General features: G+C 43.4%; 2 protein-coding genes across 2 annotated transcripts; both read left to right on the top strand.

Annotated features, from left to right (window-relative positions):
* Positions 1-61,810: 61,810 nt before the first annotated feature.
* On the top strand, positions 61,811-117,433 carry MRPS6 (mitochondrial ribosomal protein S6; the record flags this gene model as incomplete). Its single annotated transcript, XM_080696778.1, has 3 exons — positions 61,811-61,855; positions 105,777-105,916; positions 117,241-117,433. The coding sequence occupies 3 exons, from the start codon at positions 61,811-61,813 to the stop codon at positions 117,431-117,433; spliced, it is 378 nt and encodes a 125-aa protein (XP_080552904.1).
* On the top strand, positions 84,104-86,260 carry SLC5A3 (solute carrier family 5 member 3; the record flags this gene model as incomplete). The annotated part of the gene is made up of 1 exon (XM_080696346.1): positions 84,104-86,260. The coding sequence occupies one exon, from the start codon at positions 84,104-84,106 to the stop codon at positions 86,258-86,260; it is 2,157 nt and encodes a 718-aa protein (XP_080552472.1).
* Positions 117,434-144,179: the final 26,746 nt, after the last annotated feature.

Below are 144,179 nucleotides of genomic sequence, written 5' to 3'. Positions count from 1 at the left end.
ACCTCTCTGTGGGTTCTGGTGAGGCCCCAGGAAGATCATTTATCTGAAAGCCTCTTATGAGGAGACCTTCAGATTACTGTTGCATCTGCTGAGAACTTGGTTTGGGAGTTTACCACGGTCTCCATCGTTTGTGACTGCTCACTGTCACCTTGTGACACTACCTGTTGTCAATGGGAATGGGAAAATCTGCAACTAGCCATGGACATGCACTGCCCATTACGGTAGCATGAGATCCGTGTGCTGCCAGTCTAAATTAAGTACATGTAAGAGGCTAGTCTGACTTGAGAGGTGCCCTGTTTGTGAAAAAAGAAAAAAACATAAAAGGTTTCACTAACAATTTACTTTATTCATTACATTGTTGAACAGGGATATTTTAGATCTATTAGGTGAGTAAAATAAATTATTAAATATCTTGTTGACTTTTAATGTTACTATGAGAGAATTGTTAAAAATTCTTTATACGGATCACATTATGTTTCTGTGTTGAGCAGTGTATCCATGGAGGCTCTCTTTGGAAAGTTTGCTGTATCCTCAGTCCACAGAAACATTCCTACACTTTCGGGGCGATCACAGACCCCTCAAAGTCTCATCTTTGAAACTTGAAAATGATTATGGTAATGTCTGCTTTCTGCTTACATTCAAAATGCACGCACGCATACAGTGCTTCTGTGAGATGATAGGGCTTTGGTGGGAACCATTAGTGTGCATGTCGAGGCAGGAAATGTTTTCAGCATCGTCACTGAAGAGGCCGGGTGGAGGCCCTGCCCTGGACCGTGGGCAGCACTCCCAGAGCATAGACGCATCCCTGTGGCCGTGGGCTAGAACGAAGACACCTGGCAATTTCCCAAATGAAGAGATTGTCCAAGCACCAAAGAAACAGCTACCCTTCCCTCCCATCCCCGAATCTTTCCCTTTCACAAGACAAAAGAGGAAGCAACATCCCGGGTCCCTTTGATGTTTCCTAGCCCATTGAACTCACCACCAAATCCTTTTGGTTCACAGCGTCCGAGGTTTCAGTCCATGGTTGCTTGGCCCTGTTGCTTTGGGTCATGGACATCATGGCAAGGAGTGTATGACAGAAGAAACAACCTAGTTCATGGTAGCTGGAAAGCAAAGAGAGAGAAAAAGAGACTGGGGTCCCAATATCTCCCTTCAAGGCCATGCCTCCAATGATCTCACTTCCTCCCTTTAGGGCCCACCTCTCTCTCTCTCTCTCTCTCGGTGGTACTGGGGTTCCTGGAAGCCCTTCTACCTCCGGGCTACACTCCGAGACCTATTTTTATATTTTTTATTTGGAAACAGGGGCTCTTAAGCCAACAAGGCTGGCTTTGAACCTGCGCAATCCTCCTGTCTCCGCCTCCCAAGCGCGGGGATTATAAGCGTGCGCCACCACGCCTGGCTCAAGGCCCCACTTCTTAAAGGTTCCACCACCTCTTACCAGAGTCACAGTCCAAGGACCAAGCCTTCAACCCATGGACCTTTAGGGGTTATAGTCAGGATCCAAATTCAGGCTAGATGGTTCCTGCTTCCACCCACCAAAAGCAGGCTTGGAATGTGCTGCAGCTTCCCTCCTGGTGCTGTGGAGGGCTGCTGTGCTGACCAGTGAAACACTGGGGCTCACTAACCCAGGGAGGGGTTTGCCGGCAAGCCTGTCCCCACGCTGAAGCAGCAGGTCACTGCCCAAATTCTACAAGTGGGACGACCAGGGGCAATAGAAAGGGCAGGCAAACAAACAAGTCTTTCTTTCTGGGAATGTTCCCACTTGCAGTTAGGTTAGAAAATGATCCAGGGAAGATATAAACTAGCCTTTTCATTTAGCAAAATAAAATGCCTATCCGCTTGGTAATCCGTGCAGTGGACATCCGAGCCAGAATCTTGTTTTTAAAGGTTTTGTTTAATTTGCTGCCCCCACCTGCCCCTCCCACTGCCTAGCATTGAGCCGGACAAGGAAAAAGAGGAGCATGGCTGCCACGTGATAGGTCCCCGTGGAGAAGCTTCCATGACATTTATATTAAATATCCACAGGACAAAGTGCGATGACAGGAGACATCAGCGCTTCCTGGGGGTTCGGTCCAGGTTTCATGAATATGGATAATGCATGGACCGGCTTGCTTTTCAGAGCTGTGTTTTTTCATTAAACACCACTGCTCTGCATGGGGAAGGAACTAGGCATTCCTGACACAGGATTTGGCAGGTCTCAATCACAACGTGCTCCAACCTTGGCTTTCAGCAGCCCATTCCAGGTCTGGCCCTGACCTTCAAACCTTGTCCAGGGCACCGAGGAGGAAGGTGCCCCTGGCCGGGCACCAGGCAGGGTGCCACTCTATGAAAAACACTTGCAAGCTCTCCACAGGAATCCCGGTTGGGGAAGGAAAGTTATCTGCTCTTCAAATGACCTTTCCTTCCTTTGAAGGTGTGTGTGGAATGAAAGTACAAGGGGGTGCCTCAGGTGTCCCTCCTAAGAGTATCACACAAGCAAAAGCATCCAGAGGCCTCTGTGTGTGTGTGTGTGTGCACGCACACACACACACACACACACACACACACACACACACACACACAGAATTGTTTTGTTCTTGTTTGATGTCACCTGTTTTCAAGCAGTAATCTAACTATGTAAGTAATGGCACTTGTCAAATTAAAAGTGAAAAAAAATTTTTTTTTATACTGGGGATTGAACCCAGGGGCATTCTACCTCTGAGCTACACCCCAGTCCTTTTTATTGTCTATTTTTTTTGTGTGTGTGCTACTGGGGGTGGAACCCAGGGGCTTTTCTACCTCTGTGCTATATTCCCAGACCTCTTTTTATATTTTATTTGGAAACAGGGTCTCACTAAGTTGCTGAGAGCCTCACAAAGTAGCTGAGGCTGGCTTCGAACCTGTGTGATACTCCTGTCTCAGCCTCCCAAGCGCTGGGATTACAAGCATGCGCCATCACGCCTGTCCTTTTATTTTCTATTTTTAAACAAGGTGTATTCGATATGTTGATGAGGCTGGCTTTAAACCTGAGATCCTCCTGTCTCAGCCTCAGTACTGGGATTACAGGCTGTACCACCACACCCAGCTAAAAGTGAAATTTGATTTAAGGTAAAAATAGATGATATCCAAGGGTTGAAGTTATGTTTTTTTCCTGAGTAGTGTCTTATCTAGCATCTCACAAAGGCATGACTTGGAGACACTCCCCATCAGAACCAGGGAGACCTATTCCAATTGCAGCTTTCTGGGCTCCTAGACTCACACTAAGTATATGGGAGTGAGAGTCAAGAATGTTCACTGTACCAAGCTTTTGAGAAATCCTGCTAATTCCCCAAGTTTGTGAGGCACTGGATGTAATGAAAACCTACATCTATTTTCTTTTAGCTGTTGTGATGGGGAAGAGGGTTCGTTTCTTATGCAGGCGTCCAAGCAAAATTGTCTAATTGTATATCTATAATGGGGGGAAGTTTGAATGGCGAAAGTCAGAGACTGCAGGCAACCTTTGCTTTTGATGATTGGCGGGTGTCTTGTCCCTTTGGAATTATGAGTCATCTTCTGCTCCGAAACAGTATTTCTAAGAAGTCACTTCTGTGTATCTTCTGAGGAAGCATTTGTCCTTCACGGAGAGTGATTGCAACACTGTTGATAAAAGCAAAAAAAAAAAAAAAAAGAAGCAAAAAAAAAAACAATAGAGCCATTTAGTGGCACTTCTTATTTCTCTGAAATCAGACAGTTTTCGAGTGATAAAAAAGCAATTTCATGAAGGTTACTGCTCACCATCTTCCACTGTAGAACAGATCCGCTGTTCATATTCTCTCTGCCGTGTACACGTTACCACCTGAGTTTCCTGATCCTCAAAGAATGTGCCCTCTGGAATGTACACTGTACACAAATCAAGCAGGATGTTTTTTGTTGCTGAGGGACACTGACGTTAGAGCTGCCTGGCGGAGTTGAATAGAGCATTGATTATTCCTGGTGAGCTTGGGTGGATCAGATTGCTTATTTTAGGACAAACTGAACTTTTTTAGTTTTAAACTTTATGATTATCTGTTTAACTTATGAAAACAAGTGATTCCTATGGTTCAATAAATGAGCCTTTAACCAAATAGTCCCCAATGATTACAAAACACCACTCTCAAATCCCCCAAACTACTCTATCTAGGGAACACATTAAGAAAACGCGCCAGGCACAGTGGTGCACACCTCTAATCCCAGCTATTCAGCAGGCTACGGCAAGAGGATCAGAAGTTCAAGGCCAGCCCGGGCAACTTAGCAAGATCCTATCTCAAAATAATAGAGAGGGCTGGGAATGCAGTTCATTAGTAGAGCACTTGCCTAGCATGTGTGAGACCCTGGCTTCAACGCTCAGGACTAAAACAACAGTAAAACCCACTGAGATTGAATAAAGATGCCAATATTAAACCAAGCTACCACCATCTTTCTCTTGTGAACAGTGAAATTTTTTAGCCAACAAGATCACCCTTTCTGGTTGCCTCATAAATCTAGAAGTGCGGGAGAAACCCGACTGAGAAGTCAGAGGGACCAAAAAAGAATGATGTGTCTTTCACCTTATGACCATGGAGTCTGGAAAATGTAGCCAAAAATTTTTATTAGTTTTAAAGGAGATCTATTGAACATTTTTGGCTGTGTCTGTCAAGAAAGGAGGTCATAAGAAAGTCTAATCGTACTTCTAGATCATCCTCTCAGGTGCTCTGACAAATTCCTAGCTTCATTGTACTGATGGAGATTCATCTTGTTCAGCTCCTATGTTCCTAAGAAATATTGTTACGATATGAAATTAATAACATGAATACAAAGTGCTTTTGAAGTTGTGTGTGTGTGTGTGTGTGTGTGTGTGTGTGTGTGTGTATCTGTGCATAAGCATGAGCACGCACCTGTGTTTCTTTTTTCTGGTCTGAATGGGAATGATAAAAAATCAGATGTAAGATACTGCAGAGTCTTTAAGCAGAAAATAAAAATCTACTTTAACCACTTTAAACAGAAAGCATTTACTAACCTGTTAAGGATTTGGATAAACAGGTGATCAAAGCACCCAGAAGACAAAGGACAGTGGAGGATCCCAGAGGTCAAGGGCAGAATTAAAGGTGCTATGGCATGGATATCATATGTCCCCCAATGCTCATGTGTTGTGAGTCTGACCCTCAGTGCAGCAAGGTTCAGAGGTGGGGCACAGGTGGATGGGATGAGTCACTGGGCATGGCCTTGGGAACTATATCTGTCCCTGACCCCTTCCTCTTATTCTCTCTCTCTCCCTCCCTCTCTCTCCCTTCTTCCTGGCTTCTGTGAGCTGAGCCTTAAAGCCAGCCAACAATGGACTGAACCTCTAAAACCATGACCCAAATAACTCTTTCCTACTCGAAATTGTTCACAAGAACAATTGGGTATTTTGATTACAGTGATGAAGAAGCTACTGCAAGAGGTCAAAGGGAGAAGACGTGTTACCAGACCAGGAGCTGGGTCCCTCAGCACTCACGGTGGAGCTGTGGAACATCTGATGGGAGCTGCAGCCATACAGGTGGTGCCACAGCTGCAGAGACACTTGGTGAGGCAGAGAGAGAGAAACACCCTGGATTTTCATTTCTTTTCAGGACCCCACTTAGCCAGACTCATCGGGAAGCCTGGAGAACCCAATCTATACGGCTCTTCTCCCCTGTGACCAGCATGGGGTGAGAAGGGATGATCTGAGTGCCGCAGTGCTCCGTGGAGAATGCAGCGGGGCTGAATTCCTGCTTTCAAACCTGGGACTCATTGGATTATGGGAACTCTGGTCCATCACCTGCCTTGACTAGCAACTTTAGGGCATCTCATCTTATCATCTGGACCATTTAATTGCTTGAGAATGATGATCTACAGCTATTGAAAGGCAGATACATCAAGGAAGACCTTTATCAGACACACTGTTCTTAGCTGTTCATCCTCTGTGATCTCCTGGAGCAGTGATGTGGTTTTGCTGGAGGAGAGAGATCCAACTAGAAGCCATTGAAAAGCTACTAAGAAGAGGACCACAGAAAAAAGCTCCCAGTGGCTGAGCTCAGCACACGCTGCAGGGATTCAGAGTGGAAATCAAAACCAAGAAGAAATACGCCAGTCTCATGGCCGAGGGCGTAGCAGCGGCGCCATATTGCCACCGGCGGCAGCAGCACCGAATTCACCGAATCCAGTACAGCTACATCTGCGTACTCAAGAACAGTGAGTCAAATTGCGGGCCACAGAGGAGAAATCCCAGTACTGTACTCCCTGGGACTTGACCCAGTGGAGGAGGGGCAGTGGCAGAGATATCACACCATAGGAGAACGTGCAACCTGGCACCCCCCACAGTCTAAAGCAGCCTCTATCAACTCTCTGGTTTGGAGACTCTGTGATACAACCCAGTAAAGGAGTAGTGGGGTCTGAGATACTACAGAATCGAGATCCAGAACACCTTAAGTGAAGTCATAGTGACCCAAGGGAAGAACCCAGAGAAGGCACAAACTTCCTAAATCATGGGAAAGAGGAATAATACTGGAGCAATGAATGCCCACAACCCCACAACATCAGAACCCGATAAAACAGAAAATCAGAGAATTCTATAAGATCAAATCAGGAAAATAACTGTAGAAATAATAGAGGTGCTTCGAAAAGAACTCAGAGAGAGCCAAAAAGAGATAAAGGATGCAATTAATGAAGTAAAGGCCTCAATTCAAAGCATAAAAAACAACCAATTAGATCACATGGAGAACAGAATCTCGCTCTTAGAAGATGATCATTCCAAAAATGAACGCATAGTTTCTAATCTAGAAAAAAATATCCGACAGCAGGAATCTGATATTGAAGAAATATGGGCCCATTTTAAGAGAGCTAACCTAAGAATAATTGGAATAGAGGAGGGAAAAGAAAGTGAAACCAAAGGGATCAACAATCTCTTCAAGGAAGTAATAGCAGAAAATTTTCCAAACATAGAGCAAGAGGTTGATACACAGGTCCAGGAAACTTATAGAACTCCCTTTAGACAGGATCGGAGAAGAGGATCCCCACGCCACATAATTGTCAAAATGACCGATGTGGAAGCCAAGCAGAGAATCTTAAAGGCAACAAAAACAAAGGGCCAAGTGACATTCAGAGGCAAACCAATTAGAATCACTCCAGACTTCCCAAACCAAGTCATGAGAGCCAGAAGGGCTTGGAGTAACATATTCCAAACTCTGAAAGAAAACAACTTCCAGCCAAAAATTTCCTACCCAGCAAAACTTTCTATCAAAATAGATGGAGAAATAAGAAGCTTCCATGACAAACAGAAACTGAAGGAATTTATGTCTTCAAAACCAGCACTAGAGAAAATACTCAAAGAGATTAACTACAAAGAAGAAATAGGTAACACACACCAGAACCAGAGAAACAAGAGTTTCCATCCAACAGACAACTAAGATTAGTTATCTGTGGAGATTCCTTATTTATGTTAGTCTTTTACCTATCTCTAAATGGTATTGTTTGCCTTTATTGTTGTTAATTTTTAGGATTTCTAGTTGGAATATTAATATACCTTCAGATATAGCATTTGGAAATATTTTATCCCATGCTATTAGTAACTGTTAACTCTGTTTACATTGTCTTTGGATATACAAATTTTTTTTTATTTTTTAGGGAGTTTGTATACTCTTCTGTTGCCTGTGCCATTGAAATCATATCCAAGAAATCACTGCCAATTTCAATGTTGTGAGGTTTTATGACCCCGATTTTCTCCTAAAAGTTTATAGTCTTAAGATTTATATTTAGGTCTTTTATCTATTTTGAGTTAATATTTGTATATGGGATTAGGTAAGGGTCCAACTTTATTCTTTTCCATGTAATTATTATGTTTCAACAATATTTAGTTAAAAGATTATTATTTCCACCACCAAATGTTCGTGGAAACCTTGTCAAAAATAACTTGACAATATAGGGAAGAATTTAGCTCTAGGCTTTTATTTAACTCCAATGGTTTATATATCTGCCTTTAGAATACTACTACACTGTTTCAATTATTGTAGCTTTATATGGTTTGAAATCAGAAAATATATATCTTCTAGCTTTGTTCTTTTTCAAGATCGTTTTGGGTATCTAGAGTCCATTTTCCATATTAGGATAGATTTTTTTTTCTGAAAAATAAATATATAAATATATGATAGTTTCACCTAAAAAAATAGAAAAAAAATTCTCTGGTAAGAAAGAAAGTAAAAAGAAATATTGAAATGTTATCTTTAAGTCATCAAAAGCTTGGTATCAGACAAATGAAACTGTTATGTGAGATTATCATTTTTAATTTTGGATAAATTGCTGTAATTCTAGATGTCAACCACTAAGCCAAGCATGGGAGGGAGGGATGGGGTGGGGATCGGGTGGGGGCTGACTGGGCAATGTGTGCATGTATGTCTACAAAAGTTTGTATCCCACTATGATGTATGAATACAGTGCACCAATTAAAAAAAAAAGAAAAAAAAAAAGAAGAGGACCACTCATTGAAGAAATTCTCCACTAGATGGTCATGCAAAACTGGAATGAGACTTTTTATTAAACCATATTGGATTTTTTTTTTTTTTTTGGTGGTACTGGGGGTGGAAACCAGAGGCTTTCTACCTCCGAGCTATACTCCCAGATCTATTTTACATTTTATTTGGAAACAGGGTCTCACTAAGTTGCTGACAGTCTCACTAAGTAGCTGAGGCTGGCTTCGAACCTGGGTGATCCTCCTGTCTCAGCCTCCCAAGCGCAGGGATTACAAGCGTGCGCCGCCACGCCTGGCCCATATTGGATCTTTTAAACGAAAAGTCTATACCTCTGAGAATTTGTACTAACATACCTTTTTGTGGATATATTGAACTAATATGGCTAAGAAATTAAAGTAACCATTATTAGAGTAACAATCCATCTGTAAAATGCATCTTATAATGGACCACGACTCATGCTGAGCACTATTTTTCGTTTTCTAGGTTGCCTTCCCCTCTCCTCCTTCCTCTGCAGTCTGAGATCTCTCCTTCTTAATGGTATTCTCTGGCTTATTTCTTTTTCAAAAAAATTAAATCTTTACATTTTAAAATTGTTTTGAAAATTGTAAAGATAGGACGAAGTGCCGGGGCCCAGCCCTAGCAGAGTCGGGGTTCGTGTGAAGGTGAGGGGGAAAAACCGAGGCCGATGAGAGAAGACGACACACGATCCAGATTCGATCTTCTCCATTTTATTCAGGATTTGTTACAGTTTTTATACTTTATTTTTTGGCAGAAAAGCAAGAGCGTAGTCATGCAAGCAGGAGTGCCAAGGACAGTAAAAATTATTATTTTTTATAAAGTTTAGGGCAAGGGTGCTGGACATAGTATATTTTGTCTCACTTCACAAGGCTGTCTCAAACTTAATTGTATACAGTGGCTCTAACTAAGGTCAGTTTGAACTTAATATTTGGCCCAATATGTTTATCCTTGGGAAGATAACTTTGCCGCCTGAGTCTCTCACAAGCCGCTGCCCATCAGTTTTAGTTATAATGTTTATACATAAAATTCCAATTTTACATATTAATCCAAATAATCCTAAAATAATTTTATGAAAGAAAGGAATGCCAGACATACTTCATGGGGGATCCACGCCGTTGCGGATCCCCAGATCGAGCTTTCTCAAGATCTGCATGAAATTGCTGTGGCAACGAAGTGTTCCCTTATGCCTCACTCCCACTCTGTCCTCTTGTCAACATCTTACATTTGTACGGTTTGTTACAAATCATAAGAAAATACTGATGCATTGTTATTAACCTAAGTCCATAGTTTGTTCATATTTTACTCAGGTCTTCCTAATGTGCTTTAATGTAATTTTTTTCATTCCAGGATCCCACGTGACATTTAATCATCACGTCTCCTAAGGCTTCTCTTAGCTGTGACAGTTCCTCAGACTTTCTTGGGTTTTGAGACCTCAATAGGTCCGAGGTATATTCATCAGGTGCTTTGTAGAATATAGTATTGGTATTTGTCTGATATCTTTGACATGATCACACTAAGGTTATATATGAAGACTACAGGGGTAAAATGTCCTTTTCATCAGAACATGAGTTATCACTGTTGATGCTGGCCTTCTTACCAGGCAGAGGTAGTGTGTGGCGGATTTCTCTGTTACCTCACTTCCATACTCTTTGGAAACAAGCCATTGTGACTCATGCTCCTACACGGGTGCTCTGTGTGTTCTCCACTTACTTATTTATTTAGGATTTTATTTATTTATTATTCAATCATTTATATCTATGTGGACTTATAAAGATCCACTTCATCACTTTGTGTTTTGGATTATAATTCAATACTACCTCATCATCTGCTCAAATGGTTCCAGCTTTGGTCAGTAGGATATCACTCAGTTTAATTTTTTTCCCTTTGACATAACCTCATCATTGAGGTTTTCTATTCTTTGTGTTTTAGCACTTCACCACTTTCTGGTCCTACAAAATCCCCCAGGCTCCTCTTGTATATTTCCTGCCCCACTATTAGAATCAGTCATTTTCCCATGGAGACATAGGTAAACTATTCCTGAGAGCTAATTTGAGAAGCCAAGATCTCAGTGCTAGAGGTTCAACGTGGACACTTTTAGTCCGTCCGTCCATCCATCCATCCATCCATTTCTTAGACATGTTTGCTTCCCCAATACCAACTTTGGACAAAGCTCTGGGGCAGTGAGACTGATGGGTACAAGAAACTTTATTACTCTGTGGTCAAAGAAGAGCTGAAGGGTTAGGTATGCCGAGAGCTCCATGGGATATTTTTCTTTTTTTTTTTTTTTTGGTGGTACTGGGGTTCCTGGAAACCCTTCTACCTCTGGGCTACACTCCCAGACCTATGTTATATTTTTATTTGGAAACAGGGTCTCTTAAGCCAGCGTGGCTGGCTTCGAACCTGCGTGATCCTCCTGTCTCCGCCTCCCAAGCACGGGGATTACAAGCGTGCGCCACCGCGCCCGGCGAGCTCCATGGGATTTTGAAGATGGAGATTTCCTGCTTAGGATGTGTATCTTAGACATCTTCACTCTCAGTTCTAGATTTTCTTTTATCTTCAACATTTTCATTGCCATAACCCCAAATGACTGACCACACAACTTAGGGGAAAGAAGATTTACTTGCTTACAGTTTTTGGAGATTTAGAGGGTTCAGTCCATGTGAGGCCTGGTCTGCAGAGCTCAGAACATGATGGTAGAATCAGAGAGAGGGTTGAGTACAGGGCTCTTCTCCTCACATCATGGCAACGAGAAATGGGAGGGAGGGAAAGAGGGGGCAGTGAGCAGGGGGCAGGAGGGAACATATATAATTCCAAGGCCACATCCCCGGAAACCCCTCCTTAGCAACCAAGCCCTTCTTCCAAAATTGCTACCTTGCTTCCATGAGGGCTATGGGTACATTCTAAATTCAGATCATTACACAGGTTGACCTGAGTTTGATTTCTGGTTCTGTACTTTGGCCACGTGACCTGGAACAAGAATCTCAACTACACCGAGCTTCAGTTTTCTCATCTGTAAATTGGGGGTGGTGATGCACATCTGATCCACCTCTAGAGGCCTTTGGGAAGACCAATGAAAAGATATGTGGGGTGTCCAACATAGTGTCTGGCACAAGTACAACAAAAGATGCTGAGTATCAGCTGATGGCTGGGGAATCCTGCAGAAGATGCTGTAATTAATAAGACTGTAAAGGCAGAGCCAAGGAGTTGGCTGTGGGATGGGCGGACTGCTGGGGCCACAGCCAGGTCTGTCCTGGAGATGATGTAACTCTTGGGAAATACGTGATGTGGGCCTTGGGGTCACCTGGCATTTGGTGGCTCAGGGCAAACTCTCACTGGGAAAGGCATCTATATAAGCACACAAGCCATGATGCCAACACCTGCTCAGGATTCCAGAAGGGACATGCTGGAGTCCCCCCCTCACCTGCCCCCATGGAGCTATTTCCCAGAGGGGAACAGCATGCTTAACAAATGATTTTCTGTTCTGAAAGGAAAATGGTATTTAAAGCAAGCTGCTTCAGGGAGTCTGAGACCTTATTTTATGAGCAAGCAGTGTAAATTTATGGATCATTCTAACATGCTGGGCTGGGCACATTCCAGCAATCCTGGGGCAGCTCAATATGGAGAAGGTAGCCAGCCCATTTGGTGTTTTTCTTATATAGGAGAAACACCTAGACCAGTGATTCTCCAGGAGATGTCCCAGGACCAGCATTGGCAGTATCACTGTGAACTTGTTAGAATCACACATTTTTAGATCCTATCCCAGCTTGGGAATCAGAAATGTGAGCTGAAGAACATCTTCTGCCCTCCTGACCCCAAAATTTGTTATTATTTTTTTATGGAAATGGGGATTGAGCCCAGAGACATACCACCTCTGAGCTAGACACCTCCAACCCTCTTTTAGTTTTTATTTTGAAACAGAGTCCTGCTAGGTTGCTGAGGTTGGCTTTGAATCTGAGATCCTCCTTTCTCAGCCTCCCAAGAACTGGGATTATAGATATGCACCACCATGCCCAGCTACAATCTGCTTTAATAAACATGTCAGCTGATTTGCATGTCAACTAAAGTTCAAAGCATTGATCTACAGGATGCAGGACTTTTCACAGGTTTCTGTTAAAAATTTAAGGACAGTCGGGCATGGTGGCACATGCTTGTAATCCCAGCATTAGGGAGTCTGAGAAAGGAGGATCATAGTTTACGGACATCCTCAGCTACTTAGTGAGGTCATTTACAATTAAGTGATCTTGTTTCAAAATAAAGAATAAAAAATAAGGGCTGGGGCTGTGGCTCAGAGGTGGAATGCCCCTGGGTTCCATCCCTAAAACTTAAAAAAAAAAAAAGAAAGAAAAGAAGAAAATAACTTAAGGACATTCAGAACTCTAAGCACCGTGAAGTTAGGGACGGACTCTGTTTTGTATATGACATTTAAGCAGTTGTGCAGCAAACATTTGTGGAGTGATTGAATTAAAACACACTGAAGTGACTGGAATCCCAAACTCCGGCTATCACAGCGGATGCTCTCCACGGGTGGAGAGCATTTATGGAACATTTAAGCGTGAGCGGTGGAGATGCAGGATCGGAGAGCCGCTTTGGAAGACAGTATGACAGTTTCTTCCAAAAGCAAACAAATACTTGTCATAGAATCCAACAGTTATGCTCCTTGACGTTTAGCCGAATGAACCGAAAACGTGTGGCCATGCAACAACCTCTGCATGGATGTGTACAGCAGCTTCATTCACCATGGACCAAACTCGGAGGCGACTAAGATGTCACTCTGTAGAGGAAGGGGCAAACCAATCCGGGGACGATAGAACAGCAAAGTATTCAGTGTTATAAAAAGAGCTGTCAAGTCATGAAACAACATGGAGGAACCATGAACGGATGTTGCTGAGTGAATGAAGCCGTCTGGAAAGGCTGAGTCCTGTGTGACTACATGACATTCTGGAAAAGGGGGAAAAATGGAGGCAACAAAAATCTCGGTGGTTGCCAGTGGCTTGAGGAGGGATGGATAGGTGGGGCACTGAAGGTTTGGGTGGAGGGGACGGAGAAACTATTTTGTGTGATACCATGAGGGTGGATACATGCATATTCATAAAAAAAACCCCACAAAGGTACAACACAGAGAGCTAACCCACGGCCTTCAGTCCAGAATAATGTATCCGTGTTGACTTATCACTGATAACAAGTGCACTCCAGCAAAGCAAAATGTTAATAATCGAGGGAACTCATGGGGGAGGGCCTGTGGAGGATATGAGAGAACTCTCTGTACTTCTATTAACCTGAAACTGCTTAAAAATAAGTTTCTTTAAAAAAAAATGGGAATAGCTAATGGCAGCATGTCCCTTGATAATCACGGCGGGATTTGAGTTAGTATCCTAATGAAAAGCAGCCTAGAACCCCATTCCCAGGTCTGTGATCAGATCTGGTGGCCTGCGATGCTCCCAGTGGCCTTTTCTTGATGTTGGCCCTTACCACCAACACTTTGGCGTGGCTCCCTGGACTGGTGTGTGTGATGATTTAACAGCATCTTGTGTGTTCTTTCATCCTTTCTCCATAGTAAACAGGAGTCTTTAGCTCCCGAGGGGGGTGGAGGTGCTGTGCATTCTGGATGAAACTGCAACCCATCCTTTTAGAACACCTCAGGACAAGACACGAGGGTGAACTTCAGTAGTCCAGGCTTCCCGGGATTCCGCCTTGTGGAGCAAAGGGGTTGTCCTGAAGGCGTTTGGCATTTCCAGTCAGATGATGAGTAGAGCTGGGCGTGGCGGCACACGCTTGTAATCCCAGCATTGGGGGGCTGAGACCAGAGAATGGCGGTTCGTGACCAGCCTCAGCTACTCAGCGAGGCCCTTCACAACTCAGTGAGACCGTGTTTCAAAAACAAAAAGACAAAACAATAGGGCTGGGGGTGTAACTCAGAGATAGAATGACCCTGGGTTCCATCCCCAGTACTGAAAAAATAAAAAATAAAAAAAGAGGATAGGAAAAATAGGTTGGGGAGAGTTGTAAATGAGCACATACCTTTTACTGTCTGTCCTTCCTTTTCTTCTGCTTGCAATGTTAATGTGATGTTGGAGGTATAGTCATCATTTTGTAGTCAAGAGGTGGCCATGAGCTCAAAGGCAACAAAGGATCTAGGTAGCTAAAAGAGATAACCAGGTGTGTGTGTGTGTGTGTGTGTGTGTGTGTGTGTGTGTGTGTTACTAGGGATTGAACCCAGAGGTATTCTGTCTTTAAGCTACACCCCCAGCCCAATTTTATTTCTTAATTGGAAACAGGGTCTTGCTAGGTTGATGAGAGTCTCTTACTACTTGCTGAGGCTGTCTTCGAACCTGCGATTGTCAGCCTCCCAAGTACTGGGATTACAAGTGTGCGCCACCACACCCAGCTAAGATAGTTCTCGATGGTGTTGTGTGGCTTCTGTGCCAGCCCCGAACAGCTCACCCTTGAATGTCTTTTTATGAGCAAAACAAAGCCCCAAACTTGTTTAAGACGATATTCTGAGAGTTTCTGTTATTTGCAGCTAAACCCAATGTCTAACTGAATCAGAACTATGTTCCGTCTACTCTTGTAGTTGAGACTGTGGACTCTGAGCTCTAAGACACCAAGTCAGATTTCTGCCGTGCTGGGACTGCACTTCTCTCTCCTGTGTTATGGTGTCCCCTCGTCCCTCCTTCTGGATAATTCTCTATGAAAACATGCTCGAATCTCTCCATCTTAAGCCTCTAGCCTCCTCCTCCCTGCCCTCTGTCCCTTACAGCCACCGTCCTGCTGTGTCTCTCAGCTTTACTTCCAAGTTGTTCTTGTCAAGGTCACCAATAACTTGTTTGTTGCCAAATCCAATGGCGAATTCCCAGTCCTCGGCTTACTCAAACTTTTAATAGCGTTTCACCCAAATGTACCTCCTCCTCCTCCTTTTCCTCTTCCTCCTCCTTCTTCTTTGAGATATTGGGGATTGAACTCAGGGGCATTCTACCTCTGGACTACACCTCCAGCCCTCTTTTATTTATTTATTTTTATTTGGAAACAGGATCTTGCTAATTTGCCAAGGGACCCAAACCTACAATCCCCCTGTCTCAGCCTCCCAAGTGCCGAGGTTGCTGGCACGCGCCACCGTGCCCAGCTGATCACTCTCTTCTTTTACAAATGTCTTCACTTGTCTTCCTCAGTGTGGGAAGCAGACAATAACAAATATGTCTCTCACACAAGGTGAGCTCCATTCCAGCGAGGACTTTATTTCATTTATAGCTGAGTCCCCAGGCATCTGGAAGTGTGCCTCTCGTGGACGAAACACGCAGCATTTATTTGTTGAATGGATGAATCTAGATCAGGGGTCAGCAAAGGACTGTCCATAAGCCAAACCTGGCCCACTGCCTGTTTTATAAATAAACTTTTACTGGAACCCAGCCACCGTCATTAGTTTACAGATTGTCTCAGGCGACTTTCACAGCACAGTTGAGAAGCTGTGACAGAGACTGTATGGTCACAGAGCCAAAAAAATATTTACTATCTGGCCTTTTACAGAAAAAAAAAAAGTTGGCTAACCCCTGATTGAGAAAATTACTTTGACTTCCGCTTCATGCTGTGTATGTAAGACTCTCCCTGACCCCGGGTGATGGGTTCAGTTCTAGCATCCTTCCTCGGAGTCCTTGAGAACGGGTCTGTCATGCCGTGACCGCCTCAGGCTGGCTGCAGATATCGTGCAATCTGGTTTGAATCCATATGGTCAGCACACGTGGGGATATCTTGAAGCTTTAGCGTCCAGTCTTTGTGCCTATGAGGAAAAAAATCACGCATGCCACGTAGCAGCTAATCGTGTTTTGTAACTATTCCATATGGTGATAATAATGTTGATTATCTTCCAATGATTGCTAAAAACATACCAGGCGCCACACTAAGCCTTTTGCTTTATCTTTTAATCCTCTCAACAACCTTGTGATGGATGAAGCAGAACTATTAGAGTGGTCCCTTGGTATCTGCAGGTGATGGCTTCCAGAGCCTCCATCCCCAAACAAATCTCAGGATGCTCAAGACCCTTATAAATCAGTGTGGTATATTTACACATATATACATTACTCATACACTTTACATCATCTCTGGTTTACTTTTTTGTTGTTGTTTTTTGTGGTACTGGGGTTCCTGGGAGCCCTTCTACCTCCGGGCTACACTCCCAGACCTATTTTTTATATTTTTATTTGGAAACAGGGTCTCTTAAGCCAGCGCGGCTGGCTTCGAACCTGCACGATCCTCCTGTCTCCGCCTCCCAAGCGCGGGGATTACAAGCGTGCGCCACCACGCCCAGCATTCTGGTTTACTTTTAATACCTAATACAGGATAAGGACTACTTTGTAGTCAGGAGGTGACCAGTTGTGATGCTGTATTGTTTAGGGAATAGTGACAAGAAGAAGTCTGTCCATGTTCAGTACAGATGCTAATTTTTTTCAAGTCTTTTTATCTGTGCTTGGTTGAATCCCATGGATCTAGAGGCCCTACTACATTCTCATTTTATGTGTGAGGAAACAAAGGTCAGATAAATGGAGTAACTTTGCTGTGGTTTGGATATGGGATGCCCCCCAGAAAAGCTCATGCATTAGCAATGCAGAGAAATGTTCAGAGGTGAAATAATTGGGTTGGGGCACTAACCTCATTCATGGATAAGTCTGCTGATAGATCAATAAATAAGTGGTAACAGTAGGCAGGTAGAGTGTGGCTGGGAGAGTAGGTCACTGGGGGTGTTGGCTTTGGGGATGTACCTGTCCCTGATCCCTTCCTCCCCTTGTCTCTGCTTCCAGCTACACTGAATAGCTCTCCTCCACCATGCTCTGCTGCCATGATGTTTCTGCATTGAAGTCAGCCAACCATGGACTGATCCTCTGAAACATGAGCCCAAATAAACCTTCCTTTCTCTAAGTTGTTCTTGTCAGGTGTTTTGATCCCAGTTGACAAAAAAGCTGACCAAAGCAAGCATGTTTCAAAGGAAATAACTTGGTTCACTTTTTTTTTTTTTTTTTTTTTTTGGTGGAAGCCCTTCTAACCTCCGGGCTATACTCCCAGACCTATTTTTTATATTTTTTTATTTGGAAAGAGGGTCTCTTAAGCTGGCTTCGAACCTGCGCAATCCTCCTGTCTCCACCTCCCAAGCACGGGGATTATAAGCGTGCGCCACCACGCCCGGCCTTGGTTCATATTTGAACCTGGGTCCGTCTCAGTCCAAAGCATTGTCCTGACAACACTCTATCTGAGATTAAAACTTATATTACCGTAAATACTGTAAAATCTTTTCATCTAATGGTTCAACAAACATATAATGAGCATCTGCCAGGAGAGGGCTGTATATAATAAATACCAGGCTCAGTCCCTTTCCCCATGAAGTTTACCGTTGATACCGGCAGGTAAGCGGGGAAACATCGTGAAGCACGTTAGGTGCATAAGTGCTGCACGGGAGTGCGTGAGTATATGGCACTTAACCTGGATTTGGAAAGTTCCCGGATGGCTGCTCTAGGGTGTGTGGCGTCTTCCCAGGACTCTCAGGGCCACCTCAATGACAAACTAAGCCCCTCTCCTCCCACACACCCTATTGCCATTTGCTTTTATAATATTACCACCATCTGCCAGCCTCTTCTTATTGACTGGCTCATAGATCATGTCTGTCTCCCACCCAAAATATATATGCTCATAAAGGTAGATATTTTGCTGTTTCCTTTTGTGTCTTTTGTCCCTAGTTCACAACACACAGGAGGCACTCAACAGATATTTGTTGAATAAATGAAGTGTAAGTTTGATTTGGGCAGCTGAGAAAAGGAAAGAATGTTCCAGGAGGGGAAAACCATAAGCAACAAGACCAGGTGTCGAAGTGCAGGTGTCTGGGGTTGGCCGGGGTGTTAACAGGAGGGTGACAGACAGAGAGATGAGACCGGGTAAAGACAGAGCCAGGCATCAGAGTCCCAGCTGTCAGCCCAGGAACACCTGCTCTGGTCTGCAACCGCTAGAAACTGGGACCAGGCAGGAAGGACCTTCCCTCTGGAGGCTAACCATCCTGCCCATACCTGCATTTCAGACTCTGGCTTGGGAAACTGCAAGAAGAAGTTTTGCTATTTTGAGCCACACAAGATTGTGGTCATTTGTTATTGTGGCTAGGAAAATATGACTGGAAGGGAAAGCGTCCACAGATTTAGCCACAAGGAAGTCATATGAAGTTGTGCAAGCGGCTTCAGGTCAGCAGAGAGGGAGTCCTAGACCAAAGAGGGCAGCAGGGTAAGGGCTGGAGAACTGGACACCGAACCTAGGCACCTCATTCAAAAACCTTGCCACAGCCGCGCATGGTGGTACGTGCCCGTAAGCCCAGTACTTGGTAGGCTGAGACAGGAGGGCGATAGGTTCGAGGCGAGCCTCAACAACTTAATGAGACTCTCAGCGACCTAGCAAGACATTGTTTCAAAGTCTAAAAAAAAAAAAAAATAAAAGAACGCTGAGAATGTAGCTCAGAGGTAGGACACCCTTGGGTTCAATCTCCAGTACCACAAAACAAATGAACGAATGGATGGATGGATAAATAAATAAAACATTACCACAGGAGAAGAGAAAGGGCTGCAGGAGCTGGGAAGAGCAGGAGAGATTCTGTTTATTTATTTATCTTAAAAAACCAACCCATCTATCATCTCGCTCATCTTTATGATTTGTTGTGTTCCTTGTAAGAACACTTGAGATCGACTCTCTTAGCAAATTTAGAGTATATCATACAGTTTTATTAACTGTAGTCACCCCTCTGTGAAGCTTGTCTTGTGTAACTGAAACTTGGTACCCTTTGAGCAATGTCTCTCCATCCGCCTTCCCCCCACCAGAGTCTGGCGACGACCATCCTACTCTCTGCTTTTATGAATTCCAGCTTTTTTTAGGGTCCACACATAAGTGAGATCATGTAGCATTTGTCTTTCTGTGTCTGGCTTATTTCACTTAGCATAAGTGAACCTCCAGGTTCATCCATGGTGTTAAAATTGTCAGGATCAACCAGGCATGGTTGCATATGCCCGGAACCCCAGTACTTGGGAGACTGAGATAGGAGGATCACAGCCTTGGCAACTTAGGGAGACCCTGTTTCAAAAATTTTAAAAATAGAATAAAAAGGGCTTGGATGTATCTCAGCAGTAGATTACCCCTGGGTACAATCCCTAGAACCATATACCTACACACAAAGTTCAAGATTCCCTTCTTTTTACAGGCAAAATAATATTCTACACACACACACACACACACACACACACACACACACACACACGAACACACGAACACACGAACACACGCATGCACACACACGCTTTCTCCATCTGTTTCTCTGCAGATGGGCTCTTAGGTGACTTAGGTTGATTCTGTATCTTGGCTCTTCTGAACAGTCCTGCAGGAACATAAGAGTTCAGCTCTCTCTTTTGACATTCTGATTTTATTTCTTTTGGCTATATACCCAGAGGTGGGATTTCTCTCAGATCCCATCATACAATAAGAATGGTAGTTCCATTCTTAATTTTTTTTTTTTTTTGTGGTACTGGGGTTCCTGGAAACCCTTCTACCTCCGGGCTACACTCCCAGACCTATTTTTAATTCTTTTTTTTTTCATTTTTGTTGGTATTGGGGATCCTGGAAACCCTTCTACCTCCGGGCTACACTCCCAGACCTATTTTTATACTTTTTTATTTGGAAACAGGGTCTCCTAGGCCAGCGCGGCTGGCTTCGAACCTGCGCTATCCTCCTGTCTCCGCCTCCCAAGTGCGGGGATTATAAGCGTGCGCCACCACGCCCGGCTTCCATTCTTAATCTTTGATGACTCTCCATACTGTTCTTCATAATGAGTGCACCAATTTAAATTTCCACGATCAAATATGCCCCAGTCCCCCTTCCCCACCTCCACGAGCATACCTGTTTTCTGTTCTGATGGTAGTCACCCTGACAGATGTGGGACAGCATCTCATTTTGCTTTTGATTTGCATTCCACTGATAAAATTTTATGTTTTGTATGAGGATTTGCTCACCCTTACATGTTAACGGGAAGGAGTCATAAGAGAGGACAACACTGTTGCCACATAGAGAAAAGGGAAGAATTTGACAGGAGGCAAGATCTCTAAAAGGAGGCAGTATGGGATTCAGCACAGAGAGCTGGGGCCTGGAGGAAGCCTTTTTGGCTGTAGGAAGCCAAGTGAGCTCCTGCCAGGCCCCTCTCTGGGAGCCAGAGCGTAAGGCTCGCCTGAGGGTGGGCAGAGCACACCCACCTGGAGGTTTGAGGAGGAAGAACACGCTAGTGAAAGCCACTGGGTAAAACCAGAGGCCCGACAAAGGAAGCAATGATTTCAAGGCACCAGAGAGAAAATTGGTGGAAATGTGTGTAGCAGACATTGTGACTGCCTGTTCCTCTCACCCCCTCTCCTTGCTGCCTGAGCCCCAGTGTTAGGAGCCTGCCATTCACTGAAGATGGCGCCTTTCCTTCTCCTGGAGATGGCCAAGTCTGCATGGTGGTTAGGGTAACTAATGCCAGCTGCTGTGACAAATAGCCCCAAGGTTTCAGTTGCCTAAACTCATGTAGATTTATTTCTTATTTAGTTGGTCCAGTTTTCTTTTATCTTGTGATGCTGCCAGGTCTATTACTTGCAGGAGGGGCACCGAGAGAATGATGGCACTTGGGGCCAGATTCATCTTTGTGGTCCACATTTCATTGGCCAGAACCCAGTCATATGCCCACAACTAATAGCATTGGGAGCTGGGAAATTTAGTCTTCCCATGTGCCCAAGTAGAAGAATGGAATTGGTTAGTATGTCTTGCAGAGGGTGAAACAGGAAAGATGCAAATATCTGAGTCCTTAATGATGTTATTAAAAAGATAATTTAATCAATCATGTTTATTTTTAAATTTCTCTAGTTTTTTTTTTTTTTTTAAATTAGAGCTAATGCCAGGTGTGGTGACACACACCTTTAATTCCAGTACTTGGGAGGATAAAACAAGAGGATTGCAGGTTTAAGGCCAGATTTTGCAACTTAGTGAGATCTGTTTCAAAATAAAAAATAAAACGTAACTCAGAGGGAGAATGACCTGGGTTCAATCTCTAGCACAAAAGTAAAAGAATAAGAAGAAAATGAAGTTTTCCAATTGCCAAACTTTTTTGAGTTGGCAAACTAGGATTTTTTTTTTGTTATAACTAGTCATAACCTCATTCAGAAAACACAGATTTGATTGTATTATTATTTATTATTAATTTATTTATTTTTGTGAAACTGGGGATGAAACCCAGAGGCTTCTATCTCTAAGCTTCACCTCCAGCCCTATTTTTTTTTATTATTTTGAAACAGGGTCTAAGTTGTGGAGGGCCTCAGTAAGTAGCTGAGGCTGGCTGTGAACCTGTGATCCTCCTGTCTCAGCTTCCCACATACTGGGATTAGGGGCAAGCGCCAACATACATGGCTGATTGTATTATTTAAACCATTTATATGCATTTAGATTATTATAAATCATATTAAGTGAAGTGAAAAACTAGTTTGTTGCCTGGGTTTCTGAAAATTCACCCTGTTTGATCGTTTTTGCAACCCCATTGGGACATGAGAGTCATAACACATTTTGTTGAAGAGTTAGGGCAGGACTGAATATTTGCATAAAATTTATATTCCATAAGAAACAATCAAGGGTATGACTGTGCCACCTGGCGTGTTAAATAGTCTTCCTTTGGCCACACATACTCAGCCTGCTTTACAAGCTTCTCCCAGATGCATCCTTCTTTTATTTATCAAATATTTATGTAGAACCTACCATGTATGTTTGCTTCTGTCTTCACCTGCTAGGTAAAACACTGCCCAGGGGAGATGTTTCATTTACGTGTTTGTATTGTGTCCTAAGCAAGAGAGATATTTCTTATTTATTTTTATACCCTTATTATCTAGCAAACAGGATTTGATACACAGACGGTACATAAGTAAATATTTGTTGAATAAAGTTTGATCTGCCCTGCCTGGTGGAATTGAAAATGAGTGGGGTTTAGGTGGTGCTGAAGTGGAATTCTGACTATTGCCATGCTAACTGGGTGATGTGGGGAAAGTTAATGTACCTGCACCCCGGAGTTCTACTTACTCAGGAGATAAGCCACAAGAACGTATGTAAAGCGTCGAGTTGATTTCCTGTGATTGCAAAGGTTCTTCATTGCGAAGGATGGTTTCCCTCTCCCTTCCTCTGCCTTCCGGCATGTTAGAGAGATCCAGCCACTCTCTATGTTCTAATCAATGAATATTCTAGAAGCCCAGGTTTTATGAAACACAATTATGAAGGTGAGTCTGCTGCCAGAAAATTATGGAAAGCACACTGCACGTTATTTTTGGATAGTTTCTATTTCAGATGATCTCTGAGAGGGCTTCCTACTATGAGTGCAGATAGCTGAGAGCCAACTATCTTTTCTTTTAGCTTGAAGGTACCCAAAGCGTCTCCTCGAGACAAATGCAATGAAAGGCGTTTTCTCCGCATTTTTCAGACGCAGCATTTCTCTTTCCAGCTTAACTCAAGGAGAAGCTTAGAATCTAATCTCATGCTGTTACGATTTGGATTTAGAAGTCCCCAGACCTCCAGCAGTGGACAGGGCAGCCATGTTGAAGGCGGGGCTTGGTTGCTGAGGGGTGTGGGGGCGTGGCCAGGGGCGGGGTTTCCCAGGCAGGATGCCCCCGGCTTGCGGTTCTCTCTCCCCTGCCATCAGGAGCTGAAAGCAAGCTCTCTCCTTTCTATTTCCACCATCATTAGCTGAGGGCTTGTAGTAAGCTCAGCTCTTGCTTTGCAGTGGTTTAAGTGGACTATATTAATGGACTAAAATCTCCAGACCCGTAAGCAAACACATCTTCTTTGTCTAAATTTTTTTTGTGTCAGCTGTTGTATCACTGTGGTGGGAGTGCTGACGGGAAACGCTAGCACTCTAGTCTCTGACCAACTGTCCTTTTTAGTTGAAGTTTCTTTTTCTCACAATGAACCTGGTAGACATCATTTCATGACAAGGTTAGACAGGAAAACGCATCGGTATTGACATCTGTGGTGTGGGCAAGAGGTGGCTTCCTGCTGTGTCCGCCTCCCAAGTACTGGTATTATAGGCGAGTACCACCATACCCAGCTTCCTGCTTCTTCTGTTTGAATTAAATAATGTTCTTTCCAGTGAGAAGCCCTGAGTTTGACTCTCGAGTCTGCAGTGACCTTGGGCATGTCACTTCAGATGTGCCCTGGCTTCAGTTTTCTCCTCCATAAAATCACAAAATTTTCTATTCTTTGGTCCAGAGATTTTAGAGTCGCCTTAAACTCTAAATCCAATGGTTTCTTGGTGGCTTTCTTTCTTAGTCTTGTATCAATACTCGCTTCTTAAATAATTCAAGAGAAGAACAAAGGCATGTGCACGCAGATAGTTAGTGCTCCATTATTTTTCCATGGTGAGGGGTAGGAGAGAAAAAACAGCCTAAATGTTCATGAGGAGGGAAGAAGGTAAGTAAATTATGGTAAATCAACCAACTCAGTAAAATATTATCCAGGGATTGAAAGGGATGCTTATGAAGCCCCTCTAGCAAAATGGGAAAATGTTTTTGTATGCTGTTAAATGGAAAAGGCACAAGATAAATGGCCCTTCTACCATGAGAACAGCAACTGAGAAGATATACAGGAATGTGGACCAATTTAGAAGAGAGTGCTAAAAATGAAAATAGTTGATGTATTAGGATTCTCCAGAGGAACCAAATATATATATACACACACAAATAAGATGTTGAGGCTCAAGATGTACAGATCTTGAGATGGGACAATTAGCTCAGATTACCTAACCGCAATCAGAAGTTAGAGGGAAGCAGGGGGACATCTGATGACTTAAGAGAGGAAGCAACATGACCGCAGATGCAGAGTCCACCATGATACAGCAGCCTCAGTATACCAGTCACTAGGGGCTGGAAAGGCGAGAGCAAGGTTTCTCTAGAGTCTCCAGAAGGAACCAGAACTGCTGACACTTTGACTTCAGCCCAGTAAAACCGCATTCAGACATCTGACCTCCACAACCGCAAGAGAATAGATTTGTGTTGCGTTAGGCCGCTGAGTTTATGGCAACCAGTTACAGTAAAGACAGAAAGAGGATGTAACTCTATTGTATGTATATACCTATACAGTGTGTATATCCAGGCACCTCTTGATGCATTTGGACTGGCTACCGCTAGGCACTATTATGAGTAATAGTGCTAGGGGCATTCTTATGTAAACCCTTCTGTGGACATTTTTGTATCTCTCTTGGGGGCATATATCTAGACATTGAATTGCTGGGGTGTAGACCAATTTTTTCAGTTGGTTGCAATGTAGGGTAGAAGAAATAAGTAAGTTGAAAGGAGACAGACAGGAAGGAAAAGTAAAATATAACTTTAATATAAGAACCTGGAGCTGAAGTGCTTCAGCCTCTAGTCCACAAACCAGTTCTCTTTCCCAGGTCTGAGTCTACCAAATTCCTGGGAAACCTGTAGATCCTAGAGTTAACTAAAAGAAACTGTAATTTCCTTGTGCATTTTTTTTTTTTTTTTTTGGTGGTACTGGGGTTCCTGGAAGCCCTCCTTACTCCGGGCTACACTCCCAGACCTATTTTATATTTTTGAAACAGGGTCTTTTACGCCAGCACAGCTGGCTTCGAACCTGCGCGATCCTCCTGTCTCCGCCTCCCAAGCGCGGGGATTACAAGCGTGCGCCACCACGCCCGGCTCCTTGTGCATTTTTAACAAGACAGATAGGATATTTTGAGAAACCTACAATTTAGGACACTCCAGCTTATCTGTCGGTCAGCATGAGAACCCCAATCAGCTTGAGGACTCGAAAGTTGACCAGACCACCCAGCAGGAAACGCCTCGGGACTACTGGACTGAGATCATCCACCCTAAAAGCTGACCAGACTATCAGACCATCGTGAACTGCCTCAGGTACTGAAAGCACCCTCACACGCCTCCTCCTGACCACCTCTCATGGACGTTCCCTGTAAGAAGAGACCCCTAAGACTCCCCCATATGCCTCCCTCCTCTCGAGGTGGCCTGATTTCTCTCTTGAATGTGTATTTCTTCCCTTTCTCCCCAATAAATCTCTGTCTGTGTCTGACTGGCCCATGCTGGAATTCTTTTCCGTCATGTTAGCCAAGAACCTCACAGATTCTGAGTTCCTGAGCTGAGGACTCACCCCAACAGCTGCACCATTGTACACTTAAAATATGAGTCCTGAACTGCTTTTTTTTTTTTTAAAAAAATAACAAGCTGGGTATGGTGGTGGCGCACGCTTGTAATCCCAGCATTCGGGAGGCTGAGACAGGAGGACTGTGGTTCGCAGACAGCCTCAGCTACTTAGTGAGGCCCTTTGCAACTCAGTGAGATTTTGTTTCAAAATAAAGAATAAAAAATAGGGTTGGTGGTGTAGCTCGGAGGTAGAATGCCCCTGGGTTCCATCCCCAGTACCGCAAACAAACAAACAAACCAAACTGAGTCAGGCATGCCTGCCTGTAATCCTGGTACTTGGGAGGCAGAGACAGTATGATTATAGGTTTGGGGCCAGCCTGAGCAACTTAGTGAGACCCTGCTTCAGAATCGAAACTAAAATAAGGCTGGCCATGTTGTTTGAAGTTAGAATGCCCCAGTACAGAAAATAAAATAAAAATAACAGGAAGGCTGGGTTCATTCACCCCAAAGGGAAAGGGATTGGTAGGAGGCAATTCCTAGGTCCTTCCTGGATGATTTCAGAGCCTTCTGCATGAGGACTAGTATAGGCCTGGATTTTTATTTTCTTTGAAAAAAAGACGTTCACCTGACTGGCCACCCCCATCCTGTTTCTCTTCTCCAGCCCCTGTGCTCCCCATTAGCACACACTGTTCTTTCTCTGTGGGTGAGGGTCACAGCCCCCGAGACCTGGACAACCCAGGAAGCAGGAGCCAGAGAGTCTAGACCTCAGGGTCCTGAGAGAACGCAGACATCAAGAACGCAGCAGGCCAAATGCCTTTCCCCGTGGGGCAGTCAACCGTGTTATTCTTCAGTTAATGGAATTTTCTTGCTCCTCTAAGTAGAAAAACACTAGCAGCTCAGATACCGCCCACTCCAGCGGTTGATAAAATACTCAGAGAAACCAGCAGGAGAGGTGATTCCCAAGAATCTGGGGGCATTTTTGGGGGGGGGGAGAAGGAAGGGTGCAGGGGGTTGTTGTTTTTGCTTTTTTTTTTTTTTTTTTTTTTTTTGCCTAACAAAAATGAACCCAGGCCACTTCCAACACGGATCCTTCTAGATTCCAGAATATTCCAGAGCCTTCTGAGGTTAAACTCAAGAACAAAGAAGGGGTTGTTTTCCAAATCTATTCTTGGTGAGCCAAGTTTTGATTTGTGAAAAAGTATCTGGAATTTGGGGGTCAGCTGGTTTATCCCCCCTACATCACATTTCTCAAGCTTGTTCAGATGATGGAATTTTTTGGGGAGGGGAGGGTACTGGGGATTGAAGCTATGGGGTTCTACCTCTGAGCTACACATCCAGCCCAATTTTACTTATTTTAATTTTATTTATTTATTTGGTGGTACTGGGGTTCCTGGAAGCCCTTCTACCTCCGGGCTACACTCCCAGACCTATTTTTATACTTTTTTATTTGGAAACAGGGTCTCCTAAGCCAGCACGTGTGGCTGGCTTCAAACCTGCGCGATCCTCCTGCCTCCGCCTCCCAAGCGCGGGGATGACAAGCGTGCCCACCACGCCCGGCCTTATTTTATTTTTTATTTTGAAACAGGTTGCTGAGAGTGTCACTAAGTTGCTGAGGCTGGCCTTGAACCTGAGTCCTCTTGTCTCAGCCTCTCAATTATTAGCATTATAACTCTGTTTCCATGCCTAGCCAGATGGTGGGTTTTAAAAAACAAAACAGTTCCAGAGCTTGCTAAAATATCTTTTTGTAGCTCCTGTGTAATAATACCCTGCAGGGCACATAAACTTTGTACACTCCCTTGCACATAAGCCTCTTAGATTCTGGGACACCATTTGGAACTTCTGAGTTTACATCCAGAGAAACCTGATGCGCCCTAGCAGTGCATTGGACATACTGAGACCTTTGGGAGCTGAATACCCCAGCTACCGTATGTGACCCTTAGGGGACCAGGAAAGATGTCTCGTACAGTATCAGCAAGCTGAACCTTTGGTTTGTCCTGGAGTCTAGCTCAGTGATAGCCACCTTGGCGGTGCCCAGGCAGCTCACCCTGCCGGCCTGGCTGGGTGCTTAGCCTGTGAGCCCTCTTCCAACATGGCGTTTCAAGTCCCTCCCTTGCTGTGTAATTACAATAGCCCTGGAATGTGGCACAGCATGTGGTCTGGGCACATCCTGGTCCTCTGCAGGTTTAGAAGGAGTTTGCACAGACATGGAGACCTCATGGGAGGAAAGTGAACTGTCTTACAAAGGAACTTATTTGGGCAAGCCCCCAGGCTTGATGCTGAGCAAGAGGGGAACTGCTCAGTGCCTTGGCGTGAAAGTGGTGCACCTGGGGTAGACAAGTTGTTTCCCCCAGAGCATCCTTCTACACTGGACTCATATCAACACCAGACATTTGTTGTGCCAGGCAAGGCAATACATATCTGACCTCAATCATTTCCTATTTGTTTCCCATACCTAGGAGGCAGGTGGGGAGGCAGTGGGGTGACTACTTCCAGGTACCTGCATTTTCCCATCTCTTTCCAAGCTAGGCAGCGAGAGACCCCGCAACCTGTGGTGTAGGGTAGGCTGTGAACACACACCTGTTCTCTTCGGGCTGAGCCAGTTAGCACAAAAGCCAACACCTTGTGGGAGCCATGCTGTAGTGCAGCTTTGTGATGGAATTCTTTTTCCCTCGCTGGGGTCCCTCTTCCTCATCTGGAAGGTGGAGGACAATGTCACTCGTTGCCTCCCAGGGCACTGATGAGGGTCAAGGGAGATGTCGGGGATGAAGGCGTTTTGTCAAGGATCACACAGACCCAGGTGATTGTTGTTCTTGGTGTGGGTGCTCTTTAGGTACCATTTAGGAGAGAACGGCATTCAGTGAGGAGACTGCATCCATCAAGGTGGGTAGTCCCCAGGGAAGGGATAGCACGCAGTCGGGAGACTATATCTAGTGGGGAATTTGGACCCCATGGAGAGATTGTACCCAGGGAGGTTGGTTCTCAGAGGGGAGTTTATACCCAGGGAGGATGGTGGAACTCAGCGGGGAGATTAACACCCAGGCAAGGGGACGGTGCCCAGTGAGGAAGCGAGGGCTTGGAGACATATATCACCTGATTTAAGTTGTGAAGAAGCCCAATGGAAGAAGTCAAATGTAAAAGAGACAGCTTATGTATCTCTTCACATTTTTTTTTTGTTTTTGGTGGTACTGGGGTTTCTGGAAGCCCTTCTACCTCCGGTATACACTCCCACGGACTACACTCCCAGACCTATTTTTTTTTTTTTTTTTAACATTTTTATGTGGAAACAGAGTCTCTTAAGCCAGCACGGCTGGCTCCGAACCAGTGCGATCCTCCTGTCTCCGCCTCCCAAGCGCGGGGATTACAAGCGTGCGCTACCACGCCCGGCATCTCTTCACATTTTAAAAAATTAATTAATTAATTTATTTTTTGGTGGTACTGAGGTTCCTGGAAGCCCTTCTGCCTCCGGACTACACTACCAGACCTATTTTATATTTTTATTTGGAAACAGGGTCTCTTAAGCCAGTGAGGCTGGCTTCGAACCTGCGCGATCCTCCTGTCTCCGCCTCCCAAGCGCGTCGGGGTGGTGGTGGTGGTGTTACAAGCGTGGGCCACCACGCCCGGCGCTGCATCTCTTCACATTTAAATAAAAAAAGCAGCACCATTTCCCAGACCTTCTGTACCCTGCCCACGGTTAGGTGTTTTAGAGCATCCATTTGTCCACATTGGTTTTTGATTTCTGCAAGGAACACTAGTTAAAATTAAAGTCAACATTACCACGATCAAGCTGTTCTCATATTTATCCTGCTGGAAATGCCAACAATTCCTTCAAACAATGTCTCAATTTACCAAATAGCCAGTGGTATGTCAAAGTGTAATAAGAACCCCCCTGTCCTTCTGCCTCCCACTCCTGGTGTTTTGGAGAAGACCACAGAACACACATAGACTCTGAATCAAGGGGCGGGGGTGGCGCTTCCTTTATTTTGTGTCCCATCCCACATTTGCTGGAGTGCAGTGCCATGACAAAACTCCAGCTGCTGGTGACGCTGGTAGGGTCATGGGAAGGATGTGGATGAGTCACCGTTGAATGCATTGATGTGTGGTGTGCTCTCCTGTCTAGCTGATGTCCCACAGCTTAAATTAAGTGGACTGTCAGGCCAGTTTGAATGGGGAGCTATTCTTTTGCCCAAAAGCTTCACTGACTGGGCCCTGACCCTCATGATCTTGCACTTGCCCCAGGGGAAGGGGCCAGAATTTGGCAGGTCCGTTTCAACCTGTGAAAATATTGGACTACTTTCAACCCTGGTTGGTAAATGACCCCTGCCTGGACACCTCTTAGCCTCCCCAAGAGCCAATCTAATCAGTCCGTGCTTGCTATTACACCAATTGTTAAAGAGCTATCGCCCCAGATTACGGGACAATTTTTAACAGTCCCCATCCAGTAAGGTGGTGGTAGGTTTGTGTAGGAAAGTCCTCTCTCACATCATGCTGAGTGAGATCAGTCAGTCACAAAAAATAAGAAATCGGATGCTTTCCCTAATATGTGAGAGTTAGGGAGAAATGGGTCATAGGAGGAACTCTTGAAAAAGGAAATCCTATAGCCGGGCGTGGTGGCGCACGCTTGTCATCCCCACGCTTGGGAGGCAGAGACAGGAGGATCGCGCAGGTTCGAAGCCAGCCGCGCGCGCTGGCTTAGGAGACCCTGTTTCCAAATAAAAATGTAAAATTAGGTCTGGGAGTGTAGCCCGGAGGTAGAAGGGCTTCCAGGAACCCCAGTACCACCAAAAAAAAAAAAAAAAAAAAAGAAAGAAAAAAAAGAAAAAGGAAATCCTATAGAGGAGCAAACAAGACAACCTAAAGGAGGAGAAAGGAGGGGGAAGAGGAAAATCTCTAAAACACACAATGTACTTAAACATATCCAAGTCGACCACTAAGCCAAGCAAGGGAAGGACGGACGGGGAGGCAATGGGGTGGGAATAGGGTAGGGGTTAAATCAGTGAAGTGTACATGTATACACAAGTTTTTTTTACCCCAATATGATGTATGAATATAATTCACCAATAAAAAAAAAGTCCTCTCTCCAATTCTTTCAGGATGAAAGGGGCCCTGAAAGCTATCTTTGAGTGATTGAGGAAACTAAACTTAAAGAAGATATTCTGTTGGCATGATACAATGACTAGAATTAATATGTGCTTTTTTTTATAATTTGGCCATGTGAAATAAGCAGATATGACTTAATAAAGATAAAGTTTGTACAATGAGTCAGATGTCATCTGGCCCAGCAGGAGTTCAATAAAGGCGGCTTCATTCTTTTTGATGTCAGAGCTGTTTGGGAGTATTGCCTGTTTGTAGAACCTGGGGCATCTTGGAGGCCTGATTCAGAAAGCAATTCTAGTTTAGACATGGTCTGTTTTCTGTTGCTATAACAAAATACCAGAGGGTGGGTAATGCATAAAGAAAAGAAGTTTCCACCTCATAGCATGGCAGCTGAAAGCCCCTGATTGAGCAGTTCTGTATGGCCTCTGGTGAGAGCCTTGCAGAAGAGGGTCTCCTGGTGGGAGTGCATGTAAGAGGGAGCCTTCATGTGGTAAGACAGGAAGCCAGAGTGATTTAGGAGCCAGACTTGTTCTTTTTAAAAAACTCACTTGTGGGAACTCACCAGGGTCTCTCAAGAGCTTCATTATCCCTTCCAAGGGCATAGCCCAAAGTGCACTAGGTTCCACTTCTGAAACATTCCACCGTGACTCAAGAGTACCACACCAAGGACCAGGCCGCCAGCATATGAACCTTGGGGGGGGGGCAGACACAAATCCTAATCGTGGCAGAGACATTCAACCCTGAACCCACAGCTGTTCACCATAGGGTGTGCACATACTGGAAATCTCTCACTGGTTTTCACACTTCCCTTCCTTTGGTAATATATGGTCACTGCAAGAAATATTATTATGATACCTGATATTATATATCTCTCCCATCTCAGCCACTGCCAACGCTTCTCTGCTAATAGTTGGGTGGGCACCTTTTTTAAACATTCTGATGTCTACATATAAACATGTATCTCAGTACTTAGCATACATGGTGTCTATAATCTACTTCTTTTCACTTAACATATGGCAGACGACTTCTGTAGTGGACACTGTGGTGTGCTCCTCCCTGCCCCCTCCAGGTCCTGCTTCACAGAGGAGGTACACATTCCCAAGCTGTTAGGAAGTTGACCGGCAAGAGGCCCAGCTAAGTCCTTCCCCAGAAGTTGCCTTTGGCCAAGGTTACACCTTCCCCCAAGGGACGGCTCACATCCAAGGGCTGGTTGTTACAGAGTTCAGCCCTCACCCTGAAAATCCTCCCAGCTCAAGTGTCCTGTGGCATCAGCTGAGACGCCCGTTCCAATTACATCTCAGACTAACTTCTCCTTCCATCTTCTCTGTCATCCTCCCTGGTGTTCGTTGGCCTTGAGGACTCTTATCATTAAAATGCCAGCCTGCAAGCCTTTATCTCTGATTCTGTCCCCCAGGAACCAGTCCAAGGCAGTGCCCGTCTTTGCCATGCCTACAGAGTATTCCACTGTATAGAATCTCACAGGCGAGTATATTTAGTGTTATTCCTATAACCATGGTTTATAGTTTTCTTTTTCCCCTATGTTCTTCTATTTTTTAATGGATTTAATTTTGTAAATTTACCAAATAAATAGTTTCCTTTTGATCCTTTTCTTTCCAGATTAGCATTATCCACTAGAAAATATTGAAAGACACAGGTATCTTTCAATTTAAATTTATAATTTAAAATATAATCATATTAAAATAAAAAATTAAAATTAAATTAAAATAAACTAGGATTTAAAAATTCTAGTTGCAGCCAGGTGTGATGCCACATGCTTATAATCCAGGTACTTGGGAGGCTGAGACAGGAGGATCGCAGGTTTGCAGCTAGCCTCAGTAAGTTGTGAGGCCCTCTACAACTTAGTGAGATCCTGTTTCAAAATAAAGAATAAAATAGGGCTGGGGGTGTTGCTCAGAGGTAGAATGCCCCTGGGTTCAATTTGCAGTAACACACACACACACACACACACACATGTGGTAGCACATGTTTATAATCCCAGTACTTGGAAGGCTGAGTCAGGAGGATCATAGGTTGAAGCTAGCCTCAGCAACTTAGCAAGGCCCTCTGCAACTTAGTGAAACCCTTTTTCAAAATAAAAAATAAAGTAGGGCTGGGGGTATAACTCAGAAGTAGAATGCCCCTGGGTTTAATCCCTAGTACCACAAAAAAAATGAAAAACAAAAATGATTAAGGGGATTTTTTTTTTTTTGGTGCTAGAGATTGAATCCGAGCTACACCCCAAGCCTTTATTTATTTATTTATTTTTATTTTGAAACAGGGTCTCAGTTGCTGAAGCTGGCCCCCACCCTTTGTTCCTCCTGTCTCAGCCTCCCAAGTACTGGGATTACAGGCTCTTAAATTCCTTTTAAAATAAATCTCTGAAGTTCAGTGTGTATTCTAAGAGCACATTCAATTTATAGTAGCCACATTTCAAAGGTTGAGTAGCCACGTGGGACTGGTGGCTACCATACTACACAGCATACTTCTAAAAAATTTGACAGTCTCTATCAAAATGATATGCTAGGAAGTAAAGACCTCCAAGTACTCTCTCCTTCATAGAAGCAGCACGAACAGAACGAAAAGTCAAAATCAACTGTTTTCAGGACTCTGGAAATTAATCAAAGCTTCGCAGCAATCTGGGGAACATTATTAAAAAAAAAAAAACAAAAAAAAACCAGCTGTATCTTGACAAGTGACTTTGTGGCATTTTAACGTGCTGTATCCCACTCCGCCTTCTCCAGCAGTTTCCTTGAAATCCAAGGATCTGCAATGGCCGTAGAAGACTCTCACAGCCAAAAGCCGGCAGCTTCTGGGAGGGACAGCAGGGCCGTGGAGCTCTGTCAGAGCCTGGTTCTCAGGGAATTATCATTATCTGACCTGTCTAATGGTTTCTCCTTGCAAGATTGTTTTTCTTTGAGCTCACTTAGAGCGTGTCCAGTGCAAACAAGTCTTTTCTCCAGGGACCTTTGTGGGAGACAGTCAAGAGTCGATTGTTGAGCCGGGCATGGTGGCGCAGGCTTGTTGATTGTTAAGCCGGGCATGGTGGTGCAGGTTTGTAATCCTGGTAACTGGGAGGCTGAGCCAGCCTCAGCTACTTAAAGAGATCTTGCAACTTAATGAGATCCTGTTTCAAAATACAGAATGAAAAATAAGGCTGGGGGTGTAGCTCAGAGTTAGAATGCCCGTGGGTTCAATCCCCAGTACCTAAAAAAAATAAAAAATAAAAATAAAGAGTTGATTATTGAACATCTCAGCTGCCTGAAGTGGTGGATATCTATTAAGACAGCCATTTAACCATAAAACTTAAAAGGTAGAAGCCCATCTCTCACTTTGGGTGGATCTTCAGGACCTCAAGCAAGACGCAACAGCTAAGACAGACATGAAAAGTGCTTAGCAGAACGTTGACAGCATCCTCAAACACACAGGGAACTGCTTGGCAGGGACTGGGAGGCTTACTGGTTCTATTCATCTAAAGGAATGTCTGCTGAATCATTAACTAGCCACTAAGCTAACTGAGCAGAGACTTGAGTAGCTACATATTTCAAGGAATATGTGTTTTATAAAATTAGTTCAGAAAAGTCATGAAACAGACAGCAATAGACAGTAATAACAAACGCAGAGTAGGATCTGATTTCCACAGTTTCTACGTTACATTATATTAAATGTTCAGTTTTAAAACAGAATGAGTTGCTAATAGAAACAAGATTGTCTCATATGTGGGGAGGAGGGAGCACTCTATAGGACACTGAACCCGCTATATAAAAATGCACCAACCTGAAGAAAACCATGGCTAAAGAACTAAAGAACAAAATCTTATGTATGGAAAAGCCTAAGAAATCCATGAAAAATACAAGATTAATTTACCAAAAATGTTGTCTTTCTATATGCTAGCAGTTGACAGTACTGAAACGAATGGGGCATGAGGGTGTGTGCTCGTAATCCCACTACTTACGAGGCTGAGACAGGAGGACCTCGGGTTTGAGACCAACCGCAGCAACTCAGTGTGACTCAGCAACATAGTGGCATCCTGTTTCCAAACAAAAAATAAAAGGTGCCAGGGGGTGTAGCTTGGAGATAGAATGCCTCTCGGTTCAATCATATATAAATTAAGAAAGCAATTCCATTGACAAAAACTTCCCTCAAATACTTAGGGAGAAGTGTAACAAAAGAAGCATATGACTTTTATACTGAACACTATATAAATGGGTGAAGGAAACTAAAGAAGACAAATATAAAAGAAAAACATTCTGTGTTTATGGATAGGAAGCTGCCTGCCCATTCTTCCCCAACTGATATTCAGGTTCAATAAAATCCCTCTCAAAATTCCAGGTGCTGTTCTTTACAGAAATTGACAAGGTGATTCTGAATTCATATTGGAGTGTAAGGGATCCATAATAGCCAAACAATTTCAAAAAACACGAAAAAAGTTGGAAGACTCACATTTTCCAATTTCAAAACTTAGGCTATAGCAATCAGGACTGTGTGGTACTTCCATAATGATAGACGTATAGAGAACGGAATAGAATTCAGTCCAGAAATCAACCCATACGTTCATGGTCAATTGATTTGTAACACGAGTGTCAAGACAATTCTATGGGGGAAAATAGTCTGAGCAAAGGAGGGGATAACTGGCTATCTATATGTGTGAAAGAATAAAATTAGACCCTCTACCTCATACTATTTAGGAAATATAACTCAAAGTGAATCAAAGATGTAGCCATAAGAGCTAAAACTATAAGAATCTTGTAAGAAAATGGAGGTATAAATCTTCATGACCTGGGACTAGGCAACATTTCCTCAGATATAACACCAATAGCATAAGCAATCAAAGAAAATATATATGAGTTGTATTTCATCGAAACTTTAAACATTTATGCCTCAAAGTATACCACCAAGAGAGTGAGAAGAAAGTCACAGAATAGGAGAAAATATTGTTGAGTCATATATCATAAAAGTATGGTCACTGGAATATATTAAGAATGATTACAAATAAATAATAAAAAAGAAACAGTCCAATTTGGAAACAGAAAAAGGATAGCTATTCTTACATGAAAACATACAGAAGGCTTATGAACAAATGAAAAGATTCTTTTTCTTTTTCTTTTTTTTGGTGGTACTGGGGTTCCTGGAAACCCTTCTACCTCCGGGCGACACTCCCAGACAACTATTTTTTATATTTTCATTTGGAAACAGGGTTTTTTAAGCCAGATAGGCTGGCTTCGAATCTGGGTAATCCTCCTGTCTCCGCCTCCCAAGTGCGGGGATTACAAGCGTGTGCCACCAGGCCTGGCTATGAAAAGATTCTTAATGTCATGTTACTAGGGAAATGCAAGTAAAAATCACAATGAGAGACCGCACGCACTAGGATGGCTTTAATCAAACACAGATAATAACAAGTGTTGGCAAAAAATACAGAGAAACAGAACCTTCCACACGTCATGGGCAAGAATACAAAATTGTGCAGCTGCCTTGGAAAAGAGTTTGATAATTTCTTATAAAGTAAAACAGAGAGTTTCCTTATGACCCAGAAATTCCACTTCTAGAAACATACTCAAGAGAAATGACAACACATATCCACAAAAACTTTGTACATGAATATTCATAATGGCATCATTCATAATAGCCAATAAATGAAAACAACCTAGATGCTTATCAGCTGGTAAAGTATTGATTTATGACACAATACAGATGAACCTAAAAACAATGTTAAAGGAAAGAAGGAAGACATCGAAGGCAACATGTTGTATGGTTCCATTTATATGGAGTATCCAGAATGGGCAATTCCTTAGAGATAGAAAGTAGATTTGAGGCTGTCGAGGTCCTTGGGAAGGGGGAGAGGAACATGAGATATGACGCCTGATGGGAATGAGGGTTCTTTCTATGGTGATTAAAATAAGATATGGTGATGGTTGTACAGTTTTGTGAACATGCTAAAATACAGCAAATTAGACACTTCAAAAGCTAAATATATCTCAATTTTAAAAGTAAAGTGGTCTGAGGATGCAACTCAGTAGTAGAGCACAGGCCTAGCATGCCCAAGGCCCCGAGTTCAGTCCCCAGTACCACAAAAATAATATATGAATGAATGACTAAAAATAAAAGGAAATGGAAGAAACATGTTATATTCTATACTGTGTGTGGGTCTGGGGATGGAATCCAGGGGTATTTGACATCCGAGCTACACCCCCAGCCTTATTTTTTATTCTTTATTTTGAAACAGGGTCTCACTAAATTGCGGAGGGCCTCACTAAGTAACTGAGGCTGTCTGTGAACCGCTATCCTCCTGTCTCGGCCTCCCGAATGCTGGGATTACAAGCGTGCGCCACCACGCCCGGCTCACTCTTAACTTTATAACAAACCTATTCAAATCCACATTTCTCTATCAACATCAAGAATTAAACAGCATATGTAAATAACTTCTATCATATCCACAACCTGAGACATGTAACATACTTTTCTTTCTTTATTCACCTCTTTATAACCTAGATTTTGTTGTTGATTGTGATAATGAAAATAATACATAATTATTGTTTGTTGAATGCTAAATATCATGTACTGTGTTTGTTTTGCATGAATTACCTTGTTTTTCCCAAGCTCTTAACTATGCCTCAAATTACTTCTCAGATTAAGAATTTCTTTTAAGTATTGTGTCTTCTATTTTAAGCCTCCTTTAAACAATTTTAAGTTAAATGATACAAACACACCATCGATGATTTTTTTGGATTCTTAAAGCCATTTTTCCCCCTGTGGCTTTTGTGATACCACATAATTTAACTGTTCTTTTGCATGTTGGGACTTCCCTCCAATTATTTCTTGTTGATTTTCCTCTTCGCCCTAAACCCTAAACCCTGCAAGGCCCCAAGACTGAGTCTTCGAGACCCCTTCCATCTTTGTGTGCCTGACACCTTAACTGATCTCATCTAACCATGGCCCTGAACACCACCTTTTGCAAGATAATGCTAAAGTTTATGTCTCTAATCCTGACATCTCTCTTGAACCCCATTTGGTTCTTTCCTTAGACCTGTTCTTGTTCTGATGTTCTCCGTGTCTGTGGATGACACCCTAGTCACCTACTTTGGCCCCAAAATTTAGAATCAAATTTGTACCCTTTTCCTCATGCTCCCCAGATTCAATCCATAGCAGATCCTGCTGGTCCTACCTTTGAACTTTCTCTCTAGTTTCTCTTCCACTTTCTGATCCAAAGCACCAGCACGTTTCTCCTGGAGGACCACAACAGACTCTTAACTGTCTTGGTTATTTTCCTTTGTACTCTGATGGTGAACAACCAAACCGTACCATCGGCTCTGCTCTAGGACCCAGGGATACAGAAGTGTTTTGGTCAGTTTTTCCGTGGCTTTGACCAAAATACTTGGCATGAACAACATAAAGTAGGAAAAAGTTTATTTGGCTCACGGTTTTTATTTGCATTACGGGGATAATAATAGCACCGACCCCAAGGCCTTACTGGTAAGATGAAATGAGCTACTGTATGTAAAGTTGTTTCTAAGAGTCCCTGAATCAGAATTGGCCCTCAATAAGTGTTAAGTGTTGCCATCACGATCATAATTTCATACTAGGTTTTCTTCTTAATTTTTTTAATTGATTCTTCTTTTTAAAATTTGACCCAGCATATCCTTAAGTAATATTATTAGGTGGTATAAAGCAATGATGAATGCTTTTTCTTGCATTTTAAAGTCTTTGCCTTTGATGATCACACGCTTGTACCATAATATGTACTCAATAAAGTCTGGCTATTATATTTAATATATACAAAATCTTCTCTTTTTTGTGGTACTGGGGATGGGAACCAAGGGGCATTCTACCTCCGAGCTACACCCCCAACCCTATTTTTTGTTCTTTATTTTGAAACAGGGTCTCATTGAGTTGCAAAGGGCCTCACTAAGTAGCTAAGGCTTTCAGCAAACCATGATCCTCCTGTTTCAGCCTCCCAAATGCTGGGATTACAAGCGTGCACCACCACGCCCAGCTCAAAATCTTCTCTTTCTTGTCAACCCTATTCTGTCCCATTTTTATTGGATTACTAAACAACTTCTTCAGGAAGAATCCAGAATTGTAGGTCATCTGAATCTTTCCATACTCACCTGTTTCCCTTTCATGATCACGCAAGCATCACAGTTTAGCTAGGAACACAGTTCTAGGAGAACTCTGTCAATATTGTTTCACTCTCTCATGTTTGATTAGCATTTCAGTGTCTTTCCTCAATACATAGTTCTTTGGTTTTTTGTTTAAAGCATAGTGGTTTTTTTTCTTTTTAGCTTTGAGATTCAGAAATTTCACCAGGATGTGCTTTGTTGACTCTTTAGTATTCCAGCCTAATGTTTGGTGGGTCTTTTTGAAATAAATATCCACATCTTTCTTTAGTGCAAGGTTATTTTATTAGTTATTGATTATGGCCTCTCCTCCAAGTGGATTATTGTCTGCCAGGACTCATTTTAGTGGCCGACTCTGAGATTTCTCCTCGTGCCTTGTAGATGAGTCGTAAACTGTCCCTTTCCTTGGTTTTCTTTTTTGCAGGTTTTTTTTTTTATTCATCAAGTTTCAGAAATGTTCATTTTGTTCTTGAGTGCTCCCAATAAAGTTGTTTTTATATATTAAAAAAACTACAAGCCGGGCATGGTGGCACACGCTCGTAACCCCAGCGCTTGGGAGGCGGAGACAGGAGGATAACGCTGGTTCGAAGCCAGCCGTGCTGGCTTAAGAGACCCTGTTTCCAAATAAAAAACTATAAAATAGGTCTGGGAGTGTAGCCCGGAGGTAGAAGGGCTTCCAGGAACCCCAGTACCACCAACCAACCAACCAACCAACCAACCAAACAACTCCAAGCTGGGCAAGATGGTGCACACCTGTGATCCCAGTGCTTGGGAGGCTGAGATGGGAGACCTGCAGGTTTGCGGATAGCCTCAGATACCTAGTGAGGTCTCACTTAGTGAGACCCTGTGTCAATAAATAATAAAAAATAGGTCTAGAGGTGTAGCTCAGAGGTAGACTTCCCCTGGGTTCCATCCCCAGTACCACAAACAAACAAACCACAAAACAAAACCTCTAAGACATCTTCTCCATGTTCCTAGCACCTTGTGTTTAGCATATAAAATCTCACTAAAATCAATGTGGATGAAAACTAGATTTTTTGGGGAAATTCTCGTGTTTTTTTTTTTAAAGTCGTCCCAATGCCTTTATCTTTTCCACTTGCGAAGGCTTTACCTGAGAATGGGTTTGCCCGTCCTGTTTCCCTAGACGTGTGCACTGTAGGTGGCGTAAGTCCTCCTGGAGTTGTCTTTCAATTTAATCCACAGTGCATCATATCTGAACAGTATTTGTCAGTTTGTAATAAAGGTTGGGATTTTTCTTAGTCCTAGTTAAAAGTATTTTCTTTTCTATTTTAATTTCACTTTGCTTATTTCCTTCTCTGTTTCTGTGTGTGTGTGTGTGTGTGTGAGAGAGAGAGAGAGAGAGAGAGAGAGAGAGAGAGAGAGAGAGAGAGAGAGAGAGAGAGGGAGAGAGAGAGAAAGGGAAGGGAAGGGAAGAGAGCCTGGGGGTTGAGCTACACCCTCAGCTCTTTTTATTTTTTATTTGGAAACAGGGTCTTGCTAAGTTGCTGAGGCTGGCCATGAACCTATGAGTCTTCTATCTCATCCTCCCAAGTTCTGAGATTACGGATGTGGTGCACCACCAATGCTCTGTTTCTTTTGCTTTTCATGATCTGTAAATCAGTGATGGGTGGTGCGAGATGATGATGTTCTTTTACTATTCAAGAGTTGACACGTGAAGAGTTTCAGGTGTGCCCTTTCTTGTCCTATCTTAGAATGCTCTTAGAAGACTGTTTTATCAACAAGTCTTTTCTCAAATTCTTTCCATAACATTTCTGTAATACTGAGTTCACATTTACGGATTAATGTATAGGATTAATCACAATTTTTGGGATTTTGGAGGATTCTTTTTTTGTCTTCTGTGACTGCTTATATATGATAGATATTATTTCTTCCCTGTATATATGTTTGTTAAAGTTCCTTGCTAAAATTTTCATGGTGTAATTTTCTTTGAGAGAAGGTTTTAAATAATGGATTTATTTTCATAGCAGTATTTGGGAGGCTGAGATTAATCTTTAAGATTAATCTCTATTAATCTTTAGGATTAATCTCTAAATCACAATTTTTGGCTGAGCCCTCCTGTATAATTATCACCATCAAGTTCTAAAAAACTTGAAAAGTTTGAGGATGTCTTTGAGCTTCTCTAAGAAGGCATAGTTTGATCAGTGAGAGGGGACAATAAAATTTAAAAAAAAGCACACAGTTAACAAATTTGGAAATAGAGATAAAATATATACATATCCAGAGAAGAAGGATATCAGTGAGAGACAGGATAGTTATCAAATTCTACGTAAAAGTTGGGTATAGTGGCCCATGCCTGCAATTCCAGTATTTGGAAGGCTGAGACAGGAGGAAGATCAACGGTTCAGGGCCAAACAAACAAACAAACAAACAACAATTCTACATGGAGACTACAAAACCTTTGACTGACAGTTGCAGAGGGCCTCCCTAAGTAGTAGAGGCTGGCCATGAACCTGCGATCCTCCTGTCTCAGCCTCCCCAGTGCTGGGATTACAAGCATGCACTACCATGCCTTGCTTAGAAATTTTAAAATGTGTATCACCGCAGATACTACAGATATCCAAGACAAAAGGAGAGGATGAAGTAGCTTTATAAAAAACGATAGGGAAGCCGGGTGTGGTGGCGCACACTTGTAATCCCAGCATTTGGGAGGCTGAGACAGGAGGATCTGGGTTTGAGGACAACCTCAGCTACTACTTAGTGAGGCCCTTTGTAACTCAGTGAGACCCTGTTTCCAAATAAAGAATAAAAATTAGGGCTGGGGGTGTAGCTTGGAGGTAGAATGCCCCTGGGTTCCATCCCCAGTACCACAAAGAGAGAGAGGAGGGGGGGAAGTTCCTAGAAAACTCCACTTTTTGAAGTAAATTCAAGAAAAATAGATTATCTGAATAAGTGGTAGAAAAATTGGATCCTTTATTTAATTTTAACAAATATATAACCAGGGAAGAAACTATCATATATAAACAGTTGCAGAAAAAAAAAAGAGAATCCTTCAGACCTTCCATACAAGGAGAATATAATCTAAATGCCAAGACTTGCTGAGAACATTAACAGGAAGGAACGTTCAATCATACCCTAAAATAGTCAATCATACTCTAGAACCCACAAGCAAAAATTCCAAACAGCAGCCATCAAATCCAGCTAGGTAAAAGATACTCTCAGGTCCAAATTAAATTTATTCCACAATTAACATTAGAAAATCAATCAATGCCATTCAGTATTTTGACGGATTATAAAGAAAACCATGACAATCCCAGGAATTTAGAAAAATCTCTCTCTCTCTCTCTCTCTCTCTCTCTCTCTCTCTCTCTCTCTCTCTCTCTCTTGGTATAGGGGATTAAACCCAGGGCCTCACACGTGTTGGACAAACACTGTACAACTGAGCTGCTTAAGACCCAACAATAAAACGTGTTTTACGAGTCAGTTTTCCCAAATAATCCTCAAGATCACCCCAGCATGGAGCTACTATCTTCCCAACTCGCTGATGAGGCAGGTGAGGGAGGGAGGCCTTCCTACCAGCCCAGCCCCTGCGGCGGGCCTCTCCTGCCTCCCCGCAGGCTCCCCCAATATGGCTGTTTCCTTCACAGAAGTCATTGCCCACCGAGATTTCTATTTGCTAATGTGCTTATGGTCTGCTTTTCCCACTAGGACACAAGCTCCAGAAAGCAAGGGACTTTTGTCTAATATTTTCACTGTCCTCTCCCTAGAGGCAAAATGATGCCTGGCACATACTGGGCACTTAACAAAAACTTTCCCAGTAGGCCCGAACTGAAGAACATGATGCTAATCTCAAGATTTTTTTTTTTTTTTTTTTTTTTTTTGCAGTGCTGGGGATGGAACCCAAGGGCATTCTACCTCTGAGTGACACCCAGATCCCAATTTTTTTGTTCTTTATTTTGAAACAGGGTCTCACTGAGTTGCAAAGGGCCTCACTAAGTAGCTGAGGCTGTCCTAGACCCGAGATCCTCCAATCTCAGCCTCCCAAATGCTGGGATTACATGCGTGCGCCACCATGCCTGGCTTCTCTCAAGATTTTTTTTTTAAATTGGAGCCTGTATCCAAGGTGACATAGAGGTTACCTTGCCTTTATAATGAGCTAGATGAATAAATATATTTGATACTGTATTTTATTGATGTTATAAAAAGAATGATTTCTGTTTTCTTCATAGAATTCATTTCCCAAATACAGACTGTGTACCAGGCGTTATGGAACACTGATGGTAAAAATATATAGGCCCTTATCTTTTTTTTTTTTTTTGGTGGTACTGGGGGTGGAACCCAGAGGCTTTCTACCTCCGGGCTATATTTCTAGACCCATTTTATATTTTATTTGGAAACAGGGTCTCACTAAGTTGCTAAGAGTCTAAGTAGTTGAGGCTGGCTTCGAACCTGTGTGATCTTCCTGTCTCAGCCTCCCAAGCGTGGGGATTACAAGCATGAGCCACCACGCCTGACCTAGGTAGGCCCTGATCTTAAAAGGTCATGTGTGTGTGTGTGTGTGTGTGTGTGTGTGTGTGTGCGCGCGTGTGTGTGAGTAGGTAGTGGGTGGGAAAGTGAATATATGTAAGTAAAGAATGTCACCCAAGTGTATAGTAAATACAATTACAGAAGTAAACGCAGGTGCTGGTGACATAGAAGAGCTGGTAAATGTGAGGGGTGGGGAGGGGTGTTAGGATACTTTCGGTGAGATAACACTAGAGCTGACTTGGGAAAAACAAATCCTAACCCACAGAAAGCACAGGCTGGGAAACAACTTATCAAAGGCAGGGAAGTCTGCTGCTTTGGGAAATGGCGAGGTGCTGATTATAAATGTATGTTATGAGGCAGCGATGCGGCATGTGTGTGCAGGAATAAGCCAGTTCCAGATGACCTTGAAGGTCGTTGCATGTCGTTTCTCTGTGTATACGCTGTTTCCCAATGTATTTCCGGTGCTGCAGAGTGCCTGCTGCATGAAGGCCCCCAGGCAACATTTGCTGAATGAGTGACTGAATTTGAGATGTTACCCCTAAGACACCCCTGTTCTGAAGGGAGCTACAAAACAGGAGAGGGGAGCCCAGCTGGTGAGACAGATAAGGTGGTAACGGTGGGGGTGCATGTGAGGACCCTGGAGTGAGGTGGCCAGGAGCGAGGAAAGGATTTGAGAGCCACTGATGACCTTGGGTGGAGGTGAGAAGGAAGGTCAAGTCTTGGAGGTTGGTAACTTCTAGCACAGAGCCTGGGGGTTAGGTGATACCAGTCACAGATGGAGAGAGACCCTGGGCTCATCTACTTCTGAGTCTGAGTTGCATTTGGGACATCCAGGTAGAAACATCCAATGGTCGATCAAAATATGGATCTGGAGTCCAGAAGGTCTGGGCTGGGAGAGGAAATGGACATGAGCAGGGTCTAGGTAGAGCTGCAAGCCAGTCCACAGGAGGAGAGCTCGGGGAGGTAAAGTTTGGGGGCTGATCCTACGATGGTCGTGGGGCACAGGGGAGAAGCCAGCAGCGCTGACCAAATCTGCCTGGCCAGTGGGCGTGGAACCAGAATTGTGGTTTGGGGGAACCAGTGTCTGATGCAAAAAGACTTTGCTATTTTCACCTTGAAGGGTGAAAGAGTGACCAACGAGGCTGATCACTGTTATCATAAAGCCCAGGATAGAAGGAGCTGGGAGTGGGCAGAGGCAGGCAGGCTTGAAGCCAGCAGGGAACAGGTGCTAAACTCTTTTTAGATGGCATTCCAGGTGTGGCTGGCTTCCAGGAGCCCCCTGGGGATGCAGCAGTCCCTGCCTTTGAGTAACTTTCCAGGGCCCTGCCAGCTTCGCTTTTAAATATTTTGCCCCTGGGGTCCCGGCCTTCACCTGCGCTCTCCACCCTGATGGTTCCGCTGTGCAGGCTTGGGCAATCAGCTGGGCGAGGTGAAGTGTGGGAGGCCCCTGGCGCACTCGGGGAGGTGCACAGCCAAACTCCTGACTCACTCCTCTGGCACCAATCCTCAGGGGAGGCAGGCATTTCCAGTCATTTCTCTTTCTTCTTCCTACAACTCTTGACCTCTTACCTAAGCCCCAGAAACATTTTATTGACTTTTTTTTTTTTTTTTTTTTTAGGTGCTATAAACGAGCCCTCTTTTTTATCTTGTATTTGGAACACAGGGTCTCGCTAAGTTGCTGAGGGCCTCACTAAGTTGCTGGGGCTGAGTTCGAACCTGTGATCCTCCTGTTTCTGCATTTAGGAATGCTTCGGTTAGCATCTGGTTCCTTTGGCATATTACCACACTGCTTTTGTTTTTGTTTTTGTTTTTGTTTTTGTTTTGTTTTTCCAAAATGGGCACCAGTGGTGCAGAGCAGGTTCAGAATCAGGGGAGACAGACTTGAACAGCAAGGACCCTATTTTTCCAGCACCTAGGGGCATTCAATCCCTAGTACCACAGAATAAAATAAAATAAAATAAAAGTGAAAAAGTGTGAACTGAAACATCCAAGATCCGTGGAAAGGTTAAGTAGCATCTCTCCCGCAAGAGTTTTAAATAATAGTCATGAAAGTTCAATAAGAATGTAGACCTCTTTTTGATCAAAGATGAAGGGACAAATGGAATACAAAATTATACTTACAGTGTAATTACAATGATATAAATAAAAACATATTTCCATAATGAGTCTAGAAATAAAACCTTTGAAGTGCGTATCGTGGTTGTGCTTGAATCTTAGGGTTCTGTGCATCTTTTTCTCCCATTTTTTTTCTGTAATGAGTTTATAGTGATCTTACAAATGCATATAACAAAAAGAGCCTTTAAAATATTGAAGCCTAGCCAGGCAGGTGGCGCACACTTGTAATCCTAGTACTTGGGAGGCTGAGAGAAGGATCGCAGGTCCGCAGCCAGCCTCAGCTACTTAGTGAGACCTGTTTCCAAATAAAGAATAAAAAATGGGGCTGGGGTTGTAGCTGGGAGGTAGAATGCCACTGGATTCCATCCCCAGAACACACACACACACACACACATCCTGAAGCCCGGTTTGATAGTTCCTTTCTCGGGTCTCCCATCACTAGAAAGTTCCAGTCCTGCCATCAATCAGCCCTTCTACTAGCTGTGCATCACCTACTGATGGGGAAGATTCTGAGAGGCCAGGGCCTTGGGGTGGGGCCTCCCCTAGGGACCACACCCTCTTCCTGGGTTGGGGCAGGTGTTGGCTTTTAAAATGTGAAGAAACAATTAAATAGGATATTTATTTATTTATTTAAGGTACTGGGGATGGAACCCAGGGGCATTCTACCTCTGGCTATACCCCAGCCCTATTTTTTATTCTTTATTTTGAAACAGGGTCTCACAAAGTTGCAGAGGGCCTCACTAAGTAGCAGAAGCTGGCCACAAACCGTGATCCTCCTGTGTCAGCCTCCCGAATGCTGGGATGACAAGCGTGCGCCACCACGCCCGGCTAAATAGGATCTCTAAATCGGTAGAGAGCCAGAAAGGGCGCGTGCCTATAATCCGAGAACTCGAGAGGCTGAGATAGAGGGATCGAAGGCTTGAGGCAACTTAGCGAGACCCTGTTTCAAAATAGCATTGGTTCCTTCTCTCCTTTGGCTCTGTGGCACAGGGTGTCATTTTGTCGGCATGGTCCCTGGTGGTTCATCATCATATTCAAGGGAAAATTGGACAGAAGACAGTCCATGGCCACTATCTCTTAAAAAAGTTTTGGTCCTAGGGATTGAACCCAAGGCCATTCTACTTCCAAGATACACTCCCAGGCCCCCCTCCCTTTTTTATTTTTTATTTTTTATACAGGTTCTTGCTAAATTGCTAAGGGTATCACTGAATTGCTAAGGCTGGCCTTGAAACTGTGATCCTCCTATCTCAGCCTTCCCGAAACTGGGAATACAGGTGTGTACCGGTGTGTACCACCATGCCTGGCTTCATGGCAAGTCTCTTTAAGGAGATAACCTAGTTGCAGCACTCTTTGTATCTGTTCATATTCCATTATCCCAATCTATTCACATGATCACAGCTAGCTGCAAAGGTATCTGGTAAACGTAGTCTGTGTTTGGATGGATATAAATCTAAGAAGTAAAATGAAAGAAAAAAGGTGTGTGTGTGTGTGTGTGTGTGTGTGTGTGTGTGTGTGTGTGTGTGGTGGGAGGAGAATTCACAGTAAAAAACACTTGGCAATCACCCACCAGGAACCTTAAGAAAACTTCATTCTTACTAAATTTCAGTAATTGCTTAAAGACTTAGATCTCAACTTGTCATGTCAGGTGTTTAAAGTGTTTTAGAGAATCAGATATATCTTAATTTTAAATGTACTCAAAATATTTTAGGAAATCGAATAATAATTCCATAAATATGTAAAATATTTAGGAGAATTTGTTATGTCAAACTTAATAATTTTAAAATTAAAGACAAATGGGTGATTAATTCTACTTTTACATGAAGATTACTAGATATCAAAAAGTATAATAGTTCCAAGTTAAACAAAGAGGCTTAGAAGAGACTAGGTTTTAAATATTATGACTTTTAGCTAGGTGCAGTGGCACGTGCTTGTAATCCCAGTACTTGGGAGGCTGAGACAGGAGGATTGCAGGTTTGAAGCCAACCTTGGCAATTTAGCAAGGCCTGTGCAACTCAGTGAGATTCTGTTTCCAAATAAGAAATAAAATCAGGTTGAGGAAATAACTTAGATATACAATGCCTCTGGGTTCAATCCCCAGTATGATAAATAAATAAATAAATAAATAAATAAATAAATATTATGACTTTTAGGTCTCGAGTATTAATCAAAACAGGTAATATGTAAGTGGCTCTCTGCACATTGAAGCCTTTCTCAGGTCTTAAAAAATCTCGAGGCCCTTCATCTATTGTGTGTCGCTATAAGAAAATGTAGAGCTACATTCATGTCAACCCTCAACACCTGAATAATGAATGGGATGCCTATTGGGTACCCCCTTCACTAAAAACGATTTCTCTGTACTCATAAATTCCCACATTCTCAGCACATAGAGGTAGCCAATGGCAGCGATGATTTCACCTATGCTTTCGACAGGTGGTACACACCTGTATTGGCTGGAGGGTGGACCACTAACTCATGCTCAGATAATCAAGAGTACCAATTGTAAGAGAACCTCAGACTATTTTTAGGTGGTGAGCGGGATTATATGTAGGCCCAGGAGCTGAGAAAGACTATTGTCTCTTGTGTAGATTGGAAAACAGAGAAAAAGGGTCCCTCCAGACAGAGAACAATTAAGCTGAGGAGCAAAGAACCAGAACAAAAGATGGAGAACATCCTTGTTTTAGTCAGTTCCAGAGACCTGGTCAGCTGCACAGCACCTTGAGTCCTAGGAGACATTGGTCTGCTTTTTCATCACTGTGACAAAATACCTGACAAGCACAACTTAGAGAAGGAAATGTTTATTTGGCTCATAGTTTTGGAGGTCCTGTTCAGAGTTGGCTGGCTCCGAGGCAGAAAGTTCAAAGGCCCAGTATGGTGGAGGGGTGCTGCTCCCACCTCATGATGGCTGGAAGCAGGAAAGCAAGGTGGGGGGGTGGGGGGTAGGGGCTTAAATAATTTCTAAGACTGTGCCATAGTGACCACCTCCTACTGCCACACCCCACCTCTGAACCTTCCTGCATTGCAGACCAGGCTTTCAACACATGAGTGTTTTTTTGGGGGGGCATTTAAACCCAAACCATAATATCTGGTGCATTTATAATTTGTTCTTCTGTTTGAAACTAGCTCAAGTCTATTTCTATTATTTGTAACCAAAAGAATTATACCTAACAGACATGCAAAAAATATTAAACTTATAGTGTGAAGCAACCTGTATGTTTTGTTTTCAAAATAAATAGTTGCTTATTTTAGTTAGTGGAAAATTCTGTTGTAGATCTGGCATTTGGGTCATGTGACCTGGGGTAAGCCCATCAAATTAATTTTATTCGAAACTCAACTGTTTCAGTAACTCTAGCCTGATAGTTACTTATAATATTAACATTAGCCGGGCATGGTGGCACATGCTTGTAATCCCCGCGCCTGGGATGTGGAGACAGGAGGATGGTGCTGGTTTGAAGCCAGTCTTGCTGGCTTAAGAGACCGTTTCAAAAAAAAAAAAAAAAAAAAAAAATATATATATATATATATATATATATATATATATATATATATATATATATGGTCTGGGAGTGTAACCCAGAGGTAGAAGGGTTTCCAGGACAGTACCACCAAATATATATATATATATATGTATATATATATAATATATATATATACATATATATATATAATATATATATATATCTTTGACTGACTATAAGAAAGTTATAGATGATTAACCACTTGTGACTTGTGTAGTCTATCACTATATTGAGAGTAATTTATAGGAAGATATCCCAATCATATTATATGGTTATGGCATATAATCTTTTCCTAAGTAGAGCTACACTTTTCAGCTCTTCTTGAAGGCAAGTCAAGGCCATAAGAAGGACTAAGTTTGGAGCCATGGAATATGAATGTGTGATAGGTTCGACTTCTGGGCCACTTCCTTAAAAGGAGTAACTCAAGAACTCCCTGGTCCTGTAATGTGAACCTGGTGCTGGGAACAGCCATGTTAGAGCTCAAGATAAAGGCTACGTGTTGTAAATAGAGAGCAGCCCGGTGGAAAGAGCCTGGGCTCCAGCCCTACCTACATGCAGCCCTCCCCTGAGAGGGAAATAAACTATCTTATTAAAGTCACTGTTATTTTGACTTTTGCTTCAGTGGCTGAGATGATGCCCTAACTATAAAAGTCATCTTTGCATGGAAAAGCAAAATAAATAAATAAATAAATAAAAAGAAAAAAGAAAAAAGAAATGAGTGTTCTCTGCAAAAGGTTTTGTAGTCAAAAGCAAGACTTTAAGTGGATGAACTTACTCACTTGACAGATGCTTATGGATCCACAAAGGTCTCACTGTGGACAGCTGAGCCCCCTTGGAAGAAGCATCCAAGCTGGAGCATGTGAAGTGAATCCTGTTGAGCCCCCTTGGAAGAAGCAATTCAGCCCATGTGAGATGGGAGAGACCAAAGGAACATGAGGACGTTTGGCCAAGGAAGGGCGAGCTCACCGTAGGCCAGAGGGCTGTGCTCAGACATGGAAAGAGCTCTTGTAGCAGAGGAGAACTTGCTCCATATGACCCCAAGGGACTAAACTCAAGCCAATAAGAGGTGCAGGGACTTGAAGCAATAAGATCTGGAAAATTCCATTAGTTGGGGTTCTTGGTTGCAAGCAACAGAGGTAGATTCTGCCTTAGGCAAAAATAAAATCTATTGGAATGATATTTGAGAGAAATCACAGAATTGATCATAAATCAGGAACCAAAGCCAGACATGGTGGTGCACACCTGTAATTCCAATACTTCGGAGGCTGAGACAGGGAGAATCTCAGGTTTGAAAATAGCCTCAGCATGTAGTGAGACTCTCAGTAACCTAATGAGAACCTGCTTCGCCGGGCGTGGTGGCGCACGCTTGTCATCCCCGCGCTTGGGAGGCAGAGACAGGAGGATCGCGCAGGTTCGAAGCCAGCCGCGTGCGCTGGTTTAGGAGACCCTGTTTCCAAATAAAAATGTAAAATTAGGTCTGGGAGTGTAGCCTGGAGGTAGAAGGGCTTCCAGGAACCCCAGTACCACCAAAAAATAAATAAATAAAAAATAAATAATGAGAACCTGCTTCAAAAATAAAAATAAAAAGTATGAGCCAGGCGTGGTGGCACACGCTTGTAATCCCAGCATTCGGGAGACTGAGACAGGAGGATCGTGGTTCGCGGACAGCTTCAGCTACTTAGTGAGGCCCTGTCTCAAAATAAAGAATAGAAAATAGGGCTGGGGGGTGTAGCTCAGAGGTAGAATGCCCCTGGGTTCCATCCCCTGCACCCCATTCACACACACACACACACACACACACACACACACACACACACACACACACAAAACATGAACCAAGATTGGTTGTTAGTAAGTATAGCCACACCCATGAAGCAGAAAGGGTGAAGGACCTCAAACTCTTCATGTCACTGCGTTGTGGACTCAGACTCAAAATCATGGGTCAGTGACTAACCAGCTGCACCGATGTCCTCTTCCCCTCTCTGGCTGAATGTGAGACAGGTTTGGGGAATTTCTGGCCCTATTGAATCTGCCATAAGAGTCAGGCATCACCTCCAGGAAAGAATTTTTGATAGATTGGTACTGAGGATTGAACCCAGGGGCATTCTATAAAACCCCCAGATCTTTTCTTTTCCTTTTTCTTTTCTTTTCTTTTCTTTTCTTTCTTTCTTTCTTTCTTCTTCTTTTCTTTTTTTTTTTCTGGTCTGGTGATGGAACCCAGGGGCTACACCTCTAGCTCTTTTTATATTTTGTTTGAAAAAGGGGTCTCTTTAAAGCCAGGAATGGCAGTGCATGCTTGTAATCCCAGCATCTGGGAGGCTGAGACAAGAGGATCACCATTCGCAGCCAACCTCAGCTACTTAGTGAGGCCCTTTGCAACTTAGTGAGACCCTGTTTCAAAATAAAGAATAAAAATATGGCTGGGGGTGTAGCTTGAAGGTAGAATGTCCCTGGGTTTCATCCCCAGTACCACAAAAGAAGGGTTCTTTCTAGGTCTCTCTTGGTTGCTGAAAAGAGTCTAGTTTCACTATGTTGTTGAGGCTGTCCTCGAACCTGTGATCCTCCTGTCTCAGCCTCCCAAGTACTGGGAGTGCAGGTGTGTGTCACCATGCCTGGCTTGTTGTATCATTTTTTGGGGGGACACTAAGAAAGTCATTAGAATAATTCAGGTAAGTGAAATAAATACATGGCTTTAAAAATTTGAAGTTTGAGCCTGGTGTGGCACACACCTGTAATCTCAGTACTTGGGAGGCTGAGACAGGAGGAGCACAGCATTGAGACTGGCCTCAGCAACTTAGTAAGACTTTCAGCTAAGCAGGTTTGGTGGCACACACTTGTAATCCCAATTTGAGAGACCAGAGGATCGCGGTTTGTGGACAGCCTCAGCTACTTAGCAAGGCCCTTCTCAACTCGGTGAGACCCTATTTCAAAAAATAAAAAAGACTAAAAAATAGGACTGGGGGTGTAGCTTAGAGGTAAGAATGCCCCTGGGTTCCATCTGTAGTACAGCAAAACAACAAAACAAAACAAAACAAAAAACAAAAACAAAAAACTCAACAAAACAAAACTCTCAGCAATGTAGTGAGACCCTGTTTCAAAAAAAAAAAAAGGCTAGGGTTGTAGCTAAGAAGTCGAATGCCCCTGGGTTGAATCCCCAGTACCACACGTAAATAAATAACTAAACAAACAGATGAGACTAAGGAAAAGAAGCAGAAGACAGTTCTACAGTCATGGAACGGATTCTGAGATTTTTGCTAATGAATTATTCTTTAAACTATGTGTGTCTCATGTAATTTATAGCTTAGGACTAAAAGAAAATGATAGGAATATTTCAGGCGAAGGAAAAGGTGGGTGCTCCAGGCAGGGGCGAAGGCCAGGTGGAGTTCTGCCGGATGTGCAGGGTGGATCAGCTTGATGAGGACCGGCCAAGGTAATGGAGGCAGGTAGGCAGGGACCTACGGGCCTGATAAACCCAGCGGAGCTTGGATTCACTCCGAGGGCAAGGAGCGGCATTGGGGAATTTCGGCTGGAATGAGACTGAGTTAGATTTGCATTTTCACCTGGTTACCTTTAGCATGTGTCTCATGGTAGCCAGGTGAGCCGCATTGGGGTGGAGAGTTCTCGGCACTTACTTGGCTCTGTCTGAATCCAAACAGAGCTGTGGACCAGCAGCTGAAGTCCAGTTCAGCAGTGCCGCTCTCAGAGCCTGCCCTGGGCTTCCTCCTCTTCAGATCAATGGCCCGCTATGCTGCATCTAGGGACTTGTCGATTCTCAGTCACTGAACCATTAATAACAGGAGTTTCTTCAATATGGCCGCTCTCTAATGTCAACCAAGGTAATGTTGATTGAGGAGAAAGTGTTATTCCTGGTCCCAGAAGCCATCTCATTTAGATTCTGAATGTCTGGAGTGAACGATGAAAGGGGAAAAATTGATTTGAAGATTTGCAAATAACTGATTGAAGAAAGTTAACCCTCTATAGGAATCATTTAATAATAGCACTCTATGTAATAATGCTTTATCTCTAAAATGACTCATTCCATTTGCAGTAATATTATAGAGGAACACCTGGTCAACATGGTTAAAGTTCCTAGTGATGTGGACTTCTTTATTCAACTGGGGAGCTGAATCCCCAAGCGATTTCCTGCATATTCTCCTAAGGTATCAGTAAACCTAACTTGAAAGTTCAAGATGAATTTCGGGGAGGTTTCATCTAATAGCTTCCAATTTTCTTATAATTTTAGTTGTACCCAAGAAATTTTTTTCATTCAACATATATAGCTGCTACTATTGTTGTCACTAGTTATTTTTTAAAAGTATCAGCAACTTGAAAAATTATAAGCTATACAATATTTAAACACATATATACTGGCCTGATACATTTTACATTATAAAAATCTTCCTCGGGCTCACTTTTGAAGAAATTGACTTACTATGAGATATCTTCTCCACTGCAAATGGTCTCTTTCTGAGTATGTTCTCTGATGGAATTCCCTCTACCTTCTACACATTCTTACCTATTTAACGTCTTGTTACTTAATGAAAGCAAAGTCCAAAGAAGTTCAGATCAAGGTCATGATGCTGTTTTGTTAAGGCAAGCTTGATCTTGACTGCATAACTATTGGCTATGAGATGGTAACTATAAGATTACGAAACATCAGTTCAGCGCTGATTATTATTACTGTTGTTGTTATTACTATTATTATTGTTATTTTTATTTATTTTTTAATTTTTAATTGGTGCACTGTATTCATACATCATAGTGGGATACAAACTTTTGTAGACATACATGCACACATCGCTCAGTCAGCCCCCACCCGATCCCCACCCCATTCTCTCCCTATCCCTCCCTCCCATGCTTGGCTTAGTGATGGACATCTAGTATTATAGCAATTTATCAAAAATTAAAAATGATAATCTCACATAACAGTTTCATTTGTCTGATACCAAGCTTTTGATGACTTAAAGATAACATTTCAATATTTCTTTTTGCTTTCTTTCTTACCAGAGAATCTATTTTTTGTATTTTTTAGGTGAAACTATCATATATTTATATATTTATTTTTCAGAAAAAAAATCTATCCTAATATGGAATATGGACTCTAGGTACCCACAACGATCTTGAAAAAGAACAAAGCTAGAAGATGTATATTTTCTGATTTCAAACCATTTTATTTGTGTGTGTGGTTCTAGGGATTGAACCCAGGGGCATTCTACTTTCAAACTACACTCTCAGTCCTATTATTTTATTATTTATCTTGAAGCAGGGCCTCATTAAGTAGGTAGGCTGGCTGTGAACCTGCAATCCTCCTGTCTCAGCCTCCCAAGTATTGGGATTACAAGCGTGTGCCACCATGCCCGGCCAGTCCTGATTATTTCAAGGCTCTTCTCTGTGTTGAATGCTAGGACATGTCCAGTCAGTCCCAGCAACAGGGAATGAAATGATTCTCAGAGAGGGCTGGATTTTGTGACCATTCTTGCTCGCTGACCTTCTTACCAGGAAGTGTTGACTAGTGGTCATGACACCCATCTATCAAGATTCCTTGGGAGATCACTTAAGTGGGGACCCAGTGTAGGCTATAGGGCTAGCCTCCTCTTGGTTTTGGTTAAAGCCTGAAAAAGAGACTATATACAGCGATAAAAGCATATCAGGGGCATCAGAAAATTACAATCTTCCTGTGAAGATTTATGAAGATAATATATCTGGAGAGTTAATAAATTGAATTGTAATATAAGTATTATGGAAATTGATGGCTCGAATGATAATATATGAGTTATGAATCAGGATCTGAGAAAATACCAAATGTGAGTATGGCGGAACCAAGAAGAATTGGTTCAGGCTGCCGAGGGGTTAGGCCGGTGCTGGGGCTAGCAAGGCCAGCATCGGAGCCTGCTGTGAGGCAAGGCCAGTGCTGGGGCCTCCGAGGCCAGGAGGGGTTAGGCCGGTGCCAGGGTCAATGGCCAGCATCGGAGCCTGCTGTGAGGCAAGGCCGCTACTGGGGCTCCAAGGCTGGGATTGGAGCCTGCCAAAGGGTTAGGTCGATGCCGGGGCCAGCGGCCAGCATCAGAGCCTGCCGTGAGGCAAGGCTGGTGCTGGGGCCTCCGAGGCTGGGATCGGAGCCTGCTGAGGGGTTAGGCCGGTGCCAGGACCAGCAGCCGGCATCGGAGCCTTCCGTGAGGCAAGGCCACTACTGAGGCCTCTGAGGCCAGATCGGAGCCTGCCGAGGGATTAGACCAGGGCTGGGGCCAGCGAGGCCGTCATCACAGCCTGCCGTGAGGCAAGGCCGGTGCTGGGGCCTCCGAGGCCAGGATCGGAGCCTGCCGAGGGGTTAGGCCGGTGCTGGGGCCAGCAAGGCCGGGATCAGAGCTCACCATGAGGCAAGGCCGGTGCTGGGGCCTCCGAGGCCGGGATCGGAGCCTGCCGAGGGGTTAGGCCGATGCCGGGGCCAACGGCCGGCATCAGAGCCTGGCAGGAGGCAAGGCCGGTACTGGGGCCTCCGAGGCCAGGATCGGAGCCTGCCAAGGGGTTAGGCTGGTGCCGGGGCCAGCAAGGCCGGGATCGGAGCTCACCATGAGGCAAGGCTGGTGCTGGGGCCTCTGAAGCCGGGATCGGAGCCAGCTGAGGGGTTAGGCCAGTGTTGGGGCCAGCAAGACCAGAATCGGGGCCTCCCATGAGGCAAGGCCGCTGCTTGAGCCAGCGAGGTCTGGATTAGTCCACCGGGTACCCAGGCCACTACTGGGGCCGTCAAGAGTGGGATCAGTACTTGCAATGCGGCATGCACAGAGAAATATCGCAGAAAATAAAAACCAGATGCTTCCCCTAATCAGCAATAACTAGGAGGAAAGGGGCAACAGGAAGAGGTCAAGCTATAGAAAGGGCCCTATAGTGAAGCAATTAAGGTGACCAATCAGAGGGTATGGAATAGGGGAGGATGGAATAGGAGGTACATAAACAAATGTATCAGAGTTAATCACCAAACAAGCATGGGATCGAGGGAGGGTGAAGGAATGGGATGGGGGCTGGATGAGGGCTAATTGGATGATGTGTGCTTGCATATCCTCTCAAGTCTTGTACTCCAATGTGATATATGATTACAATGCACCAATTAAAAAATTAAAATAATAAATAAATAAATATTCATGAAGATTAAAAAAAAAAAAAGAATTGGTTCAGCATGTTTCTTGGGAAGAAACCCAGTACCACAGTGTTGGGTAAGCTGCCCCTCAAAATATCCAAAATCAGTTTCCAAATCTACAAATTGTGTCTCCTAACACCCCATCCTTCAGCACCCCAGCGCCCACCCCACTTTGGCCTGCTTTAGCATCCTCTGAGGTTCTCTGAGCATTCTGCATGCAAATGTGCTTCCCCGAATCCCTTTTAGCCAGTATCCCTTTGATAGTCTCTGTTCTTTCACCTCCAGCCTTAAAACCCAGGTGTGCAGAGCAGGCCTGGCCAGGCCCACTTCCCTGCCTCACCCTAAGTGACTGCCCATAAAGTCTATTTGTTGAAGGCCTTTGTTTAGCCCCTGGCTCAGGAAGCCCCGCCCCATGGAGACCCCATGGACGCAGCTTTGTTTACTGGCAGACTTCTCCATATGGCCTTTTCCCCTTTCACTAAATGGGCAATGCATCCAGGTAAATTCTTCTGGGTTTTGGACTGGTGGAGAAAAAAACATAAAGCGGTTTCATACCTCCAACATTATTGACATTTAACATCAAGAACCCTTGTGGGTTTGCGACAGGCTGTTGGGGGCACTTCACAACACTGTTAGAAGAAAAACTAAGCCAGTAAGTGGAGATGCAGGAGTATTTCATCTTTTATTTATTATTATTTTCTTACTTTTTTATTTTTTTGCATTTTGTCTTTTAAAGTCATAGAGTTAAAAAATATATATACATTAAGCCGGCATGCCTGCAATCCCGGTACTTGGGAGGCTGAGACAGAAGGATCACAGATTCGAGGTCAATTTCTGCAATTTAGCAAGACCCTGTTTCAGAATAAAAAAATAAAATGGTGCTGGGGTTGTAGATCAAAGGTAGAATACACCTGAGTTCAATCCTTAGATTCCTAGTGCTCATTTGCACTCAGTGTGTGTGTGTGTGTGTGTGTGTGTGTGTGTGTGTGTGTGTGTGTAGTATTATATATATATATATTCTTTCCTAAAAAAAACATTATGGTAAAAAGAGAACCTCCCACAAAAATCCCACAACATTTTTATTTATTTTGCAGGGGACAGTAAGACAGGGGTGAAAATAGAGGAAAATTATATTTCACGCACTTTTGCTTTTCTTCTTTTCTTACAATTGCAGACTACATTTTAAGCCCCTAGCCTCAAGAAAGCAAACGTACTTGGTCAGAAATTTTAAGCTAGTTTGGAAATTGGTGAATTAACAGGAAGAATGTTAAAATGGAAAATGTAAAGAACACCCTAAATGGCTGCCCTAAGAACACATTTCCACAGGGTATTTCATTTTGCAAGAAACTCAACGTGCAAGTTGAGTCAGGCAGGTAAAAATTAGGCTAGGGAGTACTCAGAGACCGTCTGACAAGAAACGGAATCAAAGGCAGTGGGCTTGACCCAAAGCGCCTGGAAGGTGGGCAAGGGGGTATGTAGGATTCTAGAAATGACCAGTGGGCTCACTGTAAAACAGTTACAAACAAGGCAAGTTGGACATGCCGTGAATGACGTCTGGGGCATCGGCTGGTGTACACCGAGCACCCTGGAAGACACGGGGTTTTGCAGGTTTTAGAGCAGTCAGCTACGAACAGTCCCAGGTCTTCGTGAAGTGAGATGCAGGCGGTGATGGGCACTGTGCCATGGAGGAGGCCCCCTTTCATCATGGGCAGGATGATGGGCAGGGGAGAGTGATGACTGACAGCTAAATATGGCCTGGCTCTACTGAGGGATCATTTTCTCCATGATCTGAAGAGAGTCGCATGTCTTCCCCCTCTAAAGGGTGTGTTTAGAGTCAAGCGGGCACATGACCAGAATGATTCCTGCTTGTCTTCCATCTTCCCAGTGATACTCAAAACTCAGCTTTTGGAATACAGGAGGGTCACACTCTCTGTGGTTTAATCTATTAGCACCAATAAAACCGTCATCGTAGCACAGAGCACAGGGAGAGGAAGAAACATTTGGTAAACAAATGCATTTTTTCCCCCTGAGTTGTGCTAGCCCAGGGCTCTGTGTCTTGGGATAAATAATTTACCTAATTTCCTTACCAGGTTCCTTATCTACAGGGAGATCCTTCCTTTTACACACTTTCTACTGCGGACTTGTACTGTGATAGGACACTGGAATCCTGGCAGGAGAGAACAACTCGGAGTTCTTCAGCGCCAAATGCCAATGCACCTGAATGCTAGAATCTCTGTTATGTGCTGGTCCTGCCTTCAATCCTCTGTTGGGATGCTTCCGGGCTTTAAGCAACAGGTACATTCATGGGTAGAAAGGGAAACGAGGAACCAGGAGAGGACCAAAGGAGCGAAGGAAGACCCCAAGAATTGCAGGGTCAGGGACTGCAAAGAAGAGACCTTCAAGATTGCATAGGGCTTCCTGCCATGATGCTTGGAAAATAGCCACTCAGTAGTGCTGGTGTGGGTGCACACAGACTGCAAAGGCCTGGAGGAGAAGTAGTGGGATGGGGGTCTGTTGGAGAAATGTCACTGCAGGAGAAAGATATGTTGAGAGGACGGCTGGGTTAAGATAAGACTTCTCTAGTGGTAAGAGAACTATTTATGCCAAAGGAGAAGCCTATGTAAAGGGAGAATTTGGGGGCTCTAGGCAGGACTAGTTGTATGAGTGCTGGAATGGGAGACTGCAATCACAAGGGGATATAGTAGGACCCCATAAAATTTTGTTGATGGACTGATAGCTGCTCAGTTAGCACAGGCTAGTAAACTCTGAGATAGGTATTGGGGTTAAGTGTGCAGGTCTGGAGTTCTATATGACTTGGGGCAAGTTGTTAAAGATTGACTGAGTCTAGCCGGGCATGGTGGCACACGCTTGTAATCCCCGCGCTTGGGAGGCGGAGACAGGAGGATCGCGCTGGTTTGGAGCCAGACTCGCTGGCTTAAGAGACCCTGTTTCCACATAAAAAAGTTAAAAAATAGGTCTGGGAGTGTAGCCTGTGGGAGTGTATTCTGGAGGTAGAAGGGCTTCCAGGAACCCCAGTACCACCAAAAAAAAAAAAAAAAAAAAAGATTGAGTCTCACTTTCCTCCTATAAAAAAGGGGGTGGTAATAATACTAATCTTTGTGGTGAGAATTGAATATTAATACATGCAAAGCACTTAGCATGCTTCCTGGCTCAAAATGCTAGATATGGCACCACCACCACCATCTTTAAGAGTTAAAAATGGAAGGCTCAAGATCAAGTCTCATTACACTAGAAAATAAGAAGGTAAGCCTGATGTGGTGGTGCAAGCTTGTAATCCCAGTACTTGGAAGACTGAGACAGGAGGACCTGGGTTTGTGGCCTGCCTCGGCAACTTAGTGAGACCCCGTTTCAAAATAAAGAATAAAAAATCGAGCCGAGGGTGTCACTTGGAGGTAGAATGTCCCTGGGTTCAATCTCCAGCACCCCAAAGAAGAAAGAGAGAAAGGAAAGAAGAAAGAAAGAAAGAAGAAAATAAGAAGGTAAAAGTAATTAGACGAGATTATATTCTGAGGTTATTTTTTTAAAAAATAGGACTGGACTTCAACTTCTGTCCTTATTCTTCTTTTCGACTTACTAAAAATTAACCAAAATCGTGGTGAATCAAATCTTAGATACCTACCCTATCACATGTTTTGGAGACCATGGGAGGAAGCGTCATTTTATTAACACTTAAAAATGCTTCGGCAAGGCATTATAATTCACATGCTGACTCTATAAAGTTAAAAGTTGTTTTGGTGGTTTCAATTTATAGTTTTAGTTGGAAGACACTAAATTTGCAGGATCATTACCCATGATTTTCAGAAAAAAATTTAAACAAAGTCACCAGTATTCATTATTTAAAAAAAATCCACTATTATTTAAAAAAAAAAGTTGGGGTAGGAAAAAATATCAGGGTAGCTGCTCTCCTCCCTTTAAGAAGTAAGTGCACTGAGTCTGTGGGTGGTCATCAGCTTGGGAGAGTTTGGGGTGTTGAGTTCATGGTATTGCCTTGGGATATAAATGCTGGGTCCATCTTTTTCTCATTCCCAAACTAGGTGGCGTAATTGACACCTGGAAGGAGAGTTGAAGTGTGTGTGGGGGGGTCATCCTAGACAAATCTAAGACACGTCTGCAGGTCCCAAACTTCCTGGCTTCCTTACGTTGTTGACAGTATGCTACTTTTTTTTTTTTTTTAACCAAAATGAGAGTAGTTAACATAGGCAGTTTGGATTAATTACCTGTGTGGTCTCTCTTCAGAAGCGCCTGGGTGGTAGGTAAGTTTATGGACAGATGTTAAACCCAGCTATTGCAGAAAAGCTAGTGTTCAAACCACAGTCCTCATCTTCTGTGGAGTATGGAGGTAGGAGATGTGGAGAATTCTCTGGGTTCGGTGACGAGTGTACTCTGCAGTTGTGGAATTCCATTCGTGGTTGGAACCCAGCCGTGCAGCCTGGTGCCCATGGGTGTGGGTGCAGCCTTCAGATGGTCTGGATCCAAGTTCCTACTACCATGCGTTTATTTTGGACTAGTTACACAATCTTTGAGTGTCACTATTTCCTAATCCTGAAATGGGGTTAACAGTATTTGCTTCATGTGCTGGTGTGAGAATTTTACGAGACAATGTGAATAGCCCTAGCGTGTAGCCTGATACAGAGGAAGTTTCCAATAAATCTCTATCAATTACCATAAAAGCACTTTAAAGTAGACAAATATTTCACTTACAGACCCTTTAATAGGAAGAGCAAGGGGCAGAGGCAGCAGTTGCAGGAGGCCAGATCGCTCTCAAGTGGAGCCCTCAAAAACGGCATTTCAGGCCTGCTTCGCTGGAGGCCGAGGTGAGCCCCGGGTGCGCCCGCTCGTGGGGGGTCAAGAAAGTGCAGGACCTGACGCTGCACTCCCCCTCCCCAACCCTCCCCAGCGCGCGCTACGGATCCCACACCGTGGCTAAACCCAGCCCATCCTTTCAATGAACGCCCAGCAAACACCGAAGGGATTTGGGCCTGAGCGCAAGTACCGGGCTGGCTCGGACGGCGCACGTGCCGGGCCAGGCGCCCAGCAGCTGCCCGCGTCGCCCCGCTAGGTTTGCGCCACGGCGGTTCCCGTGCACCAATCCGCTCAAAGCCGCTCTGGGCCACCGGGGCCGAGCCAGGGGGCTGGACCGAGCGGCCGGGCAGGCGGGGAGCCGGGCCGGGGGAGAGCGGGAGCGCTGCGAGCCCCGAGCCGGGCGGGGGCGCGCCCCGACCAGCCCGCACCGCGGCGCACGCGCACAGCGAGCGCCCCCTCGCCCGCCGCCCGGGAGCGGACGGAAGGCATGGAAAGTTCCAGCGGGTTCGAGAGCCCTAGGTAGAAGGCGCGGCGGCCGGGGCGGCGGCGGGGCCGGGCGCGGGGCCTGCGGCTCGGGGGCCGCTCGGGCCGGGTCGGCGGCGCGCCGTCGGGGCCGACACCCGGCCGGGGGTCGGGCGGGCGCCGCGATCGCGGGGCTGTCGGGGGCGCGCGGCAGGGGGCGTGGCCAGCCGGGGGCGTGGCCGCGGCGCGCGGTAGGGGGCGTGGCGCGTCGAGGGGGCGTGGCCTCCCGTCTGCGCAGCTGCCAGCGCCTTTAAGCCCGCGCTCGCGCGGCCGCAGGGTGCTTTCGCCGCCCGGCAGCCACCGGCGCAGCCTCGGCCCGACCCCGCCGCCGCGCGCCCAGCCTTCCGCCATGCCCCGCTACGAGCTGGCTTTGATTCTGAAAGCCATGCAGCGGGTGAGTGACCTTCCCTCGGAGCCTGTCTTCCCGCTAGGTCGCCGCCCCCCGCGCGCCGGGCGGCGGGACCCGGGGCCTGGGGCGGCCGCGGAGGGTGGGGGGCGGGTGAGTCCGCGCGGCCGCGGCGGCGGGAGGGTGTGCCGGGCGGGGGGCGGCCGGGCGGGGGGCGGCGGCGCGGCCCGGCCCGCCGAGCCCGGCGGAAGGCGCGGGAGGACACGCGGGCGCCCGGCCGCCGCCCCCGCTCGTCGCGAAGCTGCTCGTCGCCGGCCCCGTCGCCCGCCCGCCCGCTCGACCCGCAGCCTCCGTGCTCAATGAACGTTCCTGCCCGGCGTGTCTGTGCAGTTGTCTACCCCAGGCGCCTGTAACCGCGGTCACGTTAAAAAAAAAAAAAAAATCTTTGACTTCTCTTTTTCTGACTTCAGCGACAATCCTGCTCCGGGTGCCCTTAGCCCAGTTTCATTCATCCACGTTGTGGCCTTGCTTGCGCCTTGCGAAGACACTTTTCTCTCCCCCCTGCTTTTGATTGATCTTGAGGTAGGGGCTTTCAGGTTTGGAGGGCTGATAAGCGAACCAGCAGCCTGTTCACTTCAGGTGAAGGCGTGGCCCAGGACAGGGGCCGGCGGCGAGGCAGCTCTGCGTCCTCTGTTCTGGGTCAGGCACTCTTCAAGTCGTCGCTGAAATGCCCATTCTCCCGGGAATTCGGTAACGTAGTGTGTGCTGTATGTTCTCTCCCCCACCCCATCAGGTATAATCATGATGATAGTAATAACAATAAAAGCCATTGTATTTCATCTGAAGTTTGGAAATACAGCTCTCGACAGCGGTAGCCATGTGGACCATTTTTATGTTTGAATCGGGCTCCGGGTCAATTTTGAAGAGTTAACTGTTACCAACTTTGAAGCGAAGCCTGGGATCGTGGGGTTAGGCTCTATTAAAAACCTAACGATCCCAGAGCACGAGGAGATGGTTTGGAAGTATGCTTTGCACATGTCATCTGTGAAAGGACATTCGGGCTGTTTGATCAGGTCCAGAGAGGATGGTCAGGCATGCCATTGTGTCCCAGAGCTTGCTCTCCCTGCATTTGGGAGAAGTTAAGACTGTATTATGTAGCCTCTTTGTATCCCTCTGACTTGGCCTTCCTCCCTTGTTACCAAGATGTATAGCTTAAAAAGGATGTGAACAATGAAAATAAAAGATTAGAAAATGAACTATTTTTTTAATGAAGTGGAAATTGAGCCTGCCCTTAAACTGCACCTGGGAAATGTTACTGAAAATCTTTCTTTACCTTCCTTCCCTGAGGAAAGTAGCAGTTGATCACTAAAAAGGCCACACATAGGCCAATATTTACTCAATGCATAAACCTTTTTTAATTGAAGACTGTGTTCTCTTCATATGCAAGCATATTGGTTAAAACATTATCATGCTTGTATTTTTCCTTTTTTTTTTTTTTTCATTCTTTTAACACCCAGAATCTCCAATCTTTGCAGGTGGAACACATCGTTTTTGCTGTAGTTTGGTTAAAACAGTGATTAAATACCTTCCTTGAAATCCTTGGCAGAGGCCAGGGAGCAAACAAAAACAAAAAGCCCTTAGAAAGTAAATAAGTGAGAACTCCCCAGAGAAGGAGGAAGCACCCTTGACAGTGGATAAAGTGTTAAAACAATGTTGAGGTCGAGTCCAGAGGTTCTTGACCTAAATAAACCAAGATTAAACAGTAACAAAAACTAAATTTGTAACACAAAGACTTAAAGGTTTCAGGAAAATTTGCTTGCTTTTCAGTTTAGGAAAATTGGATTCTAACCTTAGGATGAATATTTGGAAAAGTGAATGAAAACGTTAGCACTAGATTTGCTTAATGTAAAAGGCCACTGTGAATTTGCACACCTTTAGCAAACCCTGGGGAAACCAACCTGAGGCATTTGTGCTTTTGTTACAGGAAGGCTATTGTAAATCTTCATATTCTCATAGTGTATCTTTGATATTTTTTGATTCTGGTAGGTATACTTAACAGCGTGGTCCTTTAATGTGATATTTTCCTTTCCTTCCCCATAATCCATTTAATGGGATGTAACTCGGGTCGGAGGGAATAAATTATGTTAAGCAACTTTTATAGCAGATAAGAGCTTTTAGAGACTGTAGTTTTTCCAGCCTTCTCCTAGGTTCTCAGAACTGGTTTTCTGTTTCATTTCTGTGCCTGAAGAGCATTCTTAGTGTCTTTGGGGATATTCTTTCCCTCAACTCCCACTACATTATTTTATTTAACCTCTAGCAGACTCCTTAAAATTGAGCTTAGCATTCTTTGATTTGAAATAATAAAATAATCTGCAATATAGCAAAACCACCGCGGGAGTTCCCATCAAAAGATTTCAGAGCATACTACATAGAAGAAGTACTTTTAAAATTATCTGATTGTGTATTTGTCACTCGGAAGTTCCAGTGCCATCTTTTTCTCAGTTTGCAATTGAGAGTTGATTATAATGAGTGTCTGTTTTTGTTGCATCTCCAACTTTGCATTTTTTAATGTAGATACCAGTTTTCCTAAGAAGAAATCTATTTGCAGGTACCAATTAGCTTGAATTTCAATGTATGTTTATAAAAGTTGTAATGTCTATGTTTTTCCTGATGTATTCATAAAAAAGTAGGCAAAAATGTTGTTAAATTCTGAAATGTGACAAAGTAAAGAAATGAATGTTGTGAAACTAGGGCTTTGAAGGTGATGACAAGCTATTTGAAAAAGTAGTTGCTTAGACCATATTTATATATAGAAGTCTTCAGAATAAAGACTTTGGAAGTCCTGTTACCTCTATATCAAATAGCTTCAGAAGAGTTTATTCACTTCTGGAAAACACCATACTCAAAAGCTAAATGGAAGGACATAGCTGCAGAGGAAAGACCAAGGCTGCAGATTCCCAGGCAGTCTCATCTCAATATGAGGAAGACCTTTTCTAACAACTGAAAAAGAAAAGGATTATCTGTGAGATGGTGAGTGCTCGCTCCGCCTCAGTGGGAACTTCAGGTGGAAGAGAGAAGGGGGTCCTGCATTTGTGGGGAACTCTGACATTGATTTCTGAGGTACTTCTCTTGTGTCTGGGGAAATGGCTGATGTCCTTTGACTTGACTCTGTAATTAGATTCTAAAGATTGGTATTTAATTTCAGTTAGGTAAAAGTGAATTACCAGTAAATGAGTGATAAAACTACATACTGTGGAGGAGCTTAGAAAAGCTATAGGAAACTTTGTAGAAGAGGGATTTTGAGGAGAAAAAAATTTGTAGTATGTAAATATTACTTAGTTCAGGAACATTTTAAATACCATGTCTTATTCCATTTCTCAGAAGATAGTCTGGGTTGACATAGTCCTGGGAAAATACTGTTCCTAAAATCCTATCATCCTCAGTCTGTAACTTTTATGTGAGAGTAGTTTAAATAATATAGTTATTTATTATTGTTTATCTTAATAAAATTTATTAGCTAAACGTTAATTAGCTTAAAAATTCATGTACAATAAAATAGAATTTATATATACTCTTGCATATGTTTCTGTAATAGGAGTAAAGAAGTAGACAGCAACTTTGGAAATCTTAAAATGAATTTATTTTTATGATCAATTCTTCCCATTTATTTTCAGTTTCATTGAAAAGTAGATTATAGCTGGGCGTGGTGGCACACACTTGTAATCCCAGTACTTGGGGGGTTAAGATCCGGATTTTCGGCCAGCCTCAGCTACTTAGGCCCTCCGCAACTTGGTGAGACCTTGTTTCAAAATAAAGAATAAAAAATAGCCCGGCCTGGTGGTGCATGCTTGTAATCCCAGCATTCGGGAGGCTGAAACTGGAGGATTGTGGTTCAGTGACAGCCTCAGCTACTTAGTGAGGCCCACCGCAATTTAGTGAGACTCTGTTTCAAAATCATGAATAAAAAATAGGGCAGGGGATGTAGCTCGGAGGCTGAAAGCCCCTGGGTTTCATCACCAGACCTGCAAAAAAAAAAAAAAAAAGATTATAAGCTGGATGTGGTGGCAACATGTCTATTCCAGTACTTGAGAGGTTGAGACAGGAAGATCACAGATTCAAAGCCAGCCTCAGCAACTAAGTGAGGCTCACATCAACTTAGTGTGATCCTGTTTTCAGGTAAAAAAAAAAAAAACAAAATAGGGCTGCTAGTGTAGCTCTGAGGTAGAAAGCCTCTGGGTTCAATCCCTAGCACCACACACACACATACAAAGTAGATTATATTTTTGTTAAGTAGTTTTGCGCAGAGTCTTAAAAAATATTGAGTTTAACCTAAGATGGTTTTATTTAGATATAGAAAAGCACAAAAAGAAGCACAGTGATAATATTGTAGATTAATATAAAATTTAGAAAAGAAACTGGGCATGGTGGTACACACCTATAATCCCAGTACTTTTGGGAGGCTGAGACTGGAGGATCACAGGTTTGAGGACAGCCTAAGCAAGTAGTCAGACTCTCAACAACCTAGTGAGACTCTGTTTTAAAAAAATAAAGTTAAAATTGGCTGGGGGTATAGCTTCCAGGTAGAATGCCCGTGGGTTCAATCTCCAGTACCAAAAAAAGAAAAGAAAAAAAAGTAGAAAGCAGTAAGTTTTCTGGTTGTGCGGTGAAGAGTCTCTTTTCACTCAAGCCTTTTTGATTAGAAAACCTGGCCACGTTTTGTGTTTATTCTAGATTTATACCTACAAAATGTTACACTTTAGATAACTTTTGGAGGTATAGGATACTAAGGAACACTCATGGGACTGGCTGACCCCTGTGTCGTTGTACATTGGCTTGTTTGACAACGTCTGATAACTAGGCAATAGTGAAATTTTGATTCAAACGGAAGAATCTTTGAGCTGTCAGGTTACCAAGTCAGTCTTGCTTTTTTTCCTCAAGGGCCCTCCCTGAAGAGTGGCTTACCTTGTATCTTTAATCTTTGTGTGCTTTGTCTGCTTGAAACTAGACAACTTAAAATAGTCATCCAGTCATGAAAGGCGTGAGCTTTGTGGGCAATGTTATGCTTTACTTGGTATTAAAGTTTTCTTGGGTTACAGCTTATTGCCGCCGCAAGTGATTGAAGAAGGAGTCCCGTTCCTGCCCCCAGCTACAGCTAAGGGACAAGGAGTGGCTTGGGGGTATGGAGTCCTTCCTCACCAGATGTGGTTTGTATGTGTGAAGACTACTTGTCAGAAGTTGATATTCTCTAATTTTTAAGAAATTGTTATTCACGACTCACATATTCACTACAGGTAATTGTAGGTTTTAAAATCTAGGTTATGTTTAGTACTTACGTGAAGACTGCTGCTGAAATCTTCTTACCTTTCGGTTTATAAAATCACCTCAAAAATGTTCAAAAGCAGTGAGGGATACATTTTAAAGTAATGTCTTCCTTTTAGTGCCATTGGTGTGTCCACAGTACAGCTATAAATCTAAAAGAAACCAGATTATAGAACTTCGGTTTAGTAAGGTAGAAGGAAGGGTAGGGGGGGATGATAGACTGGAGTGTGATTATTCATGTGTATAAAAACTGTCACCATTTAATGATCAAACTTCATAGCTGCTGCTTTGGTTTGTGTTAGAAGTCATTTCTAATGTTCTCGTGAGTTCATCTGTTCAAGATAAGGAGTACCTCTTATAATAGTTATTTAATACTTGCCCTTTTAAGAGTTATTAATACTTATTTTTAACAACGGAATCTTAAAGCAACAGGTGTTAACACATGTATTTATCTCATTTAGGGAGATCAAAGTAAGTTAGTCCAATGAATGGTAAGTTATTAAGTTATTTAAAGGAAAAACTGCTTAGAAGTTTGGGAAAGGAACATTAATCCAATCCCTTTTGTTACTCTAACTTAGAGTAGGGATTGGCAAACTGCAACGTACAGGCCAGACCTGACCTGCCATCTGTATTTTTATGTCCTGTAGCTAAGAAAGGAATTTGTGGGTGAATAGTTGGGGAAACAAACAAAAAACCCAGAAGAAAAACATTTCATGGACATGTGAAATTTACATAAGGTTCAGATTTTATAGTTTGTGAGTGAGTTGTATTGAAACATAACTCTGTTTTGTTTATGCTCATTATCTGGCCCTTTACAGGGGAAATTTACTTGCCTCTGGTTTAGGGTGTACAAATAGTTTTCCCGGTTCAGTATTTCTCTTGGCTTTTAATGGGGCTATTTTCTGACTTTCCCCTTTGATCCTGTCCTTTCTCTTTAACTGTTGTGTGAGTGATTTGCTGTTTCTTAATGAGCTAATAACTCAAGCATTTTTCCCTTTCTTCTGTGCTGGTCATAGTCTCCTGGATGTCCTCTTGTCCCTGGAAACTTGGTATAGTTCAAAACTTAATGAGTTGCCTGTCTCAAAACTTGGCTCTGTTAGTGCTTATTTCTGTGTATCGCTCCTCTGTCTGCTGTCATCTGGGGCTGAACAAATGAACAAATCCATTTTATATTTTGTATTCTCAATTCCATATAGTCTCTGCCTTGGTCAAGCTGCTTTCTTGAACTCTTGCAATTTCTTAGCTGGTCATTTTGAATGTACCACTGAGGGGAGAATAGTTAATAAATACACTTCTTGGAGTACAAAAACAATTTTTGATATATTTAAATAATTAAGTACATTTTTGACAAAGAATTCCATATTAGTTGATTGTGTTAACAGCTACCAAATTACATCACGTTTCTCTTTTTCAAATTCATAATGAAGTTTGACCTCCATGGCTACCTCTGATACACTGCCTATTTTTTTTTTTTTTTTAACTCTGTCACTCAGTATTTTACATTCTCCAAGCCATGTACAAGTCAACAAAGCTGCTATAGGCCCTGAAGAATCCCATTCCCTTGTATTCCTTTGGTGCCTGTATCACACTTGGAATGCCCTCCCATTTCCACTCCATGGAGCCCTGCCTCAAGTACATTTTAACTCAAATAGTACCTTAAATATCAAGGACCTGCAGCATTAGGCATATAGATCATGGTCGTTCCTTTGATTGCATAGTGTTTTTTTTTTTTTTTTGTCTCATTACATGGCTCATTTTTTACTTTATATTAGCAGTTAACAGGTGAATTGTAGCATTTGTTAAATTATTCTTGAAGGTTGAATCTGTTTTCATTCTGTCTTCTGCTGTGCTTTGTGAACATGGCAGGTGTTCACTTAGCTTTCTCTGGGGATTACTACTCTTGATTCTCTGAAGCCATCCTTTGAGATGATACAGCATGCTGACCTTTGTGCCAGTAGGTTTCTTTAAAGTCTGAACTTTTCTTGGACTGGGCAAGTTATATGTTTCCCAGAAGTTGTAATGATTTCAGGTAATCTTGTTTTTATAATAATTTGAATATCATGTGAACCAATGAAATGAGTGCAAACTCTTTTCCTGAAAACCAAATTGGGTTCTTTGGAAAGACTTGATAAAAGGTGAGTCACTAAAATAATGGCTGTAGAATTAGATACGGCTAAAATAATGAAAATTTAGGAGGACAAGTAATAGTACTCTAAAATTCTGTATGTTGACTGCTTTATGAGGATTTCTTAAAGGTTTCAACCACTTTAATGAAACACAAAAATATAGGTGATAGCTGGGCATGGTGGCGCATGCTTGTAATTCCCGCCCTTGGGAGGCGGAGACAGGAGGATCGCGCAGGTTCCAAGTCAGCCGTGCTGGTGTAAGAGACCCTGTTTCCATATTAAAAAAAAAAAAAAGTATAAAAATAGGTCTGGGTGTGTAGCCCGGAGGTAGAAGAAGGTTTCCAGGAATCCCAGTACCACCACCAAAACACACACACACACACACACACACACACACACACACACACACACACACGATGGATTTATAGACGTTGCTTAGTATCAAGCAGAAGGAACTTCAGTCAGCAAGGAACTCCAAATCATCAGTGCCATTCTCCAAGGGCTTGGGCCTCCATGTTAAAATTGGCAAGTGAATATACTTTTATGTGTTAAACTTAAATACAACATGTAAGGTATGTATGTTGGTTTTTTTATTTTTTGGGTTTTTTTTGGTGGTACTGGGGTTCCTGGAAGCCCTTCTACCTCCGGGCTATGCTCCCAGACCTATTTTTATATTTTTATTTGGAAACAGGGTCTCTTAAGCCAGCGCGCCTGGCTGGCTTCGAACCTGCGCGATCCTCTTGTCTCTGTCTCCCAAGCGCGGGGATTACAACCACGCCTGGTTGTATGTTGGTTTTTTAGATAGGACTTTTGTTTTCTAAATAATAGAAGGACATGAGATCCCAAATGAAGATGCTGGTTGTGTTTAGTGGAGTAAACAGAAGTGGCATTGGGAGAACAGAAGGAGCTCTAGAGGGAGATGAGGCTGTTTTCTGTTTCTGCATCCTAGCATCTACTTCCTAGGAATCTGAACCACTTTAGTCCCTCAGTGTCTTATCTGCAAAGTGGGGGTAATCCTTATATGGGAGAGCCTTTCAGGATAAAGTGGTAACATGACCTTGGAGGTAGTATGTGTTTACTAGGTCATCAGAGTAGGTTGGTGAGCTCAGGCTAGTTAATGAACATTGTTACCTAGTTTTCCATTATTCCTGATGAAGAGATTCCATATATATTATAAACATGTTTATAAGTACATAAGCTATGTATGTGTACGTACATATATATTTTTATCACAGACTTAATTAAACCTGAAACACAATTCTAGCTCAATTCACACTTGAATTAGTGGCATTGGTGCTAACCACTGCAGTCTGTTACTGCAGTGTGTGGGACTGGTTTCATTCTTTCCTATCCTTCTACTCCCTGCTAGAAAATCTAGATTTTTATAGAAAACCTGGTTTTTAAGTTTTTGGTAACTAGTTAAAAAACATTAAAGAACGAACCATGGGCTGAGTGAAATAAATGTATCTGTGGGTCAGATGGGGCTCTCATTTTGTAATTTCTGATTTAGGTAATTGCCTTCAGATGGCCTTTAAACCGCTTTTCAGCATATATGTTGACAGAACCTACCTTGTCAATTGGTCCTTGGCCTACACGGACTAACATCTATTCAGTAAATGGCAAGAATTTTCAATTCTTAAAAGAAACAGTAATTTCTGATTTTGGACTCTTGAATTATGTGTGTTCACTTAGGCTAGTATACATGAGACTTCAGAATTACATATGACCAAAGTAGGACCTAATATTGTAAACTAAACCATCAGAAATGGATAATCACAGTCCACTTTTTCTTTGAATGACTGAGGAATTTTTTTTGGGGGGGGGGATTCTAGGATTGAGCCCAGGGGCTTGTACCTCTGAGCTACACCACTAGCCCTTTTTATTTTTTGTTTTTGAAACAGGGTCTTGCTAGGTTGCTGTCAGGCTTGCTACATTGCTGAAGTTACCCTTGAACCTGCAGTCCTTCTGTCTCAGCCTCCCAAGTACTAGGGTTATAGGAGTGAACTACCACACTCGGCCTGATTGCTTATTTTAAGCACACATTAGTACAATTTGATTTGTACCTGTTGTATTAACTTCTGAGGGATTTGAAATACTGCTTTCAGGCAAAAAATAATTTGGCTAGAAAATGACTTTTTTACTCAGGCTTTATCTTTGAAGTTCACAGTAGTTTATATTACCTGTGATCTTTATTATTAATTAATTATTTTTGGGTCTGGGGATGGAACCCAGAGGCATTTGACCTCCGAGCTACACCCCCTGCCCAATTTTTTATTCTTTATTTTTGAAACAGGGTCTCACTGAGTTGCAGAGGGCCTCACTAAGTAGCTGAGGCTGCCTGCAAACTGCAATCCTCTGGTCTCAGCCTCCCGAATGCTAGGCTTACAAGCGTGTGCCACCACGCTTGGCTTGCCTGTGATCTCTAAATATAGTATTACTATGAAAAAAAATCAGATTTTTAAAAAATTAAGAGTGTAGAATATGGGGATGATAGTAAATTTTTATTTTTGACTAGGCTTTATGTTTATGTAAGGTAGAAGCCAAGTTTTTATCTCCTCCCCCCGCTCCTTCCCTGCTTCCACTCCAGATACCTAATTCAAATTACAAATTAAGCTGGGCATGGTGGTGCATAATTGTAATCCCAGCACTTGGGAGGCTGAGACAGGAGGACTGCACAGGTTTGAAGCTAGCCTGAGCTACTTAGTGAGGCTCTTAGCAACTTAGACCCTGTGTCCAAAATAAAGTATGAAATAGGTCTGGGAGTGTAGCCGGGAGGTAGAAAAGCCCCTTTGTTCCACCCTCAGTACCACCAAAAAAAAAAAAAAAAAAAAAAAAAAAATACAAATTAAAACCTCAGATTTAGCCAGGCATGGTGGCATGCTTGTAATCTCAGTACTTGGTCAGCTGAGACAAGAGGATCACAGGTTCACAGCCAGCCTCAATAACTTAGGCCCTCCACAACTTAGTGAGACCCTGTTTAAGAAAAAAAGCCTGGGGTTATAGCTCAGAGTTTGAATGCCCCTGGGTTCAGTTCCCAGTGCCTCTTGTTTTCAGTTCAAAACAAAACAGCCAAAAACCACCTCAGACCCAGGTTGTTGTTAACATATCTTTCACCCCACTTTCTTGACTTCCTCCCCCCTCCTCCAGCATCATTTTTACTGTGACTACAGTGTCCCAGTTAAGGGAATCCATACCCACTTTTGGGATACCATAAACACTTTGATTTGTCCGAAGAAGCCCAAGTGCAGCTATTGCAGCTAGGTTGCAGTGAATGCTGTCCAGTTTAAGAGACTGATGTTGTGATGAGAAATGTAGTGCTCTTCACTTGGGTTTCAGTGACTGGGAAGTGAGGGCAGTCCTTCTGTTAGAAAGGTACAGAACTGGTTAATGTCCCCAATATCTCTGTGTTTCCAGTTTATGTGTGGGAGCCCTATATGTGAATCAACGAATATAAGACATCCGCTTAGCACTCGTTTTGAATGAGTTTTATGGTGAGTTTCTGGTGTTAGGGTAGGCTCTTTGACAGGCATGTTATAGGATGAGCATACAAATTGTTTTATTTGCTTTTTAAATTACTTGACTCTGTTAACTAAATGACCTCTTAGGTTGTTGTGATTTTCATTCTTTTAGTGTACTGCTTATATTCTATTTTATTAGTAGTCACAATATAGCAATGTATAAAGTATGTGATCTTGAGACCATAAGAAATCAAATTTCCTTCAGGGTTAATTCAGCCAGCAGACTTTGGTAACACTGTCTCAAAGAATGACATATTCATGTGTGAACTAAATTTTTGCCAATTCAGTTTGTGTATAAGAAAATGTGAATAAACGGAGTTCTCTTAATTTCATTTCTTTGTTAAATACTTTAACTAGGATGAAATCACTGGAAGCTACTTGAAAATTTCAAGATCTCTTATTTGCTGACATCCAAGGAAAGCAGTTGTTGTAAGCCTGTTTCTTTAGATTTTTATACCCATCTATACTTGTCCTGTCTGAAATACAAGAGGACAGTGTAGTTGCATTCATAATCTATAGCACTATGCCTTTGTTTTTATGTTTACTTCTTAGTTCCTTATGTTTAAGTCAGGTAATATGTTTTATCACTTGTTATTGTTATCTTATTTGTGGTCTCTTTTAACTTCTCAAAAAATCCTATATTCTCCAAACCTTGGAGAAAATTAGATTTTAAAAATTTCCAGCCAAAATTACCTTTCTGAGGAAGCATCCAATTTCAGTATCTGTTTATGACTTGGCATCCTGGGAGAGTTAGAATCTAGTCTACCAGGAAGATGCTTGTGTTTACATTTTTTGCCTCAGTTACATGGCAAATTAGAAACTATGTCCTATATATTCTAGGAAAGGTCTTTCTAGGAACATAAAATAGGATCCAAGTAGGATGAGAGCAGAAAAGAACATGAAGGTAAACCAGAGTTGACCTGGCTGGTATTTTACCTCTCTCCACCTTATGTTAGGCTCTGTGGGATGATGAGCAGCTGTCACACCTCCTCTTAGTGATTGATTGGAGTGGGTGTTATGTGTGTGAATATGTATTTGTGATACATGTTTTTCCTTCTCTTAAATCCGTAGCATCTTACAGATTAGGTAGTATATTTACATTTTACAGAAGGGAAACATTGAAGCGGAAAGGTACACAGGGACATACAGCTTAGTGACTGACCAAGCCAGGTTCTGAGGCAGTCTCAAGCTAGTCATGTGTTTGAGCACTGCTTCTGTAGAAAAATACAGTTGTAATACAAAGTCCCTCTAAACTAAAGAAAGTATTTTACATCTCTTTTGAGTGCCTACTGTGTGCCAGCACTAATGTGTTTAAAGAATATAGGGGTAAATAAGACAGAGTTCCAGTGTTGGTGTTCTAGTAAGTATTAAGGGAGACAGATTAGCAAATGCAATGAGAAAACCAAAGGAGGACAAAGGAGGGACAAAACCTTGCAAGCTCGTCGTGGCTAGGGTGTTCAGGCAAGGTAGAAACTTCATGAGAACGAGCCATGCCCGTGAGCTGGTGCAGAAGGGCAGGAACATGCAGAGCCCTTGAGTAGTTGTGTTGAAGAGGTCTTCCAGCAGCTTTGCCGGAAAGACTCCATTGATAGAACTTTATATCTAGTAATCTGCTGATCTTGCCACAAGGTGAATGCTTTCCCCTTTGTACAGAAGGGAGAATTAAGACTACAGGCAGACAAGTGAATAGTTTAGAGATTATATTGTATCCATCACTCAGCTCCAATAGGTAAAGTAACGATTTACCAATCTTATTACAGCCCGCCCTTTTTAATGTGGAGTGTATTTTATCTTTATCTTAGAATTTCAAACTGTTACAAGAACAGTTCACTGATACTTGTTGCTTTTTACCTAGATCAGTAGTTGTTGAAATTCACCGTATTTTATTGTTTTTAATCTGTACCATTTGAGAGTTGCAGACATCTTGGCATACCTTTCTTAGAATTAAGAAAGGGTCTTCTTTCCATCCACAGCATAATGATGTCATTCAAATATGACATTGGTACGGTAGTATTACAAAATATTCAATTTATACTGAAAATTGTATTTATTCATGCAGTGTTTTTTAGTTTTTAAAAATCCAACATTCGAGCCAGGCGTAGTGGCGCACGCTTGTAATCCCAGCATTCGGGAGGCTGAGACAGGAGGATCACGTTTCGCGGACAGCCTCAGCTACTTAGAGAGGGCCTCTGCAACTCAGTGAGACCCTGTTTCAAAATAAAGGATAAAAAACCGGGCAGGGGGTGTAGCTCGGAGGCCTAATGCCACTGGTTCCATCCCCAGACCTGCCCCCCCCCCAAAAAAAAAATCTAACATTCAGTCAAAGATCACACATGTAGTTGTTGGTCTCTATGAACAGTTCTAAAGCCTCCCCATTAATGACATTAATGATAGTGGCCCTTTGGAGTTCCGTCCCCGTGTCCTGCAGTATCTCATTTAGGATTTGCTCTAAAGATTTATTAGGGATCACTTAAACATAGTTGGCAGGAATATTCATAAGGCTGTCGGTGAATCATTGGGGAGCATGTCAGTTTTTCTACTGCAGGGAATTTAGGCAGTCATTTCATTTCCATGACAACCACCAGCTTGCTCCATTGTAAATACATCTTTTTTTCCTTTGTAATAAGTGATATGTGAAGTAACAAACTTGAAACTGGATATTTTGTTGTTAAGTAGTCATCTGTTGGCTTTAGCGTGTATTACTGGTGACTGAATTGGTTATTGCTGGAGTTCTTTAAAGGAAACACAGGTATGGCATCTCACCTATAAATATTTAGTATATATCTAAAAGATTAGGACTTTAAAAGCAAACCATAACATCTTTATCACACCTAAACACAATCCCTTAACATCTGGTGTCCATGTTCAGATTTTTTTATTGTCTCTAGTTATTGAATTCAAAGAAGATCCTCAGATTACGTCTCTTAAATTTCTTAGTAACAGCTCCCCTCACACCTGTTTTATATTTTATTTGGACACAGGGTCTCATCAAGTTGCTGATAGCCTTAAGTAGCTGAGGCTGGTTTCAAACCGGTGCGATCCTCCTGTCTCAGCCTCCCAAGCATGGAGATTACAAGCGTGTGCCACCACACCCAGCTAGTTGAGGTATATTTTGTAAGCCAGTAGTTAGACATTTGATTAGTTCAAATTATGTTTTGTTTTGTAAGAGTACTTAAATGGTTCTGGATGGTGTCTTATCTAGATCCAGGTGACTGCTGTGTAGGTGGTGGGTGTCATCTGTTTAAAAGTTCTCTATCAGCCTCTTACTGGAGGGTTTTAGCGTCCATCATAATTATTGCCTTAGGTAAATTATTGTATTAGGGCTACAAATGCTGGTTTTCTCATGGCACCATTCCTTCTATGTCAGTTAGATTTCATCTGACAGGTTTGTCTCTGGGGTTTGTGTGTCTCAGCCACAGTGTTGTAAAATGATACATTCTTCATCCTTGTGCCGGGAGGATATTCTACTTCAGTGGTCCTCTAAATGTCCTCAGTTTTCTTATCTCTAAGTTGGGAATAATTACTACCCCTGCCTCTTGGGGGTTTGGTGGTTGGAGGAGCTTGTCCATGTGCAAAAATGGTGGTTGGAGCATCGTGTTTGGTAAATGCTAAAGTAATTCTTTTGGGCTGAGAGTATAGTTCATTGGTAGAGTGTCCAGCATGCAGTAGGCCCTGGGTTCAATCTTTAGCACAGTAGTAATGATAATGGTAATAATAATAATAATGTAACTAAGTCTGTCAAAACATTGAACTGAGGTGTAGTGGAGAAATAGATGGAGAAGTTCTTCATAAGTTGCCATCAGCAGGAAGCTTTGACTTGGGGGTTAGCTGAGGGGGAAGTGCTACCCGTCAACCAAACTTGCCCTTTTGACTGCATGGAAACCATCAGACCAGAAACACACATACGACAGCAGTAAAACCTGGAACACATTCTAAAATAGAGTTAGTATAATGAAGGGAAGCGGCGCCTATTGTGGTTCAATTGGAGAAGCCTCACATTTAAAAACAGCCAATTTATGCCGGGCCTAGTGGCGCACGCTTGTAATCCTGGTACTTGGGAGGCTGAGATAAGAGGATCGTGCAGGTTCGAAGCCAGCCTCAGCTACTACTTGGTAAGGCTCTCAGCAGCTTAGTGAGACCTTGTTTCCAAATAAAATATAAAATAGGTCTTGGAGTGTAGCCTGGAGGTAGAAAGCCCCCGGGTTCCATCCCCAGAAACAGAAAAAACAAAAAACAAACCCAGCCAGTTTTTTTTTTTTTTTTTTAAATCTAATGTTTTAAAGATGTGGAAGTTAGCTGGTAGAGATGAGCTTGCATAGTCTAATATGGACTGTGGTAATGAGCAAATATAGGTCTTGAGATGTAATTTGTAAGTTCTGGAAGGACTAGTTAATGCTTTATATAGAGAACAAAGGCAAAAAGCTTGACTTGGCCAGTGAGAACTTTGATAAGCTGTGGCCTTAGCGCTGCCTTGCCAGGGCGTCTGCTCAGGGCCTCGCCTCCCTAGCATGCCTGTACCTGGGTCTTTGTTTCTAGTCTCCACATCTTCTCCATACATGCATCCATTCACATATGGTCATACAAAAGTACCGAAACTGGATTTCATCATATTTGCTGTTTGCAGCCTCACTTTTTAAAGTAACTTTTATTAGTTTATATTGTTAATGTTTAATCCTATTAGTAAGGAAAGATTCTTTTCTTTGAAGGTAGTATTGCATTGTGATTAAGGATAGAAACTATCCAGACACTTACTCATTCATGCAAATACTGGTGTAAGCACAACTATATCCTGAGGCAGGTTTTACTCCCTCCTTGGTTTCAGTATTCTCATCTGTGAAGTGGTCATAATTGTCCTTATCTCATGATTACTGTGAGGATTAAAGAATGCTTACAAAACTAAGCACAAGGCCTACTTGGTTCTAATGGGCACTTAGTTCATTGAGTCCAGGTTTGTTTTTTAGTCACTACTTATAGCTCATTTATTTTTGATAGTCATTAATAAACAGAGTTGAGCTGCTTGAAGCCACTAAGTTACACAAATGTTTATAGTCATTGAGATTAACATGATACAGTATCACAGACACTGTTGCAATTAATATTTTCATTTCTCTAAAAAAAGATGTTGGAGTTTGCTCTAAAATCAGTGGTAGTTTCACAGTTGTTCTCATACACAAAAGGTTTTTATTTTTCTGAGATTAAAATAATCCATTGTGAGCCAACTTTTATATTAATAGAAGCTAGAAGGCTAAAACGTATATATCCTGGGGGAGGTTAATACATGAGATGATAAACCTGCAGGTGTTTGAGCTTTTCTAGATAAATAAGATTTTACTTGATGACATGGTTTCCTTAGATGGGAAACCATTCTCAATCTCTACAAATAAGTGAAAAAGTGATCAACAATAAAGGTTATTTGGGAGGTAGAGGATTATGGGAGGAGTCTGAAATACCTACCTACTTTGCCTTCCCTTCTGTCCTTGTCATGGAGTGTGAGGACCTAGAAAGACTCATAGTCAAGCATCATTTGTGTCCAACTAGAGTTTCCTGTACTTAATGTACTTTTAAAATCCTGAAAAGCCAGAGTTGTAGTATAATAGAGATGTTTTGTCAGATTGAAGGTAAACTCCTTAAATGATTAGGTGTAATACCGTTATCTGTAATGTTGTCTTCAACTCCACCTGTAATTCAGAATTGGCTGGAATTGTCACTTGTATTAGGAAAACCTGTTTTTGCTATAAAGTGCCACTGGTAAACCTATCATGTCTGTTCCATGTTTTATTTTTTTGTGGTACTGAGGATTAAACCCAGAGGCAGTCTACCTCCAGACTACACCCCCAGCCCAGTTTTATTTTTTGTTTTGAAGCATAGTCTTGCTGGGTTGTAGAGTCTTGTTCCACTGCTAAAGCTGCCCTTGCACCTACAAATCCTCCTGTCTTAGCCTCCCGGTACTGGGATACAGGTGTGTGCCACCATGCTTGGCTGGTGCTCCACATTTTTAAAGTAAGCAAAGGGTAAGGACAGGCTTGTGCTTTTGGCACCAAGCACCAGTAAATATTTCACTTGTGGAATTGCCTCAAAGTGACAAAGTATATGTGGAAAATCTCTAAGCTTTTCTTTTGGTGGTACTGGGGATGGAACCCAGGGACATTCTACCTCCGAGTTATGCCTCCAGCCCTATTTTTTTTTTTTTTCTTCTTTATTTTGGAAGAGGGTTTCACTGAGTTGCAAAGGGCCTCACTAAGTAGTAGCTGAGGCTGGCTGCAAACTGTGATCCTCCTGTCTAAGCTTTCCAAATGCTGGGATTACAAGCGTGCGGCACCACGCCTGACCTAAAATCTGTTAAGAATTTTTGTACTTCATTCAAATGAAGTAATCTAAGTAGGTGCTAATACTTGAGGTGGTTGGGATCTTTAGAAAGTTCATGAGGGAACGAAGTACATTATTTTATTTAATATAACTTTTGTGAAGATGCTAACATGCCTGGCATATAGTTGACAGTTTAATCTGAAGGGGCTATCAGATTTTTCAGTCTCTTCAGTTGTGGTGAGTAAGCTGATGTTCACTGACACTGGCCTGTTGTCCTGGGCAGTATTAGAAGCTTTCTGTGTTTCTCCGTGCAGGCCATTAGGTGCTGGGCAGTGGTTGCATTGTGCGGATGAGACAGTTAGTGTTCATAGAGATAGAGTTGTGTTGTCTGCGGTCCTGAAGTTAGGAGTTGTCAGAGCTTGGAAACCAGCTGTCCACTTTCTGCTGCACTTTGCCACTGCTATGTTCCTGTTGGTAAACTACAGCCACATCCTTTGGAGAATCATGAAGTCTGGTGCTAGTGAGAACCATTGTCTATGGCAGTGTGGAGTTTGAGGTGGGGTGGGAAGAAAGCCAGCTTCCAGTATGTCCATGATTTTTCTTTGTTTTGATAGATTACACAAAGGCGATTATAATCCAGACAATGAGGTTTGGGGAGCTCTCTGTTTTGTAACCCTTAAATTAGTATTTGGTAATGTGAATTTTTCTCAGTTTGGTCAGCATAGGAGCAAGACTCATCAAGTCTACCATTGATGATACTGGGTTGGCCTGTTCAGATTGTCTCTTGAGTATGTTTGTAAACTGACCCAAAACTAAAGAGTTACCATATTCTGTTCTCATTTTGTGGTACTAGGCATTGAACATGGGCGCATCCTACTGCTGAGCAACACTGCCAGCCCTCTTTATTTTTGTATTTTGAGACAGGCGCTTGCTAAGTTGCCCAGACTGACTTTGGAACTTGTGGTCTTCCTGCCTCTGCTTCCTGATTAGGTGTATGCCCTTCCCCCTGCTATTCTATGCTTTGGTAGAAGACGTGTCATTGAATTTATTATGAGGGTCCCTGACTAAGTTCAGGGATCCTTTTCCTTGTTCCCTGTTTGGTTTCTATGACAGGTGACTTTTCATTTTAGATAGAATGACCATGCATCCTTAGCTTGTTTAAGAAGAACTTTTCTGTTGGTAGATAAATAATATGGTCATTCTAGATGATACAGACATTTGGTCATTACAGTTATATTTTGCTAAGTATGCTTTATATCACCTGAAGGAGTTTAATACTTGATTTAAATTTATTATCCCCCGTTTTTCTGTCTTCCTAGTTGGTCAAAAACAGCATATTTAACGCCAGGCATGGTGACACACGCTTGTAATCCCCGCGCTTAGGAGGTGGAGACAGGAGGATCGCAGCCAGCCTCACTGGCTTAAGAGACCCTGTTTCCAAAAATAAAAAAATAGGTCTGGGAATGTAGCCTGGATATAGAAGGGCTTCCAGGAACCCCAGTACCACAAAAACAAACAAACAAACAAACAAACAAAAAACCCCAGCATATTTATATATACTCCTGGATTAATTCTTCAGTTATAATTTAATTTGTACAAATAAGTGACAGTGTTGAAATGGCATTTTATTTCTGTGTAAAACTATAAATAAAACATTACTTTCTGAGAAGGAAGCCCTTTCTTTTGGTGGGAAAGTTTTTTTTTTTTTTTTTTTTTTTTTAAGTGTATTCTCCCTAAAAATAAAGGAATCTGGACAGTGCTCATTATGTCTTTGTTGGGGAAATTTACCTCTTTAAAAAAAGAGAAATTGTATAAAACTTATGTTGTATATTCTATTTGGAACCATTTTTAAGGAACATGAAACATATCTCCTGGATAGTCAAAATTCAAGCCTTTGACAATCTCTATTCATGAGTATGAAATTTAGCTTGCATTGCATTAGAATGTTTATATCTTTCTACAAACTAAATTGAAAACTTTTGATTTTGTTTTTCCTTTTCCAGACTTTAGTAGGTGCTCATCTCTGGATGTATTTTGTTTAAAATGGAAAAATTTAAAAATCTACCCAGATACTGGTCTAGTGTCCAGTGAGAGGGACTGTCAGCAGTGGTTCTTGAAGGGCCCAAGAAACCTAGGCAGAAATTGTTGAACTTGGCCTTGAGCTGGTATTTGTTACTTCCTCTTTGGGCAGAACATCTTCTAGGGAAGTAGGGGTCAGTCCTTGCATGGGGATTTCAAGTAGACTGAGCACTCCACAGGGTGCAGAGTAAATAGTATAGATACCTGCCTTGCATAAATCATATTTAACAGTGAGGAACGTTACTGATATTAGCATCGCTTCCTGGTGAGAAGTGCTTGCTTTGTTTCTGAGCACTTTGTTTCTGAACAGATAAGCTGCAGCGGCAGCTGCTGACACCAATTCAGTCCTGCCTCTTCTCCAGACATAAACACAAAGGCACTAGGCATTTTTCTCTCCCTCACACATGGTCAGGTATCCATTGAGAGGAGATACCTGGAAGAAAGAAGGTCTTCTGACCTACATTGAGCATGGCTCACCTGTTAGCTTGGACCAATGACAAGGATATGGTTTGGGTGTTAGGTAGCAGGATTTCATAACTGCCAGCGACACTTTCCATTGAAATTGAGGTGCTGTCCCGTAGGCTGAAACACTTAATGATACCCTTTTAAATAACATATGTTTATTTGTCATCTTAGAGTTCATTAAAAATTTTAAGTGGTTCTCTTCCTAAGTAATTTCAAGAGTATTTTGTTTAAACCTCAGAAGCTTTTGGAAGTGGAAAGGGGATCATAAAATGTAACCTTCAGGATTTGGAAAATAAGCGATAGAAATCCCAACATTAAGTATATTTTTAGCCTTTGGCAATTTTATTTATGCCAGCCATTGGCAGTTGACTTTTAGGAGGAAGGATTTTAATTGGTTTTCGTAGCATAATTACTGTAGTGCTTTGTGTTTAAAAAAGGGATAAGGATGGGATTGACATTTTTATCTAAGTATCTTTATGAATTAGACCTAATAACCTGATTTGATAGGGCATTAGTCTTAAGGCATTATGTCTGGCTTCTTTTCTTGCCAGTGAGAAGTATGTTTTTAAGTTTTTAGGACTGTGACTTTTTTTTTTTTTTGTGGTACTGGGGTTCCTGGAAACCCTTCTACCTCCGGGATACACTCTGAGACCTATTTTTATACTTTTTATTTGGAAACAGGGTGTCTTAAGTCAGTGCCGCTGGCTTCGAACCTGCGCGATCCTCCTGTCTCCGCCTCCCAAGCTCGGGGATTACAAGCGTGCGCCACCACGCCCGGCAGGACTGTGATATATTTTGAACAATTGAAGTGGGCTTAGAATTATTTATGGCATTTAAATTTGCTGTTGGTTTTAAAAGAAAATGCTTAAGAGTAGTTTGATCAGTAATAAACAGCTTTTTCAAGCATGAAGAAACATTTATTTTGAGATTGCCTCAGTAAAAATGAGAAATTGCTTAGAAATGAACATGGGAGGTTGAATGATAATGTTTTTCTTATTGCTCTGTCAGCTATAATTATACTTTTGAACATTTAGAATTTGTCTCTTTACTAGGAAAAAAAACTATCAAATTCAAAAATTTGATTTTAAGTAAATTTAAATGTCTCTTTTTGTAGAATGATTGTCTTAATCCAGGTCTGAAAAATGTCAGATGGACTTACTGAAGATGATTTATCCAATGGTTGACAAATGTCTGTTTTGTTCAGGTTTGGAAGGTACAATAATCAAATTATTCAGTCTTGCAGAAAACTATTCTCCTTCTGCCTCCTCCCCCTGCTTTTTATGCCCTTCGATGAAAAGGCATTAAAGGAAAAAATGCTCAACAGCATCAGACCTCCAGACAGTGCCTTTATCCTCTCAGAAGTTCTCTTGGAAATATTGCCTGAAGAAAAGGAGGGGAAGGAAATTACCTCTTTTAAATTTCTCTTTTTATCTTCCAATGTTTTTCACTCATGGAAATAATGCAGCTTTGGGGTTGTTTTGCAAGTTGTGTGTTTCTAGTTTTTGTGTGTGGAATATCTGGTTTCCCATTAGACATCTCATAAGTTCTAGATTACCCTATGATAACTATGCACATTTATAGTAGGGATTTAGGAAAGTGTAATAACAGTAGGTTTGCACAGGCTAAGTAGTACTTGCTTTTCTGTTTAAATTTCATGGGGCTTAGATGCTTAAACCAAGTATACATGTCTGCTGTTTTATTTGGGATCCTAGCTGGCCATAAAGTTAGCCCCCAAATCCCTCTCTGTAGCATTTGAAGATTCCTTTTGGTGCCCATATTATAATTAGTGCTCTCCCTTCATATGACGCTTTAAGATTGTAAGGTCTGTTCCATGCTGATACCGCCACAATAAGACAAGAAAGGACAATATCATGGTATACAGTTAACTTACTAGAGAAGGTAGGCCATTAAGTTATGAGGTTGATGAATTTTTGATACTCAAAATGATGAATACTTTCACTGACTTTAAGTATCAGCCATGAAAGTATAGACTGCTTTGCTGTGGAACGAATGTGTATTTAAAAGTTATTTTTCTTTTTATAAGAATGTCTTGTTGCGCCGTGTTTGCTCGACTGAAAGTTTCCTCATCACTTGGTGAGACCCTCCTCTAATTCAATCTTTGTCTTTTGTCTTTGCTGCCTTGCAGGGTTGGTACAGTAGGCTTCACTAGACTTAGCTGCAACTCAGAATTTCTCCTCCAGCACCTGAGTAAATGCTGATGGTCTTGTGGAGAGTGGATTAAGAGTACGAGCTAAGTTGTCAATCCCAATTAAGAAGCGGAGGAAAATTTAAACTGTCTCCTTCAAAGTTTATCACAACCACCACCATCAAGACAGCAAACCAAAGGACAAAGACTTTGACCTGCTGTGTTGCTCTGTGTAGTCCAGTTCACGTATGGTTTACAGACTTGGCTGGGTTACTAATAAGTAAATAAAAGTTGGACACTTCTGTCATTTGGACGCTTTTATTCACAATTTACCAGAATGAGGGCTGTACTGGAGACAGCAGACATTGCCATAGTGGCCCTGTATTTTATCCTGGTCCTGTGCATTGGGTTTTTTGCCATGTGGAAATCTAATAGAAGCACCGTGAGTGGATACTTCCTGGCAGGGCGCTCTATGACCTGGGTAGCAGTTGGTGCCTCTCTGTTTGTGAGCAATATTGGGAGTGAGCACTTCATTGGGCTGGCAGGATCTGGAGCTGCGAGTGGATTTGCAGTGGGCGCATGGGAATTCAATGCCTTACTGCTTTTGCAACTTCTGGGGTGGGTTTTTATCCCGATTTATATCCGGTCAGGGGTGTATACCATGCCTGAATACTTGTCCAAGCGATTTGGTGGCCATAGGATTCAGGTCTATTTTGCAGCCTTGTCTCTGATCCTCTATATCTTCACCAAGCTCTCCGTGGACCTCTATTCGGGTGCCCTCTTTATCCAGGAGTCTTTGGGTTGGAACCTTTACGTGTCTGTCATCCTGCTCATTGGCATGACTGCCTTGCTGACTGTCACCGGAGGCCTTGTTGCAGTGATCTACACAGACACTCTGCAGGCTCTGCTCATGATTGTGGGGGCACTCACGCTCATGGTGATTAGCATGATGGAGATTGGTGGGTTTGAGGAAGTTAAGAAAAGGTACATGCAGGCCTCACCCAATGTCACTTCCATCTTGTTGACGTACAACCTTTCCAACACAAATTCTTGTAATGTCAAACCTAAGATAGACGCCCTAAAAATGTTGCGGGGTCCAAAAGATGAAGATGTTCCATGGCCTGGATTTGTTCTTGGGCAGACCCCAGCCTCAGTGTGGTATTGGTGTGCTGACCAAGTCATCGTGCAGAGGGTCCTAGCAGCCAAAAACATCGCTCATGCCAAAGGCTCGACTCTTATGGCTGGCTTCTTGAAGCTTTTGCCAATGTTTATCATAGTTGTCCCAGGAATGATTTCCAGGATTCTGTTTGCTGATGATATAGCTTGCATCAATCCAGAGCACTGCATGCAAGTGTGTGGGAGCAGAGCTGGGTGCTCGAATATTGCTTACCCGCGCCTGGTGATGAAGCTGGTTCCTGTGGGCCTTCGGGGTTTGATGATGGCAGTGATGATTGCAGCTTTAATGAGTGACTTGGACTCTATCTTTAACAGCGCCAGTACCATATTCACCCTCGATGTGTACAAGCTCATCCGCAAGAGTGCAAGCTCCCGGGAACTTATGATTGTGGGGAGGATATTTGTGGCTTTTATGGTGGTGATCAGCATAGCATGGGTGCCAATCATCGTGGAGATGCAAGGAGGCCAGATGTACCTTTACATTCAGGAGGTGGCAGATTACCTGACACCCCCAGTGGCAGCCCTGTTCCTTCTGGCAATTTTCTGGAAGCGCTGCAATGAACATGGGGCTTTCTATGGTGGACTGGCTGGCTTTGTTCTTGGAGCAGTCCGTTTGATACTGGCCTTTGCCTACCGTGCCCCAGAGTGTGACCAACCTGATAATAGGCCAGCCTTCATCAAAGACATCCATTATATGTATGTGGCTACGGCATTGTTTTGGGTCACAGGACTCATTACTGTAATTGTTAGTCTTCTTACACCACCCCCCACGAAAGAACAGATTCGCACGACCACTTTTTGGTCCAAGAAGAACTTGGTGTCGAAGGAGAGTTGCTCTCAGAAAGATGAACCGTACAAAATGCAGGAGAAGAGCATTCTGCGATGCAGTGAGAATAGTGAGGCCATCAACCAGGTCATTCCCAACGGGAAATCCGAAGATAGCATTAAGGGCCTGCAGCCTGAAGATGTTAATCTTTTGGTGACCTGCAGAGAGGAAGGCAACCCTGTGGCTTCTTTGGGTCATTCAGAGGCAGAAACACCAGTAGACACTTACTCCAACGGGCAAGCAGCTCTCATGGGTGAGAAGGAGAGAAAGAAAGAAACAGAGGACCGAGGCCGGTACTGGAAGTTCATAGACTGGTTTTGTGGCTTTAAAAGTAAGAGCCTCAGCAAGAGGAGTCTCAGAGACTTGATGGAAGAGGAGGCTGTTTGTTTACAAATGTTAGAAGAGAGTCCACAAGAGAAAATAATACTAAATATTGGACTTTTTGCTGTGTGTTCTCTTGGAATTTTCATGTTCGTTTATTTCTCCTTATGAACGTAAGGATATGGTGAGACACTTAAGAAAATACTGTTCTTTGGAAAAAAATTATGTAACTGTTGCATCTCTCAGGCATTGTTTACGCTGTAGGTTTTAGCCAAATTTTACTTAGCAGAAAATCATCTACTTGCAAGACTTTATTTTCTCAAAGATGAATGAAAGTAAAATTTCAATTTAAATGGAGCAAAACAGACTGAAATGTGCAAAAATGTGGTTTAAAATTTTTCATACCAAAGTTAGGAGAGAGCAGTTATTCTCATATTGTAGAATATGTAGAGCAGAATATATGTTAAAAGGTGTCATGAATAAGATATATGTCTGCACTGCCAAGTCTTGGTAAACCTTAATGCTGATGTAGAAGATTTGCTCATTTTTAGTGTTTTTTTTTCCCCCCTGTCTCTAATCCCTACTATCATTAAAAAAAAAAAATAACCCTTAGACATTGTACAATCAGTTATGTACTGAAAACCTCATGTGCTTGTGTGGTACTTATTTCAGGACAAGTTAGTTTGCCAGATTCACTTTGTTAGCATGAGTCTACTGATTGCCAAAAGAAGGAAGAATGCTTTCCTGTAGGTATTTTTTGTGCCACTGTATGTGGAATGTTTGGGGAAAGTTTTTTTCTAGTTCCTTCTTTCCTTTTATTTTTTTCCACTTTCACTGAAGTTGAAGTGAACCATAATCAAATGACCTCCAAGTCTGTCTATTAAGTTACATGTCATCATTGTATTGTTAAATGATAATTGGGGGGAAGTGAAATAAATGTTGCTGATGATCCCCATGTTTATTGAACAGACCAAATTAAAGTGTTTTTTATGTGTTTTGGGAATTACCTGCTCCCAAGCAGTGTTGGTTAACATACTAAACAGGTAATTAATTGTACCAATTTTCTAGTCTTTTTCTTGTCATTTGGTAATATTCTTCATCAGCCAGTTGCCCTCCCAAGTGGATCCAGTTGGGAGATATGTCCAGGATCTTGGAAAAATTTCGTTGCTTTTGTATGCTGGGCTACCTGCTTGAGATATTGATGTAGGGAGGTTGAGTTGTAGAGGGGAAATTTAGTTCTGAGGTTATATTGCATTTCTTGATACATCCTTTCCTCATTTTTTTTCTCAAAAGACTTAACCATCTATACCCAGCCTCTGCATCTTTCTTGTTATAGTGACTTAGAGCATGTGAGGATGTTTCAGTGCAAACTGTCCATCAATAACAGAATTCAAGAGTGCATGCTTGCCATTGGTAGACTAGAGTCCTTCTGTAGGATGGATAGCATGTTCAAATGATGCCATCAACAAGAACTTTGGGGTTTAGTAATGTGTTTGTGGAGGATATTATAGCACTCCTGTAATTTTAGGACCCTATCTTGATATTGATTCCTACCCCTTTTCATCATCCATGGGTGGGACTATATTTTTCACAAGTTGTTTCTCCTTAGGGGACGAAAAGTACAAAAGATGTTAGAAAAAAAGCTCTACAGATGATGTAGTTCTGTCTTCAACACTGTCCTTTGATCTCCATGAAAGATGAAGAAAACTAATTGTGTATCTCCTGTCTTTTACTTTCTTTAAACTGATACTTTTTAAATTGCATGATTTTATTAAGCTTGTATTCTTTACAGGACAATTGCTTTTATAGATACTTTTGTAGATTTTGAATGAAAACTCAGTCCTGATGAATTTTAAATTTTTGTAGTATATAAACTAGTTTATTTCTGGTGGACTTGTTAAGTCCAAATTTGATTTTAGAAATTTTCAGGTAGCATAATGTCTTCCCATCTTTAGGAGGCTTTCTGATGGACTGAGTCTGTAGGTGAAAAGTAATTCACATATGAATAGCATGTATTTCTGAAGTGCTTAGAGTGCCTTGTAGAATTTTTTTCTCAATTCTTAAAGGTTTATAACCTAGGGGCCAAATAGATAGAGACCATCTTTTCTTTGCATGGAGGCTGAGGCTGTGAAATGTCCAAGGTTTGAAAACCTATTTGGGAAGAACAGAAACCAGGTCTCCAAATCTGGACTCACAGTTTGTCCAGATGTATGTGGACAAATGGGTTGTCTATTGTTTGTGCTATTGCTCTAAAAAGAAGTACTCGTCCTTTGAGACAACCTTTTGTTATGTGGGAAAGTAATATGTGGGTTTTCCAAATTGGCATTAAGTTGTAGGAACTAATATTTTCTTTAACTCAGAACACATTGCTGTGTAACTGAGCAACTGAACAGTGAGAATTGATACATTGGCTGGGCAGCCTTCCTTTCCCTTCTATTTACAAGATAAGTGAATATGTAGATTGCCCCCCATTATTTGACATTGAGTCCACATAGTTTGGAGTGTTAGGACCCCCCCCCCCACCTTATCTCTGCTGTTGTCTTAGTACTATATGTAAAATACATCATCTTGTGCCTGGTGTATATATAGCAGTAGGTCAAGTTTAGAGTACTAACGTCTGTAAATAAGGAATGACTACTAGTTATATCCATTAGAATTGTTTATTCTTGCTAGTATAAACATGATTTTATTTAGGCTGAAGTCCCTGAAGCTTGTCCTCTTTATTGCTTCCCAGTAATAGATAATGTGCTTGAATACGTATGTGATTTGCTGATGGCAACTTCATTTCAGGGGACTAATAATATTCAGCCTATATTTCATTAGAATGATTGTTCCTGGAATGATACATGGATTGTCTTAAGCTAGCAAAATATTCAAACTTTATATTGAGTAAATGAGTCCTAAAAGATAGCAGTGATCTCTAGACATCAGCCTATGTATATTTTTATATTTGTTAAAGCTAAGTTTCAGAATTGACCAGTGATACTTTACTGACTAAAATAGTAGCCAACAGTCAAAAATGAAGTGAGGTGAGCATACTGGTCTTCATAGGTAGAGAAAATAGCATCTTATCAGCTGTGATTGGTTTCCCCAGCTCCTAGGTTTTGGTCTCCTTAGGCAGTTCTCACTCTCTTGTCTCCAGATCTGATACAAAGAAGGGCTCATTACACTGGCATGCAGAACGGGAGTTGGCTCTTTGGCAGGATCTGCCCTGCCACCCCAGGAGTAATCCACCAAGCCTCTTCCTCAGGTATTCTTTCCTGAGGAGGCCATCGCTCTTGTCTTTAGAAAGCTTCAAGCAGTAGCAGTGCTGTGTGCTTTGGCTCAAATTCAATCGATCTGATCTCTAGGGCTTCCTTTTCACTTGGCTCAAAGGATCCATTGTTTTGTACACAGGCTGGCCAGGATCATGTAGTCAGTAGCTCTTAGGGAGGACACCTCAAGAAATGAGCAGAATTGGGTGGGAGGGCTATTCGTTTCTCTAACCTGAGGCTAAGCAGGGGATTAAAAGTCTTGTCGGGGCAGTTGGAGACTCTTCATGGCTTCTCCCCTCTCCCATAGAAGGTGCATGGATCTTTTCACTTTGAATCTCATTTAGCATAGGGCTATTCTCATTCTTTCCCTACTACTGACCATTAAAAGGGCTGGCTCCTTCAGCATCCCCATTTTGGCAGTATTGGGCACCTGATTCCCTCATGCTTAATTCCCCATCTCATTTTTGTCTGAGGCATGATAACTGGAAAGGGAGCCATGTGTGTATCTATTAGGTAACAATTCACCGTTACCTAGGTTTGGGGTGAGAGATCTGTATAAGTTCATTCCTGTTGGACAAGATTTTCCTTAAGAAATCAGAATAACTGTTCAGAGAGATGCTGATAGGCGTGTGGGTGGTACAGAAATGGTTAAGTTGTAAAGGACAAACATTAGCTTAAAATCTATAAGGATGTAGAACCATTGAAATCTAGAACTTGAAGCATCTTGACTGTTTGGGCTAGTTTAAAATGCTCCCCATATTTGGAGGTAAAAATGACTGACATTTGACAATGATAATTTAGTAGGAAAGATTGGTTTTAGGCTTCAGCATCCGTAAGTTTTCTCGTGAGCCAGGTGCTCAGGTACTGGTCATTTCCTATTAGCCCGAGCCGACCTCACAGTGGCGTAGTTGCTGTGTGTCCCCACCACTCAAAGCCGGGTTGCTGCCTTCCTGAGCTTACGTTGCTTCCTTCAGTTCCTCACCTCTTTCTTCTTTCTTTGAGCACTCATTAGGTTCCTATTTTACTCTGCACTCAGCTGATTTCTTTTTCAGGTGTCTTGTCTTGGTGTAAAGAGTTGCTTTGCCCTAGCTGTCAGGACTGAGACCAAACAAAGATTCAATGACACAGCTCTGCTTAAATATACTGCATTTTATTAGTCTAAAATGTCAGTTCTTGAATAGTTTTGTCCAATTTGTGTTGACTGATGGTAAGAACACTAATAATTCATCAGTATTTTATTTTCAAAACTTTCACTTTCAAAAATTAGAGAGAAATAGTGAAAATTCATGAACTCTTTGAAATGATGGTGGGGTCAGAATGCAGAGAGATAATGGTTTATTTTGATGTCCTCCCGAACTTTGTTCTTGCAGTAAATAAAAGTAGAAATGTCAATCTTGTCAGTTGGCATATAGAGAAACCTTTTGTATTTGGTAGGTATGAGACTGAATTTCATAAGAAGTAATCTTTTGATTATGAATCTTGGTTGACTTCACTGAGAGCTGGACACTTCCTCATTAAGGTCACTTGTTTTAATTTGATATGTTTTTGTCAGATTCTTTGTTGGAAACCTATATTACTCAGCTACTCTGATTCCTGTAGGAGAATTTGGCCAAGGTTCTAAGTTATTAGTAGGCTTTGTCAGGACTGAGTTCCACACCATTATTCTCTTAGTCATATAAGTGTTTTTATTTGAACTTTTCTCTCTCCAGTGCTGGGAATAAGATTTTAAACTACTCATTCGCCATGAAAGAAGTGTTGTAAAGTTGATGTAATTTGTGTTTTTGTCTCAACTTCTTCATAAAAGGTGGTTTATTTTTGTTGTTTTGGGGTAGGCATTCTATTTATTTGGTGACCAACAACATTAACTATTGACATACAGTCTTTTACTTAGAATTGAACAGAAAAAATTTCTGTGTATCCATATCATTACTAATCTCATGCACTTTACTTTTTAGGGGAGTATAATACATGATCTGTGGCTGTTGATTTAACTAGTAACCTTATTTTACATAATGACATTTAAATTTGGTTACCTAGACTCACAGCATGTTTGAAAAGAGACATGCTAAAATAAAGTAAGCAGCTTGAAGAGCAAGTTGAGACAGTGCTCGGTGGTCTCAGATTCCTCTTAGTGTGGGAGCAGTGACTTTGTTGTCCTCAGCGAGGGAGGATGTGCCGTCGCTGTTGCCTGTAACGACGAAGCCCTCCGGAGCACTTAGGACACTTTCCTTTCAGTGAACTCTACCAGTAAGGGGAGTACACCTTGCAGGGATTGCAGCAACAGCACAAATGAGTAGCGGATCAACATAATTATATCTTGGTGAATTCACTTTATTTCCTAGTACTGTTGGATAAAAGAATATTTAATTAGTTTTTTAGATAAAGTAGACAATTTTCAGTTTATCGAGTAGCCTACCTAGACTTAGATAAATGTAGTGTTATTTTAGCAACTCACTTATATTTTTGTGGTAATTGGAAGTTGAAATTAGGCTTCTTGCTATTATTGAAATTCCAAATTGGCAGAAGCAAGTCTATACGCTATTCCATGGTGACCAGCTTTTGAAGTTTATGCGTTTGGATTAGTGCCTTCTGGTTGCCATTATTGACTGGTAGTTTGCACCTTTCCATTTTATAATAGAAAGTTCTTATTTGTTACTTCTTTTTAAATTTTGGTATAATTAGTGAATAAAGTTTTTAAAATTTACATACTTTATATGCAACCTTTAGATTCAAGGAAACAAGGTATTCCAGTATTTGGGTTACAGCTTAATGTTATTTATTTGTCTTTATTTGCTGCTTTTATATCCACAATTACAATTGTAAAGTTATATAAATAACTTATATACTTTAATTTTATCATTTTTTTATTATAGGTTTGGAAAGTAAATCTGAGAACACATGTGACAGTAGTTCATATTCTGTGAAAGAGAAAAAGTGAAAGATCCATAGAAAGCACAAAATTGTGTTCACACATGTATTATCTCCACATGTAGAAAGCACAAGACTAATAGTGTTCTCTGTAGTAACTCACGAGTGCAGTCAGAGTTCTTATGAGGACCACAGTACTGGCAACCCCAGACGGGGAGGTGTCTCAGTTATAGTGGGTCCTAGGTGATAGGGATTGGAAGTAATAACCTGAGTAAGTTTGTACTGCTTTTTGGAGGGAGAGAATGCAAGTATCAGGAATACTGTGATTATATTTGGTTGTTATTAGAGAAAGGGATCTGTGGGCTCTTTCCACAATCTGAAATTTAAGAAATAGGGATAGACTTTCAAGGTTCTGGTGGGTGGGACAGGTTACAGACCTCTGCTTTAGACGGAGAGCCATTGGGGTTTTGAAAAATCTTGTCCCAAGAAAATATTACCTCATCAACAGCATTCTAAGAAGCATGGAGACATTTTAATAGGGCAGATGCTGCTTTATTTTTTGTGTGGGTTTGTATGTGACAGATGAAGTTACCTTTATTTTCTTCATACACTTGACTTTAATGGAGGAGGATTTGATCCAAGTGTTCTGAGCATCAAACCAGTTCTGAGACAGTCTTGCCAAATGAACTACTTTGCTTTTCTCTGTGGTTCTAAGAGTCTAAAGGAGTCTTTTATCTGTCCTGTTGTCTTCCTCAAGACCAGACTAGAAGAAATCTTAATGTGCCTGCAAGAGAAGAAAATGAGATTTTCCATCAGCAGCTGCCCTTACCCTGCCCCTCACTTTCTTTACCTCTGAATAGTCCATGTTTACCAAGAGCGAATAAGCAGCTCCATCTGGAATCGTCCCCATCTGTCAGAGAGGCGGCTCTCAGGAGAAGGGACTGCCTTGTCCCCTTTCTCCTCTCTTTTGTGTATTTTATAGGGAAAGGCTCGGTCGACCCATAGGTCTAGAATGAAGACTATAGTTGATGTAGATGGATGTGCTATGTTTTAGAGAGTTAGCCCAAACACTTAGAAATTGCTCCCTACAGAAAAGAGTTGGGCAGGTGTGTGCCTCTAACACTGCTGTAGAATGTAAAACCTTGGACTTGGTCAGGGTAAGGGATTGAGGAGGAGGAGTGCTAGACATGGCAGGATCTAGAGAAGTTGAGGAACATCTTGGCTTAGCAGTATGTGAGAATGCAAAGCAGTTGTAAACTCGTAGTCCCATATATTATGTATTCTGTACCTTTAAATTTAAAATAGTTTGTAACAATTTTATGAAAGAATTCTTTTGAAAGTTTCTTTGGCAAAAATAATTTTCATTTATAATTTCATGAAAAATTCCTTTAACTAGTCTAGGTGGAAAGTAGTTCTAGTTGTGTAAATATGTATAATTAGAATTTTCTAATTTCACTGTGAGATTCTCAGACTTTTGAATGGCAAACAGATCAAAAAGTCATGGACTTTTCTGTGGGGTTCTTAAAATGCAAAAAGCTTTACTTTTTTTTTTTTTTTAATACTGACATGCTGCATTGGTGTCAGATGATGGTATGGAATCTGTTTCCCTGTTCCCCTCTGCCATTATTGCTTCAGTTTATAGATTGCCAGCAGAGTTCAGAAGTAGAGCAGGAATTTATCCATTCTTGGCTTAGACATTCATTTTCTGTGTCCAAACCTGTGCTGGCAGTTACAGTATGAACTATGTTAGGCTTCTCAGTGCTTTTCTTTTTCTTTTTCTTTCTTTTTTTGATAAGATGGATATCAAAAATAGTTGCTGTGCAAAAGTTAGTAGTCTTCTTCAAGAAGAAAACCAATTCCTTTTCTAATAATATCCTGTGAAATTGCTTCATTCATTCCTTTGTTTTTAAGCCAAATGTCAGCAGATTACTGCTGCTTTATCTAGTAACTCTGATATGTATTAATGAATTTTTAAAAGATGTCTACATTGAAGTATGTTCTCCCTGGCGTCCTGCCTGTTATGCTTTGTTCAGGTGTTCTGTAAGAGACCAGTCAGTACACTGGGGGTGTGTACTGTGTAAACGTATCATCCCTGTCCAACTGTGGACCAAACGTAATTATAAGTGAACTTGATCAACATTAATTTTGAATGAGTTTTTTATTGTAAACTTGATTTACAGATTTCCCTTTGTTGTCTGTAGCTTTTTTTGTATTAAAGTTTGACTAATCTAGTCCATTTCATTGTGCAATGTTTTAGTTGCAAGCAGAAAGTAGAATTTGGTATAAATCAGGCTACTTGCATATTGAAAGGAAAACTATTGAAACTGTAGATTTAAAATTGTTAACCATTCATGACAATTCTAACCTATTACTGTATACAATCTGGTTTTTTAAATTGTAGACATGTATGATCTTGATTTAATGTGTTTTTTAAAAGTGTTATTGTTGTTTAAAATATGAAAAAATGAAACAAATCTGCTAATGAGTTGTCAGTTTTCATTACTGACTCTGTAAAATACACTGTTCCTTGTGTACTGTGTGTTATTTTGCCAGCTGCTGCATTAGCCTTCAGAAGTATTTGGAAACTTAAGACTACATTTCTTGCAAAGTACATTCCTTTTCTGTGGTATTTTGTCCTGTAACTGAAGTGTAGTAATTATTTTATGGAAATGTTAGCACTTCTGTACCAACTTTGAATAAAATGAAAAATTTACATCACTGTGACTCTTTTCAGTCTGAACATGTCTGTGCCTTGAAATTGACGGTGCTCTGAGTTGAAGATGGGCTCTGGGTGGTTTCCAGGGTCCCTACAGGTTGCTGTCATTTTTAACCTTTGTGAACACTCACTCACAGATGTTGGCTGCAACTAGAATAATAGGTAAAACATGGAGCAAATAAAAATAATCCTTGGTCTTTTAATTTTAATTTTGAAGTAACTTCAAGTTACAGGAAAGTGGTAAGAACAGAAGGAAGACTTTAGAAGTCCTCTTGATCCAGATTCACCAGTAGTTAACACATTGCCACATTTGCTTCATTCCTCAAATCATAGATGGTTTTCTGAACCTTTTGCGACACCACTTGGAGGAATCACAATCATCAAAATCTGGAAAGTAACAGTGATTATTAATTCAAAGACTATTCTAACATGGCTGGTTCCAGTACTGTCTTCCTAGGAACTTTAAAAAAGAAAAAAAGGGTCCAGAAGCTGGTTCATTGCATTTGGCAGTGTCTCTTGTTCCCTTTAATCTGGAGTAGTCCTTTGCCCTTTGTCTCTCCTGGTAGCGATGTTTTTTGGAGTGTTCAGGCCTTCATTTTGTGCATATGCTCCTTGATTGGGATCTGTGTGTCCCCTCATGATGAGATTCGACCGTGCGTGTGTGGCTGGGATACCAGGTAAATGAGGATGTGTCCAGAACCTCACACTGGGGGCGCGTGACCGCCTGCCCTGCTGTTGTCGACATTGACTTTGATCCTCCGTCTGTCAGCTTTCGCCACTGTCAAGTTGCTATTTTCCCCTTTGGTAATAGATGAGTAGGGAGATAGGAAATAGCAAGCTATCCATTCCTTATCAAACTTGAACCTGTAGTTCTTAGCACCCCCTGATAATTCTTGTCTACGTCATGGTAGTGATGATACAAAATGGCCGGGTTTCTTTTTTTTAGGGGGACATACTGAAGTTAAGAGTTTCTCTTTTTCTTATTTTTTCATTTGAATTCCTGGATTATTTTACTCAATGGATTATAATCCATCACTGTTATTTTGCTAAAAGATTCCAGCTTTAGCAGTGGGACCCCCTTTCAGGGTAGCTTTTGTGTTCTTTATCACATGTTTCCATTAGTGTTCTGAGTACTTATTTTCTGGCCCAGCAAAGTATGGTCCCGGATGGCTTATCTTGGCCTTTGCCTGCCCAGTGGGATCAGGTATTTAGTAGGTAATGGTCTGGGGGTGCTCATTGCTAAAGGATGTCATAATTTTGCTCTTTTGGTGTACAGAACCAAGAAATTTTATGTACATATTTACTGATGAGTCCAATTCTAAATCTGCACAAGGTATTTCTTCTTACCCTTTTTTTATTCTGTGTTTGAATTTTCTTCCTCCAGCTGTGAGAAGTCTTCTTTTTTTTTTTTTTTTTTTTTTTGCGAGTCTGATGATGGAACCCAGGGGCTTTCTACCCTCAGACTATACTCCCAGACCTATTTTTATATTTTTATTTGGAAACAGGGTCTCACTAAGTTGCTGAGAGCCTCACTAAGTAGCTGAGGCTGGCTTTGAGCCTGTGAGATCCTCCTGTCTCAGCCTCCCAAGCATTGGGATTACAAGCGTGTGCCACCACGCCTGTCTGAGTTTCTTATTTTATCTCAAGAATTCTTAGAAGTTTGAAGGTGACATTAACTATATTTAACTATATCTTTGACCTTTATGTTTTTCATCTTATTACTGGTTATTTACCCCATATGATGTTAACACATTAGCTTTATTATGCATCTATCTCTCAAAAATTGGTAGTGGTTTGGCCGGGCATGGTGATGCATGCTTGTAATCCCAGCATTTGGGAGGCTGAGACTGGAGGATCGTGGTTTGCGGTCAACATCCGCTACTTAGTGAGGCCTTTTGCACCTCAGTGAGACCCTGTTTCAAAATAAAGAATAAAAAATAGAGTTAGGGGTGTATCTCAGAGGTAGAATGCCCTGGTTTCCATCCTCAGTACTGGGGGTCCGGGGGAGGTATTGGTGCTGTTTTCCTCTTTTCCATGAGGATTGATTTCTTATATTTTATGACTCCCTTCTATCCCTTGTTTCCTTCTAGTTGGATTAAATATAGTTAGCAGCTTTCATTTCTCAACTCATTGACTTAAAGTACCCGTCAAACATGTGTTGGGCACATACTGTTTGCTAGGTTCTTTGCATCCGCAGCATCTTGTAAAGATGAGTAAGGTGTACCCTTGAATGGGTTTAGTTCTGGACAGGCTCCTAAGTGATGACACTTGCACCCATGGGATTACGGAAGAAAGGCACGCTCCAGGATATAGTTAAATCTTGATTAGTATTTTTATTTCTATAAGTCCTTTGTGTTTTTATACCCTTTCTGTTCCCTGCTCTTCATGGTAGAGCAATTTGTTAAACACCTTCCTTCTGCCACTTGAGTTTAAGCACCGCTGCAGTGGCCTTGTTAGATCAGTTGTTCAGTAAGGAATGCAAATCTGACTCTTGCCAGAGCCCATATTTCTAATTCTATCAATGCATATTTTTAAGTGTCTCTTAACCCCCAGCTATTTTTTTCTTTTTTACTAAGCCTTGCCACCAGCGTTTAGAAGATTCATAGGACCCAAATGGAACTTCCTTATCCCTTTTGTCTGTACTGTGTGTCTGTGGTTGATTCTCATCTGGATGAAGGGAATCAGTGCTGTCCCCTTGTACCCTGTGAGAGGTTGAAATAGAAGGCAAAGCCCTGGGACGGAATTGCGCTGAGAACCATCAGCAAGATGGGAGGCTCAGCAATGTCTACATTCGTTTACTTCCTGCTTTAGTGACCAGGCTCCTGCCCATCTTCCCTCCCCATCTTTATTCATCTCTAAGTGCTTCTGAAAGGGGGACAGGAGGGTAGAAATGGGCTTAGTGCTCCGATTGTGAACTTGGGGGTTTCCTCAGATTAGCAAGCATGGGTACCTGGATTTTGGCACTGTTTCCAGCTCATGAAGCAGTATTACCACAAGTGGCCATCAGTCAGGATGGCCATTTCTCCACTTTACATTCATGGAGAGTGCAAGTATTATTGTGAAGAAAAGTGAGCTGTACCTTTAAGCTAGTGCTGCAGAAGATCATCGCTTAAAATCCTTTATAAGGTGCAGTTCAGCCAGTCATTCATCTTTACAGCGATGAGAAACCAACCAGCTTCCAGGAGCATAGACTCTCAAACTTGTTTGGCTTACCACGCCCTGTTCAGGAAAAAAAAATTACCTAGTGCACACCTCTCCCCTCAGAAATCTACCTTCTTTAATAAAGACACAGTAACAGATTTGCTTTTTTTTTTACATATCTGTATTTCATTCCAGCACCTCTTGGGGGTGCGGTGTCACCACTTTGTGTTAGAGTGTAATTCTCAGGTTGGTTTGTAGCCAGGACCTTGAAAACTCTAAGTGCCTGAGATTTTTGGATCCCCAACCCAGTTGAATGGAAATATTGGAGGGTGAGGTGCATCACCTTCAGATGGTGCAAGATATTTAGAAGCATCGTTGCTTTTAAAGCTTCCAGTTAAATTCAGTGTGTGCAGAGGAATGCCATGAGACTGCCTTGTTCCTTAGACTTACTACATCATGAAAGAAGTTACTGGTTCTATGCACATGAGCCCCCAAATGTGTCTCTGACATCTGGCTTCTTTGACTTGAAACTCCAAAAGCAAATTTATTAAATAAGGAACAACACTGCATTATGGTTGACCTACAGAGATACCTAACCTAGGTGCATGTGTAGCTGACATCTGGTAAATTCACGTGGGGCTGTGTCATGTAATCATGATTTCCTTGATCTATGGGTAGTTCTCTATTCATTGCTGGCATTTTAATGCCAGTACTGCTATTGATAGCTCCAGCATGGGCTAGCTGCAGGGCCGCTTGGACCTTTAAGTCTACTTAATAATAATTATAATTATTATTATTGTTATTTGTGGTGCTGGGAGTGAAACCCAGGGGTCTTCTACCTCCAGGCTATACTCCCAGGCCTATTTTATATTTATTTGAAAACAGGGTTTCACTGAGTCGCTGAGAACCTCACTAAGCAGCTGAGGCTGGCTTTGAACCTGTGCGATCCTCCTGTCTCAGCCTCCCAAGCACTGGGATTACAAGCATGCGCCACCACGCCTGGCTAAGTCTACTTTATGACTTAAAGCCATTCTGCCCACCTTATAGCCAAAGTTCCTTTTCTAGTCTTCCCTACTACCTGTTACATTTGCACACTCAGCAAAGTATTACTATGATTGTTTTATTCTGCACTCTTGGCCTAGCAGGACATTAATCTTTTTAATCTGTTTTGAACTGAGATCAGGCGCTGGACCAGTCATCAGACTCCCCCCCGCCCATTTCATCCTTCCATGTTCTTCTTATTTTCATCATGTATCCCAAAGAATACATGTTCACGTTGTGGTTCCCATGACTCTAGAGTTGTGCTCTTGGCTGCATGGCCACAGCCTGGTTAAGCTCCTCTTATGTTCCTTATCACCTTGGCTTTATTGGCCACTTGTGGGGTCAGAACCCAACTGGGCCTCATCCTGTCGAGCCTTTTTGGTCTGCCCTGGTTCTAGGGCCAGTGATCCCTGAGTTCCTGACTTCTAGATTCCAGTTTTTCCTCTTGATTCCCCAGGAGACAAAGTAGTAATAGCAGCTATTGATATCAGTGAACAGGGCTTTTTCAGCAACCTCAGAAAACCATCCACTGTATCTATTATGGTATTGAAAACTTGGGTGGAGTGGAGTCAGTGAGTTCTAAGTATTCAGGTGTAAATATAGGTATTTAGCACAGAATCCACAAATTATGGCAGTTATCTTTAAAAAGAAACTAAGCTGCAGGATGTGGTGGCACACGCTTGTCATCCCTGTGGTTGGGAGGCTGAGACGGGAGGATCGCACAGGTTCGAAGCCAGCCTCAGCTACTTAGTGAGGCTCTCGGCAACTTAGTTAGACCCTGTTTCCAAATAAATATAAAATAGGTCTGGGAGTATAGCCCGGAGGTAGAAAGCCTCTGGGTTCCACCCCCAGTACCACAAAAATAAATAAATAAATAAATAAATAAATAAATAAAATAAAATAAAGCTTGCCCAAAAGAAGTCTGACTTGTTCTGGTATAGGCATTAGGGAAAACAACATGGTGATTCCTCAAAAACTGAAAGATAGAACTATCATATGATCCTACAACCACTCGCTACTGGGTGTATAGCCACAGGGTAGGAAGTTAGTGTATTGAAGATGGATCTTAGCTTCCATGTTGATGCAGCACCATTCACGATAGCCAAGGTGTGGACTCCTCGTCATGTGATACACAGCACTTATCGTCACTTTTACTAGATGCACTCCGGATCTTTTTGAAGTACATCGTCAGTATTAATAGCATTTGATACTACATCGAAACAAGTAGGAAAATACTAGTATTATAATTTGGCTTCAGTATTACAAGTCACCACTCTGGCAGTAAGCACTTGTTTATGAATAGTGGCTTAACGCTGTGTCAGAGGAGGCAGGGATTCCTTGAGAAAAGTTAGGAGGAAGGGCGACTGAGGAAGCAAGAGACCTTCTCAGAAGGTGCAGTGATGTGGACTGCACTGGACTTTAGGAATGCAGTTGTATACAAGATAAACAAAGGCCTTTGCTTTCGTGAACCATATTCTAGTTAGCAAAAGGATGTTTATAGGTCTGTTGCACGTGCTGTTAGAAGTAAATGAGAGAGACTTTTATCAAAATTTGTGTGATCCAGGAGATATTGAGAATTGCAGCATGAATGTTTATGGGAGCCTTGTAGAAACAAAATTGAGAGCCACTAATTTAGCAGAAGAGAAGGAAAAGTCAGTACATTCAAGCAGTTTATCCGAGGTGGTGTATGTCATTAGTGAATGATCTGGGACTGAAATCTGGTTTTCCTCACTCTAGTTCACATTCATTCAATGTTTCTTTTCTTTTTTTTTTTTTTTTTTTGGTGGTACTGGAGTTCCTGGAAGCCCTTCTACCTCCGGGCTACACTCCCAGACCTATTTTTACATTTTCATTTTGGAAACAGGGTCTCCTAAGCCAGCGCGCGCGGCTGGCTCCGAACCTGCGCGATCCTCCTGTCTCCGCCTCCCAAGCGCGGGGATTACAAGCGTGCGCCACCATGCCCGGCAATGTTTCTTTTCTATACCTCTTCCACATGAGCATTTTCAGTACCCCCACCACAATATGCTTTATTAAATTGTTTCATTGACATCTGTGAGATATATAGTAAGTTGGAGGAAAGTCTTTGGGGCACTGCTTTCAGATGGATGGGAGAAGCCCATAGGAAGTACACATTAACTTCTATTAGAAGAGATGTAAGCTTGGCATGGTGGTGCACGCTTGTAATCCCAGCGGGAGGCTGAGACCAGAGGACCGCAGTGCACGGACAGTCTCAGTTACTTAGTGAGGCCTCTGCAACTTACTGAGACCCTGTTTCAAAATAAAGTATAAAAAATAGGGCAGGGGGTGTAGTTCGGAGGATAAATGCCCCTGGGTTCCATCCCCAGACCCCCCCCCCCCAAATCATTTGCTTTCTGTAGACCACATGCTTTTATAAATTGAACATTCTGTTGATGAAGCAGACACCCCCCACCCCCACCCCCACCCCCACCCTGCCTAAGAATTTTGTTTTAATGGATCTACAGGTTTCACCAAATAAGGAAAGTTGAAGTTGGCCACCTGGCTGCTTAGATTAAGATGTTGCGGGTGGGTGGTGAGTTTGTTGCAACAGTCTGGGCCTTGTGGAAGTCGAAGCTGATGCTGTTCATTTGCTGGTGCCCTTGTCTCCCTGGTGACCCATCCTGAAGGAGATTCACTTCGTGTTCCTCAGTCAAAGGCCAGCCTTACAGCTTCGTGGTGCATTTTAGGGCAAGTGGATTGAGGCCCTATCAGTTTCATTCCATTACCGTCTAGAGCAGGGATTGTCTGGATAGTAAATAGTTTAGGCTTTGGGGGCCTTATGGTCTCTTGTTATTACAGATCTGCTTTTAAGCACAAAAGCAGTCATAGATATTACACAAGTGCATGAATTGGCTTTGTTCCAATAAAATTTTATTAGTAAAAACAGGCAGTGAACTGCATCTGGCCCTTCAGCCCTGGTTTGCTAACCTGCCTTATTGAGAGGCAGGTTCTATGGATGGACATGTTAAACAACCCTAATAAACAAGTATTTTTGCTCCTAGTTTTTTTTTTTAATAACTTGAAATTATAGTCAAATGAATGTGACCAAGCAACCTAAAACTTGACCTTGACATACCAAAGTCAGAATATATTTTTATATTTTCCCAAGTTGCATTCTTATTAATCAATTTTTCCTCATTTTTAGACAGATATAAAAAAATTAAAAAACATTTACAAGCTCTTCTGAAGCGGATACTCCCTTTCATACTGTAAACACTTCAGTTGGAATTTAAATAGGATGAGATATTGAGATATATTCCTTTTAATCAAGAAAAACTGAAATTAAAATTCATGATTTAGGTAACTAATCAGAAGACTGTAATCAGCATTGCTTTTTTGTGTCAACCATTCTTTATTTGGATTGACTGTTCATTCACTGTATTACGTTAATTGATAAAATGCTGGGTCAAGAAACAGCACCTTAAATGAAATATCATCCTGCTGTTATTATGAGGCTTCTGCAGAAATATGGAAATGTCTAAAAGACTAAAAGAATTTGGTCTTTGTGTGATTAGAACATACATGTGTGATACTATTATAAGGAGAAATTGTTGTAGATTTTTTTTACCTAGTTAATATTAATAGGAAGACATTTTTGACCCTGATTTGATTGTTTTCAGGAAAATTCTGTTTTATCAAATGATTGGTTAAATATGTAAATGAACATAACATTTCATAGAATTTTCTAAAGTCATTAGTGGGCTACACTATGAAACGAAATTAAGGTTTTTTTCTAAGCTTACTGTTTAGTATATTCATAATGTAATAATATTTGTCAAACAGAAAACTTCCATAGGGGATTTTCTGTGTCACCAGAATGACACGTATGTTGTGCAGTTTTCATTGGATACAAATGAGCTGGTGGGAGGTAGCCTTTCTTCAGCTCCCTCCTCTTCAAGATCTCCTGGATCCCTTCCTTTGAGAGGTCCCTGCCCCAGGCCTTATGGCCCTTCCACTTACTGGCTGTCTTGTAGGTCTCTCAGATAGGTAAACCTTCCACTGTGTGTGTGTGTGTGTGTGTGTGTGTGTGTGTGTGTGTGAGAAGACTGAATATGTGATAATAAAACACTAGGCCAATGTCAGGCCTGAGGCAGTGAGGCAGTGAATCATAGCTACCATTGTTGTTATTTTAGAATCCCCCATTTTATCCAGGGCCCGTTCCCCTGTAACTCTCCACCTGGTTCTTTTCTCTCCGCAAGCACTGCACTCAGACTTGCTCCCCCTCAGGTCTGGCCCTCTCCCCGCCCGCTCTTACACCTCTGCCTTCTGACCTCGCCTTGCTAAGTGCCTGCAGCCACACTGCGGCTCTTTCTTCATCCCTGATCTCAACCCCGTGTTCTGGGGTCTGTGTCTGTCTCTCTCTCTTTTCTTTTCTTTCTTTCTCTCTCTCTCTTTCTTTCTTTCTTCCTTCCTTCCTTTCTTTCTTATTCTTGACAAGGCAGGCTCTGGTTTTTCCTGTTTGTATGCTTTGAATTTGCTTCTCTGTGAGTCCTCTTCAAATACTTGTGCTCCCTGTGGTTGTATTGACCCCCTCTCCACCTCCCCCTCTTCAGTGAGCTCACCTCCTCCCTCTGCTTCCAGTAGCCTTCTAGGCGGGTCACAAGTTTGCATTTCTAAGTCACCTGCGTTCTGAGCGTACAGTCCCATCTTGAGGGTCAGCCGAGGGAGCCATGGATAGTTCAGGCTAGCTGTGCTCTAAACCCACTTCCTCTTTTACTGCCCATAGCTAGTCTCGGGTCTCTGTTACGCCGGTGACGATGCTGTTCAACAGCCCCCAGGTTTTGGCATTGGTATCCTCTTTTGCCACAACTCCCTCTCATTCTCCACATTGTACTAGTTGTATTTTTCAAGTTTATCCTTGTGGATGATCTTTATTTCTTTCACCATTTTTTTTTGTTTGTTTATATGCATAGAAAAACTGTTGCCGTGAAATATGTTCGGTGTGTGAGGGGAGAAATAATTCCCCCAACACAACCACACAAACAGAAAAGCAGAAAAACCACGGGTCCTTGTCCTGAGCTAAGTATAGATAGATACACATTAGCCCGAACTCTTGCTGAAGATTTAAAGAAGTTTATTAAAAAGATAGAAATACAGGAGATAGTTACAGCCCTATGCCATCTAGAGAATGGCACAGGGGGGCAATTGGAGTGAATTTACAAAAAAACCCCAGTATGCTGAGTGTTCTTACCCTGACCAAGTCTGCCGCAGGTCCTTTGATATGTAGACATGTTGCCCTATCTCTTAGCCGGGTTTTCTGCTGTCTCCATCCCAGCCAGATCCACCCCTCGGAGGCAGGGGGTGGGGGCAGCCCTGTCTGGGGCACAGACCTCCACACCTTTTGTTACACTCCCAAGATGTGTTAAATTGCTTCTCTGGGATCTGGGATTTCCTCCCATCCTTGAGGCAGTTTGTCTCTCTTTAGAAATGTAAAAAGACCCTTCTTCCTGACAATCCTGGCTTTCTTTAGTACAAACTATATATTTTCAACATTGGCAATCTTTCCCAATACTAGTACAAAAACATCTGGAAATTCACCAGAATTTTTTTTTTGTGTATGACAATAGGGATTGAACCCTGGGGCATGCTACCTCTGAACTACACCCCTAGCCCTGTTTTTTATTCCTTATTTTGAAATAGTCCCACTAAGTTGCAGAAAGCCTCACTAGGTAGCTGAGCCGGGCTGTGAGTTCACGTTCTTCCTGTCTCAGCCTCCCAAGTACGGGGATTACAAGTGTGCACCACCACACCCTGCTTCACCAGCAGGTTTAGTCTTCTATCTCTGGCTGCTGGGGCTGCATGTTGGTTGGTCTGTTCTGCAGCGGGCCTTTGTCACTTACGTCCTTGTCCCAGCTGCTGTCTTCCTCGTCAGCCGTCCTCTCGTGCTGACCTCGTCCTCTGGGCTCCTGGCTCTTGCTCAGTTCACGCATACTTTTTTGCCCTTTTTCTTTCTCTGGGCGCCTGCTTCTCTGGTTTGTCTCCAGTCTTAATATTCAGGACTCCTGTCAGGTAAGCTTTCTTAATGAAGCCCTTCTCCCAGCTAAATGTGCTGCTGCTTTCTCTGCGAGCTCTCGGTCCCTGTGCCACTCTCTCGCTCTGTCTTCTGGCCTTCCTGTGTGTGTTTTGTGATAAACTTTATTAGATTGTAAGCTCCCTGAGGGCAAGGTGGGTCTTATCCTTCCTCCTTGGGTTACAGTCTTTCCATTTTTCTTTGGGAAACTACTTCTTCCCACTGGCTATGGATTTGGTAGAATGGTCACCTGAGGTGTCTTGACAGTAGGATGCTCTCCTGGAATATGAACTTTGATTCATGAGATACAAGGGCTGACAGTGATTGGCGGCGACGGAGCCCAGCTGAGGTGCTCTGAAGAAGCCATTCATTAACTCCTGCCTCCCAGATCCCTGGAGCTGCTCTGGTCCCTGGTTCTTTGAAGCCTGGTTCTCCAGATTTTACTTCGTGAGCTATCATATCCTTACAATAATTGCCACCCCTCCCCCTTATTTTAAGTTGGCCCAAACCAGTTTCTATTGTTTTTGCCCAAAGATTTCTACCAATAGATCTAGACTCTTAACTAGACTCAGTCATTCTAGTCCTCATATTGATTATGATGGGTTTTTTTCTTCTCTTTAAAAACAAAACAAAAAACAGCCAGAGACTGCTGCTGCTTTGAAACGTACACTAGAAGCCCTGATGGACAGAGGAGCCGTAGTGAGGAACTTGGAAAGCCTGGGTGAGCGCGCACTTCCATATAAGATCACCGCCCACAGTCAGAAGCACCGCACCGGAGGGTAAGTTCTTCACCAAGCACGCAGAATCTCTGGGCTCGGTAGGAATATTGATCAACCGTAGAAACAATCGTAATTTTGTGGTCAGATTCCTATTGTGCCAGGTACCGTTCAGGTATGTATCATAGCACTGTTGTGTATTGCAAGTAGGGTGCGGTTGTCCTGGACCTTGGTAGAGTATAGTCAGAGGGCAAAACAGGCCCTGGGGTAAGCAGCAGCGTATTCACTCTTTATTGTGGGAAGTCTTTTTGCCCACTTGAATCTTCGTTGTCCCTGGCGTTTCTTTAACTTTCCTTCAGAACACCTCAATGAACAGTGTCCACAAGCTCGCACATATTGCACATGTGTAGGTTGCAGAGAAGCAGATATACTTCTGACTAATGTACATAAGCAGAGCCTAATCTACAGGAGAAAAATGGTTTTACCTCTTCTGACTAGTGACTGCAGATTTTTTCTTTTTTTGCAGGTCTGGGGATGGAACCCAGGGGCGTTTGACCTCCGAGCTACACCCCTGCCCTATTTTTTATTCTTTATTTTGAAACAGGGTCTCACTAAGTTAAGTAATGCCTCACTGAGTAGCTGAGGCTGTCTGCAAACCGCGATCCTCTGGTCTCAGCCTCCCAGACGCTAGGATTACAAGCGTGTGCCACCACACCACACCCGGCTTCCGCAGATTTTTTTTTATGCTGGCCTTTTTTTTCCTCACAGGGTATAGTAACTTCCTCAAACATATGGCAAGGATTTGATTCTAGACTAATAACTATCTTTGTAGAAATGTTCTGAAAACAATTTGTAAAGTGGACTTGCTGCTTTTCTAAGCTGCAGTAGTATCATTTTTATACCCATGGTTGGTTTGTTTCTTTCTTTCCTTCTTTCTTTCTTTCCTTTCTTTCTTTTGTGCGTGGTACTAGGGATGGAACCCAGGGGCTTTCTAACCTCTAAGCTACACTTCCAGACCAATTTTTAAATATTTATTTGGAAATAGGGTCTCACTAAGTTGCTGAGAGCCTCAGTAAGGAGCTGAGGCTGGCTTCGAACCTGAGCGATCCTCCAGTCTCAGCCTCCCAGGTACTGGGATTACAAGTATGCACGGCCACACCCGGCGCCCATGGTTTTATTTTGAGAGAATAATCTTCTCACACTGCTGAGTTCTTAGAAGTAGGTGTTACGGCCGGCCATGTTGATGCATGCTTGGAATCCCAGTACTTGGGAGGCTGAGACGGGAGGATCGCAGGTTGGGTGACCAGCCTCAGCTACTTAATGAGGCCTCTACAACTTACTGAGATCCTGTTTCAAAAATAAAGAGAAAGCCAGGTGTGGTGATGCATGCTTGTAATCCCAGCATTTAGGAAGCTGAGACAGGAGGATCATTGTTCACAGATAGCCTCAGGTACTTAGTGAGGACTTCTGCAACTTAATAAAATTTGGTTTCAAAATAAAGAATAAAAAAATAGGGTTAGGGGTAGAATGCCCGTGGATTCCATCCCTAGTACTGCAAAAGAAAGAAAGAAAGAAAGAGAGAAAGAAAGAAAGAAAGAAAGAAAGAAAGAAAGAAAGAAAGAAAGAGGACTGGAGTGTAACTGTAACTGGGAGGTAGAGTGCACCTGCAGTCCATCCCCAGTAACACACACACACACACACACACACACACAGGCATTAGAAGAGTTGGAGATGGGTTTCAGCACAGTGGGAACTGTGCTCCCTTGGCTACTCAGCAGCTCTGTGTGGCCTTGAGCAAGTTGCTTAGCTTCTCAGACTCTATCTTCCTCGGGCACTGGATTCCTGTAGTCACCCTCCATTCGTGGTGTTGTGGGTCAGAGAGCGCCTGGGCAGGCGAGCTCTGGACAGAAGGCTGCCATGGTCCCAGGTCTGGTGGGGGTGTTGGCGGAGCGCGTGGATGGGTAGTCGGCCTTGCACTGAGGCCTTTGTGTTACGCACAGACACAGAAGGGAGGCGCCCAGCACCGTGGGAGGTTCAGGTTTTGCCTTGTTTTTCTGAAACAAGTCAATGGTTGGTGTATATTTACTTAAGGTACTGTTTTTCAAAGTGTAGTTGAAAAATACTAGATGACAGAGATGCTCCTCCCACCAAAAAAAAAAAAAAACAAAAAAAAACCCCAGCACACTGGTGTGTGTGATCAACTGGATGGGCAGCCCCACACACATGGACATAAGTGACAGTGAGGAGTCAGCAGAGCCGTCAGCAAGAGCCCTTCACGTATCAGCTTTGTTTGAGCATGTTTCATTTTGTAACACCTCTTCCTGTTCTCTGGCCCTTTTGGCTAGTGTGTCTGGAGTCACCTGGATAGAGAGTGGAGACTGTTGGTAGGTGTCTGCAGTGGGAGCTTCGGGCTAGGCAGATGATTTGTTGCCCTGACCCGTGCCCTTGTGGTCAAACGGTCATGATTGTGCCCGCCTAGTCTTCATTTGGCATTGTGCATAGCCAAGAAAGTATTGCAGACATTTATTAAGTAGGTTATGTGCCAAGGTACACTAAGTGCTGGAAAGGCACACTTTTTAAAAATGGTTAAAAACAAGGTTTATTTTGGTTATCCATTTGGCATTCAGAATTTGGGCTTATTTTCAACAGCCCTGGAGGCTGTGGCGTGTGCCCGTAATTCTGGTGAGGCCCCGATTTAGAACCTTGATGCTGTTTATAAGAGCTGCAGTATTAGCTGGCTAATGGAGAGAGCCTGGATGCCCTTAGAGACACCATTCACACTTGGGTGCTGTTGGGGTCCCCATGTTCAAGCTTTTACCTTCATGAGGAGACAGGTGTGTCCTTGTTAGATTAGCAGTTCTCAGCACGATTCCTGTGATCAGTGATTGCTGGTGTCAGGGAGTTTTCAGTCTAACTAGGGACTTGGTCAGATCGTGCTGACGTAGGTACCAGCAAAGGGTGTGAGTGAAGGTGCCAGGCAGCAGGAGCCCAGGCTGAGCAGCAGGAGCAGGAAGAGAGGTCCTTGGGTAGGAGAGGTCTGCTGCTTGAGGCCTAGCAGAGCCTCCCCAGAGGAGAAAGGCATGCTTTGGAGGTGGCACCTGGCACTTAATATGCCATGCCTATTTCCAGTTTATGCCAGAAGTAGAAATATAGTTATTATATTCCAAATATTAATATAATATGGTCACTCCCTACTTTAGAAACAAGTTATGTTCCAGAAATGAGACTATAAGTCTGTTTATAACTGGGGACTAGTTTTCTCACTTAACAACTTGATGGTTAAGTATCCACACTGGTCCACAGAAATGTACTTAATTTGTAATCTCTGAGGGGCAATAGAATTGGGTATGCCACTTATATTCAGCTTGGGACCAATTTAAACTTGTTTTTAAAAATTCTTGTCTGGCCCCAGTATGCTGGCACATGCCTGGATTCCCAGGACTTGAGAGGCTGAGACGAAGAATTGCAGGTTTGAGGCCAGCCTCAGCAACTTGGCGAACCTTGTTTCAAACTAAAACATGAAAGGAGCTGGAGGTGTAGCTTGGAAGTAGAAGGCCCCTGGGCTCAATCCCCAGACCCTCCCTACCCACAATGCAAGTGTGTTCCACCTGGCAGGCCTGCTGTGTTCACGTTATCAGGGATGGGGACAGTGTGTACCTTTTACTTACACTGTTTTTCTATTTTCCAAGGAGAGTCACATCCCAAGGCAGTTGTCCCCGCACCCCCACGGTGTGCACTTAGAAACAGGGTGAAGTCGGCCGGCTTTGCCCACTGCTTGGGCCAGGTTGGGTTGGTCGGGACTTTGGGTCTCCTGGGCCAGCTTTCCAGATGGAGGCCTCTGGCCGCACCACCTGTTGTCACTGGGCAGTGTCCCCAAACCACTGGAGCACAGATGCGAGCTGGGGTGGAGAAGGCTGGGAGTGGGCTCTGGATTAAGCCGCCTTGGTGCTCTGCTCTACTCTGGCAAAGGGAGGCGGCGAGCAAGGTTAACTGATTCCTTGCTGCCTAAGAGAGGAGGGCGGCGCATGCGGAGGGGGCAGTGGGCGTCGATACAGAAAGGGCACAGTCCCCCTGCCGGGGCACTACAGCTTCTTGCTTCAGGCTGCATACCACTAGAGGCTCTCTTTCCACTAGATGGGGCTGGACAGAGAGTAATTTCTGTGCAGGAAAGGGAGCCATTGCAAAGCTGGTCCACATTTAGTGTACGTGTTGTCGAGGCTCCTGGGGTGGCCTTGGACTCCTGTGGCTGAGATCGGGCTGCCACTGCCCGGAGGAGCCCTGCAGCAGGGTTGGGGGTCCTATCTCTTCTGCCCCTTCTTTTCCCTTTTCTGCTCTAAATTTTGGGTGGGTGCTTGTTGCTAAGTCCTGCTGGCCTACATACAAGATAGCCTTCTATTTACGGGGAAGCAGGATGATAAAAATAACTGGCTCTATGGTGAATCAGTGGAATTTTACAGACTCGCTCCCCACCGCATCTGCAGCTTACTCTAAGAGTGCTGGCACTGTCCCTGGAGGAGATGGCTTCCACGGTACTTCTCGCGGTAGCTAACGTTTCCATGGTCTTGCGCTTCTCTGCCAGCGTCAGTCAAGGCCCGCAGCCTGACCTTGTTCTTGTGTGTGGGTAGGTGCTCTGCGGCCTGTTTCAAGGAGAAACTCTGGAGGTTTCTTTTAAGTGGCAGTGCCCCAAGTTTGTAAGGATTCTGCAGCAGCCTTACTGGTTTTAAAATGTATGAGACCCAACATGTGTAAAAAGAAAGGGGGCTTTTCTGTGCAGAGGGGACCTTGATTTGAAGGTGCACAATGCCCTTGCTTCCATGAAGCCTGAACCCAGAAAGGTTTAACCAAGACAGCCTGGGAGCTGGCATCCAAACAAATCTGTTTCCTATACTCAAAAAGGCTCCAAGATGCTTCAGGGCTGCAAAGCCCTCCCATCCCCTCGTCCCCCTCCCCTGCTCCCCCACCCACTGGGAGCCACTGAGCGCTTCAGTGGAAATTTCCACTTGTCTGCCAGGGAGAAGGGGAGGGTGTCTGAGAGAATCAGAAACAAAGACTAACTCCAATTCAAGTAAGCTCTTTTTGTAGAATACTTGAAAATCCAGGGTTAAGACAAAAATGCAGTTTTTAAAAATACACCTGTCCCTTTTAAGAATACTGCAATAAAGCAGTTTTTCCTTAACACTTAGGGCCTGGGGCTGGGGTTTGACAGCCCGGGCAGTCTGTACAACCTGTGTCAGGGTGACTGGCGTCTAGGGTCTAGGACTAACCCCTGGGGAGGAGCGGGAGACCTGGGCTGCTGGCCCAGGTGAGAACGCTCCCGTGGGTGGCTGGGGAGGAGCGGGAGACCTGGGCTGCTGGCCCAGGTGAGAACGCTCCCATGGGTGGCTGGGGAGGAGCTGGAGACCTGGGCTGCTGGCCCAGGTGAGAACGCTCCTGTGGGTGGCTGGGGAGGAGCGGGAGACCTGGGCTGCTGGCCCAGGTGAGAACGCTCCTGTGGGTGGCTGGGGAGGAGCGGGAGACCTGGGCTGCTGGCCCAGGTGAGAACGCTCCTGTGGGTGGAGCACTCTTGCTGCACTGTTTCCTGGTGTTGGGCACAGTCTGCCCTGGAAACCACTTCTGTTGGCCTTCAGGTCTCTGTGGAGGTTCAGTCTTCGTAGTATAGAGAGTTTTGTAGTGTGATTCTTAAGTTTAAAGGAGGAGGATAAGTTATCACCTTGAAGAATATGCCGTCAGCCTCTGCCCGGGAAGTGGTTTGCAGTTCTCCAGCTTTTGAACACAGGAATCTAATGAAAAGTGCCCTGGTGCACTGAACCTGTCCGGGCCTCCTGCTTTTGCCTGGTTACCCTCATCTGCTTACTCTTACCTCTGTAGAGTTGGGGACATATGAGACCGTTCTGCCACAAAGAGAGATGCTTCAGGCTTGTGGACGGAGAGATTCTGTGTGTGGTTAGAACCACACATGGAAAAAGACGCTCTAAATGTCCCCAGTGCTGGGCTTCGTGTTCTAGGCGGGACGGTGTAGGCTACCTGCCATGCAGAACCATTTCCCTTGGGCCATACAGCACTTGGTTGGAGGTGCTAGAATGTGTAATGTAGTTAGATTTTAGATTATTGAACTGATTTTTCCAAACTGATCTGTCCACTTACAGGTTCAACCACTGACTGGAATAAAAGTGGAAAACGGGAAGCCAGCTGTCTAGAGTACTTTATTTTCTTGCCGCACTGTCAGCTTTCGGGCATGTCTGGGCAGTTGCAGTGAAGTCATGATTCTAAATGCTTTCACCCTGAATGAGGCTGAGGGAGGAGATAAAGTCCGCATGTGTTAGGACCCCACCTGGTTTTGATTCTGCTCATGTTGGTGAGGGCAAGAAGCACACACTGACATCTCATTGCCGCTCGCAAATCCTCTTGCCCCTCTTCTCTCAGGGCAGGATGAAGGGGGCAAAGGGCTCCTGGACTCCTCTGGAGACACTGAGCCTGCTTAAGTTCAGCTCCTCTGAGTTTCGCCTCCATGTGGACACACGGAGTGGTACTAGGGGAGTTCAGGTTATGCTTGCAACCTCATTCCCATTTTTATAGATCTTGGACCTGGGCTGCCATGGAAAGGGATCCTGAAGTCCCAGAAGCTCCTCAGACCCACAACTCCAAGCAGGCTGAAGGCTGTACCGGGTGTTTCTCTCATGTCTGTAAAAAGCCTCCTCCTCGTCCCACAGGTTGCCTGCAGTTGGCTTGGCCCAACTCGGTGTCCACAGCCCCACGGCATTACCATAGCCTGCGGCAGGAGCGGGAGTCCTGTTGCAGCTGGGGAGTGGGTTTTTGCCAGCTTGGGCTCCTGTGACTTCTCCCGTAACTGCAGGAAGCCTCGTGCCCCCTCGTGTTTTAGCCTCTTCCTGAGGGCTTGCTCACCATCCAGTTGGGTTTGCCCAGATATGTAGGTAGAAAGAATACATACTGAAGGCAGCAGAAATTGGCCAAGGCCCTTCCTGTGTGGAAAGGCCGTGGTGAACCATCAGCCTGTGTGTTTGGACCTCTGAGGCACGTGGAGATCGTTTGGCCTTGACTCAGGAGGACCGCTTGGTTCCCTGGGAGAGACGTGGGCAGTAAGAGGCTCAGCTTTCAGGCCGGCGTGGGGAGTGCAGTAGGATCTGCCCATATCGGAGCCACTTCCCCCTTCTCTTAGATAGTGTTTCCTTTACGTGGAAATTTCCATGGTGTAAGAAGGAGTGTGGGAGTGGAAGCAGACTTTGCCTGTGTTGGCCCCGGGCACAGATCAGCAGTGTGATAGGCCTGGAGTGACTCCATTTGCATGTCGGCCAGCATTCTTGATTAGGTTGGGTGTCGGAGGAGCGTGGTGACTGGTGGGGGAGTTGAAAGGGTCAAGGCAATAGGCTTGGTAGCAATGGGGAGCCTCCAGAAGCTAGTGCCAGTTTAGGATTTGCAGCCTTTGTCTAGGACGGGGCTTTGTTCTTGAGAAGCCTCCAGAGTGCTGGTGCCAGTAGCCAGAGATGTGGTGGGCGGGGGAGGCCCTGAGTTGGGCTTGCCTGTCCATCTGTGACCTGGCAGACCAGCTCCCTCTCTGGCCTTGCTTTTCCTCATATGAAGGGCTACATTGCGCTGTCCTACGGTCCGTTCCAGCACTTAGAGGCTGTGCTTCTGTAACCCGTTTAATCCCAAAGCTGTCAGTGGCTTCTTGAATCCCAGAATCGAAAGGCTTGCTTTGTTTGAGTCCTGGCTGACCATGTAGTGGCTGGTGAGCTCAGGCTAATGACAGAACCTTTCTGAGTCTTCTCTAGTGGCATCACATTGTAGGACTCAGAGGAGGCAATGTGTGGAGTCACACTAGAGGATTCCGGGAGAGAATTAGTTGCTGAGAAAAGGCTTCTGGGCCCAAACCAGCCCAGCCCCATTCCCTGTTCCTCGGCTTCCTTCATTGCTGCACAGAGCAGAGGTTCTGCCAGCCTTCGTCCTGTTCTCTGAAGCTCTTAAAAGGTGGGAAGCCCTTTGAAAATTAGTGTGGCGCACGATTTCTTGTTGAGTTCTAAAATGCGAGGTTTCTGATAGATCTAGACTCTAGCTGCCACCCTTGGCTCTTGGTGCCCTTGTCACAGTATAGTATCCAGAAGTTCAGATACCAGAATGTTTTTTTCAGATTGATCGTAGCAGCCAGGTGGTGGTGTGCACCTGTAACCTCAGTACTTGGGAGGCCGAGACAGGAAGATCACAGATTTGTGGCCAGCCTCAGCTGCTTAGTGAGGCCCTCTGCAACTTAGTGAGACCCTGTTTCAAAATAAAGAATAAAATCAGGCCGGGGTGTGGCTCAGGAGTAGAATGCTACCCCCCGCTCCCCAGCTCAATCCCCAGAAAAACACACATTCTTGATTGTAGCAATCGCTTTCCCACCAGCAGTGTGTGAGAGCTGTAGTTTCTCCCTGTCCTTCCCAGCACTTTGTGTGTGTGTGTATGTGTGTGTGTGTCTGGGGATGGAACCCAGGGGCATTTGACCTCCGAGCTACATCCCCTGCCCTATTTTTTTTATTCTTTATTTTTTTTAAATATATATATATTATATATATATATAATATATATATATATATATAATATATATATATATATATATATTGGTGGTACTGGGGTTCCTGGAAGCCCTTCTACCTCCGGGCTACACTCCCAGACCTATTTTTTTAACTTTATGTGGAAACAGGGTCTCTTAAGCCAGCGAGGCTGGCTCCGAACCAGCGCGATCCTCCTGTCTCTGCCTCCCAAGCGCAGGGATTACAAGCATGCGCCACCACGCCCGGCTTATTCTTTATTTTGAAACCAGATCTCACTGAGTTGCAGGGGGCCTCACTAAGTAGCTACGGCTGTCCGTGAACCACGATACTCCAGTCTCAGCCTCCCGAATGCTGGGATTACAAGCATGCGCCACCACACTTGGCTTTTCCCTGCACTTTTTATGGCCAGTCTTTGTAATTGTATGGTGTTTCTTAGAATTCTTTGGTGGGTGGTGGTATATGGAAAGCGTTGTTTAGAAAGACCAGGAGGACTGATTGACAGAGGATTGAGTTGGTTGTTGGCATGTGCAAGCATGCTTTCTCTTAGAATGTGTTTAGATTCTTAGGCTAGCCCACAAAAGTACCTATGACCTGTGATGTGGTTGAATGGAAAATGGAAGAAAGCAATGCTTGCCTTTAGCAATTGTAAGTAAAACCAAGACAGCTTCTCTGGGGAGAGCAGAACCTGCCGTGGACTTGCTGGGAGGCACTTGGGACGCCTCTAGGGCTGGCAGTGGGCAGCCCCAGATGGGCCAGGCTCTTGCTGAGCACGTCCCTCCACATCACCTTGTGTGCTGCCTGAAAGTACCAGCACAAGACTCTAATTGGAATAAAGAGAGATAAAAGGCAAGGAAGAGGAAACTCACAGGAATGTGTTTGTGTTCAGAGGCAGACCACCCACTGCTGATGGAATATGTGGGAATGTTAGTGGACAGAATAAGGTCCTAACTCCTCCTCGTGGTCATTGGAAGGACATTTTGAATAATGAGTAAGTGACTAGATTTGTAAGAAGTGCTGGGGTTGTATTGGGTGAGAGCACCTGACCCGCCACCAGGTGGCCAAAATGAAATCTCTGGAGGGCCAGGGAAGCGAGTGGATCAAGGCTGCAGTTGGCTTGGAAGGGGTCATTAGAGGCTGGTCACACTTTTAGGCTCTACTCCCAGGCCTTGTCTAAGGCGACCAATAGTTAAATGTGAAAAAATGAGCAGGTCGGTATTTAGGTGGCTACAACCCCATTGTCTGGAGTAGACATAAGTGGAAGTAAGCCTTGTAGAGTCTGGCCAGGTTAGCGTGTAGTTTTCAGAATAAGTATGTATGCGTGCAAGTCACTGTCTCCAGAAGCTAGCAACGTGGTGGAGGAATTCACACCACTCCGTTGCATTTCTCAAGGAAGCTCGTGTCCGCTGTAACTGCTCCCTTATCTCCCCTCCCCGCATCAGGTCATTCACCAAGTCCTGCCCACTTGGCTTCCTAAGGACCTTGTTAAAGCCAACAGCTTTCTAGTGGTGTAATTCAGATATAGTGAGCTGTGTATATTTATGTATACAGTTGTATAAGGTCTGACCTATGTATACACCCATGAAATCACCGCAGGCAAGACAATGAACGTTTGTCCTCCTGGCCCCTTCTGCCTTTTGTGATCCCTCCTTCCTCTCCACGCCAAGCAGCCACTGACCTGCTTTATTTCATTTCGGATTTCCCAGAATCATGAGTAGATGGAGTCAGACTCTGTATACCCTCTTTACCCCAGGTTCTTCGTCTGGCGTGGCTGTCTTCATTCTCATCAGCGGGGTGTCGGGCCTGGCTTCTTTGCTGCTGGGTTGCACACCATCATGTGCTCCCCAGCTGGCATTTGGGTGGACGTGTCTGTCTTTTCCAGCTTGGGTGGTTAAAGTCGAGACACACCTGCTGTGTGGACCCATGCTCCAATTTCTCTTGGGAAAATACCTAGAAGTAGAATGGCTTGATCAGGATGGCTGGGATGTGTAACTAGTTAAGAAAATGCCAGAATGCCTTTCCAAGTTGGTTGTAGTATTTGCATTCCCACCAGCAGTGTAGGAAAGCTCCAGTTTCTCTGCATTTTTGCCAATACCTTTTATGGTCAGCCTTTTTAATTTTAACCATTCTAGCAGGTATTTCTTTGTGGTTTAATTTTCATTTCACTAACATGGTTCTTAACCATGGCATATTCCAAATTAAACCATACAAGGTGGCTTAAACCTTTAGAACCTAGAGGAGAGGTACACATGAAGCTTGGGTCTTCTAAGACCAGTGAGCTGCCCAGGGTGCCCACTGGCCTCAGCGTCATCTGAGTAGATGAACGAACATTCATGTTCTCACCCAAGTTCAAGTTTTCTTTTTGTTCCTGGTCAGTTTTTGAACATATAGAATAGTCCTATAGAAGCATCATCCTTTTGAAAATCTTTTTTCTTATTTGTGAAGATGCTTACTCTGTTTTTGTAGGTGTATTAAGTCACGTTGTAAAATCCTAATTAGAAGACTGCCTCATCTTTTTTCACAACAAACATCAAGTGATGGTTTTAAAAAATTCAGTCTTATTGATGGACTGGAAAATTCTGCCTTTGCCCCCATAATTTGACCAGACATTCTAGTGTTTGCTGCCAGGTGACCTCATGGAGGGAAAGGCCACACGAAAGGCAGTGTGGGTGAGTCGCTGCACTCTCTCCGGCTGACGGTTTCTGTTTTGACGAAGGGGGGTGTGTGTGTTAGTGAGTAGCTGATATGTGTCTGAGAAAGGCAAAATGAAAACACTGATCAAAATAGTAGAATTGATATGTTTCAGAATTCAGGAATTCACAAGTTTTTATTTTATTACAGGTATTTCTTGGTGGATTTTTATGCACCAACGACAGCTGTGGAAAGCATCATGGACCACTTGTCTCGAGACATTGATGTGATCCGACCGAGTGTCATGAAACACCCCCTGACCCAGAAAGTGAAAGAGTGTGGCGGCATCGTCCCCGTCCCACTCGAGGAAAAATTGTATGCCCCCAAGAGGAGGGATAAGTGAGGAGAGCTGCCAGGCTTGCCTGCGCTTGGTCCCTCGCCCGAGCAGCGTGGGTGAGCAGGTGGCTGCCTGGCCTCTCTCGAGTGTGCTGCGGGCTGGGTTTTTCTAGGGTTAGCTCTCAATCCCCTTTGTTGTGAGAGACAGGAGGACCGCTCATGGAGAGCTGCGCTGTGTCTGTGGTACAGGCAGACCGCGCCTTTTCAATACTACAGTTTGTCAGTGAGGGCATTCTTCTTGCACTAGTAACACAATTTTGAAGATTAAAACAGAACAGAACGGCCTTGGATTGTGAGCTAGTCATTCAGACTGTGTAACCATGCAAAAATAAAAACCAAAGACCTCTGTATTATGTGGTTAACTTTTGATCAGTAATACCCTTTACCAACTCTGCAGGTGTGTTGCCTCGTCACCTGCACAGAGCAACATGGCCCAGCCCCGAGGCTCCCGCTGGCTGGGTGCTGCAGAGATCGCAGGGTGTGGAGGGGCTGAGGGTCGGGGGCTGGACAGGCTGTTTCGACACCCTTGGGATTCTACAAATTGGCAACCTTTTTCTCCTCCACGTGGGTGCTGGTCCTTGTAGAGGGACGTGTGTGTTCAGGGGTCGCTGGATGACTCCATGAGGGCTGAGGAGGGGGCTTTTTTCTGGAATTGTCATGTATATCTCATCCTCAGTCTCCCCAGGGCTGGGGCTGATGAGTTGGAACAACCTGGGCAGCCCTGCAGGAGGTTCTGTTGCCATCACAGGCAATGGCGCTCCTGGGGAAGCACGAGGTGCTAAAACTCATGGGGAATGATAGTTTATCAGCCTACCGACCTAGAGCAGGAAGAGCAAGTCTGAAGGGCAGCGGTGGTGCGGGGCCAGGAGGAACTGTCCAGTCCAGGGCTCCCTCCCTGTACAGCTGTCTCTGCGCTGGGCCTTTCGTTCTGCCACTTTGCTTATTCTTAAGAGCACAGACAACCAGACAGTTGTTTGTCCAACTTCAATTTCCTGTACAAAATCTCTTTGAAGAGCAATAGTTGAGTAGAGAGGGTCATTAAGAAATGTAGCCCGAAAATAAAAGAGGATTGAATTATCTGGGAAAAGGCGCTATTTCATTAGGAATTTCCTGTCCAGGGCTTCACCGGGCTCCCTACAGCACATGCTCGTTCACCAGGAAGTCCCGCCCTAGAGTGCTTTCACTGGGGTGCTGTCCTAGGAACGCTTTCTACCTTTCTTGAAGTTTCAACACATACTGCACACTCCATGTACTGTCTGCTAACCTCATCTAGTCTTGCGAGCCCCTTGAGGTAACATTGTTAGCCCTGTGTCTTGACCCAGGTTGGACCTCGATCCCATAGCTATTGGGTGACAGCTGGGACCCTAAACTGGGGACTCCGTCTTGCCATCCCATAACACTGAGGTGTCTTCTCGCTCAGGTCAGCGAGGCTCTGGGCGTCTGGGGTGGCTGCTCCCACCCAGGTCACTGTATCTGTCCTCGCGCCTGGGTGTAGCACTTGCTGGTCCCTGAGAAGGCAGGTGACACCACACCACCGCGTTCAGAAACGCGGGGCACGGTTAGCATTGGGAAGGAGGCTGACCGAGCAGGACAGCTGTGCACCATGCCACTTCCTGCCCTTGAAGCTCTAAAGTGAAGCTACCGCCCTCTGCTCCGAGTGCCCAGTAGAAGCCGGACCCTCAGCAGCTTATCGTTTCCACCGTCGTGTGATCAGCTGTCAGAGCCCCACATCCAGTCTTCCTGCCCAGGCTGGTGGCAGCTCGAGGGGCTCTCATATCAGCCCCGTCCGTTAGTGAGTCATGAACAAAGTGCTAATGTTCAATGAGGACAGGGACTGGGAGCCGACCACCAGGAAGGCAGACAGAGCATGCGTGGTGCCAAACGGGAAAGACCTCGTGTTAGCTAACTTTTCATTGTTTATACCAGAATGCCGGTCAGGGTCAACTCAGAGGAGGAGAGGTTGATTCACGGGTTCAGAGGGTCAGTCCAGAGTTGGCCTGCTGTAAGCCAGAAACACCATGCCAGCAGGGTGTGGCAGGGCACAGCCGCTCAGCTCAGGAGAACCAGAAGCAGAGAGGAGAGAGGAAGTGGGCGGGACGGAGACAGGTACAGTCTCCAGGGCCATGCCCAGTCACCTGCCTCCTCCAGGCCATGCTCCTGAGCTGCCCACAGTTACCAGCTGGTCAGTGTATGCAAATTACCAATTCATACACGGATTTACCCGCTGATGAAGTTAGAGCCCTGACTCAGTTATTTTGCCTCTGAACATGTCTGCATGGCTAACGCATGAGCTCTTCTGCGGGACATCTCGTCTCCTTCTAGAATCAGTCTTTGCTTCATCTGACCCAAGAAACTGGTCTCTGGGGCATGCCTCAGGGAAGTGGCCCTTGTGAGATCTATGTCATGGACATGGTCCCTCAGCAAACCCTGGACCATGGAGCAAAAGGAAGGACCATGAAGCCTAAGCCAGCCTTTCAGATGTGTGTGGTACTGGTGACTGAACTCCGAGCTACACCCCCAGCCCTATTCTGTTTTTTTATTTTGCAATAGGATATTCGGTTGCTGAGGATCCTGCTAAGCTGCTAAGGCTGGTCTTTAACCTGTGATCCTCCTGTCTCAGCCTCCCAAGTACTGGGATTAGGGGTGTGCACCACTGTGCCTGGCTGCCTTTCAGATTTTTACTGAAAGAGCAGATTTACATTGATAGAGGTGAGGTATTTGGTTAAAAGATCGGAGGGCTTTGAAGCCTGAGCCGTGCTTTTCTACTTCTACATCCTGCTGGGTGTGGAAAATCAACCCCAGCTCCCCGAGGGTACAGGACAGTGCGCCCGGCCAGAGCTCGGTGTGGACCATGTTCCTTTCTGTCCTCACAGCTTCTTGAGGCGGGCCTACTTGTTTTACACATAAAGCATCAGAGGCTTGAAGAAGCTAAGTAACTCATCTAAGGCCACGAAAGGAGGACTTGGGATCGGGAGCCTAGTTCCAGAGGCCACTTTAACCTGCTACACCCTCCTAGAGGTGGACGCTGCTGGCCTGGTAGCTCAGGTCTTCAAAGGGCAGGCCCGAGAGCAGTAGAAAATGTGTTTTCTGGAACCCAGGCTTCCTTGTTGCACGATTCTCCCTGCTCCGTGATTCCTCACAAAGCTGTCTTCTTTCCACATTGGTCCTGGGCAGTATTTAAAGAACTCACATGGCAGATGCTCCTTGGGTAAGGTACCAAGTTGTAGCAGGCAGTGCCCCTCACCTCCAGGCACTTGCCGATGGGGGAGGTGGAAACATTCAGCTCCCTAAAACAGTTACAGGCTTAATAAAAAAACAATTGAGATTCAGACCAAGTGCTATGGAAACGTGCGGATTCATTAGTGCTTGGAATGGGAGTGGGACTGGGATGTTTTCCAGCAGAGCTGGCGTTTGAACCAACACGTGGATTGCTAGTGTGGAGCTGGTTGGTGGGGGGACTGGAGGGTGGCAACGCCACAGTGTCTCGGGAGCTCCCGGAGCAGGCAAGTGTGGTGTGGTGTGGTGTGGGAAGGAGCTCGAGTGTGCGAGCCACTGGCTGTCTCTAGATGGGAGCCTAGGAAGTCAGCTAGGGTCCAGGTCACCCAGCTGCTGAGGCTTTCTTGAGGGATCACTTCAGAGAGCCAAGGGTGAATCCTGTCCAAAGGGCTGAGATGAGGTTCTCAGATGTCCACAGGTGGGCAGAGCAGCTCTGAGTGGACATGCCTGCTCAGTGAGCCACAACTGAACAGAGTGTGCTTTGAAGTGTGAGTGGGAGCCTTGGAGAAGGACAGGTCCTTCTTTGCTTGGTCTGGGTTTTTGCCATTTGCGTTAGGAGGCTGAGCTGAGAAATGACTGCCCCTGGAGGGGCCTTGGAATGCTACCTGTGGGTCTCTGCCCTGTCTTCCCGCACCTGGGAACTGGCAAGTCAGGTGTTGCTGGGGAGTCTCCAGGGCGATTTGTGGGATTCTTGAAAAAAAATTCAGTGGTAGGATGAGCATAGAACTACGTATGGGTCAGACACCTGCTCCCAGGCCCCGGCTTTGCCATCTATCAGCCACTTGATCAAAGACAGTGTCTTCTGTAGCTTCAAGGTCCTTGGATAGAAAAGGTCACCAGCGAGCCAGATGGCCTTGACGCCCCCGCCCCCAACCCATACCTGCCTAGTGTCAGGAGGACTTATTCTGCCTGTGGTTCCCAAACTTGGTAGTGGCTTAGGGCAGGGAGGTGGGGCAAGGGTTAAGAGAAGCCCAGAGGCTTATTCCTTGTACACTTTTATCTTCTGATAAACAGCTGTTTTCTTAATAACCTGCCAGTGGGCTCTGTGGGTCTGCCTGTGGCTCTAATTTTAAACAGCCTAGGCACTGTACTTCACGAGAACACAGCAAAGTACGGCAGAGGTCAGTACAGTCATTCACCGCACTCGGATTGCCAGCATTCTTTGTACTCTGAAAACTGAAGCTTTAACAGACGTGGACTTGGAGCCAAACATAGGCAAGAGCCATTTTGATAATCCCCAGGAGGAAAAAAGTGTCGCAACCAAGGAGCCCAGGGGTAGTGGTGAAGACGAGTTTTTGGAGAAGCACAACCTTCAAAACCAACCTCTGGTGTTTGTAGTGACAGCAGCAGTATCCATAGAGCCTTGTCCACTCTATGTTCCCCGAACCCAGTGACACTAGAAATTCTCTGGCTCTAAACCTCATCTCCAAAGTGCTGTAGTTTCTGCAACCCAAAGTGGTTGCAGAGGGTATTGCATCCAAACCCCGGCACCAGGACCACCGGCACCAGCACACTTCCCAGAGATTGGCCCTGACACTGGGCCATTGGGAGTGGAGAAGACAAGGGTGCACTGTTAGCAGCCACTGGTAGAAGTAGTGATTATGCAGAATGGACCCTTGACTCCTTTGTTCCCTGTAAGTGGGAGACTCCATTGTTCCCATAAATTTATTGAGCTAAGTGTTGGGACTTGGCTGTAGGCCTTTTTGTTCAAATGGATCCCAAAATGAAAGCACCTTTTTGTGGGAGATTAAATATTCTCTTGATCAGTACTGCCAGTCCTCATTATCGGCAGATTCTATAGTTGCAATTTTGATTACTCACTAAAATCCACTTGTAACCCTAAGAGTGTGTGTGTGTGTGTGTGTGTGTGTGTGTGTGTGTGTGTGGTCAGTCACAGATGTGCAAAGTGGGAAAACCAATTTGAAGTCACCAACATGTCTGTTCCCACCCAAAGTTGAACAAAGTCAGGCTCTACTTCTTGTTTGAGCTCTCCTATGTGTCTCCCCCCATCTATTTAGTGCCATGGATTTTATACTTTCATTTCCTTGTTTAAAATGGGCCCCACGTGACGTATGGTGTTCTGAGCCCAAGACGGCTGAGGTGACTTGGAGAAAATACGTAATGGGTCAGCTTTGCTCAGGCACGAGTTATAGTGCGATTGGCCTTGAGTTCAACATTCCTGAACCCATAGTATATAGTAAATACGATCTCCCTAAAAGAAGCACATGGAGCAGGGCCATACATGTATTGATGGGTTAACATAAGCACTGTGACCAGAAGCCAACCATGTTTCCCCTCCAACCAATGATTCGATATTCTAAAATTTAGTGCTCACAGTGATTTAATGCAACACAACCATTGCAAATAACAAGAATGGGCTGCATTTGACTCTGAAATTTGTGCTTTGTTTTTCTGCTGAGCCTCCTTGACATCTTTACATAATTCTCCAACACTGTTGTTCTCATTCTGCTTGTCTGTCCATCTTCCCCATCCTGCCTCTTTACAGCCACGTGTTTTCATTCCCCACCACCAATGCCTATCCATGAGGGAGCCAGGAGCCATCTCTTTGAAAGAACACTTAGCAGGTCCCTCGGTGGCAGGGTTTGATGACGTCGCCAGAAAGCAAAAATTGTGATAGGAAGAACCAGTACAAAAAAAAAAAAATAGAGCCAGTGCACAGCACTCCACTTACCTTTCCGCCTCAGAGGCAGGAAGGTTTGGTAGCGTTTAATGAATGAAGCCCGTGGCAAAGGCTAATCCAGTGAGTAGTAGAGCAACTCCACCTCAAGCTGTGCAATAGCTCAGGGGTTTCAAATACGCTCCAAAGAAGATCCCTCCTAATTATAACAACTGTGAGGTGTTGCTCGCATAGCACAGTCACAAGGAACTCAGCAGATCTAAATATAATAACATTAAGTTATTTAGGTAAAATGCTAAGGAGGTCTCCCTCTGCCCAATGCCCCCTTATGCCTAATGACATGGTTTGAGGTTAAGTCTATTTGGTGAAGTGTGCTGCTTTGACAGTAACCATCCCCATCTCGAAGCCCCGGTCTTACTCTTGTGTTCTTTCATAAAACTTGCATCTGGGTTGAGGAACCAGAAATACTCTAACTTTTAAGACATTTTAACATGCCTCCAGCCAGGCGTGGTGACGCATGCTTATAATTCCAGCATTTGGGAGGCTGAGACAGGAGGATTGCGGTTCGTGGACAGCCTCAGCTACTACTAAGTGGCCATTTGCAAGTTAGTGAGACCCTGTTTCAAAATAAAGAATAAAAAATAGGGCTTTGGGTATAGCTCGGAGGTAGAATGCCCATAGGTTCCACCCTCAGTACTGCAAAAACAACAAACAAACAAAAAACATGCCTCAAAGTACTGAAGACAACAAACTTAAGGTCCTTCCACTCCCCTCAAATAGATACTGTATTTTTTTCTGCTTATGCTTTATATCTTTTATTTTAGTGAAATAGTGTGAACTATGTAATGATGTGAGATTACAGTGCATCAATAAAAGTATTTAAAAATGAAATTGTTCACTATTATTGAAATCCTTTGGACCCCTTTCATCCTTTCCTCACTTCCTTATAGATAACCATCATTCTAAGGTCAGTATCATTTTTACCCATGTTTTATACTTTCATATATATACATATATATCTATACTTATATACTTTCATACATATGAAAGTACAAAACATGAATATTCATATATACCTATATAACCATCATTCAACATATATAATCATTCTAAGGTCAGTATTTTATCAGTTTTATGCTTTCAAATATACATCTATACTTTCATATATATATACTTTTATATTCATATGAGTATATAAAACATGGGTATTCGTATATGCTTTTATGCATGTACATATACAATTCATAACACTGCTTTATGGATTTTAACTAAATAGATTCGCGGTAGGTAGCCTTCAGCAATGTGCTCTGTTTTCATTCACACAGTCATTTTGAGCTCCGCCCCGTGGATACTTGGGGACGAGGTCACTGGCTTCATATCGCAGTTGGTCCCCTTGCCTGTTAACAGGCACGCCTGATTTGATGGCCTCCTCTGTGATGCTGTAAAGAACTCACTTGTAGATGGCCGCTAGGACCCACGTGCAGGTTCTCAGTAGAAGCTGAGTTGCCGACGCATTGGCTATTTTTATTTTAAGTATGTATTGACAAACCTCTCTGACACTATTGCTTTGATTTACACACCCACAGCAACATTTGAGAGTTCCTGTTTCCAGTCACCTCTTCCTGTTTCCAGCCACCGCTCCATTCGTGGTATTATGTTTTAAAAAACCCACCAGTGTATGAGTGGCAAGCACTGTCTCTTTTTAAACTTGCGTTTCCTCTACTGTTAAGCATGAACTTATTTTCATGGTAACAGTGATTCTGTCCCCCCCCCCCGTTAATTGCTTTTAATTGCTTGTTTATATACTTGGCTGACTTCCTTCCTGGATTATCTGTCATTTTTCCAATTTAAGAAAACAGGCAATGTTTAATATCCAAGTGGAGTTCAGAAGAGGGTATAAGATCACAGCCCTGCCTCACCTTGCTACTGAGGAGGAGGCCCCAAGTTCTGTGTGCTTTTGGAAGCACCCCTTTTCACCCCTATCTACCCTGATCCCATCACTTACCTATAGTGTGGCTCCACCATCTGCCTTGAGACATCTGGGAGTCATAAAGCAGCACCTTTTATCCCTTGTGTGTGTGGTACTGGGGATTGAACCCAGGGATGTGCTACCATTAAACAGGGTCTTGCTAAATTGCTGAGACTGGCCTGGAACTTGCGGCCCTGCTGCCTCAGCCTCTTGCGTAGCTGGGATTACAGGCACTTGACTTGCCTTTCATTCTCCTGCCAAGGGTCATCATGAGAATCCCAGGATTACAGATTACCCCTCACCCTCAGCACCCTAGTCCCTACTCAGCGTGACACAGTCCAGCCTTGACCCCTCTGCCTCTCCAGTCCTCAAACCTATTATCAGTGTCCCCAGTCAGCAGCCAAATTTCTGATCTCCTCCACCTCTTCAATAAACACATCCTTCCTCCTGTTGTCCCAGCTGAAGCTGGGATCTCAGGCCCCTGCTTTCCCCATAGCCCTCTCAGTAGTGGCGCTTTTCTTTCCCAGGACCCTTTTCCCACTAGGCCTGGAGGTGGGGCAGGCACCTCCTTGATCCTATGCCCCATGCAGACCATTCATTACCCCTCTGGCCATTCTAAGACCCCCCCCCCGGCCCGTACCTCATGCCATTGGCCTACGCCATTGGGTGCAACCATCATGTAAGGACCCCAGGCCACCTCCTCTCATACCTCGAAGACGTCACCTCCTGTATGCTGTCGCTCTTTCCAATCTAAGCTCCTGACTCTGGGCGATTTCAGTTACACATTTAAGTGACCCTTTCCAATAATCTGTTCTCTTAGCTACCTGAGCTCCCCTCGTCCACCCTGCCATCCTCCCTACCTCAGTCCCCCAAGCCCTGGTTACACCAATAGCTACATTATCTTTATTATTTTTAATTTTTTAATTTTTATGTGGATCATATTGGAAATGGCATACATTCAGACAGTACTTGGTGCCCCTCCGCTTCCCTTTCCCCCCTCCCAACAATGAGTGTCCAGGTTGACCATTGCTACATTCATACTTTTACACATATTCGAATGTAGCTCCTCCATCAATCAACCTGAGCCTTCTTCCTCTCCTACTCTTCCTTTCTAGCTTTGCTGAGGTTTCCCCTCCATTGTCTGGAGTCCCTCTGGTATCCCTAATACTCCCTAGTTTGGGCATATTAGAGGAAACATATGTCCCTTTCTCTTTCTGTGCTTGGCTGATCTCACTTAACATAATGTTCTCCAGGTCTTTCCATCTTCCTGTGAATGACATGATTTAGTTCTTCTTTATGCTGAGTAGAATTCCATTCTGTGTATTTCCTATAATTTTGCAATCCATTCATCTGTTGATGGAGACCTAGGTGGTTCCATATTTTGGATGTTACGAATTGTGCTGCTATGAACATGGGTTCACATATGTTATTGTAGTTCTCTGATTTCAACCCCTTTGGAAAGATACACAGGAGTGGTAGAGCTGGATCATATATGGTGGATCCATTCCCAGTTTTCTAACTTAACTTCCTTGATCCCTTCTTGTTAAGTATCCTCAAACTCTTCCTGTGGCTGGAAAGCGCCATCTCTGTGGACCAACATGGCCACTATCAGCAGGTGCGCGGGCCCTTTGTGCTCCCTGCACAGCGGTGCTTCCCTGGCCCATGGATTCTCTAGCTTCTCAGGTAAATAGCTCCTTCTTTTCCCACTCTGCAATCTTCCAGTCCCTTTCAGCCCCCGTTTCACCCTCAGTTGATGACCCTGCTTCCTCTTTTACTGGAAAAAATAAATAAATAAATGTAATCAGATGAAAAGTTCCACAAATGCTCAGACCACATCCGCCGTCCTTGTATCTGTAACTGCAGCCTCTGTTTTCCCTCCTGGATGAACCCAGGATGTTCCAGGGGGCTCGTCTCCCTGGTGCCCAGAGTTCTGTTCTTCATATCAGTTGTCCCTCTGCCATCGGCATCCTAAACCTCCCCATCTTCTAGTCATTAGTTAATTTTTCCTGGTGTGTGTGTGGGGAGACACTCTTCTAAAGACTTTATCTATGTTCCTTGTCTGTTTTCTATGTTCTCTCTGCTCAAGTCTTTTTAAAGAAAATAACAGCTAAAAAGAAGCCCATCCTTCTGTTCTGGAGCACATGTGCCGCTCTCCCTGGAGCTCACTCATACCAGGCTTTTGTCCCCACCCTGCTGGCTTGTTTCACGGTCTCCAAGGCCCCGGATCTGAGCCCTCCTTCATCTCTGCTGTCAGCAGCAGCACTTAACACCCTTGCTGCCTTCTTGGTTTGGTGCCGATGGCAGCCCAGACCCTGCTCACTCAAACTCTGGGCTCTTTTTTCCTGGTTCCTTCTCATGTATTAGTGTTGGAGAATCCCAGTCTCAGCTTCCCTAAGGACTTTACCCAGCCTCTGTGCCCCTCATCCCCATACTAGGGATTGAACCCAGGGGCATTCTACCTCTGGGCTACACTTCCAGCTTTTCTTTACTTTTATTTTGAAACAGGATCTTGCTGAGTTCCTGAGGGTCTTGCTAAATTGCTGCGTCTGGCCTAAAACCTGTGATCCTCCTGTCTCAGCCTCCTGTGTACTGGGATTACAGACATGTGCCACCATGCCTGGCCAGACTCTGGTTTTAAATAGCATTTATGTATATTCTGACACTCCCCAATTTGTCTTTGGCCAGTGTTTCTTCCTGGGCTGCCCGAGGTGTCTCCAGCAGACCGTCTGCATCTTCCCTTGGGAACCTGACAGGCATCACAGCTTCACTTCTCCACAACTTCAGCTCCTGCCTCCTCCCCAGCCTGGTCCTCCCAGAGTCCTCCTGCCTTCCACTGGCTCCAGTTCCAAGTCTTGGAGTCCTCCCAGACCCCTTGCTTTCCTTCACATCCCCCAACTGGTCCTCTGAGCAGATCCTGTTGTCCCACCTTTAAAACATATCGGGATCCAACTCCTCCTCCTCTTCTCACCGCCACCACCAGGCTCCAACTGTGTCTTTTCTCTCCTGAACTTTAACAAGAGCCTCTTGTCTTCACTTTCTGGCCACAAAGCGCATTTCAGGACTTGCTGTTGTGTTCTCCCACCGACTGAGCGAGTTTCTTTTCTGGATAAATAAGTCACAGTTGATGGGTCCATTCCATGTCGCCTCCTACACCCATCTGAATGGCTGCAAAGGCTGGGATGGAGACTGGGAGTGGCCTTCAGGTTGAACTGGGCTTGCAGAGATGGCGACAGTCAAGTGCTATGAAGAGTGAGGCTGCCTTGGGCAGGGGTAGAATGTGGGACCCCTGGGCGTCCACCCGTGTTCTGTGTTCATGCGTGGATAAAAGGAGTGTGCACATTATGAAACGGGCTGATCTCTAATAAGGATGGTAATCAGGAGGAAAGCCCCAAATGCCAAACACCTGCATGTGAGTGGCAGTTGCCCCTGGGGAGTGTGATAATAGGTAATTTTAATTTTTCCTTTTGTGTCAGCTACAATTTTTAATTCTTAAGAACAATGACCATGTGCTAGAGAACACATTAGAAAAAAATCAATAACAAGGAAGAAGGACTGCGCGAACAAAATCCTATGAGAAACAACCTCAGGGTCACCCCCACGAGCCTTCCTCTGCTGCAAACACCAGAGTGACGCCGGGCTTTAGTTGGAGAAAGCTAATGTGATTTGGAAGACAGCACGCCTGGCTTGTGAAGTCATGGTCCCTGGGGCCTTATTATTCTCATTCTGGTCATAGGAGGGACCCAAGAGGTTCTCTGCAAAGCACAAGTCATAATTAAATTAGGATGATAACAGTTTGGATTATTTCACCTAACAGAAATGATCGCTTAAAAATTGTCTTTAAGTAAGTAAAGAGTTTTAGATGAAGACACTGATCAGTTGTTAGCCATTTTCACAAGGGACAAAGCAAGATGAAATTGATGAAGAGCTCCTTGCAGGGAGGCTGGTGCGACCCTGGCACGAGCAGACCGTGGGCTCTCGGAGTCCTGGGAGGACTAGGTATTGGAGGCACCATCTGTTACAGTGGCTCCAGGGGATACCGCCTGAGCAGGCTGCCAGAAGGTTCCTTGAAGTTCCGAGTCTCTGATGTCTCGATGAAGGTGTGACTCCACCTAATCCACTCTGGTTCTGGAACTCCAGAGCCTGTGTTCCTGGCTAGGACTCCCCTCCAGGGAGCTGGTGGCCATCTGTGATGGAGGGCCTCCAGGACGCCACTCCTCCTGCCCAGCCTCTGTGTGAGGTCCCGCCAGGTGACAGTCACCGTGTGGTCATCCACAGCCCCGAGGGCGAGAGCGATGCTCTGAGCACTCTCTTCTTTCTTTCTTTTTTCTTAAGTTCAGGGAGGAATAAAGTTATAGATCTTGAGATAACTGCTTTAGAACTTTCTCTCTTGGAGGAGTGTTAAGAAAACACTCCTGAAACTTAGAAATGGGACAAAGTGACCTCTCTTCTCAAGGTCATGCTGGGGTCAGGGTCATGCTGGGGTCAAGGTCATGCTGGGGTCAAGGTCATGCTGGGGCAGTGTTTGGAAGGCTCTTCTAAGGATATTTTTATTCTTGAAAATATACTTGCCTGACTTTACTGTTTACCAACAAATACACCCAGACACAGTAAACATACCTGCTAACTTGTCCGCTTCTGTCCCTACGCAAAGACAACCAGCAGGAGTATGCTGTCATGACCGTACATGCATTGACTAGCATCTTACCTGACATTCTAGCATTCTTTTCTTAAAAACTGGTAAAAAAAATTCCACAAATGAGAGCTTCTTTGATATCCTACTGTTTGTTGTTGTTGTTACTAGGAATTTAACTTAGGGGTATTCTACCTTCAAGCTGTAACCCCACCCCCTCCCTTTGTTTTAATTTTTTTGTTTTGAAACAGGGTTTCACAAAGTTACTGAGTCTAGTCTCAAACCTGGGATCCTCCTGTCTCTGCCTCTCAAGGACTGGGATTACAGGTGTGCACCACCACCCCTGACTCACCCTAGTGCTTTAATGAGTTGAATATTCATTTTCTATTTGTATAAGACTCCTATGTTTAACTTTTTTTTTTTTTTTTTTTGAGGTACTGGGGATGGAACCCAGGGCATTCTACCTCCAAGCTACACTCCCAGCCCTCTTTTTTATTCTTTATTTTGAAACAGGGTCTCACTGACTTGTAAAGGGATTCACTAAATAGCTGAGGCTGTCTACACACTGCAATCTTCCTGTCTCCGTTTCCCAAATGCTGGGATTACAAGTGTACACCACCATGCCTGGCTCTGTGTTTAACTTTTGAAACTTGATACGGAGGCAGGAAAGAATCAGGAGGACAATAGCTTTCTGAGCACAACACGTTGCTCATCTATACCTGAGTTTACCGTCATTCCCTGAGGGAGGAAGATGCAGTGGGTCTCACATAATCGGTGACTAGGCAACCTCTTGGTGATCAAGAAGTAATTGGAATTTTCCAGCCTTGACAGCTGAGAGCGAGGTGCTAAGGAGAGGGGAGGGGTGGGGACACTGCCCTTAGAACAGAGGTGACCCTGGGCATTTCTATCTATCTATCTATCTATCATCTATCATCTATCTACCTATCATCTATCTATCTATTTATTTATTTAGCGGGTCTGGGAATAGAACCCAGGGGCATTCTACCTCCAAGCTATTTCTACCCCCAGCCCTATTTTTTATTCTTTATTTTGAAACAGGGTCTCACTAAGTTGCAAAGGGCCTCACTAAGTAGCTGAAGCTGTCCACGAACCGTGATCTTCTGGTCTCAGCTGTGCACCACCATGCCCGGCTGACCCTGGGCATTTCTGACAGCTGTTATGATTAGGATTCTGAGCGGAGAACCCTGATGGATACACAGGTCACACTGGAGAAGATCTCAGGGGTGGAGGAATTCCGGGGAAGGCAAGGTCCAGGTGCGCTGTGGGAGAAGCTGGCTGAAGTGGGCCTGAGTCTCCCTGGAGCAGAGGATGGAGGCAGAAAATAGCTGAGAACTACGGAAGCCACCCTTGGGGGTACAGAACTCTGTCCTCGGGCTGGAGGGCTTGTAGGGGCAAAGAATGATGAGGACGAGGGGAGGGGAGCCACGCAGCTGTGAGGACCGAGGGTCTAGGAGAGAGAGGGAGGGGAGGGGAGAGAGAGAGAGAGAGAGAGAGAGAGAGAGAGAGAGAGAGAGAGAGAGAGAGAGAGGAAGCTGGTGACCACAGGGGCAGACATTTGGGCCACGCCCTGTCATTTTCAGTATGAGAGACAGGAATGAAAGTGGTCAGCCATGGCAGGCCCAGTGACCACAGCAGTTACTTGGGTGACACGGGAGGGTTGAGTGAGGTTGTGGTCTCACTGTCCCAAGGACAGGGAAACCTCAGACAGGGACTTGTACGATGTGGACACTCACTGTAGAACTTTGTCAGGAAGCAGACTCCTGTGTCTCCCAAGGTCCCACAGACAGGGAAATCCCCTAATGCTGGTCCCCACGGGGAGCCGTGGGGCCTCGGGGCCCTCCAGGAGGCGGGGAGCCTCTTTCTCATAAGCACGGTGCGCACTGTGTGGGCCTCTGGTCTTTCTCTCTGAGTACCTCTCAGCCACAGCTGTGAATTCCAGTTTGATCTGTTGTATTTGAGCCTGGTTGCCTGTGATTGTGGTTTTGTTTTAAAAGGGAAGAGGCATGCGCTATCCAACTCCTTTTTTTCTTTCTCAGATGGAGTAATAAAGCTTATAGTGGAATTGCTTCCTTCAACCTCCACCCATTATGGCACATTTGATTTTTATTATTCTACCATCTTGCATTTTGAATTGCACAGGGGAAGAAACACATAAGGAACATTCCCCCCCTCTGCCTTCCTATAGTGGATTTTAGACAAAAAGATGTAGCATCCTTTTAATCGCTTTGTACCATGAGGATTGTTTGCCTATGACCAACAGAATTATACTTTCTATCATCATCATAATTAAGATCATCATCATCTATTTTTTTGTGGTATTGGGAATTGAATCCAGAGGCAATCTACCTCTGAGCTACACCCCCATTATATTTCTTATTTGGAAACAGGGTCTCACTAGGTTGCTGAGAGCTTCACTAAATTGCTGAAGCTGTCTTCAAATCTGTGATCTTCCTGTCTCACCCTCCCAAGTACTAGGATTATAAGCATGTGCCACCACACCCAGCATCAGCATCATCATTATTATTACTATTATTGGTACTGGGGATTAAACCTAGGGACATTCTGCCTCTGAGGAAAACCTCCAGCCCTTTTTGTTTTGAAACAGGGTCTTGCTAAGGATCATACTAAGTTGCTGACCCTGGCTTAGAAACTGAGATCCTCCTGTCTCAGCCTCCCAAGTCCTGAGAGTACAGGTGTGTGCCACTGTCCCCAGCCCCACTTCACACTCTAAAGAACTCTGTGTGAACCTGTCAACTCTGTACCAGTGGGTGTAAGATTCAAAGCGTGAATGTGATGGTTTGTTCCTTTAGTTCTAGCTACTCAGAAGATTGAGGCAGGAGGACAACATGAGCCTAGAGTTCGAGGCCAGCTTGGGAAACATAGCAAGACTGTCTAAAAACAAACAAACCCAAACAAAAACATTCCAAATATAGCCAAGCCGGGCACCACAGCCTGAGTCCATTTCTTCCGCCCTTGGTTGCTCGCTCCAAAGGCGCTGCTTGCTGACCCAGAGCACGGCCATTTGAAGGCTCTCTTTGTTTTGCTCCTCTGCCTTTCCTTTTAGAGGAGAACGGGCACGTTCAGGGTGATATGGCCGTAGACTCTGACTTTATTTTCAAAGTGCTGATCTCCAGGTGTTTTAGACCCCGTGTCACACACCCTGGCTCCCTAGCCTGCTTCTCGATCCCCCTGCTCTTATCTTTCTAAGATCCGGGAAGAGGACAAGGAGTCCAGGAATTCCTTAGTTTCTCAAGCTGTTTGCAAACAATTTTGTTGTTTTTCGGCCGAAGCTTGGTCACACGTCCTAAATTCTCAGGCGTGAACCCACCTTCCTTATTGTTTTCTTACTGTGTTGTTTAGTGTTGGGCTAACTAGGTACAGTTATACATCTCTGAACAACGGATACGTTCTGTGAAATATATTGTTAGGTGTTTTGATGTTGTGTGAACATCATGGACTGTACTTATAGAGACTAAGACGGCTATGATATTCTGAGGTGAAATGATCTTATGAGATCACCATTGCATTTGTGGTCTATTACTTATCAAAATATTGTTATGTATAGCTCTACGTAGATAAGAGGCGTTTCCTGCTACTTTTACTTCTAGGAAAAAAATTCTCTCATGTTCATGATATACATTAATAAACATATTAAAATCAATCACTAAGCCAAACATGAGAAGGAGGGAGGGGGAGGGAATGGGGGCGGGAACTGGCTAAGGGTTAATTGGGCGATGTGTGCATGTGTGTCTTCACCATCTTGTACCCCATTAAGATGTACCACTACAATGCAATAAAAAATGTTTAAAAATCACAGGGGAGGGCACAGCTGTGCCTGAAGCCTTCCAATTTAAAGGAAGAGCATTGATACAGCCCTAATCCTTCTGTTTCAGTTTGTCCAGGTAAAAGGGAAGCAGATCTTTACCAGTCTTCAGTGCTGTCTAGGAAAGAGGTGGGGATGCTGAGTATCCCATTTTTCTGTAGCTCACGTGCTCGTCAGTTGCTTTAAAAAGCATCCTACCAATGCGGAGAAATTGGAACCCTCGTACACTGCTGGTGGGAGTGCAAGATGATACAGCTGCTTTGGAAAACAGTCTGTCAATTCCTCACAAAAGCTTAAAACGAAGTTAGCACATTACCCGGCAATTCCACTCCCAGGTGTATATACCCAGGAGAATTGAGAAACATATGTCCAGACAAAAGCTTGTATGCAAATGATCTTGGTAGCGTTATTCATTATAGTTCAGAAGTGCAGACAACCTGAATGTCCATCAACCGATGAACAGGTGAATCGCAAACATTATTTGCAATAAAGAAGAATGCAATATTGGCAAATACTACAACATACATAAACCTTGAAAACATGCTAAGTGAAGAAATATAATCCCTAAAGACACATGTGATATGATTCCACTTATATGAAATGTGCCACTTTCTGTGAAATATTCTTGCATGGATATGAAATGAAAGACCATACATTGTATGATTCCATTTATATGAGATGTGCAAATCTTTAGACAGAGAGCAGAGCAGTGAGGGAGCTGGGGAGAAGGGAGGAGTGTCAGCCAGTGAGGATGGGCTCTTTTCTGGGGTGATGAAGCTATTCTAAAATTAGTCAGTTGATGATGCCACCTCTGTGACTACGCTGACAGCCACTGAGTGACTCTAAATGGGGGGAGAGTATGACCTATGAATGATATTTCAATTAAATGGTAATTAAAAGGAGAGAGGTGCCGAGGCTCATGATGCAAAGGTGGTAGATGACAGAGGATGCGGAATCAATCTCAGCTCCAACACATGAATTTCAGAGGGGCACAGTTTGGTTCATAACATGTACCTAGCGCTTAGTGCAGATTAGATAGATGACATCTAATTATATCTAATCTGCACTAGGCTCTAGAATAGATGCTCAATGAAGGTATCTAAAAATGGGCTATTATAATATAATGGGCTATTATAATATCGATTATAATATAATGGGCTCTTGGCTCATTTTGATTTTCAAGAAAATCATGATGCCCAGAACGGCACCAATTTTTCTTAAGATGAATAAACTGTCTCTTTAGTGTCTATTTTGTTCCTTAGCCAATCAAATTTTTTGGTAAACAACTGGTATGAATATATGATCTCTTCCCAACCCCCATCAAAAAAGTGACTGTTCTGTCACATGGTGAGGAAGTGAGCTCTCTGCCTGAGGTCAGACGCAGCCCGCGGTCTCCATGGCGAAGCTGCTGAACTTTTCACAGCAGGACCTCTCTGTGTTCATCTGTGGGGATTTGAATCATATTAGGGCATGCTAGGCTTACCTTCCTTGGGAATTTAGTTCCTCTTTTATTTCTAAACACGTTTTCTTCATTTCATCATATGTATTTGCTCTGCCTCAAGCTCTGACAAATTTGAATTTTTCAAAAGCACAGAGAAATGCATTATTCCAATTATGTCAGTTATTTGCAGTTGCTCTTTTAGTTTATAATAATGAAAAGATGGAATTAAATTTTTTTCCTTTGGCAGTTTTATTCTTTCACATTCGTCATTTCTGTATTTTGCTTTCAGTCTCCTTATTAAATTTTTGATCTCTGAAAGAGCCATTTTAAATAGCTATCCAATGGTATATGTATCCACAACAGAGTGCGTTGCTAAGCACACAGAATGAATGGGTCCCTTATTCAAATGGTGGATGCCTGTGTAGCACTCTATGTATAGAATCCAGGTGGAGGTCTGGAATTGGGTTCCACGATGGTGATCATCAAGATGACAGCTTCTTAGCTGGGCACAGTGGTTCACACCAGTACTTGGGAGGCTGAGAAAGAAGGATTGCAAGTTCCAGGACAGCTCACAGGAATACCCTGCTTCAAAATTAAAAATAAAAAGAGCCTCAGGTGTAGTTCAAGGGCAGAGTCCCTGGAGTTGAATTTGAACACACACACACACACACACACACACACACACACACACACACACACACTTGAAAAAAAGGGACAGCTTCCAGTGGATTTACAATTTTATTGGATTTAAGAGTTGACCAGCCGGGCGTGGTGGCGCACGCTTGTAATCCCCGTGCTTGGGAGGCGGAGACAGGAGGATCCTGCAGTTTCAAAGCCAGCTGTGCTGGCTTAGGAGACCCTGGTCAAATAAAAACATAAAAATAAGTCTGGAAGTGTAGCCCAGAGGTAGAAGGGTTTCCAGGAACCCCAGTACCACCAAAAAAAAAAAAAAAAAAAAGAGTTGACCATTTTACCTAAGAAAACAACGTGGTTCTCCTTTCTGTGTGTTGTCAATTGCCCATCAAGTCCACATCCTGGCCGTTCTGAACAACTTGCTAAGACTCACGTTTTCCACACTCAGTTTTGGGCTCATGAGCATCCTTTTTCATTTGTAAAGATGCTCTTCCTTCCCTGCTCACTGGGATGCTCTCCTGAACCCACACTAGCCTGGTCCTCTCCAGGGACTTCCAAAGATCCTAGCTGCTTCTGCCGAGCATGTACAATATTGGCTTGCAACTGTTAACGTGTCTGCTACTCCTTTATGGCTAAGGGTATATTATGTGCTATGGACTTTTTTGGCATCTGCTGAGACCTAGACTTCATTTGTCAGAATCATGTGCATAAGATAAAATGTGTTGGGTTCTAGTTCAGGCTAAGATGAAGAAGGCACATTCCACCCTGTCTCCCAGTGAATGGTGCTATGAAATCCACACAGGATGTATAGAATAACCACTTGAGGATTGAAAAGCAAATGGGCAAAAAGACCGAATCTCAGGTCTGCTGACCTGGTGGCTAATCACCACTTTTCCTTTTCCAGAATCTCCTGGCTTGGATTCATCATAGCATGAAACTCAGAAGTGGGACCCGGGGCACAGGAGAAGCCCTGTAGCCTGAAAGGAGGTATCCTAATCCTTAGAAGGAATGAAGAAACCTGTTTCTTTTATCTGCTATATTCTCTTATGCTCCAGCTCCCAAGCAATCCTGGGAGTTAGCAGGAGCCTAAAATTCCAAGGCAGAGGAATCTTCCTCAAGATCAGAAGCAGTGGTTCCAATGGGGTGGGTGAACACCCCCACCCATGTTTTCTTTTCTTTTCTTTTTTTTTTCTCTCTCTCTCTGTCTTCTCACTACTTGTTCCAGGACACAAATACAGCTGTGGAAAATGCATAGTAGAACAGGCCGAGTAGAGCCCCTACTTTCTGACCAGAGAACCAAAGTCAGAATGTACCAGAGAGAGCAGACAACTAGGAAAAGTAACCCTGTAAAGTTGTTTATGAACATCTGGGCTCACCCCTGAGATCTACAAAAATAGATCTGACCCTACATAACAGACCATCAACTTTGAGAACTGAATACTAAACAGACCATTGCCCAGGTCCCAGATTGGTCACTGGCTACCATATATGCACACAGGGAAGATCTTAAGTCTTAGAAAACAACTGATATTGGAACCACAATCCATAGGACACTCGTTGGAACCTGTGACCTAAATTCAACCAGGAAACAAAACAACATTCTCTATAGAAATTAGTAAGATTTAGAGTCTTACAACATAATCATCAAAATTTCCAGAATACAATAAAAAATTGCTTAGCATATATGACCATAGGAAGATCTCAATGTATATGAGAAAAGAAAATCAGCAGATATCAATGCCGAGATGACACAGAAATTAAGGAAGCGCTTCTAAAATTGCTATGGTATATAAGGACAAAAATTCCTAAAGTGAATGAGAGGATAAAAGTCTTAGAAAAGAAACAGAAGATATAAAGTTAAACCAGAAGGAAATATAGACATAAAAATGAACATAATTGAAACAAAAATCTTACTGGATATGTTTAATAGAAGAATTGAGATGAGAAAGAAGTCAATAAATTTCAATATATGTCAATAGAAATCATAAAATCTTAGCATACAGAAAAAAGATTAAAAAATAAAGATGAACAGAGCTTCCCGAATCTGTGGGGGAAAAAAAAAAACTAACAATCTTGTCATAGGAGTCCTTGAAAGAAAGGGGAAAGTATGTGGTGCATAAGATAATTTGAAGAAATGATGGCTGAAAGTTTCTGAGATGTGGAGAATAAACTCAATCTATAGCTTTCAAGAAGTTTAGAAGACCCCTGTCCCCAATCCATGTTCAGGCACATCATTATCAAACTTCTGAAAACTAAAGAAAAGAATATTGGAAGTGGCCAGATAAAAGCAACATTACTTATAGGGGACTGTGATTGAAATTGCTGCAGATTTTTCTAAAAGAAAATGGGACATTTTTTAAGTATTGGAAGAAAAGAACTGTCAAGCAGAAATTCTATAACCAGTAAAAATATCCTTCAGGAATAAAGATGAAATAAAAACATTCTCAAGCAAAGGAATAGAAGTTCTTCAGATATGTGGGAAATGACACCAGAAAGAAAGCTAAAATATTAAAAATATATTTTATAAAAATAAAAAGATATGATAAAAAGATGGTTTTATAATATCTCTTATCAAAAAGATAGAAAGGAATAGCAACAGAAATGGTAAATATCTGGGTAAATAGATTATATTATTCTCCTGAGTTATTATTATTATTTCTTTTTTCGGTACTGGGGATGGAACCCAGGGGCATTCTATCTTCGAGTTGTATCCCCAGCCCTATTTTTTTTATTCTTTATTTTGAAACAGGGTCTCACTGAGTTGCAAAGGGCCTCACTAAGTAGTATCTGAGGCTGTCCGTGAACCGTGACCCTCCTGTCTCAGCCTCCCAAATGCTAGGATTACAAGTGTGCACCACTTTGACCAGCCTTATTGAATTCTTAAAGTATGTTTGATCTGAAAATAAAAGTTATAACATTAGTCAAGTTTTTAATATATATGTGTTGATATAACAAATAAGACAATGACAACCTGAGGGATGATAAAGAAAACTACCTACACATCAATAATAGACCACTTAAAGTGGTGACATAGATTGTGAAAAGTTAAGTATGTGTATCTTAATCTCTAAAATAAGCACTTTAAAATTACACAAAGAGAGTTAGCAAAAATCCAAGAGATAAAATTAAAAAAACTAAAAGCCGTTCAAATAATTGGAAAGAAGATAAGCAAAGGGAAAACACAGAAACCAAAAATTGAGAGACAAACAGAAAACAAGTAAAATTGTAGGCATATATTTAGAAAATATATAATTACATTAAATGTAAATTGACTAAATATATTAATTAAAAGTAGATTGTTAAAACAGAATTTTTAAATAACTCAGTTATAATATCAACAAGAAAATGCTTTTCATTAATAAGAAGGTGAAACAATATAAATGTATATATTTATAATTTAAAGTAAAAAAAAAAGGTGCAATATCCTGAATGAGTATATACCAAACAACAGAGCTGAAAAGTACATGATGCAAAACTAACAGAATTGAAAAAGAAAATAGGTTCACCCAAAATTATAGTGAGATATCATAACTTTCTCAATAACCAATAGAATTTAGTAGACAGAAAATCAGCAAAAACTATAGTCAACTGGTTCTAATGAACATTTATATAACATGCTGCTGAACTACAGTAAAATACATATTCTTCTCAAATTCAAGTGAGGTTTATGGTTGTTGTTGTTTTGGTGGTGGTACGGGGGTTCCTGGAAACCCTGGGAACCTCCGGGTTACACTCCCAGACCTATTTTTATATTTTTTATTTGGAAACAGGGTCTCTTAAGCCAGCAAGGCTGGCTTTGAACCAGCGGGATCCTCCTGTCTCTGCCTCCCAATTGCGGGGATTACAAGCGTGCGCCCCCACGCCCGGCGCTAAATGAGGTTTTTGCCCAGATAGAACATTGCTACAGCATCTCATGCAGACCTTGAGAAAGCTCGATCAGGGGATCCGCAATGGCGTGGATCCCCCATGAAGTATGTCTGGCATTCCTTTCTTCAAATAAATTATTTTAGGATTATTTGGATTAATATGTATAATTGGAATTTTATGTATAAGCATTATAACTAAAACTGATGGGCAGCGGCTTGTGAGAGACTCAGGCAGCAAAGATTTTTTCCCAAGGATAAAGTTTGGGCCAAACATTAAGTTCAAACTGACCTTAGTTTGGGCCAATGTATAAGATTAAGATTGAGTCCGCCTCGTGAAGTGAGACAAAGCACACTATGATTGTTTGAATGTCTGGCACCCTGCCCTGAAGTCTGTAGAGAATAAGACTTTTCCAGTCCTTGGAGTTCCTGCCTGCATGGCTATGCCCTTGCTTTCTGCCAAAAAAGAAAGTATAAAAATTGTAACAAATCCTGAATAAAATGGAGAAGCTTGAATCTGATCTCGTGTGGCTTCTTCTCTCATCGACCTCGGCTCTCTCTCACCAACACACGAACCTCGACTCTTGCTAGGGCTGGACCCCCGGCAGAACATATCCTAGATCATAAAACAAATTTTTAATAAATTTAAAGAATTAAAATTATGTAAAGTGTGTCTTCTTATATAATGCAATTAGATTAAAAATAAATAATACAATGATAAGAAATTTTTCATACCTTTGGAAATTAAACAGCATACTTGTAAATGATCCATGGGTCAGAAAGGAAGTTTTTTGGAAATTACTGAATATTTTGTACTGAATGAATATGATATATAAGATATAAAAATTTGTGAGATACATCTAAAACAGTGCTTAAAGGGAAATTTATATTATTAAAGTGCTTACGTTAGAAATGGGCAAAGTATCAGACTAACAATCTAAGCTGCTACCTTACGAAGTTAGAGGAAGAAGAGCAAATATAAGCCAGAGCAGTCAAGGAAGGGGAATAATAAAAATGAGCTGTGGTGCATTCCTACCGCGGAATACCATTCAGCAATAAAAAGGGATGGACTACTGACACACGTGATAAGTCCAAAATCAAAGAGATTATGCTGAGTGAAGGAAGCCTGTCTCAAAAGCGCTGCACACTGATTCCATTTACACGAAGTCCTTGAAGAGTAGAGCTGGTGACAGAGAACAAATTAACCATGTCCAGGATTGAGGGGTGTAGTGAAGGCTAACCTCTTTATTATCTGGTATAATTTTTTCCATTCAAATCCACAGACTCCTGAGTTCTAATTGGGGCAATTCGGGGCCCCCGGTTAAAATCCCTACTCAGCGCTATATGCTGTGTAGGGACGGTGTCTTTTTTGTTTTTTTCTCTCTGCTCTTTGCCTACTGGAGTGGACTGCCTTATCTTAGGCATTCAAATATCTGGTGTGTAAAAGAATAACTAAATGAACAAACTAGGAAAGGGTTTAAATTTATAGTAGAGCATTGAAAAAAAAAGCTATAGATGTGCTTGTTTCATCTGTCACATGGCCACTGTTGAAAATTACTAGCTAGACTCTCTCTAATGACTCTGTTAACTGTACTTTTCTGCTGGGGCCATGGACCGAGTTTGGTCTTATGTGGTGGTACCTGCACGGTTTCTAAGCATATCTCTGTGTTTGGTTCTGTAGAGGGAAAACAATTCAATAGACAAGTGTTTGTTTTCCCCCCAGAATTATATCCCTGTTGTCACCAAAGGTGGTAGATAACTGCCAATGACAGACACTGCAGTTGGAGATGGAGGTGTATCGGGCTGTGTGTGACAGGACTTGGCAGGGCTGGTGCTGAGACACTAATGAGATTTGCCCCAGTGGGCATTATTGGGTCTTAGTGGGGAGTCGGGGATGGGGGCAGAACTGGTCAGGCTCAGCGAGGTACTTTCCATGAGCGGGAACTGATGGGAAATTTACAGGGACCTGAAAACTAAAGTGGTTATTGGAAGCAGCAGGCATTTCTCATCCTCAGCCTGGAGAAGAGAACTCAATCGCCAGAAGGTGCTGGAAAAGCTGTACAGACTGAATAACTCATTCAACTAGCTTTCCTGATCTCGCCATGTGCCGGCAATCTTTTTTATGGTCTCTGGGAGGGCTGTTTCATAGACCTAAATAAAAAAAAAAATTGGGAGAGGCTAATGCATTAATTCAAGTCAAGTCTAAGAGGCCCAGGCTGGCCAGATCAACCATGATTTTGTACACCCATGAGAAGGAGAGCACATTGCCAACGGACCCTGATGGATGCCTTTAATGACCATCTCGAATGACATGTGAATCAATCGCACCAGATTCCTTTTCAATGAATCTTTCCATCTTCTGAGGGGTTTGGCAGCGAGACAGATATTTCAGTGACAGCACGCGGCACAGCTCGTGCAGCTCGTGGGCACCTTCCTTTTTGAGGTCTCCAAGCACTTGGTTGTTCCTCTGCAAGAAGATGTGGACTCGTGACCATTTCTCCCGTGACAAACCCTCTTCTCTGATATCACACTTGCGTCCTTCTGCTTGGCTTCTGTGCCGTTCAGAGTACAAAATAGCTCGTCTCCTCAATACTGAATTCTGGTGAGACCTTTTGGAGGGCGTCTCAAACCAGCAGTTCACCTCTCACTTTAACCTCCGAAGTGCGCACATCTCGATCGTGGGGAGGACGACGTGAACAGCTATCCTCAAGGGGATGAACATGCCGGCGCAGTGGTCGGGGCTGCCAGTTGGCTGGTGGCTTTTGAAAGGCACTGTTGATTAAGGGGCTTCTGGATATCAGAGATGAGAAACTGTGAAAATCTGCTCATCTCTGAGTCGGTGGCAGTGCAGCCGTTCTGTTGGAGAAGAGAGCTCTGCACTCAGAACGTGTTTCACAGGGTCCTGTTTGCGGGGAATGTTCTAAGGCTGCGGTGGTAAACACGATAGATGACTCCCCTGCCCACACAGAACTCACGCTGAGTAGGGAGAACAGACAGTAAATGACTAAATGGTACAATGATCGTGTTATTCTAGGCACAACTAAGAACATAAACAGGAGGCTGACAGGGAGCCTGGGTGTGTGCACGTTTGTGATGAGCCCTTTCAAATCTGGCTCATTTCCAACTAAATCAACGCTCAGACTGTGGTCTTTCAGAGTCACTGAGGGCTTGCAGTGGGAGCCACTGGCCTCAGGTTTGCCCTGAACCAGGCGGTTTCCTAGGATGCGGGACTTTTGAGTCCTGAAACGGGAAGTCTCGGGCACAGTTGGCCACTCTGTGGGAATTTCCTTTAGTTTAAAATTGTATAACTTTCCTTTTAGTTTAAAATTGTATAACTCACTTTCCTTTTAGTTTAAAATTGTATAACTATTCTATGTCTTATGAAATTTGGTGCTAAAAAACTATAGCTGTGGCTTTTATTTTTTTTCGCTCTCGTTTTTCTGATATCATAGAAAGAGGTTAAATTCAGTAGACGGGACTGAATGTTATAAGGTTATAATTTCGAAGCGTATCCGTCATTAGAAAGCACTGGTTAAGCTCCCGCTTAAGTCCTGTGGAAGAACAGGGGCAGGTCAAGTAGCTCTGGGGAGTGGGAAGACGTGTTCACAGGAGTTAGGAGGAGACAGGTGGCGGCATACAAGGGTGCCCACTGGGCCTCCAGCCGAGAGAAGATTGGGGGTTGATAAAAGAGAGATGAGCTGAGTATATACCTGGGGCTTGGGAGGCTGAGTGAGGAGGATCACAGGCTGAAAGGCCAACCTCAAAACCTAGAGGGACCCTCAGCAACTTAGTGAGACCCTGTCTCAAAATGAAAATTAAAAAGGGTTGGGGTATAGCTCAGGGGTACAATGCTCCTGGGTTTAATCCCTGGCACAAAAATAAATAAATAAAATAAAAATGAAAAGCAGAGATGAAGAAGGTAGGGGAGGCTGCTTTCTTTCTGTAATTTTGTTTTACTTTGGATGAACAATTGCAACGGGAGCCTCTGAAGCCAGTAATTTTCTTTGCCTTTGAAATGAATTAAAGGCAGAAGCAACTCCATCCTTTCATGTTAGGAATCATTTTGGTGAAATGACGTACCTTTCTGTCTTTAAACTAAAAAACAAGCCAAACTCTGGATTGCAAATGCTTCCACAGCTATTAGAAATATATATATTCTCTTTCAAACAATGAAGTGTCTATTCTTGGCTTTTCCGTCCAGCCGGGAGCCACCACGTGAAGTTATATTCCAGGCTACAGCAAATATGGCGATCCAGTTGCCAGTGACATGGCTGTGCAGACCAGCACTGGACTTACAGGGCTCGCCTTGGGAGTTTTTGGCTTTATGATGGCGTCAAAGAGGTACACGTGTAGCCTACACTATACTTTACACTTTGAGATCTCTTCCCAGGCTAATGACCCATGGCATTGGAGGTGGCAGTGACCCACAGCTCCCAGTCATACACTGATGGCCTCGTTA

This window comes from Muscardinus avellanarius (assembly GCF_963383645.1).
Source record: "Muscardinus avellanarius genome assembly, chromosome: 5".
In the NCBI taxonomy this organism is placed as follows: domain Eukaryota; kingdom Metazoa; phylum Chordata; class Mammalia; order Rodentia; family Gliridae; genus Muscardinus; species Muscardinus avellanarius.
The sequence above is the reverse complement of the archived record's forward strand: the minus strand, read 5'-3'. Positions and strand labels throughout refer to the sequence as shown.